The following is a 141,827-nucleotide window of genomic DNA, read 5'->3' as shown; positions in this document are numbered from 1 at the left end:
GCAGGCTCCTGGAGGTAGTTGTCAATGCCGTCCTCCACCCCTAGGTGCTGTTCATTGTCCAGAGGGCTGAGCCGCCACTGCCGGCCACAAGGCAACTACCAGGGATCTGCCTTTTGAAGTCAGATTGTATGCTTCATTTCAGCCTGTTCCTCTTGGGAATTAAAGACTTTAAATGCCATGTTCACCAAATCTCGAATAGTGGTTTGAGGGTCCCTTAGGGGAGGACGGCAGGGTGAAGGAAGGAGCAGGTTATGGTGAGAGGCCATCAGGGGGCCCCAATGGTGGGTTGAGATTGGAGAGGGAGGAGTAGATATGGGGAACCAGGGTGAAATCAGAAAACGGCTCCTGCAACCCAGCAAGGTCACTAGATGGTGACTGGGCCTGTAACCAGGCAACATCACAAGACGACAACTGCACACTGCCGCGATGGGGCGACCAAGATGGCAACTTGTGACGTCACAAGGTTGCGACTGTGACCTAGCAAAGTTAGAAGATGGCGGCTGACAGGAAGAGAGCCGAAGGGGGAGAGCAGTCGGAGGGATGGAAGCACAAGAAAAAGAAGCCCTGAACATAAAGGACTTTCGACCATTTACCAGACCCCTTACAAAAGTCGCTGAGATCGGTCAGGGTATTAAAATCCAGAGTTCCGCCCAGCGTGGTGGTGCACTCTTGTAATCCCCGGACTTGGGAGGTGGAGACAGGAGGGTCGCGCAGGTTCGAAGCCAGGCACGCTGGCTTAGGAGACCCTGTTTCCAAAAATAAAAAAGTATAAAATAGGTCTGGGAGTGTAGCCCGGAGGTAGAAGGGCTTTCAGGAACCCCAGTACCACCAAAATAAATAAATAAATAAATAAAATCCAGAGTTCCGTCTTCGGGCCACCATGACCCATTATTTTAGAATTTTTACTTCCTGTGTCTGGTCTGCAGGCAAGAACAAAGAACAGGACACAGGTGTCCCCATTGTCCTGGTCAATGTCCAAGAATGGGGGGCCAAGGATGAGAGGGACATCTCCACTTCCTTCTCAGGGCCGGAGGAACCAAGAAGATGGAAGGGATTTCTCCACTCTTTTCTCAAGGCTGGAGGACGACCTGATTGTCCGGAGACAACTCTGACGTGGCCGCTCATTTGTACAAATAAAGAAAATGAAGGCAAGAAGCCGGAAGACCCACTGGCCAGAGGAAGGGAAGGGAGCTTACTCTGGCCGAAAGAAAGAAGTGAGTCCAATTAAGAGTTGGAGAGTCCAGGTTCCTGGGAGTAAAAAGAAGGGCTCCCAAGGGGAGTCACAGGGGCTCAGGGAGGGGTAAAAAAAAGAGAGAAAAATAAACAGCCGGGCATGGTGGTGCACGCTTGTAATCCCAGCATTCGGGAGGCTGAGACCAGAGGATCGCGGTTCATAGACAGCCTCAGCTATTTAGTGAGGTCCTCTGCAACTCAGTGAGACCTGGTTTCAAAATAAGGAATAAAAAATAGGGCAGGGGGTATAGCTTGGAGGTCAAATGCCCCTGGGTTCCATCCCCAGACTCACACAAAAAAAAAAAGAGAGAGAGAAAAATAAATAAATAAAAACAATCAGATTCTGTGGGTTTTGGCACCAGATGTAATGTTGAAATTGAGTTGGGGGTCGCAAAGGAGGCAAAAACCAGCCAAGTTATTGGGCAAGACCAAGGCTCTTTAATGAAACTGGCACCTTTGGGCGATGTCTCCCGACCGTGAGGGCAGGGACTAATGACTGGGCAGCAGAGTCACGATCAGCAGAGTCATGCCACAGAGAGGAAGTAAGGGTATTTATGTAGCTGGGGTCTTGGAGTGGGGCTAGTGGTGTGGGAATGCTGGTTCTCTCATGACCTCTGGAGTCTCATGACCTCTGGAGTCTCGTGCCATCTCTGCTCTGGCTTCCAGGGTTCTGTCTCCTGTCCTGTGAAGGGAGAGGTAGGGACCTGACCTATCAGATAAGTATGTTGAATTTTTAAAATATATTTATTGGCAAGCCGGACGTGGTGGCACAAGCTTGTAATCACTGCACTTAGGAGGCTGAGACAGGAGGATTGCACAGGTTCAAAGCCAGCCTCGGCTACTTAGTGAGACCCTGTTTCCAAATAAAATATAAAATAGATCTGGGAGTATAGCCCGGAGGTAGAAAGCCTCTGGGTTCCACCCCTAGTACCACCAAAAACACAAAAAACAAAAAAACAAAATATATTTATTGGGCCGGGCATGGTGGCGCAGGCTTGTAATCCCCGCGGTTGGTAGGCGGAGACAGGAGGATCACGGAGGTTCGAAGCCAGTTGCGCTGGCTTAAGAGACCCTGTTTCAAAATATAAAATAGGTTTCAAAATATAATATATATATATATATATATATATATATATATGTATTTTATCTATTGTGAAGTGTATTCAATTGACGGGTCCATTTTGTATTGGATTTTTTCTCTCTTTTATTTGTGCATTACTGGGAATTGAACCCAGGGGCATTCTACCTCCAAGATATACCCCTAGCCCCATTTGAGGGCCTAACTAAGTAGGTGAGACTGGCCACAAATTTGTAATCCTCCTGTCTCTGCCTCCCAATTTTTTTTTTTTTTTTTTTTTTTTGGTGGTGGTACTGGGCGTGGAACCCAGAGGCTTTCTACCTCCGGGCTATATTCCCAGACCTATTTTATACTTTATTTGGAAACAGGATCTCACTAAGTTGCTGAGAGCCTCACTCAGTAACTGAGGCTGGCTTCGAACCTGTATGATCCTCCTGTCTCAACCTCCCAAACACAGGGATTACAAACATGCGCCACCACGCCCGGCTTCCCAATTATTTATTTATTTATTTATTTATTTATTTATTTATTTATTTATTTATTTTTGTGGGTCTGGGGATGGAACCCAGGGGCATTTGACCTCCAAGTTTCACCTCCTGCCTTATTTTTTTTTTCTTTATTTTGAAACAGGGTCTCACTAAGTTGCGGAGGGCCTTACTAAGTAGCTGAGGCTGTCCACAGGCACTGATCCTCTGGTCTCAGCCTCCCAAATGCTGAGATTACAAGCTTGAGCCACAACACCTGGCCAGCCTCCCAAATATTAGAATCATAGGTGTGCCAATAGGACTGGCGTGTGTGTGTGTGTGTGTGTGTGTGTGTGTGTGTGTGTGTGTGTGGTAATGGGGATAGAACCCAAGGGCATTCTTGCCGGGCGTGGTGCCGCATGCTTGTAATCCCTGTGTTTGGGAGGCTGAGACAGGAGGATCATACAGGTTCGAAGCCAGCCGCGTACACTGGCTTAGGAGACCCTGTTTCCAAATAAAAATGTAAAAATAGGTCTGGGAGTGTAGCCCGGAGGTAGAAGGGCTTCCAGGAACCCCAGTACCACCAAAAGAACCCAAGGGCATTCTATCTCTGAATAACAACTCCAGCCCTTTTTTTTTTTTTTTTTTTGCGGTACTAGGAATGAAACCCAGGAACACTACCTCCAAGCTACACTTCCACCCCTATTTTTTATTCTTTATTTTGAAATAGGGTCTCACTGAGTTGCAAAGAGCCTAAGTAGCTGAGGCTGTCTGTGAATGGCAATCCTGTCTCAGCCTCCCAAATGCTGGGACTACAGAAGCGTGTGCCACCATGCCCAGATTCAGTGTTAAAGCTTTTTTAGTTCTTTGTATATTCTCCCTCCTCCTCCCCTCCTCCTCCTCCCTTCTTCTTCTTCTTCTTCTTCTTCTTCTTCTTCTTCTTCTTCTTCTTCTTCTTCTTCTTCTTCTTCTTCTTCTTCTTCTCACTGGGTTGATGAGAGTCTCACTACTTGCTGAGACTGTCCTCAAACCTGCGACTCTCCTGTCTCAGCCTCTCAAGTACAGGGATTACAAGCGTGCACCACCAGGCCTGGCTTAGATATTAGTCTTCTGTACGAGGAGCAGCTGGCAAATATCTTCTCCCATTCTGTAGGCTCCTATTTTTGTTGTTGTTTTGATAGTACTGGGAATTGGTAGTACTGAAAATTGAACCCAGGGATTCTACCTCCAATTACACCTCCATGCAGATTTAATGTAATTTAATTTTTTATAAATTTATGTTAGAACTGAGGATTGAATCCCCAATGTCACAAAATGTAAATAATAATAATAATAATAATAATAATAATAATAATAATATGGAGAAGAAGGAGGAAGAGGAGAAAGAGGAGGAAGAGGAGGAAGAGGAGGAGGAGAAGAAGGTCTTAGCCAGGCGTGGTGGCAGACACTTGTAATCCCAGCATTTGGGAGGCTGAGACAGGAGGATCATGCATGATTCACGACCAGCCTCAGGAACTTAGTGAGGCCCTTTGCAACTCAGTGAGACCCTGTTTCAAGATAAAGAATAAAAAGATAGGGCTGGGAGTGTATCTCAGAGGTAGAATCTCCCTGGGTTCTATCCCCAGTACCGTCAAAAAAATAAAAATAAAAATAAAAAATGAAAAGTCTGACTGGAGCTAGGCATGGTGGCACACCCTAGTAATCCCGATACTTTGGAGGCTGTCAGGTTTTTGTCAAGAGATCTCAATGAATGAGAGGACTCCAAGGACTAACAAAGAGTATAGAAATATGAAAGTTTTATTTTAAGTTAGGGAAAGATAGAAGACAAAACAGCCCCCCCTCAAAAAAAGGAGGGTCCTGGAAAGAGAGTGACCTTGAAGCTCTGATGGGGGATGGGCTTTTAAACCGTTTTGATGTTTTCTATCTGTTCTTTTAGGATTGGTCAGAATTGGGTTTGGGGACCAATGACTCTTGCACCATTTCAGTCCTTAATCTGAATGGTATCTGTGGGCGGCTCCGGGCCCTGATTTCCTGGCTGCCCACCAGTGTCTCACCTTCCTGCTCACTTCCGCAACCGCACAGAAAGCGGGATGTAGAGGCTGCTTTGATTCTTGTTTCCAGGTCATCTGCCCTGTCTCAAAAGGATCTAGGGCAGCCTCCGCAAGTAATAAGACTCTTACCAATCTAGTGAGACCCTGTTTCAAAATACCAACAAAATAAGCCAGGCGTGGTGGCGCACACTTGTAGTCCCAGCATTCAGGAGGCTGAGCCTGGAGGGCTAGGGGTGCTGGGGGTGTAGCTCGGAGGTACAATACCCCTGGGTTCCATCCCCAGTCCTGCAAAAACAAAAAAACAAAAAACAAAACAAACTGACAGGCCTCAGTTTGAAATCTCATCTTGCTATTTTGTTACCTAGAAATATTGGTTGGGCAAGTTGCTTACCCTCCCTAAATGTCTGTAACTTCAGTTTTTTGTGTGTTTTGGAAAGGTGTTGCTGGTGATTGAACCCAGAGACATTCTAACTCTGAGCTGCACACTCAGTTTTATTCTATTTTAAATTTAAAACAGATCTTACTAGGTTGCTGAGAGTCTACTGTCAAGGGAAAACACAATAACCTATGTAGGTTCTTGGCTTCCATGGCAAAAAGAATTTCAACATGGACTAGTCAGAGATAAAGGCAAAAGTGGGGTTTTTGTTTTGTTTTGTTTTTTGTTTTTTTGCGGGTCTGGGGATGGAACCCAGGGGCATTTGACCTCCGAGCTATACTCCCTACCCTATTTTTTATTCTTTATTTTGAAACAGGGTCTCACTGAGTTGCAGAGGACCTCACTAAGTAGCTGAGGCTGTCTGCGGACTGTGATCCTCCAGTCTCAGCCTCCCAAATGCTGGGATTACAAGCGTGCGCCACCACGCCCAGTTTAAAGCATAAGTATTTTTAGGAAAAACAGGGATTAGAGGGGGAAGGCGGCCATTTTAAGAGGTGGGGAGCGTCTAAGCAAGAGCAAAAGGCAAAAAGGGTTCTTTGCAGCTTTTTTAGTTCTTTTATAGAACTTCCATGAGCTGGTGGGTGGGGTCCCACAGTGACAATCTGGACTTTTTTTTCCCCCCCTGGTACTGGGTGTAATGTTGAAATTGAGCTGGGGAGTTGCAAAGGAGGCAAACACCAACCAGGTTATTAAAAAACTGCTGCTTTAATCAAACCTGGCACCTTTGGGCAAGGTCTGCCACCCATGGAGAAAAGAGACCAATGACCGAGCAGCAGAGCCACGTGGTCAGGCAGGGTGATGGTCAGTTGGCAGAGGCATGTGGCGGAGAGGAAGTCGGGGTACTATATAGCCGGGTCTTGGAGTGAGGCTAGAATGCCAGACCATCTGTAGCCTCGCAACCTCTGGAGTCTGCCTCTCGATGCCTGGAGTCTTGAGGCACCTAGATTCTTGTGATATCTCCACTTCTGGCTTCCAGGGTTCTGCCTCCTGTTTCCACTGCGGAGTTCCATGGGGAGGGGAGGCACCCAACCTTTCAGTGAACATAGAACCCAGGGGCGTTCTACCTCTGAGCTACACCCCCTCCCCTATTTTTTTTTTTTTTTGTGTGTGGGTCTGGGGATGGAACCCAGAGGCATTCCACCTCTGAAAGACCTAACTCAGCTTAGCCGAAGTGACGCCATGTTTTACTGGCCCCCCCAAGTACCAGGAAGTTAAAATGTAACTGTGGGAAATTACAGGATTCAGTAAGCCTGCAAAACAGGATGGGGTCGGTAGTTAAGGTAGTTAACTGCATACCTGCGGCTTAACCGATAAGAGAAGGCAGTTACGAGATAACTCCGGGACTTTCCACCAGGCCCGTACCAGAAAAGCCGGAGGCAAGCAAAGGTAATTCAGCTCCTCATTAACCTGAACCAATAAACCTCCTGTAACTATGCTTTTCCGCTTCTGTACCCCCGCTTCTGCCCCCTACCCCCTATAAAAGTTACCTAAAACTCACCTAGGGTGCGCAAGTCTCTGTGCAGACTCTGTCGCCCACAGGTACCTGTGTCCCGCAATAAAATCCTCGTGCTTTTGCAGCCAGTGGTCTCGGACTGATCTCTGGGTCTCGGGGTCCCCACTTCTGAGGGAAAGACCACTCAGGGGTCTTTCACTCTAAGCTACACCCCCTGCCCAATTTTTTATTCTTTATCTTGAAACAGGGTCTCACTGAGTTGCAGAGGGCCTCACTTAGTAGCTGAGGCTGCCTACAAACCGCAATCCTCCTGTCTCAGCCTCCCAAATGCTGGGATTAAAAGTGTTGCCGGGCGTGGTGGCGCACGCTTGTAATCCCCGCGCTTGGGAGGCTGAGACAGGAGGATCACACAGGTTTGAAGCCAGCCTCAGCTACTTAGTGAGGCTCTCAGCAACTTAGACCCTGTTTCCAAATAAAATATAAAATGGGTCTGGGAGTATAGCTTGGAAGTAGAAAGCCTCTGGGTTCCACCCCCAGTACCACCAAAAAAAAAAAAAAAAGTGTGTGCCACCACCCTGGGCTTGGACTTCCTCTTAATCTTCCAGTTCCCCTGGCAACAGGGAGGGGTGGTGGGTGTCTGGTGTCTGGATCTTCTTTCTTCTCCTCCTGGACCCTTTGTTTATTAGGCATCCCAGGAATCCCAGGTGAGAAAAGGGGCCATTGTGATTAAGAGTGTGGGACCATTGAGTCTTCTACATAAGAACTGCCCTATAGGAGTTAGAGATTATGACATTTCCATCCCCAGTACCACCAAAGGAAAAATAAAATCTGGAAAGGTCATAATCTCTTTATTGTGGAACAGAGTCTCACTGAGTTGCAGAGGCCATAACTAAGTAGTAGCTGAGGCTGTTTGCGAACCACCATCCTCTTGTCTCAGCCTCCCAAATGCTGAGATTACAAGTGTGTGCCACCATGCCCGGCTCAATCAGGATAAATTTTTAAAGTGCCTATTGGACTTGTGGGCTAGTATCCACTTCAGTTCATCTAAATTACTTTAGTGGAAGGTCCCCTTTGCAAAAAATATTGGTTAACATCTTGGTGGGATAAAAATTTTATTTTTTTTGGCCAATATACTTTGCATCAGTATTCCCTTGTTTAATTTGCTGTTGTCTAAGTCTAATGTCTCTCATGTTTATGCCTTCTGTTCCAGAACATCAAAGGATGATGGTTCTGCAGCCAACAAAAGACCTACCATCCCTTGTCTCCTTTAGACTAGTCAGGACCAGGCTTTAGATCCCTTCAGGGGCAGGGACAATGCCCCCTTGCCAGCTGAGAAGAAATGACAAAAGTTGGACCTTTGTCCTTCAGCAACCCTATGATTAAGAGACCAAAAGTCTCATCAGGGGTCTAATAAAGGAGAGTAGAAGAAATAAAATTTTGGGTAAAAAGGCAATGAATTGGGAAGGAAAGGAGAATATACTTTTTTTTTTTTTGGTACTGGGAATTGAACCTAGGGGCATTCTACCTCTGAGCTACACTCCCAGCCCTATTTTTTAATTCTTTTGTTATCCTGATTGAGCCGGGCATGGTGGCACACACTTGTAATCCCAGTATTTGGGAGGCTGAGACAAGAGGATGGCGGTTCATGGACAGCCTCAGCTACTACTTAGTTATGCCCTCTGCAATTCAGTAAGACCCTGTTTCAAAATAAAGAGAATAAAAAAAAAAAATAGGGCTGAGGTGTAGCTTGGAGGTAGAATGCCCCTAGTTTCCATCCCCAGTAATGCAAAAAAACAAAAACAAAAAACCCAAAAAATTCGTCCTAATCAAGTGTTCTTGGTCTTTTTTTTTTTTTTTTTTTTTTTTACCTCTGAGCTACACCCTCTGTCCAGTTTTTTTATTCTTTATTTTGAAACAGGGTCTCACTGCATGGCAAAGGGCCTCATTAAGTAGCTGAGGTTGTCTGTGAACCGGGATCCTCTGGTCGCAGCCTCCCAAATGCTGGGATTACAAGCATGCGCCACCACGCCCAGCTCTTGATCCTTTTTTTTTTCTGTGGTACTGGGGATGGAACCCAGGGGCCTTCTACCTCCGGGCTATACTCTCAGACCTATTTTTTTAATATTTTATTTGGAAACAGGGTCTCTCAAGCCAGCTGAGGTTGGCTTCGAACCTACGGGATCCTTCTGTCTCAGTCTCCCAAGCACAGGGATTACAAGCATGTGCCACCACACCTGGCTTGGTCTTTTTTCCTTTTTTTTTTTTTTGGTGGTACTGGGGGTGGAACCCAGAGTCTTTCTACCTTTGGGCTATACTCCTAGACCTATTTTCTATTTTATTTGGAAACAGGGTCTCACTAAATTGCTGAGAGCCTCACCAAGTAGCTGAGACTGGCTTCGAACCCGTGCGATCCTCCTGTCTCCACCTCCCAAGGGCAGGGATTACAAGCACGTCACCATGCCCAGTTTATTCCTGCTTTAGGGCCTTAATTCAATAAAGTCTCAAAAGGAGCAAGTTTATTTATTTATTTTGTGGTACGGGGTGTGTGTGTGTGTGTGTGTGTGTGTGTGTGTGTGTGTGTGTGTGTGAAACCCAGGGGCTTTCTACCTCCAGGCTACACTCTAAGCCCTATTTTATAATTTATTTTGGAAAAAGGGTCTCACTAAGTAGCTGAGGCTGGCTTTGAACCTGTGCAATCCTCCTGTTTTAGCCTCCCAAGCGCTGGGATTACAAGTGTGCACCACCACACCCGGCTAAGGAACAAGTTTAATTTTAGATATATGAATCCAGAAATTGTGTCCCTTTAGTTAAAAAGCTGCAGGAGCCGGGCGTGGTGGCGCATGCTTGTAATCCCAGCATTTGGGAGGCTGACACAGTAGGATTGCAGTTCTAGGACAGCCTCAGCTACTTAGTGAGACCCTGTTTCAAAATAAAGAATAAAAAATAGGTCTGGGGGTGTAGCTCAGAGGTAGAATGCCCCTGGGCTTCATTCCCAGTATGGCAAAACACACACACACACACACACACACACACACACACACACACACACACACCTCACCTAGGCTCCTCTGTTGAGATAGCCAGTTGGCTAGAGGGCTGATCAGAAGAGGATATGCTAAACTTCAGGCATCCTCAGTCTGTGCGGGCAGCCATGATGGGCCTCACTTTCTTTCAGAGGTGAGGGCAACACGCTTCCCAATGCTTTCCTCTTTGCAGAAGGGCCACATCCCAGATGCAGATGGACTCTGCATAGGGCAGTCTTGGATCTAGTGCCCAGGCTCTTTGCAATAATGGCAGGTGCCAGGCCTTGAGCTCCTTTCCCTCTCTTTGGAAGAAGGCTTTGGGTATCTCTGAGTGGACAGAACTTATTTATTTTTATTTATTTTTATCTTTGGGTGGTACTGGGGGTGGAACCCAGAGGCTTTCTAACGCCGGCTATACTCCCAGATGTTTTTGTGTGTGTGTATGTGTGTGTATCTGGGGATGGAACCCAGGGGCATTCGACCTCCAAGCTACACCCTCTACCCTATTTTTTATTCTTTATTTTGAAACCAGGTCTCGCTGAGTTGCAGAGAGCCTCACTAAGTAGCTGAGGCTGTCCACGAACAGTGATCCTCTGGTCTCAGCCTCCCGAGTGCTGGGATTACAAGCGTGAGCCACCACGCCTGGCCGTATTTTATATTTTATTTGGAAACAGCGTCTCACTAAGTTTCTGAGAGCCTCACTAAGTAGCTGAGGCTGGCTTCGAACCTATGCAATCCTCCTGTCTCAGCCTCCCAAGCCCAGGTATTACAAGCATGCGCCACCATGCCTGGGGGACAGGAACTTATTACTCAAAGCCAGGGCAATTAAGTAGAGTTGTACCCATGTCTGCATTTGTCTCTTCAGGTCTTAATGTTGAAAATTCCAAAGGCCAGTCCGGGCGTGGTGGCACACGCTTGTAATCCCCATGCTTGGGAGGCTGAGACAGGAGGATCGCGCTGATCTGAAGCCAGCCCCGCTGGCTTAAGAGACCCTGTTTCCAAAAATAAAAAAGTATAAAATAGGTCTGGGAGTGTAGCCCGTAGGTAGAAGGGCTTCCAGGAACCCCAGTACCACCAAAAAAAAAAGGGGAAAAAAAAAAAAGAAAATTCCAAAGGCCAAATTTAAAAACTGATTAATGGGAGTCTGAAATCCCAGAAACACAGCAGGATTTACAGCTCTTTATTTTTGTTAGACCAAACATAATAGCCAGGTTTTGAAACCCACTTATAAATCTATCTTATAAATTGACCCACTTTTTGTTTGGTTGGTTGGTTTTTTTATTTTTTTATTTTTTGGCGGTGCTGGGGATAGAACCCAGCAGCATTCTACCTCCAAGCTACACCCCCAGCCCTATTTTTTTATTCTTTTTTTTAAAATAAGCTCTCACTGAGTTGCAAAGAACCTCACTAAGTAGCTGAGGCTTTCTATGAATTGTAATCCACTTGACTCAGCTTCCCAAATGCTGAGGTTACAAGCATGCGCCACCATACCCAATTTGATGTTTAGCATTTAACTTACTTAGACACAATTGATTTACTTATATTTACTTAATTTACCCATTTTAATACCCAGTCAGTACCTTAAACCATTATTTTAACAAAATAAATCCAAAAAGCAATGAACAGCCGCATGCTTGTAATCCCAGCATTTGGGAGCCTGAGACAGGAGGACCATGGTTCATGAGCAGCCTCAGCTACTTAGGTCTCACTGAGGTCCTTTGCAACTCAGTAAGACCCTGTTTCAAAATAAAGAATAAGATGGGTGTGGTGGCGCACAGTTGTAATCCCCAAGCTTGGGAGGCTGAGACAAGAGGATCACACAGGTTCAAAACCAGCCTCAGCTACTTAGTGAGGCTCTCAGGAACTTAGTGAGACCCTGTTTCCAAATAAAAATGTAGCCTGGAGGTAGAAAGACCCTGGGTTCCACCCTCAGTACCACCAAAAAATAAAATAAAACAAAGAATAAAAAATAGGGCTGGGGGTGTAGCTTGAAGGTTGAATGCCCCTGGGTTCCATCCCCAGAACTACAAAAAAAAAAAAAAAAAAAAAAAAGAACAGTATGTTTCTTATCTCATCCCCAGTAATTTGAATGCTCTTGAGAATCTATAACCTCATACATGCAACTAAAGCATGCAAGGAAACAATTTACAACAGAACGAACAATTTTTATATAACTTGCAAAGCTCTCTTTTTGAAACCTTGAGGACATTCCTGGATAAAGACAAAATTAAGATATTAAGACCACATTTTTTTTTTTTTTCAGTCCTGGGGAATGAACCCAGGGGCATTTTACCTTCGAGCTACATTCCCAGCCCTATTTATTTTTTATTCTTTATTTTGAAACAGAGTCCCACTAAATTGCAGAGGGCCTCACTAAATAGCTGAGACTGTCTGCGAACCACGATCCTCCTGTCTCAGCCTCCCAAATGCTGGGATTACGAGCGCACCACCACTCCGAGTTTAAAACCACATTTTAAGCAAACAGTTTGTATCTCCAGTAGGTGGCGCACTTTCCTTAACTGTCCCCTCCAGTAACCACGCGGTCACAGGCTTTGCTAGAGCAGAGACCAAAAAAAAAAAAAAAATAGAGCTTACCCTTATAATAAAATGCTTAAGGAGTCAACAAATTGGCTGCTAAAATGTGCTGGGGAGCCAGGCGTGATGATGCACGCTTGTACACACACACACACACACACACACACACACACACGTGCCACGGTTCATATATTTTTGCTGTTTTCTGTAAAAAGAGTAGACCCGTGCCGGGCGTGGTGGCGCACGCTTGTAATCCCCGCGCTTGGGAGGCAGAGACAGAGGATCGCGCAGGTTCGAAGCTAGCTCCCCGCGCTGGCTTAGGAGACCCTGTTTCCAAATAAAAATGCAAAAATAGGTCTGGGAGTGTAGCCCGGAGGTAGAAGGGCTTCCAGGAACCCCAGAACCACCAAAAAAAAAAAAGAGAGAGAGAGTAGACCCCTTGTCTACTTACGTGCTTTCAAGCACTCACTTTAAGGAAGAACGGGGTTTGGACGGGAAGGAAGTGGAAGAGAGATCGGGAGGGAAAGGAGAGCCGGCTGGCTGTCTCCAGTGGTGCATCTGGCCAGAAGGGGGCGCTGTGGTGGAGGTGGTTGCAACTGTACCCTGCAAGCTGTAAGAGAGGGCAGGGTCGGTTGCCCACTGAGACTGCAGACCAGGCCACGCTGAGATCAGCTGGAGCTCCTGCAGGCCCGCAACTCTGGGATGCAAGCCAAGTGGGCTTCAGCTTGAGGCGGAAAGGTAGACCCGATCCCCCCTGCCTTCTCCCTGGAAGAGAGCCAGGTCAAGGTCAGTCAGGTGCCTCTGCCAGCTGGACCCCTCACTTGGCCCCATCTCAGCCTCTATAATCCAAACATCTCCGAGTTCCCCCGGCACTACCTGCAATCTGCACACACAAACAGAACATTTGAAAACAGGGCATGGTGGCACACGCTTGTCATCCCAGCGCTTGGGAAGCTGAGACAGGAGGATCGCACAGGTTCAAAGCCAGCCTCAGCTACTTAGTGAGGCTCTCAGCAAGACCCTGTTTCCAAATAAAATATAAAATAGGTCTGAAAGTGTAACCTGGAGGTAGAAGGCCCCTGGGTTCCATCCCCAATACCACAAAATAAGAAGAAATAAACAAAGAAAGAGAGAAAGGAAGGAAGAAAGAAAGAAACAGGAATGAGAGCTAGGCGTGGTGGTGCACACTTGTAATCCCAGCACTTGGGAGGCTGACAGGAGAATCGCACAGTTTCGAAGCCAGCCTCAGATACTTAGTGAGGATCTCAGCAACTTAGTGGAACCCTGTTTCCAAACAGGGAGTGTGGCCTGGAGGTAGAATGTCCTTGGGTTCCATCTCCAATACCACAAAGTGAGTAAATAAGTAAGTAAGTAAATAAAGAAATAAATACAGGAATGAAGCCGGGTCTGGTGGCACACGCTTGCAATCCCAATACTTGAAGGCTGAGACAGGAGAATCACAGGTTCATCACCAGCTTCAACTTAGTGAGACCCTGTTTCAAAATTAAGAATAAAAAAATAGAGCTGGGGGTGTACCTCGGAGGTAAAATGCCCCTGGGTTCAAAACCCAGTTCCACAAAAACAAAAAACAATAAAAACAGGAATGAAAACAACCCAAACATTTTCATTAGACTTACATTGAATGCCGATTTCTCCAAAACTCCTTAGGTTAGCACCAAAAAGTGTGCCGTAAGTGGACTTGACAAATGCCAATCTGATGCCCTGTGCTGGGCAAGCCAAAGAATATGTCATGGGAAAACACAATAACTTCTGTGGGTTCTTGGCTTCCTTGGCGAAAAGGATTTCAACACCCACCAGTCAGAGATAAAGGGAGAGGTTTTACTTAGGAAAAACAAAGAATTCAAGGGGAAGGCAGGCCACCTTTTTTTTTTTTTTTTTTTTTTTGCGGGTCTAGGGATGGAACCCAGAGGCATTTGACCTCTGAGCTACACCCCCTGCCCTACTTTTTATTCTTTATTTTGAAACTGGGTCTCACTTGAGTTGCAAAGGGCCTAAGTAGCTGAGGCTGTCCGCGAACCGCGATCCTCCTGTCTCAGTCTCCCAAATGCTGGGATTGCAAGTGTACGCCACCACACCCGGGATAAAGAAATTTTTTTTTTTTTAAGATTTAAAGAAGTTTATTAAAAAGATAGAAAGACAGAAGACAGTTACCCAAGGGTAACATGAGGGGGTGCTTTGAACAAAATCACCCTAAAGGAATTTTTTAAATCTTTTACTTTGTTTTTTCTTATCAATGCTGGAGATCAAACCCAGGCTTAAAAGAATTTTTTAAATCTTCTACATTTTTTTTCTTGGCGATGCTGGCGATCAAACCCAGGGCACCACACATGCTAGGCAGGGGCTTCATTACTGAGCTGGGCCCTACCCCAAAACATTTAGGATTGTCTATCCTTTAGTACACTGCAATGTTAATTAAAATGCACATATAGGACAATGATTAGACAATCCTGACTAACATAACTGGCAACACAGGATTCCTCATTCTGCTTCCCCCAACCTGACGACCAGTCAGCACGCCAACAGTTCCACTCTCCAAACGCACTGCATCCACTCCTGTGAAATAACAAAAGAGTATCTGATAGTCCTCGTGTGTGTGTGTGTGTGTGTGTGTGTGTGTGTGTGTGTGTGTGAGAGAGAGAGAGAGACAGACAGACAGACAGACAGACAGACAGACAGACAGACTAGGGAGTGATCTCAGGGACATTCTACCTCCAAGCTATACTTACAGCATACTTTTTTGGGAGTGGTAATGGGAATTGAACCCAGGCGCATTCTACCTCCGAGCTGCACCCCTAGCCCTATTTTTTATTTATTTTATTTATCTTTTATTTTTTGGTGGTACTGGGGTTAAACCCTTCTACCTCTGGGGTACACTCCCAGACACCTATTTTGTATATTTTTATTTGGAAACAGGGTCTCTTAAGCCAGCAAGCATGGCTTGGAACCTGCGCGATCCTCCTGTCTCCGCCTCCCAAGCGCAGGTATTACAAGCGTGCACCACCATGCCCGGCCTTATTCTTTTTATTTTGACACAGGGTCTCGCTGAGTTGCAAAGGCCCTCACTAAATAGCTAAGGCTGTCTGTGAATGGAAATCAACCTGTCTCACCCTTCCAAATGCTAAAATTACAAATGTGCACCACCATGCCCAGTTCCTATTTTTTTTAATTTTTTTCAGTACTGGAGACAGAACTCAGGGGCATTCTACCTCTGAGCTACACCCTCAGCCCTAGTTTTTATTCTTTATTTTGAAACGGCGTCTCACTGAGTTGCAAAGGGCCTCAGTAAGTAGCTGAGGCTGTCTGTGAACCTTGATCCTCCTGTCTCAGCCTCCCAAATGCTGGGATTATAAACGTGCATTACCATGCCCAGCTTTTTTTTTTATTTAAAATTTTTTAGCTGGGTGTGGTGGTGCACACCTGTAATCCCTGCATTTTGGAGGCTGAGACAGGAGAAGCGTGGTTTGTGGACAGCCTCAGCTACTTAATGAGGCCCTTTGCAACTCAGTGACACCTTGTTTCAAAATAAAGAGTAAAAAATAGGGCTGGGAGTGGAGCTCAGAGGTAAAATGCCCCTGGGTTCCATCCCCAGTACCAAAAGAAAGAAAGAAAGGAAGGAAGGAAGGAAGGGAGGGAGGGAGGGAGGGAGGGAGAGAGAAAGAAAGAAAGAAAGAAAGAAAGAAAGAAAGAAAGAAAGAAAGAAAGAAAGAAAGAAGCTGGGTGTGGTGGCGCATGCTTGTAATCCCAGCTTTCGGGAGTCTGAGACTGGAGGATCACGGTTCACGGACAGCTTCAGCTACTTAGTGAGGCCCTCTGCAACTCAATGAGACCCAGTTTCAAAATAAAGAATAAAAAATAGGGCAGGGGGTGTAGCTTGGAGGTTGAATGCCCCTGGGTTCCATCCCCAGACCCGCAAAAAAGGAAAAAAAAATGAAAGAAAGGAAGAAAGAAAGAAAGAAAGAAAGCCAGCTAGTCTAAATTTTACCTGGGCCTGGTGGCTCAAGTTTGTAATCCCAGCATTTGGGAGGCTGAGACAGGAAGATCACAGTTCGAGGACAGCCTCAGCTACTTAGTGAGGCCATTTGCAACTCAGTGAGACCCTGTTTTAAAACAAAGAATTTAGAGCCAGGCGTGGTGGCGCACACTTGTAATCCCAGCATTCGGAGGATCGCGGTTCGCAGACAGCCTCAGCTACTTAGTGAGCCCCTCTGCAACTCAGTGAGACCTGGTTTCAAAATAAAGAATAAAAAAAAGAATAAAAAAATAGGGCGGTGGTGTAGCTCAAAGGTAGAATGCCCCTGGGTTCCACCCCCAGACCTGCAAGAAGAAAGGAAGGAAGGAAGGAAAGAAAGAAAGAAAGAAAAGAAAGAATTTAAATAAAAAATAGGTCTGGGGGTGTAGCTCTGAGGTATAATGCCCCTAAATTCTATCCTGAGTACTGCAAAAAGTAAGAAAACAAAAACTACATCAAGAAGCTGGGCATGGTATCCAGTGCAGTGACATGCGCTTGCAATCCCAGTACTGGGGAGGCTGAGACAGGAGGATCACAGGTTCTTGGCCAGCCTCTGTTTAGTGAGGTCCTCAGCAGCTTAGTGAGACCCTGATTCCTACTGAAGAATAAAAATCAGAAGCTGGGGGTGGGTGTGGTGGCGCAAATTTGTAATCCCCGCACTTGGGAGGCAGAGACAGGAAGATACCGCTGGTTCGAAGCCAGCCTTGCTGGCTTAAGAGACCCTGTTTCCAAATTTATATATTAGGTCTGGGAGTGAAGCCCGGAGGTAGAAGGGTTTCCAGGAACCCTAGTACCACAAAAAAAAAAAAAAAAAAAAAAAAAAAAAAATCAGAATCCAGGTGTGGTGGCTCACTTAGTGAGGTACTTCACAATTCAGTGAGACATTGTTTCCAAAAAAATTAGGCCAGGCTGGTGGCACAGCTATAATCCCAGCATTTGGGAGGCTGAGACAGGTGGATTGGGATTTGAGGACAGCCTCAGCTACTACTTGGTGAGGCCCTTTGCAACTCAGTGAGACCCTGTTTCAAAAATAAAAGAATAATAATACTTACCTGGCAGGGGAGATATCATGATCACAAAGGTGGTTTTCCCAGGTGAGGCTTATCCATTACACTCTGGATGTGCTGACCCTTGCGATTTCCCCAAATGTGGGAAACTCGACTGCATAATTTGTGTTTAGTGGGAGATTGCGTTCATGCTCTCCCCTGAGATAATACATTATTTTAAAAAGTTAAAAATAAAGCCGGGCGTGGTGGCGCACACTTGTAATCCCTGTGCTTGGGAGGCGGAGACAGGAGAATCGCACAGGTTCGAACCCAGCCTCGCTGGCTTAAGAGACCCTGTTTCCAAATAAAAATATACAAAATAGGTGTCTGGGAGTGTAGCCCAGAGGTATAAGGGTTTCCAGGAACCCTAGTACCACATACACACACAATAATAGCAATAATAATAAAATAATAAATAATAAAAAATAAGGCTGGGGGCATAGCTCAGAGGTAGAATGACCCTAGGTTCCATACCCAGTATGGCAAAATAAATAAAATAATATTAAATAAAATTTAAAAAATTAAAAAAGAGTAAAAAATAAGGATGGGGGATATAGCTAGGAGGTACAATGGCCCAAGGTTCTATCCCCAGTACTGAAAAAAAAAAAAAAATCCCTGCATCAGTCCAGGCTCTGTAGCACACACCTGTAATCCCAGTACTTGGGAGGCTGAGACAAGAGGATTGTAAATTCAAAAACAACTTCAGCAATGTAGCTAAACTAGGCTCTCAGCAGCCTACTGAGACCCTGTTTCAATACAAAAATTTAGCTGGGCATGGTGGTCCAAGCTTGTGATCCCAGTGTTTGGGAGGCTGAGACAGGAGGATCACAGGTTCTACCTCCGAGCTATACCCACAGCCCAAATTTTTATTTTAATTTGTAAACAGGCTCTCACTAAGTTGCAAAGGGCCTCTGTAAGTAGCTAAGATTGGCCACAAACCTGAATCCTCCTGTCTCAGCCTTCCAAATGCTGGGATTACAAGTCTGCACCACCATAACCAGCTTTAGCACTACTTTTTTTTTTTTTTTTTTGGTGGTACTGAGGTTCCTGGAAGCCCTTCTACCCCCAGGCTACACTCCGAGACCTATTTTTACATTTTTATTGGAAACAGGGTCTCCTAAGCCAGTGCGCGCGGCTGGCTTCGAACCTGCGCGATCCTCCTGTCTCTGTCTCCCAAGCGCGGGGATTACAAGCCTACGCCACCACGCCTGGCTTTAGCACTACTTTTAATTTTTATTTTGAAACAGGGTCTCGCTAGGTTGATGAGAGTCGCACTACTTGCTGAGGCTGTCCTTGAACCTCTGATCCTCTGTCTCAGCCTCCCAAGTACTGGGTGGGATTCCAGGCGTAAGCCACTATCTTCCACTGCAAGTTTTTTTTTTTTTTTTTTTTTCTTTTTTGAAAATGACAGGCCAGAGCTGAGCGTGGTGACGCACACTTGTAATCTCAGCACTTGGGAGGCTGAGATAGGAGGATCCCAGTTTGCAGACAGCCTCGGCTACATAGTGAGGCTCTCTGCAACTCAGTGAAACCCCGTTTCAAAAATAAAGAAAAATGCCATGCATGGTGGCACATGCTTGTAATCCCCATGCTTGGGAGGCACAGACAGGAGGATCGCACAGGTTTGAAGCCAGCTGCACTGGCTTAAGAGACCCTGTTTCCAAATAAAATATAAAATAGGTCTGGGAGTGTAGCCAGAGTTCCTTCCCCAGTACCACCAAAATAAATTAATAAATAAATAAGGCCGGGTGTGGTGGCGCACGCCTGTAATCTCAGCATTTGGGAGGTTGAGACAGGAGAATCACAGTTTGCAGCCAGCCTTAGCTACTTAGTGAGCCCCTCTGCAATTTAGACCATTTCAAAATAAAGGTAGGGGATGTAGCTCAGAGGTCAAAGGATCCTGGGTTCCACCCCAGACCTGCAAAATAATAAATAAATAAATAAAATAAAACAAAGAAGAGGTGTAGCTACAAGTTAGAATGCCCCTGGGTTCAACCCTCAGGATAGATAGATAGATAAATAGATAGGTAGATAAATAAGTCTAGGAAAGCTGGGCGTGTTGTCACATGCTTGTAATCCCAGCACTTGGGAGGCTGAGACAAGAGGATCTCAGGTTTGTGGACAGACTCAGCTACTTAGGCAGGCCCTTCACTACTCACTGAGATCTTGTTTCAAAAATAAAAAGACTAAACTAAGCCAGGTGTAGTGGAGCAAGCTTGTAATCCCTGCACTTGGGAGGCTGAGATAGGATTGCAGGTTCAGAGCCAGCCTCACCTACTTCGTAAGGCTTTCAACAACTTAGTGAGACCCTGTTTCCAAATAAAATATAAAATAGGTCTGGGAATGTAGACACACACACACACACACACACACACACACACACACACACACACTTAAATAAATAAATAAATAAATAAGTAAATAAATAAAAAGACTAAAACAGAGGGCTGTGGTGTAGCTCGGAGCTAAAATAAATAAGTAATAAATAAATAATAGGGCTGGGGGTTTAGCTCGGAGATAGAATGCTTCTGGGCTCCTTCCCCAGTACTAAAAGAAAAAAAAAAAAAAGATTCAAAGACAGCCTTAGCAACTTAATGAGACCTTGTTTCCAAAGAAAAAATAAAAATAGGGATGAGGTGCATCTCAGAGGTAGAATGGCTCTAGTTTAAACCCCTGTACCACAAGAAAAGAAGTGCCCGGGGGTGTAGCTCAGAGGTCGATTGCCCCTGAGTTCAATCTCCAGTATTGTGGGGAGAAAATAAAACGAACTGGAAAGTAGAGGCTACTGGGTTCAATCCCAGGAACAAAACAAAACAAACACTAATCAGGAGTATGGCCATGCCGGGAATACAAGAGGAGCAGTCTTCCAGCCTGTCTTCAGGGGTACCGACACGAGCTCCCAGATGATACAGACAAGGGGCTTCGCAAATATGCACAGTCAAGTAATGGAGGTCAAACGGGTCTGTTAGATCATTTTCTCAAGATTAGTCAGGCTGGAACTTTATCAGCTGCAATAAGAAAGTTGTTGTCCGGGGAGTAGTTTCAACTCATCCCAAGAATGTGAATTAATCAGATTCCTTGCTCCTGGAATCCCAGGTGACTGAGGGCAAAGGAGATAGATGCAGAATGGAGCAGAGGTGCCAAGATTTCCTATTTTTTATAGGCAGAGATGAAGAGTCAATGTTCTTAGCGAAAGCAGCCTCTAAATTCTTGTTGCATTAATATTGGGGATCTTGAGGGAAGAGAGAAGGAAGGGTACTAGGGACTGAACCCAGAGCATTCCTCTGAGCCCTATTTTTTCTTTCTTTCTTTCATTTCTCTCTCTCTCTCTCTCTCTCTCTCTCTCTCTCTCTCTCTCTCTCTTTCTTTCTTTCTTTCTGCCATACTGGGGATGGAACCGATGGGCATTCTACCTCCGAGCTACATCCCCAACCCGATTTTTTGTAGTTTTTTTTTTTTTTATTATTTCGAAACAGACTTACTGAGTTGCAGAGGGCCTCGTCAAGTAGCTGAGGCTGTCCACGAACCATGATCCTCCGGTCTCAGCCTCCCGAATACTGGGATTACAATCATGTGCCACCACACCTGGCTTATTTATTTTATTTTATTTTATTTGCGGGTCTGGGGATGGAACCCAGGGGCATTTGACCTCCAAGCTACACCCCTGCCCTATCTTTTATTCTTTATTTTGAAACCGAGTCTCACTGAGTTGCAGAGGGCCTCACTAAGTAGCTGAGGCTGTCCATGAACCACGATCCATGATCCTCCGGTCTCAGCCTCCTGAATGCTGGGATTACAAGGATGCGCCACCACGCCTGGGTTTTCTTTTTTTGAAACAGGATCTCACCAAGTTGTGGAAGGCCTTGCTAAAAGTTGCTGAAGTTGGCTTTGAACCTGAGATCCTCCTGTCTCAGCCTTCCAAGTACAGGATTACAGGAGTGCACCACCATGCCAGGTTAATATTAATATTTGTTAATGTGACAAAACTCAAAACTACCTAAAGTAATCTACGCACAGTATCATAGTCCTGTGATTGTGTGTGTGTGTGTGTGTGTGTGTGTGTGTGTGTGTGTGTGTGGTATTGGGGATTGAAACCAGTGTAATTCCACCTCTGAGAAACACCTCAACCCTATTTTATTATTTTTTTGGAAATAGGGTCTCACTAGGTTGCTAAGGCTAGCTTTGAATATGGGATTGTCCTGTCTGAGCCTTTGAGGTATAGACACGTGCCACCATGCCAAGCTGGAAATTTCTTTTTTTTTTTTTAATTTTTTTATTGGTGCACTGTGTTCATACATCATATTGGTGGAAATTTCTTTTTAAAAGATATTTGTCTGCAACGTAGTGAGACCCTGTTTCAAAATAATAATAAAATAGCGCTTGGTGTGGTGGCATACCCTTGTAATCCCAGTACTTGGGAGGCTGAGACAGGAGGATCCCAGGTTCCTGACCAAACTCAACTACTTAAGCCCTCTGCAATTTAGTAAGACTTTGTTTCAAAATAAAATATAAACTAGGGTTGGGGATATAGCCCAGAGGTAGAAGGCTTTGCAACTCAGTGAGACCAGGTTTCAAAATAAAGAATAAAGCCGGGCTTTGTGGTGCACGCTTGTAATCCCCACGCTTGGGAGGCAGAGACAGGAGGATCGCGCAGGTTCGAAGCCAGCCGCACGCGCTGGTTTAGGAGACCCTGTTTCCAAGTAAAAATGTAAAAATAGGTCTGGGAGTGTAGCCCGTGGGAGTGTATCCCGGAGGTAGAAGGGCTTCCAGGAACCCCAGTACCACCCCAAAAAATAAATAAAAAATAAAAAATAAAAAATAGGGCAGGGGGTATAGCTCGGAGATCGAATACCCCTGGTTCCATCCCCAACCCGCAAAAATAAAACATAAAAAATAAGCCGGGCGTGGTGGCACACACTTGTAATCCCGGCACTTGGGAGGTGGAGACAGGAGGACCATAAAGGTTCAAAGCCAGCCGCGCTGGTTTAAGAGACCCTGTTTCCAAAAATTAAAAAGTATAAAATAGGTCTAGGAGTGTAGCCTGGAAGTAGAAGGGCTTCCAGGAACCCCAGTACCATCAAAAAGATTAATAATAATATAAATAAATAAATAATAATAAATAAAAAATAGGCCAGGCGTGTTGGCGCACGCTTGTAACCCCAGCATTCCGGAGGCTGAGACCAGAGGATCGCGGTTCGCGGACAACCTCAGCTACTTAGTGAGGCTCTCTGCAACTTAGTGAGACCTGGTTCCAAAATAAAGAATAGCCGGGCGTGGTGGCGCACGCTTGTATTCCCCGGGCTTGGGAGGCGGAGACAGGAGGATCCCGCAGGTTCCAAGCCAGTCTTGCTGGATTAAGAAATCCTGTTTCCAAATAAAATATAAAATAGGTCTGGGAGTGTAGCCCAGAGGTAGAAGTGTTCCATCCCTAGTACCACCAATAAATAAATAAATAAACAAATAAATAAATAAAGAGTAAAAATTAAGTAAAAAAAAAAAATAGCCGGGCGTGGTGGCGCACGCTTGTAATCCCCGCGCTTGGGAAGCGGAGACAGGAGGATCCCGCAGGTTCCAAGACAGCCGCGCTGGTTTAAGATACCCTGTTTCCAAAAATAAAAAAGTATAAAATAGGTCTAGGAGTGTAGCCCGGAGGTAGAAGGGCTTTCAGGAACCCCAATACCACCAAAATAAATAAATAAATAAATAAATAAATAAATAAATAGGGCAGGGGATATAGTTCAGAGATCGAATGCCCCTGGGTTCCATCCCCAGACCCGCAAAAATAAAAAAATATATTATTTATTTATTTATTTATTTTTATTTTTGGTGGTACTGGGGTTCCCGGAAGCCCTTCTACCTCCAGGCTACACTCCCAGACCCATTTTTATTTTTTTTATTTGGAAACAGGGTCTCCTAAGCCAGCGCGCGCGGCTGGCTTCGAACCTGCACCATCCTCCTGTCTCTGCCTCCCAAGTGCGGGGATTACAAGCGTGCGCCACCACGCCCGGCTATTTTTTATTTTTTAAATAAAATATATTTTAATATAATATTTATATAATATTTATATTATATAATATAACATATATTTATATTTTTATATTTTATAATATAATATAATATGCCATATATTATATATTATATATTTTTATTTTTTATATATATAAACCATATATATATATGGCTGGTGGTGTAGCTCGGAGGTAGAATGCACCTGGGCTCCATTCCCAGTACAGAAAATAAATAAATAAATAAATAAATAAATAAATAAATAAATAAATGAAAATGAGCTGGAGGAGCCGGGCATGGTGGCGCATGCTTGTAATCCCAGCATCTGGGAGGCTGAGAATGGAGGATCGTGGTTCGTGGACAGCCTCAACTACTTAGTGAAGCCCTCTGCAGCTTAGTGAGACCCTGTTTCAAATTGAAAGAAGAAGAAGAAGAAGAAGAAGAAGAAGGAGGAGGAGGAGGAGGAGGAGGAGGAGGAGGAGGAGGAGGAGGAGAGGAAAAAATAGGGCAGGGTGGTAGCTCGGAGGTTGAATGCCTCTGGGTTCCATCCCCAGACCTGCAAAAGATAATAGTAATAATAATAATAATAATAAACTGGAGGTTTAGCTTGGAAGTAGAATACCCTTGGGAATAATAATAATAATAATAATAATAATAATAATAATAATAAACTGGAGGTTTAGCTTGGAAGTAGAATACCCTTGGGTTTAATCTCTAGTAGCGCACCGCACACACACACACACACACACACACACACACACACACACCTCAAACTCAGCTGGGTGTGGTGGTGACTCTTGTAATCCCAGCTTTCAGGAGGCGAGACAGGAGGATCACAGTTCTTGGACAGTCTCAGCTACTTAGTGAGGCTCTTTTCAATTCAATTAGACCCTGTTTCAAAATAAAGAATAAAAAATAGGGCTGGAAGTGTAGCTTGGAGTTAGAAAGCTCCTGGATACCATCCTTAGTATAAATAAATAAATAAATAAATAAATAAATAAGGCTGGGGGTGTAGCTTAGAGATTGAATACCCCTGGGTTTTCTCCCCAGTACCATTAAAAAAAAAAAAAAAAAAAAGAGCTACGGAGGTAGTGGCTCACACTTGTAATCCCAGCATTTTGGAGGCTGAGACAGGAGGATCGTGGTTCACGGACAGCCTCAGCTACTTAGTGTGCTCTTTGTAACTCAGTGAGACCCTGTTTTAAAAAAAAAAAAATAGGAAAATAGGAATAGGGATGGAGTTCAGAAGTAGAATTCCCCTGGTTCCATCTCCAGTACCGATTAAAAAAAAAAAAATGGATACTCAAATTGTCGTATAATATACCATGGAAAGTTATTCAGTCCCCAAAAGGAGTGAAGTTCTCATTTATGCTACAGCACAGATAAACCTTGAAAACATTATGCTACGTAGAGAAAAAACAGAGATAAAATATCACATTTTATATATCTTTCTATTTATATAAGTTACCCAGAACAGGATAAATCCATAGAAATAGAAAGACTTGTTGCCAGTGGCTTGGGATGAGGGAGATGGGGAGTAACTGCTCAGTGGGTATGGAGTTTTATTTTGGGGTGATGAAATGTTTTTAATTAGATAGAGAGCCAGGCTTGGTGGCGCAGGCTTGTAATCCCAGCGCTTGGGAGGCTGAGACAGGAGGATCACACAGGTTCGAAGCCAGTCTCAGCTACTTAGTGAGGCTCTCAGCAACTTAGTGAGACTTTGATTTCAAATAAAGTATAAAATAGGGCTGGGAGTGTAGCCCGGAGGTAGAAAAGCCCCTGGGTTCTACCCCCAGTACCACACACACACAATAGGGCTGGGATTGTAGCTCAGAGGTAGAATGCCCCTGGGTTTCACCCCCAGTACCACAAAAAAATAATAATAAATAATAAATTGAGCCAGGCGTGTTGGCATATGCTTGTAATCCCAGCACTTGGGAGGCAGAGTTAGAAGATCCCAGGTTCACAGCCAGCCTCACAAATTGTTGAGGTCATCTGCAACTTAATGAGACTCTGTTTCAAAATAAAGAATAAATATTGGATGGGTGTGTAGCCTAGAGGTAGGAGGTAGAATATTCCTGGGTTCAATCCCCAGTACAAAAAACAAAACAAAACAAAACAAAAAAACATAGGAGTCGGATCTGTGGCACTCACTTGTAATCCCAGCATTTGGGAGGCTGAGACAGGAGGATCGCAGTTCATAGACAGCCTCAGCTACTTATTGAGGCCCTTTGCAATTCAGTTAGGTCCGGTTTCAAAATAAAGAATAGATGGGAGGCTGAGACAGGAGGATCACACAGGTTCGAAGCCAGCCTTAGCTACTTAGTGAGACCCTGTTTCCAAATAAAGTATAAAATAGGTCTGGGAGTATAGCCCGGATGTAGAAAAGCCCCTGGGTTCCACCCCAGTACCCCCCCACACACACATAAATAAATAAATAAATAAAATAAAGAATAGAAATCCAGGCATGGTGGCACACACTTGCAATCTCGGCATTTGGGAGGCTAAGACTGGAGGATTGGGGTTCAAGGACACCCTCAGCTACTATATCTGGTTTCAATCCCAGTAGCGAAAAATAAATAAATAAATAAAATGAACATGAGCTGGTCTGGTGGCACGTGTCTGAAATCCTAGTACTTGGGAGGCTGAGATAGGAGGATTGTGGTTTGAGGACAGCCTCAGCAAATAGTGAGACTCCTCAACCTAGAGAGACTGTTTCAAAATAAAATAAAAATAGGGCTGGGGGTGTAGAATGCCCCGGGCTTCAATACTGATTGCCACAACGTGGTTCTCACCAAGTTGCTAAGATCCTCACCAAGTTGCTGAGACTGGCTTTGAACCTGTGAAACCCAAGTACTGGGATTACAGGAGTGGGCTACCATTCCTGGTTTGGGATACTTTTTTTTTTTTTTTTTTTTTTTGGGTGGTACTGGGGGTGGAACCCAGAGGCTTTCTACCTCCGGGATATACTCCCAGACCTTTTTTATATTTTATTTGGAAACAGGGTCTCACTAAGTTGCTGAGAGCCTCACTAAGAAGCTGAGGCTGGCTTTGAACCCGTGTGATCCTCCTGTCTCAGCCTCCCAAGCGCGGGGATTACAAGCGTGCGCCACCACGCCCAGCTATGGGATACTTTTATTAACTAAGAAATTTTATCTTCAGGCTATTTTGTAATTCCAGCATTCGGGAGGCTGAGACAGGAGGATTGCGGTTCTCAGACAGCCTCAGCTACTTAGTGAGGCCCTCTGCAACTCAGTGAGACCCTGTTTCAAAATAAAGAATAAAGCCGGGCGTGGTGGCGCACGCTTGTAATCCCCGCGCTTGGGAGGCGGAGACAGGAGGATCGCGCAGGTTCGAAGCCAGCCGTGCTGGCGTAAGAGATCCTGTTTCAAAAATATAAAATAGGTCTGGGAGTGTATCCCGGAGGTAGAAGGGCTTCCAGGAACCCCAGTACCACCAGAAAAAAAAAAAAAAAAGAAAAAAAAAGAATAAAAAATAGGGCTGGGGGTGTAGCTCAGAGGTAGAGTACTCTGCCCCTGGGTTCCATGCCTAGACCTGCAAAAAAAAAAAAAAAAAAAACCCAAATTATCTGCATAGCAAGACAAACTTCATTCCCTATACATTTGTTCCTTCACCTTCCCCAGTTTCTCCTGCCGCCCTCCCCAAGAACCACCAAGACATTATTCCTTTCTGTAGTTCATGATGCCATTAGCTACACTCAGCTGACCCTTCCTCCAGTCTGAAAATTTGTGGGACTTCCCTGCATATGTTTGCAATTAAATATGTGTTTTAGCCAAACACATGGCGTTATAACATGGTGATTATATACGTGGTGGCCCTTATGTGTAATCCCAGTACTGGGGAGGCTGAAACAGGAGAATTGCAGGTTCAAGACCAGCCCCAGCAACTTAGCAAGACTGTCAGCAACCTAGCAAGACCCTGTTTCAAAACAAAAAATTAAAAATAAAAATAAAAAGGCTGGAAGGGGGGGTGATAGCTTGGAAGTAGAATGCCCATGGGTTTGATCCCCAATACCAAAACAGTAGTACTAAATGAAAAAATATGGGTTTCCTCCTGTTAATTTTTCTTACATTGATTTAATTTGTAGACTAGCCAAAGAACCTAACCTAGATGGAGGAAACGTGTGTGTGTGTGTGTGTGTATGTGTGTGTGTGTGTGTGTGTGTGTGTGTGTTACTGGGGATGGAACCCAGGGACATTCGACCTCTGAGCTATATCCCTAGCCTTATTTTTTATTCTTTATTTTGAAACAGGCTAAGTTGCAGAGGGACTCACTAAGTAGCTGAGGCTGGCTGTGAATCTGCAATCCTCCTCTCTCAGCCTCTCAAGTACTGGGATTACAAGCGTGCGCCACCATGCCCGGGTAGGAAGCTGTTTTTCTGTAAGCTGCAGAGAGCAGAAGCATCCACATTCACTTGGAGAAAACAAGTCTTGCCCCAGGGCTATGCTAACTCTTCTGTCCTTTCTCAAGATCTGAAGAAATGCACTAACTGGTCTTCTCTCAGAACATCTCCGTATTGATCTTCTCTGTTGATATCATCATGCAGAAAACTTGTTGAGCAAGAAATCCCAAATATGTCAGATGCTTTGGTAAGACATGCTGTCCAGAGGGCGGACAACTCTCAGCCCTATTTTATTTTGAAACACAATCTCACTAAATTGCTAAGGGCCTTGCTAAATTGCTGAGGCTGACCTTGAACCTGCAACCCTCCAGTTTCAACTTCCAAAGTACTATACTAGCCAGGTGGGCGTGATGGTGCACGCTTGTAATCCCAGCATTCGGGAAGCTAAGACAAGAGGACAGAGGTTCGAGGACAGCCTCAGCTACTTAGTGAGGTCCTTTGCAACTCAGTGAGACCCTGTTTCAAAATAAAGAATAAAAAATAAGGTTGAGGCCGGGCGTGGTGGCGCACGCTTGTAATCCCCGCGCTTGGGAGGCGGAGACAGGAGGATCACACAGGTTCGAAGCCAGACTCAGCTACTTAGTGAGACACTGTTTCCAAACAGAATATAAAAAAAGGTCTGGGAGTATAGCCTGGAGGTAGAAAGCCTCTGGGTTCCACCCCCAGTACCACCAAAATAAATAAATAAATAAAGTTGAGGGCATACATAGTTTGAAGGTAAAATGCCTCTGGGTTTCATCCTTCCAAACTGCAAAAAAAAAAAAAAAAAAAAAAAAGAAAAGAAATAAATAAATAAAAGGAAAAGTACTAGACTAGGATTACAGGGATGGATCACTACACCTGGCCTTACTTATTTGCTTGCTTTTTTGTGGGGGGCAGGGTGATTGAACCCAAGGGAATTCTACTTTTGAACTACACCCTCACCCTGAACTTTGTTTTAGGCCGGACTAGGGATTGAAAATAACCTTGAAGGAAAAGAAAAGCCAGATGTGGTGGTATATATAAAACGAAAACAGGAACTCAAGCAAATACTTGTATAAAATGTTCAATATGACATTATTCACAGTAGCCAAAAGGTGAAACAACCCTAATGTCCATCAAGAGGTGAATGCATACACACACTGTGGTACAATATACCATGGAAGCTGGATGTGGTGGTGCAACCTAAGCCCCGTACTTAGGAGGAGGAGGCAGGAGGATCACGGTTTGCAGACAGCCTCAGCTACTTGTGAGGCTTCTGCAACTTAATGAGACCTTGTTTCAAAATAAAGAATAAAACATGGGAGGGCGTGGTGTTGCATGTTTATAATCCCAGCATTTGGGAGGCTGAGACCAGAGAATTACGATTTGATTTGCAGACAGCCTCAGCTACTACTAAGTGAGGCCCTTTGCAACTCAGTGAGACCCTGTTTCAAATTAAAGTATAAAGAGCCGGTTGTGGTGACGCATGCTTGTAAACCCTGCACTTGGGAGGCTGAGACAGGAGGATTGCACAGGTTCGAAGCCAGCCTCAGCTACTTAGTGAGGCTCTCAGCAAATTAGTGAAACCCTGTTTCCAAATAAAGTATAAAATAGGTCTGGGAGTATAGCCCGAAGGTAGAAAAGCCCCTGGGTTCCACCCCAGTACCACACACACACACACACACACACACACACACACGAATAAAAAATAGGGCTTGGGGTGTTGCTCTGAGATAGAAAGCCGCTGGTTTCACCCCCAGTATGGAAAAAAAAAAAAAAAAGGCTGGAGGTGTAGCTTGGCGGTAGAATGCCTCTGGGTTCCTTTCCCAGTACCATAATAATGTTTTTGGTTTTTTTTGTTTTGTTTTTTTTTTAAGAGAAAGGAAAAGAAAAGAAAAAGAAACAGTGTCTCACTAAATTGAGAAAGCCCTCAGTAAATTGCTGGAGCTGGTCTGGAACCTTTAATCCTCCTGTCTCAGCCTCCCAAGTATTGGGATTACAGGTTTGCACCACTATGCCTCGCTAAGACACTATGTTTAAGAAAATGCTTTGCAAGCCAAAAGAAAACGCTTCGCAAATTAAGTGGTGTATGTATGTGTGTATGCTAATGGTTTTGCTGTGGTGGTGGTTACTAGTATTCCTATTACGCAAGAAGTCCAGGTGAGGCCAACCTCCTGAGCCTGAGTCCATAAACTCCAGCAGAGAATGAACCCTCTGGATTGCATATCATATAGAGCACGTTTATAAAGAATTTTAGCCGGTAGTCTTGGCTTGGGTGGGGGTGGTAGTTTTTCATCCAAGCTCAACTGTTTTCCAAGTCTCTGGAGAAAACAATTCGGCTCTCTGGGTGAGATCTGGAATGCCAGTGTAAGGCAGTGAAATGCAAGGTCCGGCGGGGCTCCACTGCCGCGGGCTGCAACACAAGGGGGCGCCAGCCGGACTCGTCCCAGAACTAGCCCGGCTTGGGCCGAGACCCTCGGTGCGCGGGACCGCCTGGGCACGGGATGCGGGACTGACGCGCGGAGTCCGGGGGACTCCAGCCTTCGGTGGCCCCCTCCCCTCTTCCTTTCCAGCGCGCCCTGGTCCTGGACGGCGCCCGGGGGGGCGTGAGCGCCGGCCGAGGGCGGGAGCCCACCTGGGCGCCGGGGGCGCGGGCTGGGGCCGCGGGGTGGGGTGGGGGCCGAGGCAGCTGTTCTCCCAGGCGGCCGAGGGGGGCAGCAGAGGGGACGCGACAGGTGCGGGAGCCCCGCCCGGGGTAGGAGGGGCGGCCGGGCTCCGCGGTCGGTTCCCAGGCTGGAAGCCACCCCGCCCCCTCACCAAATCCCCCGAGAGGCCGGGCCGGCGCCGGGTCTGGGGGAGGCAGCGGCCGGAGACAGTGCGATTTCACGCGGCCTCCGGCTCGGGCTCGGGGCGGCGCGGGTGCGTCCCGGGGAAACTGAGGCCGCCGGCGCGCGCAGCGAAAAGACACCCGCCCACTCGCACACACCGGAGAGAAGTGCACTCGGAGGAAATCCCTCAAGTGACCCGACCGGCTAGGGGAGTCGGCGAGCCGGCTGATGGGCGAGGCCAGCCTCCGGGGGGCCGGGCTTCGCGGAGCCGTCCACACCCGCGCGCCTCCGCCGCCCGCGCGCGGCGCCCCGAGGATGTGCGGGGCCCCTCCTCGGCCCGCCTAGCCCGGCTCCCGCAGCCCGGCGCCGGCCTCGCGCGCGAGGGGGCGCGGCCGCGACTCGCCCCGGCCCCGAGCTCCCGCCTCCCGCCCGCAGACACCAGCCTCCCCGGCCGCCCCGCTCCGGACTCCGGCGCCCGCCCGGGTGGCAGGGTGCGACCTCCGCCACCGGCCCGCTGGCGGCTCAGGCGGCCGCGGCCTCGATGTCCTAAGCCCGGGGCTCCCGGGCCGGACTCGGCTGCACCCCCTCCGCCCCCCGCGGGAGTCATGAGGGCCGCCGGGGCTCTGCAGGTGCTGGGCGCCCTCCTCAGCCTGGCCCGGGGCTCCGAGGTGGGCAGCTCGCAGGCAGGTGAGTGGCGCGCGGGCGCCGGGAGCCGGACCCCGGGGCGTGCAGACCCTGGGCGCAGCCGCAGGGGCTCCGGCGCGCGGGGCTGCGGGTGCGACCCCCCCGGGCTGCTGCGAACACCTGGGAGGGGACCTTCAGGCTCGGGCTCGCGGCGGGGTGCGGTCAGGGTCGGCTTTCCTGGACCCCACTCCCTCCCCCTGGGACGCCGCAGACCCTCTTGAATGGGTCTCCCCGATCGGGCTGATGCTGAAACCGTATCTTCACACTTAGCGGCCTGGCGGGGAGCGGAGCAGGGACCTCCTTTCTGTAAACATTAGGGGCTGGTGCGAAGGGGGATCGCGGTGGGAAGGTCTCAGCTGGATCTCCTGCGCCCCCACCCTCACCCACCCCCGGTTTCGGCTCCCCCCCAGTTTCGTTGTTTTGCCGCCAGGGCGGAGCTCTGGGAGGGTTGGAGGGGGTTGTTGTTTTCTAGTGTTGGAAAAACAGGTATGGCGCCTCCTCTTCCGTGAGTGGGCCTGCCCCGGGGAGGGCTGAGATTAACCGCAGGGCCAAGTCCAGGTGACATCAGGGTGAGAGGCCCAAGAGAGGCTGGCTGCCCAACTTTCCTTCAAAATAAAGCTGGCTGCTGCCCAACTTGATCAACTTCCTTTTGTCAAGACCTGGGTCAACTCAACTAATATTTATTGAGCATCTACTATATATACAAGAGTCCTGGGCCAGGACCTGTAGGGGAAAGGACATTCAGACTTGATTTCTGTTCCTTTGTCCCTTCTGCCTGGTAGCTGAGGGCCAAGTGAGCACCTCTCCCACCTGCTGAGCCTCCTGTCCTGGGAAGTCCTTCCTAGGCCCAACAGCCACTGCTCCCTCCACTCTGCTTATTGTCTAACTCCAGACACAGTCTTAGCCTGCTCATCTCCAAGCCCTCCTCCCCCTCTTCTGCCATCTGAGTCAACCACTCTTGGGGGGGGGGTCTCAGGGGCCCTGGACACCTGAATGGTGCGGCCATTGGTGGAATGGGTCCTGTTGACCTCCTCCCCTCCCCCCAGCTCTAAGCTTGGGGTTTGGCACAACCAGGGCCCCTTTGCCAGGGTGGGAGTGGGAGAAACCACCTGTGCTGTCCCCACAGTTGCCGGGCCTAAATTTAGCCCCTGGGATCTTGAGATGTGAACACTCCCAGCTGGTGGAAGGGGGTGGTCTAGGGACTGGAGTGGGAGGGGCCAGTGGAAGTGTCCCATCCAGAACCCTGGAATCCTCAACCAGGAACTCAGGAGTCCTAGATTCTAGCCACCCTGCCTGAGAGAGGCTGGAGGCAGGCATGATTGGGTCTCTACCCTTTATCTGGATTCTGCAGCCTCTGGGCATCCGGCCCTGTCTCAGGCCTTCTATAGCCCCTTTGTCCCTGCCATGGTGGGGGTGGGGGGGATGTGAGAGGGGAGACCTCTGGTTGAGGAGGGGCTGGAGGTTCTTGCTCTCTCGCCCCCAGTGCTCTCTACCAAAGGAGGGTCCTCTGCACCACCCACCGGGTGCGCCTGGTTCCTGGATGCAAGGAGGATTTTTCTAAGGATCCCTTCCTCCTCCCCTCCTCCCCAGGTAGCCTGGGTCCTCCCCAGAGTTGTTGTTTCTGCTTCTGCTCCTTCCCTGCCCAGGCCCTTTGCCCCCTTTGTGAGATACGGACTTTACCCCCAGGTGGCAGGGAACCTGTAACTCTGTGGGCTTCCAAGCACGGACACAAAGTCTGCAGGAGTGCAGGGCAGGTGGGACAGTTGTCACCTGCAGCACTTCCCGATAAGGATACCAGGGGCAGACCCAGATAGGTTTCTGGGCCAGCCCAAAGCAAGGTTCATGTTTGTGTTTGTGTATGTGTCCCTTAGCATGAACGCATGCATAAGTACACATACACACATACACCACTTCCCTGTGCAGAAATCTTGGCTCTTCCCTTATCTGGGGAGAAGGGTTGGCACCTTAGGTTAGAAGAGGGGGTGCCCTGCCAGGAAGGGGGTTGGGGTGGGGCTGTTCCAGAAATGACTAACCTTCCTAGTCTATTTCCTTTCAGCCCTGGGACCCTGGAGCTCCCAGGCTTCTCTGGGAGCTCCTAGCCTGTTTACCCCTCTCTGCTGAGACTAGCAGACCCTGACCCTTCATAGGGGCTGATAGGAAGGGGAACCCTGAGAAATCTGCCCTAAGTGGTCAGACGGTGTTACTAGCTGGAGAGTTGGGGCCTCCTTCCCCCGCATTAGCTTCCCGCATTAGCTTCCCGCTGAGCGGTCACTGCCTCAGGGAAGGGTGTTAGCAACAGGTGGTATTACTCCCCAACCCCCATGGGTTTTTCACTGAGCCAGAGAAAGGAGCCAGGGCTTCAGGGTCCAAGACTTCCCATGGCCATCGTCATCCAGCTTTACAAAGGAGAGTGAAAGCCCACCCTGCCTCGGGCACCCTCTTGTCTAGGGGCTAGCACCAGGCAAGGATTGCAGGGCTGGAAGTCTTTTTAATGAATCTTTTGTAGCTAGGGTGTGGGGGAGGCCGTGCACGCCTAAAATCTCAGTACTTGGGAGAATGAGACAGGAGGATCTGTAGGTCTGAGGCAAGCCTCAGCAACTTAGTGAGATCCTGTTTGAAAATAAAAATAAAAAATAAAAAGCCAGGCATGGTGGCTCATGCTTGTAATCTCAGGACTGAGACAGGAGGCTCACAGGTTTGCAGCCAGTCTCAGCAACTTAATGAGACCTTCTGCAACTTAGTGAAGACTCATTTTAAAATAAAAGAATAAAACTGGTCCGAGGGTAAAGTTTAGAGGTAGAATGCTCCCGGGGTTCAGTAGAATGCTCCCCTCCAAAACAAAAACAAAACAAAAATCTCTTCTGACAATGAAATTGGGCAGGAGTGTAGGAGTGGGGGTCTGCTGTGAGTCCCTCTAGGCTTCTCTGTTTTGAGGCTAGAAAAGGATGCTGAGGGAGACGGAGCACTTTGGGATAGGGGAAGGGAGTGAGGAGGGAAGCCAGAGATTAGGAAGGGGGAGGCTGCCAGCTCCTTATCTTCCAGCTTTAAAGACAAAGCTACCATTGACCCCACCACCACCACCCGAGCTCCCCCTTCCAGTGAGGTCACTTGTCTGAGCCCAAAGCTCTCCCGTGAAGGGGGGTGCTGCTGAGGACGGGGTGTCTGGGCCAGGGTGGGGCAGCCCCCTCCTCCTGGATAGAATTGCCTCATTGTGGGTTGCACTGTGGCCCCAGGCACTGCCCCCATCCCACCCTCAGTAGACACAATAGGGGCTGTGTGCTAGCCCCAAAGAGAGATTTCTTCCAGGGCCTAGAAAGAGGCAGGATGGGGGTAGAGAAGTAAGTGCCTGGTCGAGGGGGAGAGGAGGGTAATCAAAGTTGTGGTCCTTGCCTAACTTCTTTCTCCTAGGGAGGGAAAAAGTCCCTGAGGTCTTCCTTCTGGGTTAACCCTTTAGTACCCAAAGTAGTGCCTGAAAGAGACATACAGGGGCCCCTGATGGAAAAAGGAAGCCTTTTGACCTGCCTATTAGGGGCTGGTGAGGGGAGCACTAACCTAGAGGGTTGGAGGAAGCCTCCTCCTGATCCTGTGGAACATTACTAGAAGAGGGAAACCAGGGGTTGCGCTTGGGGATGGCAGACAGGGCTGAAAACCTGTGTCCAGCCCTCTGCCACTCTCCCTCCACTTTGAACAGTGTGTCCTGGGACCCTGAATGGACTGAGTGTGACGGGGGATGCCGAGAACCAGTACCAGACGCTGTACAAGCTCTACGACAGGTGTGAGGTGGTGATGGGGAACCTGGAGATTGTGCTCACGGGACACAATGCCGACCTCACCTTCCTGCAGGTGAGAGCTCCCGGGCCCTCCCACAACCAGGTCTCCCTAGTTCTCCACAAAGGAGACTCCTTCCCTTCTGTAGGACCACCTCCTGCTGAGTTCAGCCTTCTCAAGACTCAGTAGTTCCTAAAATTCAAACCTGGGCGCTTCAGGCTGGGCATGGTGGCGCACGCTTGTAATCCCAGTATTTGGGAGGCTGAGAACGGAGGATTGTGGTTCGCGGACAGCCTCAGCTACTTAGTGAGGCCCTCTGCAACTCAGTGAGACCCTGTTTCAAAATAAAGAGTAAAACATTGGGCAGGGGGAGTAGCTCGGAAGTCAAATGCCTCTAGGTTCCATCCCCAAACCCGCAAAAAAAAAAAAAAAAAAAAACCTGGGTGTTTCTGCAGAATGACTTGAGTCTGTGACCTGTGATCTGATCATGGTCGCCAAGGGTATGATTGGCATACCCTGACTGGCCATGAGCAGGGGACGGGGTAGGTGTGGTCAGTTGGGGTGCAGGGTAAGCAGGGACTAGTGTGGGGACACGTGAGGACCCACAGGCACCTGGACAGATGGGGAAGAGAATCGGCCAGCACCGTTTGAGCTCCTTGATTATTTCTGCTGCTCATCTTCACTCACAGAAGTGACAGTCGTATGACACAGCCTACTCCCTACCCCTAAGTAGGAATTAGGAAGGATGCGAAGGAGCCAGGCCTGTAATCCCAGCTACTCAGGGGGCTGAGGCAGGATGAGTTCAAGGCCAACTTGGCAATGAGTTAGGATGCCAGGATGGGGGTGTGGCTCGCTGGTAGAGTATGCCTAACATGTATGAGGCCCTGGGTTTGATCCCAGCACAGGAGGGAAGGAAAGAAGGAAGAAGTAAAAGGGAAGAGTTAAGAATCCTTATTGCCTAAAGGAGGGAGAGGGGCCTGAGAACTTTTGCCCTTTGTCCCTCTTATTGACATGATTTGCTTCACAGTGGATCCGAGAAGTAACGGGCTACGTCCTCGTGGCCATGAACGAGTTCTCTACGTTACCGTTGCCCAACCTCCGAGTGGTGCGGGGCACCCAGGTCTACGACGGGAAGTTTGCCGTCTTTGTCATGTTGAACTATAACACCAACTCCAGCCACGCTCTGCGCCAGCTCCGCTTCACTCAGCTCACTGGTCAGTTCCCGGCCCTTCCTCCTGGCCTTCCTCGGCCATTCTGCTGACAGGCACCTCCTTGATGATGAATTAGACCGCTCACTCTAAGTGCCCCTTCCAAGGTGCTCACCACCTGGACCACTGCGATTGAAAGGTCCACCACTCCTTAGAGGGCCCCAGTGGGGAGCTGGGGGCATCTGCTGCAGGGGGAGTGGATTCACATGTCGTGGTGGGACTGGAGTCTATCACCCATTCCTCCTACAGTGTACAGTGTAGACTTGATGTCCCTCCTTCCCTGGAATCCTACCTTTACTTCCTCCCCAATCCCCCACAAGCTGGAGGAATATAGGGGTTAAGTACCACCTGGCAAGCTGGGAATGGTGGCACACACATGGAATCCCATTACTTGGGAGGCTGAGACAAGGAGAATCACGGGTTTAAGGTCAACTTCTACAATTTAGCAAGGTCCTCAGCAACTTAGACCCTTTTTTTCAAATAAAAAATAAACTGGGTTTCTTGGCACACAGTTGTAATCCCAGTACTTGAGAGGCTGAGACAGGAGGATTGCAGGTTTGCAGCAGCCTCAGCTACTTAGTGAGGACCTCTGCAACTTAGTGAGGACCTCTGCAACTTAGTGAGACCCTGTTTCAAAAGAAAGAATAGTAATCCCATCATTCGGGAGGCTGAGACCGGAGGATCGCGATTCGAGGACAGCCTCAGCTACTTAGTGAGACCCTGTTTCAAAATAAAGAATTAAAAAAAAAAAAATAGGGCAGGGGATGTGGGTTGGAGGTCAAAAAATGCCCCTGGGTTCCATCCCCAGACCCACCAAAAAAAAAAGAAAGAAAGAAAGAAAGAAAGAAAGAAAGAAAGAAAGAAAGAGCAGAAAACGCCCAGGCGCTTGGGAGGCAGAGACAAGAGGATTGCGCTGGTTTGGAGCCAGCCTCGCTGGCTTAAGAGACCCTGTTTCCAAATAAAGAAAATATAAAAAATAGGTCTGGGAGTAAAGCCCGGAGGTAGAAGGGTTTCCAGGAGCCCCAGTACCACCAAAAAAAAAAAAAAAAAAAAAAGAAAAGAAAAAAAAAAGAAAGAAAAAGAACAGAAAACGGCCAGGCATGGTGGGGCATGCTTGTAACCCCAGCATTTGGGAGGCTGAGACAGGATCGCAGTTTGCAGACAGCCTCAGTTACTTAGGCCCTTTGTAACTCAGGGAGACCCTGTTTCAAAAGAAAGAATAAAAAACAGGGCTGGGGCCGGGTGTAGTGGTACACATAGTGAGGGACAAGACGCTGAGATAGTGGTGAAGGACAACGGCTAGAGCTGTGAGTGGCCATGATCCAGACTTCTCCCCGTCCCCCATGCTAGATGACTCCTTTCCCAGCCGCGTTATATCCCTAACCCTAATCCCTGCCCTTGGGAGGCTGAGACAGGAGAATCGCGCGGGATCGAAGCCAGCCTCAGCTACTTAGGCTCTCAGCAACTTAGCGAGACCCTGTTTCCAAATAAAATATAAAATAGGTCTGGGAGTGTAGCCTGGAGGTAGAAGGCCTCTGGATTCCATCCCCAGTACCACCAAAACAAAAAACAAAAACCAAAAAACCAGGGCTGGGGTGTAGCTGGGAGTTAGAATGCCACTGTGTTCAAGCCCCAGTTCTACCAAAAATAAAAAATACAAAGACCTGGGTTTAATCCTCAGTATCACAAAAACAACAACACAAAGAACACCTGGCAACCTTCTACTCTCCCTGTCCCAGTCAGTCGGAAAGCACTGAGGTAGGCCCGAGGGGGAGGGGCATTGAGTCAGAGGTGTCCTCTCTCTTTCCCCTCCCTTCCCCCCACTGGCTAAACCGGATCAGGACAGGTGTCTGAGGGACCAGAGTTTCTCTGGCCTGGCTCCTCCTCTTAGAAGGCAAGCTTTTCCTGCAGTGGGGATCTAACTGCGCGGTGTCTCTGCCTTGTTCCCCAGCCCCTGAATCTCCCGTGCCCTTCTGGACTGGTGGGAGGGGAGATAGTAAACAGGACTTGTGTTTTAGCCCTTAACCTGTCATTTCTCTTCCCTATCTCAGAAATTCTGTCAGGGGGTGTTTACATTGAGAAGAATGATAAACTTTGTCACATGGACACAATTGACTGGAGGGACATCGTGAGGGACCGAGACGCTGAGATAGTGGTGAAAGACAACGGCAAGAGCTGTGAGTGGCCATGATCCGGACTTCTCCCCGTCCCCCATGCTAGGTGGCTCCTTTCCCATCCTCCTTATATCCCTAACCCTAACCCACCTTGCCACTGAACAGTCACCTCAGGCCCTAGACCAAGAACCTGTCCAGAGGAACCAGGTTGGTCCCCTGGATTCCAAGCCAGCGAAGCAGTATATCAGGAAAAGGGTTAAAAGATCTGCCAGTCAGCTGGGCAGTGTGGTGTACACATGTAATCTCAGCAACTCAGCGAAACCCAGTCTTAAAAAAAATAAAACAGGAAGCTGGACATGATGGCACATGTTTGTAATCCCAGCGCTTGGGAGGCTAACACAGGAGGATCGCACAACTTCGAAGCCAGCCTCAGCTACTTAGCGAGGCTCTCAGCAACCTACTGAGACTCTGTTTCCAAATAAAGTATAAAAGAGGTCTGGGAGTATAACCTGGAGATAGAAAAGCCCCTGGGTTCCACCCCTAGTACCATAAAATAAAATAAAATAGGGCTGGGGATGTAGTTTGGAGGTAAAAATGCCCCCGAGTTCAATCCCCAGTACCAAAAAATAAAATAAAATAAGGCTGGGCATGGTGGCGCACGCTTGTAATCCCAGTATTTGGGAGGCTGAGAAAGGAGGATTGTGCAGGTTCGAAGCCAGCCTCAGCTACTTAGTGAGGCTCTTTGCAACTCAGTGAAACTCTGTTTCAAAAAGTAAAGAATAAAGCACTGCAGGGTGTGGTGGCCCATGCTTACACTTGTAATCCCTGCACTTGGGAGGCAGAGACAGGAGGATTGTGCAGGTTCAAAGCCAGTCGTGCTGGCTTAAGAGACCCTGTTTCCAAATAAAAAGTATAAAATAGGTCTGGGAGTGTAGCCCAGAGGTAGAAGGGCTTCCAGGAACCCCAGTACCACACACACAAAAAAAATCCCAGTACTTGGGAGGCTGAGGATCTGGGTTTGCAGCCAGCCTCAGTTTAGTGAGGCCTCTGCAACTTAGTGAGACCCTTTTTCTTTCTTGCTACACCCTATATTTTATTCTTTTATTTTTAAAACTGAGTCTCACTGAGTTGCAAAGGCCCTCACTAAGTAGCTGAAGCTGTCTGCAAACCACAATACTCCAGTCTCAGCCTCCCAGATGCTGGGATTACAAGTGCGCGCCACCATGCCCAGCTAGTGAGACCCTTTTCCAAAAATAAAGAATAAAAAATTGGGGTGAGGGTGCAGCTTAGAGGTAGAATGCTCTAGGGTTCAATCCCCAGCACCACACACACACACACACACACACACACACACACACACACACACAATCTGCTAATGAGGGGAGCCAGATCTGTGCACATAATTACTACCCACCCTGACCCGGTGTCTTGCTCCCTGTTCATTCTTGGGCACATGTTCCTGCTGGGTTCAGTTTGCCCAGAAGGAACTGACTTCCTGGCTGGGGCGGGGTCTGAGCTTGGCATTTGCCCCAGTCCCTTCCCTTGAGCTGCCCAGTGGGTGGTGTGGAGGCGGGGCTCCGCCCCTTGTTGACAGGTTCACTAGAGCCCAGCCCTGCTCTCCAAGGGCAGGGAGGGACACTGCCCTGGCTCTTGCTTCCCAGGATTGAGGTGCCTGGGTGCTGACATCATTCCCTGTTGATCTGAGCCAGCCTTTCTTAGCTCTGACAGCCGCTGTTTCCTTCCTTCCAACCAGGTCCCCCCTGTCATGAGGTCTGCAAGGGACGATGTTGGGGTCCTGGACCAGAGGATTGCCAGACACGTGGGTTTGAATTTCCTTCTGAAAACTTCAAGCTCAGACACTCCCAAAGCCCTGCCTACCCCATCCTGGGCCAATCATGAGGTAGGGATGAGCAGTGGCCTCAGAACTCAGTCCCAAGAGTCCTGACAGCCATGCTTTCTCTCCTCCCATAGTGACCAAGACCATCTGTGCCCCTCAGTGTAATGGTCACTGCTTCGGGCCCAACCCCAACCAGTGCTGCCATGACGAGTGTGCAGGGGGCTGCGCCGGCCCTCAGGACACCGACTGCTTTGTGTGTACCCCTTCCGTGTGCCTGGGTTCTGGAATGGGGGTGTGGCCTTTGGGGAGAAAGGAGGGGGCACAATGGATTGTGGGTTTTAGGAGTCTCCTGTGTTCCCAGGCCTGCCGACACTTCAATGACAGTGGAGCCTGTGTGCCCCGGTGTCCACAGCCTCTCGTGTACAACAAGCTAACTTTCCAGCTGGAACCCAATCCCCACACCAAGTACCAGTATGGAGGAGTTTGTGTAGCCAGCTGTCCCCGTAAGTGGGGAGTCAAAAAGGATCAAGTTGAGCTAGGCGGGGTGGTGCATGCCCATAATCCCAGGACTTGGGAGGCTGAGACAGGAGAATCCAGGTTCCCGGTCAGCTTCAGGCACTTAGTGAGGCCCTCTGCAACTTAGTGAGACCCTGTTTCAAAATAAAGAATAAAAAATGGAAGCCCAGCCTGGTGGAACATGCTTGTAATAGGATAGAGGTTTGAGGACAGCCTTAGATACTTAGTAACACCCTCTGCAACTCAGTGAGACACTGTTTCAAAATAAAAAATAAAAAATAGGTCTGGGGGTGTAGTTCAGAGGTAGAATGCTCCTGGATTCCATCCCCAGCACCAAAACACAAATAAACAAAGGATCAAGCTGGGTGACAGATGAGTTACCTAGATGATAAATGGTTATAAATGACCTCAGCGTCCTCTCCCCCTAGCAGCTCTGGCCCTTGGAGCAAAGAGCGAAAGGGCTTTCTAATCTACAGCACAGCATTTAAGGATGCGAGGGTGGGGCCAAACCATTGCGGGGGGGGGGGGGGGGCAGCAAGCACCTGGAAGGGCTTCCGTGGGTGGCTGGTTGTGTTCCTCGCCTCTAATGGCGCCCTCCTCTTCCCAGATAACTTTGTGGTGGATCAGACGTCCTGTGTCAGGGCCTGTCCTCCTGACAAGATGGAAGTAGATAAAAATGGGCTCAAGATGTGTGAGCCTTGTGGAGGGCTGTGCCCGAAAGGTGAGTAGGAGAAAGTAAGGCCCTATGAAGATGCCACGGTTCCCGAGCTGCCCAGGCCCCCCTGAGCTGTGCCTGTGTTTGCAGCCTGTGAGGGGACCGGATCCGGGAGTCGCTTCCAGACAGTGGACTCCAGCAACATCGATGGGTTTGTCAACTGCACCAAGATCCTGGGCAACCTGGACTTCCTGATCACTGGTCTCAACGGGTAAGAGATGGCACCCCATCCAACCTCACAGTTCATTTCATTGGCCTAACCCTTCCCCACGCGGAGCCCATGAGGAATCTGGACTCGGCATTTGCAAAGGACCCAAGGGAATGCTGAGCTCAACCTCCTGTCCTGAGTCCCCTCAGTGACATCCTTAAGCAACAACACAAACCCTATTTTATTTTTATTTTGAAATAGGGTCTCAGTAGGTTGAGGAAAGTCTCATAAGTTGCTGAGGCTATCTTTGAACCTGCAATCCTCCTGTCTCAGCTCCCAGTCCTGGGATTACAAGCACCACCCCACTCATATTATTTATTTATTTATTTATTTATTTATTTATTGTTGGTACTGGGGGTGGAATCCAGGGGCCTTCTACCTCCGGGATATACTCCCAGACCTGTTTTATATTTTATTTGGAAACAGGGTCTCACTAAGTTGCTGAGAGCCTCACTAAGTAGCTGAGGCTGGCTTCAAACCTGTGCGATCCTCCTGTTTCAGCCTCCCAAGCGCGGGGATTACAAGCGTGTGCCTCCACGCCTGACTTATTTATTTATTTTTATTCATTTATATTTTTGTGGTACTGGGGATGGAACCCAGCAGAATTCTACCTTCAACCTACACCCCAAGCCCTATTTTTTATTCTTTATTTTGAACAGGGTTTCACTGAGTTGCAAAGGGCCTCACTAAGTAGCTGAGGCTAGCTTCGAACCTGCCCCGCTTTTTTTTATTATTATTATTTTTTGTTTGTTTTTTGTGATACTGGGACGGAACTCAGGAGATTTCTACCTCTGGGCTATAGTCCCAGACCTATGTTATATTTTATTTGGAAACAGTCTCACTAAGTTGCTGAGAGCCTCACTAAGTAGGTGAGGCTAGCTTTGAACCTGTGTGATCCTCCTGTCTTAGCCTCCCAAGCACTGGGATTACATTTCCAGCTTGCTTGCTTATTTATTTATTTATTTATTTATTTATTTATTTATTTTTTGGTGGTACTGGGGTGGAACCCAGAGGCTTTCTACCTCCAGGCTATACTCCCAGACCTATTTTTTATACTTTATTTGGAAATAGGGTCTCACTAAGTTGCTGAGAGCCTCACTAAGTAGCTGAGGCTGGCTTCGAACCTGTGCGATCCTCCTGTCTCAGCCTCCCAAGCGCGGGGATTACAAGCGTGCGCCACCACGCCCGGCTTCCAAGTTTATTTTTTTAAAGGTTTCTTTCTTTTCTTTTCTTCCTTCCTTCTTTTCTCTCTTTCTCTCTCTCTTTCTTTCTTTCTGTTAGGCAGTACTGGGGATGGAACCCATGGGCATTCTACCTCCGAGCTACACCCCCTGACCTATTTTTCATTCTTTACTTTGAAACAGGGTCTCAATGAGTTGCAGAGGGCCTCACTAAGTAGCTGGGGCTGTCCGCAAACTGTGATCCTCCAGTCTCAGTCCACGGAATGCTGGGATTACAAGCATGTGTGCCACCACACCCAGCTTATCTTTCTTTTGTTTTTTTATTGGTGCATTGTAATCATAGATTATAGTGAGGTTCAGAGTGACAAGTACATACATGCACACAGCAATTACTGTGTGTTTCACTCAGGTTGCCACCCCACGCCGCCCTCCCCAGAGAGTCTACGTGATACAAGTCACTTGATCAGTGAACAAAGGATTACTTGAATATTCTCCTCCCTGGGGAGATATACCCTGGGCTGAGGTATATCTCTGTGGTAGAATGCCCTTGGATTCCATCTCCAATAACACAAAAATAAATAAATAGATAAATTAATTAATTAATTAAAAATAACTGGGCATGGTGGCGCATGCTCATAATCCTAGTACTTGGAAGGTTGATATAGAAGGATCACAGGTTCGAGGATAACCTCAGCAAGTAGTGAAGCCTTTTGTAACTTAGTGAGACCCTGTTCAAAATAAAGAATAAAGAAATAGGCCTGGGCTAGTAACTCAGAAGTAAAATATCCCTGGGTTTGATCCCCAGTTCTACAAAAATAAATTACATACACACACACACACACACACACACACACACACATATGTGTATATATATAAATATTTACATTTATATAAAATATTAAATACAGTTGGGGTATAGCTCAGAAGTAGAATGCCCCTGTGTTGCATTCCTCAGTACCATACACAAAAAAAGGTATGGCTAAAGCCGGGCGTGGTGGTGCACGCTTGTAATCCCAGCATTCCGGAGGCTGAGACCGGAGTTTCGCGGTTCACAGACAGCCTCAGCTACTTAGTGAGGTCCTCTGCAACTCAGTGAGACCCTGTTTCAAAATAAAGAATAAAAAATAGGGCAGGGGGTGTAGCTCGGAGGTCAAATGCCCCTGGGTTCCATGCCCAGACCCGCCATAAAAAAAAAAAAAAAGGTATGGCTAAATTGTTTGATGTCCCTCAAACCTGTGATCCTCTGAGCTCAGTCTCCTAAATACTGGGATTATAGGTGGTGTACCACCATACCTAGCCCTCCTTAAAGTTTCTAAAAGTTCATCTTTAAATTAATTAATTAATTTGCTGTCCTGGGGATGGAACCTAGGGGCATTCTACCTCCGAGCTACACAACTACACCCCCTGCCCTATTTTTTTTTATTCTTTATTTTGAAACAGGTTCTCACTGAGTTGCAGAGGGCATAAGTAAAACCGCAGACTCCTGTCTCAGCTTCCCAAATGCTGGGATTACCTGCATGAACCACCGCCCAGCTACTTATTTATTTATTTATTTATTTATTTATTTATTTATTTATTTTGGTACTGGGGATGGAACGCAGGGATATTCTACCACGCCCGGCTTTCATCCTTAAATTTAGGTAAAAATATGACTTGCTGTGATTTTTAGCTGTTTTTCCTGTGTTGCTTTTTGGAAAAACAAAGAGCAAAGAGATTTAATAATCCATAGACCAAGGTGGGCGTGGTGGCGCACACTTGTAATCCCAGCACCCAGGATCGGGGTTAGAGGACATCCTCAGCTACTTAGTGAGGCCCTTCGCAACTCAGCGAGACCCTATTTCAAAATAAAGAAAAACAATAGGGCTGTGGGTGTGGCTCGGAGGTAGAATGTCCCTAGGTTCCACCCCCATTACCATTAATAAATAAATAAATAATCCGTAGACCACCAGCATTTAAAATGTGTGTATGTGTGTGTGCATTACAACCTAGTAAGCCCTGTTTTATTTTTGTTTATTTATTTAATTATTTATTTAATTTCTACCTCTGGGCTATACTCCCAGACCTATTTTATACTTTCTTTGGGAACAGGGTCTCACTAAGTTGCTGAGAGCCTCGCTAAGTAGCTGAGGCTGGCTTTGAACCTGTGCCATCCTCCCAAGTGCTGGGATTACAAGTGTGTCTCACCACACCCAGCTGTGAGCCCTATTTTAAAACAAAAACAAAATCAGCTGTTGGTTTAGCTTAGAGGTATAATACCCCTGGGTTCAATCCCTAGTACAAAAAAGAAAAAAAAAAAAGCAAACAAAAACACAACAAAGAGAAACACATTAGCCAATTAGCTACCTGGTGTGTGTGTGTGTGTGTGTGTGTGTGTGTGTGTGTGTGTGTGTGTGTGTGTGTGTGTGTGTGTGTCTGTGTTTGGTAATAGGGATTAATCCCCTGGGGAAATCTCTGAGTTACACCACCAGGTGGATTTCATTTTTATTTTGAAACAGTCTTACTAAGGTTGACAAGCATCTCACTACTTCCTGAGATTGTTTTCAAACCTAGATCCTCCTGTCTCAGCCTCCCAGGTACTAAGATTACAGGCGTGGGCCACCATGCCTGGCAACTGGTTTTTTTTTTTTTTTTTTTTTTTTTTGGTGGTACTGGGGATGGAACCCAGGGGCCTTCTCCCTCCGGGCTATAGTCCCAGAGCTATTTTATATTTTATTTGGAAACAGTCTTTTAAGCCAGCTGAGGCTGGCTTTGAACCTGCGTGATCCTCCTGTCTCAGTCTCACAAGCTGGGGATTACAAGAGTGCGCCACCACGCCCGGCTCCTTCCTTCCTTCCTTCCTTCTTTCTTTCTTCTTTTCTTTCTTTCTTTCTTTCTTTCTTTCTTTCTTTCTTTCTTTCTTTCTTTCTTTCTTTCTTTCTTTCTATGCTACTATGGATTGAACTCAGGGGCATTCTTCCTTTGAGCTACGTCTTCAGCTCCATTTCTTATTTTTTATTTTGAAGCAGAATCTCACTAAATTTCTGAGGCCGGCGCCTAATACCTGAGGCTAGCTACAAACCTGCGATCCTCCTGTCTCATCTCCCAAGTACTGGGATTACAAGAGTGGCCACCAAGCTAGCTAATCAGTGCTTTATTTATTTATTTATTTATTTACTTACTTACTTATTTATTTATTTTGCAGTACTGGGATGGAACCCAGGGACATTCTACCTCTAAGCATCACCCCCGGCCCTACATTTTATTCTTTATTTTGAAACAGGGTCTCACTAAGTTGCAAAGGACCTCACTAAGTACCTGAAGCTGTCCGTGAACTGCAATCCTCTTGTCTCGGCCTCCCATGCTGGGAACGTAGCTCACAGATAGAGTGCTTGACTAACATATACAAGGCCCTGGCTTCTATCCTCAAAACTGAAGCGGGGGGGGGAACCTGGGAGGCTGAGACAGGAGGCTCTAACGCTTGAGGCGAGCCTCAGCAGTTTAACAAGACCCTCAGCAACCTAAGAGACACTGTTTCTAAAACAAAAAATTAGAGTCAGGCGTAGTAGCACACGCTTGTAATCCTAGCATTTAGGAGACCGAGACAGGAAGATCGTCTTAGAGACCTTAGTGAGGCCCTTTACAACTCAGTGAGACCTTGTTTCAAAATAAAGAATAAAAAACAGGACTGGGGGTGTAGATTGGCGGTAGAATGCCCCTCAGTTCCATCCCCAGTACCGCAAAAAAAAAAAAAAAAAAAAAAAAAAAAAAGAGCCAGGTGTGGTGGCTCATGCTTGTAATTCTAGTACTTGGGAGGCTGAGATAAGGAGGATCACAGGTTCTAGGATAGCTTCAGCAAATAGACTCTCGGCAACCTGGCAAGATCCTGTTTCAAAATAAAAATAACTGGGCGTGGTGGCGCACGCTTGTAATCCCAGCATTCGGGAGGATGAGACAGGAGGATTGTGGTTCGCAGACAGCCTCAGCTACTTAGTGATGCCCTCTGCAACTCAATGAGACCCTGTTTCAAAATATAAAGAATAAAAAATAGGGCAGGAGGTGTAGCTTGAAGGTTGAATGCCCCTGGGTTCCATCCCCAAACCCGCAAAAAATAATAATAAAATAAAATAAAAATAAAATAAAATAGGAGCTGGGCAATGTGGTATATGCTTGTAATCTTAGTACTTGGAAGGCTGAGGCAGGAGGATCACAGGTTCAAGAACAGCCTCAGCAAGTAGTATGACTCTTATCAACCTAGTGAGACTCTGTTTTCATTCTTTTTTTTTTTTTTTTTTTTTTTCTTGTGGTGCTGGGGATGGAACCCAGAAGCTTTCTACCTTTGGGCTATACTCCCAGATCTATTTTCTATTTTATTTGGAAACAGGGTCTCACTATGTTGCTGAGAGCCTCACTAAGTAGCTGAGGCTGGCTCTGAACCTGTAGGAGGTAGGAGCCTCCTGTCTCAGCCTCTCAAGTACTGGGATTACAAGCATGCACCACCACGCCCAGCCGACCCTGTTTTCAAATAAAAACAAAATAGGGGTGGAGGTGTAGCTCGAAGGTAAAATGCCCCTGAGTTTAATCCCCAGTACCAAAAAATACATATATCTATACATGTATAAAATATAAATATATACATACATATGGGCTAAAGGTATAACTTGGAGATAAAATGCCCCTGGGCTCAATCCCCAGTACCATAAATGAATGAACAAATAAACAAACAAACAAGACAGGCCTAATGGGACACGCTTGGAATCCCAGTACTTGGGAGGCTGAGACAGAAGAATCGCAGGTTTGTGGCCAGCCTCAGGTACTTAGTGAGGCCGTCTGAAACTTAGTGAGATCCTGTTTCAAAAATAAAAAGAATATAGATGTCAACCACTAAGCCAAGCATGGGAAGGAGTGTTGGGGAGGGAATGGGGTGGAGATTGGGTAGGGGCTAACTGGGCAATGTGTGCATGTATGTCTACACAAGTTTTTTTTATCCCATTATGATGTATGAATACAGTGCACCAATAAAAAAAACTTTTAAAAAATAAAAAAATAAGCTGGGTGTGGTGGCACACGCTTGTAATCCCAGTTCTTGATGCTGAGACAGGAGGATCGTGCAGGTTCGAAGCAAGCTTCAGCTGGCTTAAGAGACCCTGTTTCCAAATAAAATATAAAATAGCTCTGGGAGTGTAGCCCAGAGGTAGAAGGCCCCTGGGTTCCATTCCCAGTACCACCAAAAAAAAAAAAAAAAAATAGCCTGACGTGGTGGCGTACGCTTGTAATCCCAGCATTCCAGAAGGTTGAGACTGGAGAATCACAGTTTGCGGCCAGCCTCAGCTATTTAGTGAGGCCCGCTGCAACTTAGTGAGACCCTGTTTCAAAAATAATAAAAAAATAGGGCAGGGGGTATAGCTCAGAGGTCAAATGCCCCTGAATTCCATCCCCAAACCCACACACACAAAAAAATAAATAAAATAAAAATAAAATAAAAATAAAAATCACTGCTTGAAATACTGCATGAGCAAGTAAAAAATCAAACCATCAATAATTAAATAAAAAGAATGAAGCCAGGCATAGTTACGCAGGCTTGTAATCCCAGCATTCGGTCGCGGTTCGCAGACAGCCTCAGCTACTTAGTGAGGCCCTCCGCAACTTCGTGAGACCCTGTTTCAAAATAAAGAATAAAAAATAGGGCAGGGGGTGTAAGCTCAGAGGTCGAATGCCCCTGGGTTCCATCCCCAGATCCGCAAAAAAACAAAACAAAAAATAAAAAGAATAAGCTGGGCGTGGTGGTGCACGCTTGTAATCCCAGCATTTGGGAGGCTGAGACCGGAGGATTGCGGTTTGCAGACAGCCTCACCTACTTAGTGAGGCCCTCTGCAACTTAGTGAGACCCTCTTTCAAAATAAAGAATAAAAGCCTGGCGTGGTGACGCACTCTTGTAATCCCTGCGCTTGGGAGGCAGAGACAGGAGGATCGCCCTGGTTTGAAGCCAGCCATGCTGGCTTAAGAGACCCTGTTTCCAAATAAAATAAAAAGTATAAAATAAGTCTGGGAGTGTAGCCCGGAGGTAGAAGGGCTTCCAGGAACCCCAGTACCACCCCAAAAATAAATAAATAAGCAAACAAACAAATAAATAATAATAAATTGGTCAGGGAGTGTAGCTCGGAGTTCAAATGCCTCTGGGTTTCATCCCCAGACCTGGGGAAAAAAAAAAGAATAAAAAATAGGGCCGGGGGTGTAACTCGAAGATAGAATGCCCCTGGGTTTCATTCCCAATACCACAAAAACAAACAAATAAATAAATAGGGCTGTGGTATAACTCAGAGTACACTGCCCCTGGGTGAGTCCCCATAAATGAAGGAAAACAAGAAAGACATCTATAAGCAAAGTATTGCGGATGGATGGGCTCCTTGCTACTGGGCTACACCTCTACCTTACTGACCAGTTTTTACTGTTCTTCCCAGAGACCCTTGGCACAGGATCCCTGCCTTAGACCCTGAGAAGCTCAATGTCTTCCGGACAGTGCAGGAGATCACAGGTGAGTGGGAGGAGACGCTGTCCTTTCTGGGAGGAATAGATGAACAACTAATACAAATTATAGTTTATCTACTTGAGAAAATAATGTCTACTTGGGAGGCTGAGACAGGAAGATCGCAGGTTCAAAGCTATCCTCTGTACCACAAAAATCAAAAACAAGGCCAGGTGTGGTGGCACACTTGTAATCCCCACACTTGGGAGGCAGAGACAGGAGGATGGCGCTGGTTCGAAGCCAGCCTCACTGGCTTAAGAGACCCTGTTTCCAAATAAAAAAATAAATATATAAAAAATAGGTCTGGGAGTGAAGCCCAGAGGTAGAGGGTTTCCAGAAACCCTAGTACCACCAAAAAGTAAAATAAAATAAAATAAAAAATGAAAATAAAATTTTCTGTGCATGGTGGCACACACCTGTGTTTCTAGTACTTGGGAAGCTGAGACAGGAGGATCACAGGTTTAAAGACAGCTTCAGCAAGTAGTAAGACTCATCAACCTGGCAATACTCTTGTTTCCAAATAAGAAATATGATCTGGCTGGGAAATTGGGCATGGTGGTGCATGCTTGTAATCCCAGTACTCAGGAAGCTGAGACAGGAGAATAGCAGGTTTGGGGTTAGCCTCAGGTACTTAGGCCCTCTGCAACTTAGTGAGACCTTGTATCAAAATAAAATAAAAAACAAAAAGGGCTGGGAGTGAAGATTGTAGGTAGAATGCCCTGGGTTAAACCCTAATCACACACACACACACACACACACACACACACACACACACACCTGGCTGAGGGTGTAGCTCAAAGGTAAAATGGCCCTGGGTTCAGTTCTTAGTACCAAAAGAAAAAAAAAAGGAAAGAAGGAAGGAAGGAAGGAAAGAAAAAAAGAGAAAGAAAGGGGGAAAAATTATGTCCCAAGGAATAGGGGAGGACCACAAGAACCTAAGAAAGAGGAAGAGGAAGCCAGGTGTGTTGGTGCATGCCTGTAATCCCAGTATTGGGAGGCTGAGACAGGAGAATCTCAGGTTCACAGCTAGCCTCAGCAACTTAGTGAGTCCCTATGTCAAAATAAAATATGGGCGTGGTGGCCCATGCCCATGTTGTAATCCCAGTACATGGGAGACTGAGACAGAAGGATTGCAGATTCAAGGACAGCCTCAGCAAATAGTGAGAATCTCATCAACCTAGTGAGAAGCTGTTTCAAAATACAAATAAGCCGGGCGTGGTGGCGCACGCTTGTAATCCCCATGCTTGGGAGGCTGAGACAGGAGGATAGCATGGGTTCGAAGCCAGCCTCAGCTACTTAGTGAGGCTTTCAGCAACTTAGTGAGACCCTATTTCCAAATAAAATATAAAAAAGGTGTGAGAGTATAGCCCAGAGGTAGAAAGCCTCTGGGTTCCACCCCCAGTACCACCCCCCCAAAAAAAAAATACAAATAAAATAGGGCTGGAGGTGTAGTCCAAAGGTAAAAAACCCCTGGGTTCAATCCCTGGTACTACACATACAAAATAAATAAGTAAGTAAATCAGTAAAAACAGCAACATAAAAAAGGGGTGAGAGTGTAGCTCAGAGGAGGTGCCCCAGGGTTCAGTCCCCAGTGCTGCAAGGAGAAAAAGAAAAGAGGAAGGAGTAAAATTTCCCTGCTCATCCGCCTCCCTCCAACTCCTCAGGTTACCTGAACATTCAGTCCTGGCCTCCTCACATGCACAACTTCAGCGTTTTTTCCAACCTGACAACCATTGGGGGCAGAAGCCTCTACAAGTGAGTACAGGGTGCGGAGGCGGCGGCTCTCATCCTTTTGTGAGATGCCAGGCAGGCCCAAAGCATCTGTGAATGTGATGGGGACAGCGCAGAAGAGGGGGATCCTTCCTGCAGACGTGCTGCAGGATGGTGAATACACTGCAGGTTGAATCTTCCCTTTGCAGTCTGTGCCCTCATCCTGTCCCCTTATTCACAGCCGGGGCTTCTCACTGCTGATCATGAAGAACTTGAACGTGACCTCTCTGGGCCTCAGATCCCTGAAGGAAATCAGTGCGGGGCGTGTCTACATAAGTACCAACCGGCAGCTCTGCTACCACCACTCTCTGAACTGGACCAAGCTGCTTCGGGGACCCTTGGAAGACAGACTGGACATCAAGCACAACCGGCCCCGCCGGGACTGTGGTGAGGGAGGCTGGCCGGGCGGGGAGGAGGACTCCTCTGCCCTGGGAGTGAAGCGGGGTTGAGGTTGCGGGCTGGAGCCCAGGAGGAAAAGGTTGGTGTTGGGCTGGAAGCAGTCAGGAGGTGGCCTGTGGGACCCCTTGGCTCCTCGCCTCATCCACGCCTTCTTCTGCAGTGGCAGAGGGCAAAGTGTGTGACCCGCTGTGCTCCTCCGGAGGATGCTGGGGCCCTGGCCCTGGCCAGTGCTTATCCTGCCGAAACTACAGCCGTGGGGGTGTGTGTGTGACCCACTGCAACTTTCTGAATGGGTACGGTGAGGGGCGCGTGCAGAGGGGCGAGGGTGGGATCCCTGCATGAACCCTGGTGACCACGAGGTAGGCGATCCTCACTGCGGGGTCGGGGCATGAAGATCGGGACTTGGAAGTGAGCCCTTCCCTTTACTCCCACTCAGGGAGCCTCGGGAGTTTGCCCTCGAGGCGGAATGCTTCTCCTGCCACCCGGAATGCCGGCTCATGGAGGGCGCTGCCACGTGCAATGGCTCGGTATAGTAGCAGCCCCAGGACCTCCGAGGGAGGCGGGAGGGACGACACTTGGATTATCCTGGGCAGCCCAGCGGGGTGGACAGCACTAGTTTACGTGTTGCTGCGTTGGCCCTGGCCTGGTGGTAGAGAACTAACTCTGAGACTCATGATGGGATCCTGACCTTCTGTCTTCTACCCAGGGCTCTGATGCTTGCGCCCAATGTGCCCATTTTCGAGATGGGCCCCACTGTGTGAGCAGCTGCCCCCATGGAGTCCTAGGTGACAAGGGCCCCATCTACAAGTACCCGGATGCTCAGAATGAATGTTGGCCCTGCCATGAGAACTGCACCCAGGGGTCAGTGCTGCGGTCATAAGAAGAGGGGAATGGGGGCAAGTGCTGTGTGCACATATGTCACTGTCAACATGACTTACATTATGATGTAAGACTATAAGAAATCAGTACAAGCATTTTTTTTTTTTTTTTGTGGTACTGGGGTGAAACCCAGGGACATTGTACCTCCAAACTATATCCCTAGACCTATTTTTTATTTTTTATTTTGAAACAGGATCTCACTGAGTTGCAGAGGGCTTCACTATGCAGCTGAGGCTGTCTGTGAACTGGGATCCTCCTGTCTCAGCCTCCCAAATGGTGGGATTACAAGTGTGCACCACCATGCACCATGCCTGGTTTAAAAGCTTTTTTTTTTTTGCAGGTCTGGGGATGGAACCCAGGGGCATTTGACCTCCAAACTACACTCCCTGCCCTATTTTTTATTCTTTATTTTGAAACAGGGTCTCACTGAGTTGCAGAAGGCCTCACTAAGTAGCTGAGGCTGTCTGCAAACCGCGATCCTCCAGTCTCAGCCTCCCGAATGCTGGGATTACAAGCGTGCGCCACCACGCCAGGCTTAAAAGCATATTTTTAAAAAGTCTAGCTGAGGGCCAGGCGTGGTGGCTCACGCTTGTAATCCTGCACTTGGGAGGCAGAGACAGGAGGATCGCACAGGTTCAAAGCCATCTGCGCTGGTTTAAGAGACCCTGTTTCCAAATAAAAGGTATAAAATAGGTCTGGGAGTGTAGCCTGGAGGTAGAAGAGTTTCCAGGAACCCCAGTACCACCAAAAAAAAAAAAAAAAAAAAGTCTAGCCAGGTATGGTGGCATGATGGTGCACGCTTGTAATCTCATTGCTTGGGAGGCTAAGACAGGAGAATTGCACAGGTTTGAAGCCAGCCTCAGCTACTTAGTGAGGCTCTCAGCAACTCAGTGAGACCCTGTTTCAAAAATATATGAAGATTAAGAAATAGGACTGGGGATGTAGCTGGGAGGTAGAATGCCCCTGGATTCCATCCCCAGTATCACAAAAGAGAGGAAGGAAGGAAGGAAGTCTGTGGGTATAGCTCAGAGGTAGGATGCCCCTGGGTTCCATCCCCAGTACCATAAAAAAAAAAAGAAAGAAATGAAGGAAGGAAGGGAAAGGAAAAAAGGAAGGAAGGGAGGAAAGAAGGAAGGAAGAAAGAAAGAAAGAAAGAAAGAAAGAAAGAAAGAAAGAAAGAAGAAAGAATAGGGCTGGGGGTGTAGCTTGATGTAAGAATGCCCTCAGTTCAATCCCCAGTTCCACAAAAAAATATAAATAAATAAGCTGGTCGTGGTGGCGCACACTTGTAATCCCAGTACTTAGGAGACTGAAACAGGAGGATCACACAGGTTCAAAGCCAGCCTCAGCTACTTAGTGAGGCTCTCAGCAAATTAGTGAGACCCTGTTTCCAAATAAAATATAAAATAGGTCAGGGAATATACAAATATGGGCTGGGGATGGAGCTCAAAAGTAGAACACCCCTGGGTTACTCACCATTAAAACAAACACATACATACACAAAAGGATCACTACCAGCTCTCTAGTGAGGGATTGGAAGAAGATAAACTCAGCAATAGCGACAAAGTCCACCACAGTTTTGGAAGCCTGAAATAGCCTTAGGTCAGGCGAGTTCTGTTTAAGAGGGGTTTGGGAGAGCCGGTGAGCTGTGTTAGGACAGGCTTTGGGCCCTGTGATGGTTGCCATGTTAGGGTCTGAAACAAGCTTCTGTATGTCAAGGCTATTGGACTTGAGCCTCTGTTGTCTAGGTGCCCATCTAAGAGGGTGACTCTCTTCTCTAGGTGTACGGGACCAGAGTTGCGTGACTGTTTAGGCCAAAAAATAGTGCTGATCAGGTATGATGGGCTTGGAGATTTGGGCTACTGGGTAGGGAGAAAGGGTGGTTAGCAATGGGAAAGAGTGATTCTAATCATTCTGGCCTTTTATTACACAGTCCACTTTCTTTTTTCTTTTCTTTTCTTTCTTTTTTTATTTTATTTTTTTGTGGTACTGGGGATACAACCAAGGGGCATTCTACCTCTGAGCTATACCACCAGCCCGATTTTTTATTCTTTATTTTGAAACAGGGTCTCACTGAGTTGCAAAGGGCCTCACTAAGTAGCTGAGGCTGTCCTTGAACCATGATCCTCCAGTCTCAGCCTTGGGAATGCTAGGATTAGAAGAATATGCCACCACGCCCGGCCACAGTCCACTTTCACCTGACTCAAAAACCTAGGCTCAGCCAGTTGTGGTGGCACAGGCCTAGTACTTGAGAGGCTGAGACAGGAGAGGATTGCAGGTTCCAGACCAGCCTCAGCAACTTAGCAAAACTTTCAGGAATCTAGTGAGACCTTGTTTCAAAATAAAATAGGGCTAGTGGTTCAACCTCCAGTACAATAAATAAATAAATTAAAAAAAAAATAGGCTGGGGTCCTCAGAGGTAGAACACCTGTGGGTTCAGTCTCTAATACCACACATACACAGACACATAAACACACACAGGCAAGCTGGGCATGGTGGTTGCACGCTTGTAATCCAGTACTTGAGAGGTTAAGACAGGCGTTTCACAGGTTCAAAGCCAGCCTTGGCAACTTAGAGACATTCTCAGCAACCTAGTGAAACCCTGTCTCAGTAGGAGGAGGCATATTTAGGAGATAGAATGCCTCTGGGTTCAATCCCTAGTACCCCTCCAAAACAGATTCTGGCCCTCCCATTTTTCACTAGCTTAAAGGGAGACCCTAGCCTAAAAGGGAAGAAGGCCCAAGATTTAGGTTAACCCCTTCACTGCTCCAGGGTATATGGATGTGTGAATGTTAACTTCTTGCCCCAGATCTGCACCATACCTTCCTCAGCACAGGTATAGATGATGTTTGTGAGGGAGGTGTCAATCCAGGCTAATGCTGGGCTTCTGTCTATCCCACAGCAAAACCCACCTGGCAATGGCTTTGACTGCAGGGTTCGCGGTGATTTTCCTGATCCTGAGTGGCACTTTTCTCTATTTGCGTGGGCGCCGGATTCAGAATAAAAGGGCTATGAGGCGCTACCTGGAACGGGGCGAGGTGAGCGAGTGCAGTTGTGGGAGGTGCTCCCTGCCATCTGCACACAGGAATTAGCGATGGGGTAAACATCAATCCCGTTCCTTCCTCTTCAAGGAGACAGTGTGGTCCATGGGAAAGGACTCCGGCCAGAGAAGTTAGAGGCATGTGTTATGGTCCTGGTTTTGCCATTAATTTGCCACATGACTTTGAAGAAGTTACCTGCCTTCTCTGTGCCTTAGTTATGCATCTGTATAAAGGAGTAGTACTCATCCTTCCAGGATGGCTGGAAGGGGGAAAGGAGATGGCATATGTGAAAGTGCTTTGCAAAACATAGAGCACTGTGTATGTGTAAGGCTCTCAGGGTAATACTATGACCAAGTCAAACCCACCCCCCCCCGCCCACTATTCTCAAAGGGAAAAATTCCTCATTCTTTGTGGTGTGTTGTTCCTTTGTAAGCCTACGATGTGTTGTTTTCTGGGAGTAAAGACAATTCCTCTCCCCAACCCCAGCTCTTGGGCTCTGTTGTCCCCAGCATCCACCTGTGGGGAGCGGGTAGGAGCGAAGTGGGCTTTCCTGAGTCGCTCTCTCCCCTCCACTCCTCAGAGCATTGAGCCCCTGGATCCCAGTGAGAAGGCTAACAAAGTCTTTGCCAGAATCTTCAAGGAGACAGAGCTAAAGAAGCTTAAAGTGCTGGGTTCTGGTGTCTTTGGAACTGTGCACAAAGTGAGTGACCCCAGGGAGCTAGGGAGGTGGAGAGAGATCTGAGCAAAGGACGAACCTGGGGACAGCGACCCTCCTTTGACTCCTGTCTCCAACTCCCAACTTTGCAGGGAGTATGGATCCCTGAGGGCGAATCAATCAAGATCCCAGTCTGCATTAAAGTCATCGAGGACAAGAGTGGACGGCAAGGTTTCCAAGCAGTGACCGATGTGAGTGAAGAAAGGGGCTCTGTGTGCCCCCAGGAGAGGGGGCAGTCAGGCAAGAAGCACGGTCCTTTGTTCCCAGAGACTGTGCTGGCCGGGCTGCTGTGCTTGGATGTTGGCGGAAGCCGTGCGCAGAGGGTGAGGGCCGTCGAGTGCATATGACCCCGTTTGTCCCCTAGATAATGCTGCTCTGTTTTGTAGCATATGCTGGCCATCGGCAGCTTGGACCACGCCCACATTGTCCGGCTGCTGGGACTGTGCCCAGGGTCATCTCTGCAGCTTGTCACACAGTACTTGCCCCTGGGTTCCCTGCTGGATCATGTGAGACAACACCGGGGGGCACTGGGGCCACAGCTGCTGCTCAACTGGGGAGTACAAATCGCCAAGGTAGATGTCCACGCTTTGACTGCCTGGGTGGGAGGTGTCGGGAGGAGGGAAAGACTGCATCTCTGAGAGAGGTGCCTGGATCTCAGCAGCTGACTCCCCACCCTGAGACTGCTCCCTCCATCCGTAGGGTATGTACTACCTTGAGGAGCATGGCATGGTGCACCGGAATCTGGCTGCCCGAAATGTGCTACTCAAGTCACCCAGTCAGGTGCAAGTGGCAGACTTTGGTGTGGCTGACCTGCTGCCACCTGACGATAAGCAGCTGCTACACAGTGAAGCCAAGGTGAGGGGACGTGACGGCTGTGCAAGGAAGCTGGTCAGGGTGAAGCATGGATGGGCGTAGTCAGTGGTCTCTTTGCAGGGTCAGCAGATACTTCATGGTGAGTTCAAGGGGAGGAAGCTGGAGAGGCCAGAAATTTAAGTTCAAGAGCAATAAAAAATAATAATAGAGAACTTGGGGTTTGGAAATAATAAGAAATTTTTGGAAATCGACGGGTGGCATCTGTATCTTTAATCCTCAGACTCCAATTAAGTGGATGGCCCTTGAGAGTATCCACTTTGGGAAATACACACACCAGAGTGACGTCTGGAGCTATGGTCAGTGCTTCTGGGTGCCCTCCCTCTCACTGGCCCCCAACCACCACTGCCTTCTGAGTCACCTCCTCGTAGAAACTCCTAGCCCCTCAAGTCCCTGGATCTGATCAAGGTCTGAATTCCCTTTACTCCATGCCCACATATGCTGGTTTTGTGCCAACTAGTCTGTGTCTTCCCAATACCAGGTGTGACAGTCTGGGAGTTGATGACCTTTGGGGCAGAGCCCTATGCAGGACTGCGATTGGCTGAAGTACCAGACCTGCTAGAGAAGGGGGAGCGGTTAGCACAGCCTCAGATCTGCACCATTGATGTCTACATGGTCATGGTCAAGTGTAAGTTACCTGCTGACCCCAGGCACTTTCTGACTTCCCTGCCTACTCCACTATGGCTCTATTCCCTGTTCTGGCTCTACCTTCCACATCTCACCCCAGGCTGGATGATCGATGAGAATATTCGCCCGACCTTTAAAGAACTAGCCAATGAATTTACCAGGATGGCCCGGGACCCACCGCGGTATCTAGTTATAAAGGTGAGCGGGGACTAGGAGATGTCAAAGACATTTAGAGAAAAGAGGAACCAGAATCCACTCTAACAATGGCCTGCCCCTCTAGAGAGAGAGTGGGTCTGGAATATCTCCCGGTGCAGAGCCCCCTGCCCTGACAAACAAGGAACTGGAGGAAGTGGAGCTGGAGCCAGAGCTGGACCTAGACCTGGACTTGGAGGCAGAGGAGGACAGCCTGGCCACCACACTGGGCTCTGCCCTCAGCCTGCCAACTGGAACGCTCAGTCGGCCACGTGGGGTAGGATATCTTCTAATTGCCCAAGACTCTCCATATCCTGAGCCCTCGAGAACCATGCCAATTACTCACATTAACTACTCAAAAGCCTCCATAGTAAAAGTAGATTTCTCCTTTCATTTTAACCTTTTAATTATCTTTTCCATCCTAGAGTCAGAACCTTTTAAGTCCATCATCTGGATATATGCCCATGAACCAGAGTAACCTTGGGGAGGCGTGTCAGGTGAGGGCTGCTGCTGAGGGGAGTGTGACAAAGAGTCTTAGTGGTCTGACAGGGTTGATGGGTATTGTGGAAGACATTAAAAATCTTTAAGCTTAGAGCCAGGCGTGGTAGCAAACACTTGTAATTCCGGGTACTTGGGAGGCTAAGAAAGGAGGATTGTGGTTCGCAGCCAGCCTCAGCTACTTAGTGAGGCCCTCCGCAATTTAATGAGACCCTGTTTCAAAATAAAGAATAAAAAATTGGACTGGGGCCAGGCGTGGTGGCGCACGCTTGTAATCCCCGCACTTGGGAGTCTGAGATAGGAGGATCACACAGACTCGAAGCCAGCCTCTACTAAGTGAGGCTCTCGGCAACCTAGTGAGACCCTATTTCCAAATAAAATATAAAATAGGGCTGGGAATATAGTCCAGAGGTAGGTAGAAAGCCTCTGGGTTCCACCCCCAATACCACACACAGACAAAATTGGGCTGGGGTATAGCTTGGAGGTAGAATGCCCCTGGGTTCACTCCCCAGCACCTCAGAAAACAAAACAAACAAACAACCCCCCCCCCAAAAAAAAAAATGCTTGTAGGCTTGTAATCCCAGTATTTGGGAAAGTGAGACAGGAGGATTGAAGGTTTGTTCCCAGCCTCAGCAATTTAGTGAGACCCTGTTTCAAAACAAAGCAACAATAAAAAAAGGGCTGGGGTGTAGCTCAGCATAACATACACACACAAAACTTTTAGGTTTAATAAGCATTTTGAAAAAAAAGAAGGAATTGAGAACCTAACCTTTAAAACAAATGTTCCTCATCTCAGTATAAATCTCCCTGAATTATTGTCTGCTTATTTTCCCCCTTAGGAGTCTGCAGTTTGTGGGGGTAGTGAACGGTGCCCCCGTCCAGTCTCTCTGCACCCCTTATCACCACGGGGACGCCTGGCATCAGAGTCATCGGAGGGCCATGTGACAGGCTCTGAGGCCGAGCTCCCAGAGAAAGTGTCAATGTGTCGGAGCCGGAGCCGGAGCCGGAGCCCGCGACCACGTGGAGACAGTGCCTACCATTCCCAGCGCCACAGCCTGCTGGCTCCTGTCACCTCGCTCTCCCCACCAGGATCAGAGGAAGAGGATGTCAATGGTTATGTCATGCCAGATACACACCTCAAAGGTGCCTGGTTCCTCCTAAGGCTTTCCTTAATCTTCCTCTAATCTTTTCTCCAAGACACTCTCGTGTGTGTGTGTGTGTGTGTGTGTGTGTGTGTGTGTGTGTGTGTGTGTGTGTTGCTGTGGATTGAACTCAAGGTCCTTCTACCTCTGACCTATAGCCCCAGCCCCCCCTTTTTTGCGGTGCTAGGGATGGAACCCAGGGGCATTCTACCTGCCAGCTACCCCCTACCCCTATGTTTTATCCTTTATTTCAAAACAAGGTCTCACTAAGTTGCAGAGGGCCTCAATAAGTAGCTGAGGCTGTCCAAGAACCATGATCCTTTTGTCTCAGCCTCCCAAGCGCTGGGACACCACGTGCTCCACCACATCCAGCCTGTTAATTTTTTCCCTAATTTCCCCCCATCCCTTTCCACCGGTTACCATGAAGTTCTCCACAAAAACCATCCTCTTCTCAACCCTAGGTACTTCCTCCTCCCGGGAAGGCACCCTTTCTTCAGTGGGTCTCAGTTCTGTCCTGGGTACTGAGGAAGAAGATGAAGATGAGGAGTATGAATACATGAACCGGAGGAGAAGGCACAGTCCACCTCGTCCGCCTCGGCCAGGCTCCCTTGAGGAGCTGGGCTATGAATACATGGATGTGGGCTCAGACCTCAGTGCCTCTCTGGGCAGCACACAGAGTTGCCCGCTGCACCCTGTGCCCATCGTGTCCACTGCTGGCACAACTCCAGATGAGGACTATGAATATATGAATCGGCGGCGTGGTGGAAGTGGTCCTGGGGGGGATTATGCAACTATGGGGGCCTGCCCAGCAGCAGAACAAGGGTATGAAGAGATGAGAGCTTTCCAGGGACCTGGACACCATGCCCCCCACGTCCGTTATGCTCGCCTCAAAACTCTACGTAGCCTAGAAGCCACTGACTCCGCCTTTGATAACCCTGATTACTGGCATAGCAGGCTTTTCCCTAAGGCTAATGCCCAGAGAACATAACCCCTGCTCCCTGAGAGTCTCAGGGAGCATGTGATGGCAGCTAGTGCCTCTGGAGGCACCTTCTCCCTACTGCCTCTCGCTCAAAGGTCTCGGCCCCATTTCTCCAGTCCTAGACAATTCCACTCAACCTTTGGAGGCGTTGAAAGACTTTGACACAAATTCTTGTATGTAGCCAGCTGTGCACTTTCTTCTCTTTCCCAACCCCAGGAAAGGAGAAGGTTTTCCTATTTTGTGTGCTTTCCCAATCCCATTCCTCAGCTTTCGCAGGGGGACTCCCTGGAAATATGAAGGATTACCCCCCTCCCAGGTCTCTTTCTCTCAGGATCTTACTTGCTGGGAGTTTCTTTCCTTTTTTTTTTTTTTTTTTTTTTTTAACTAGACTCTTTCAGTGTGCTGTTTCCCATCAAACTATCCTAAGGAAGAGGACAGGGGGAAATCTGGCAGAGGAAAGTGAAATTTTGACTTATGACTCTTTATACTTAGGAAGACTGGGAAACTTAAAATTTTGTGGAATGAAGAAAGCAGTTAGGAGTAGATATTACTGTTAATTGAGCATTTACTATGAGCCAAGCATTGTGCTAAAATTTGCCTACGTTATCTTGGTTAATCCTTTATCAACCTTACAGTTTTGTGAGGTTGTGATTATCCTATTTAACAAATACAGTAGTTCCCACCACAGGTGTTCCAAGACACCCAGTGAATATCTGAAACTGACACCATATTGAACCCTGTAATTTAATGCCTTTTCCATCTTTTTTTTGTTGTTGTTTGCGGGTCTGGGGATGGAACCCAGGGGCATTCAACCTCCTAGCTACACCCCCTGCCCTATTTTTTATTCTTTATTTAGAAATAAGGTCTCACTAAGTTGCGGAGGGCCTAAGTAGCTGAGGCTGTCTGTGAACCGTGATCCTGTCTCCGCCTCCCAAGTGCTGGGATTACAAGCGTGCGCCACCACACCGGATGCCTTTTCCATCTTAACTGAAGCTCTTAACCATGTACTGTGGCTGGAACTTTTGCAGTCTGAAGTACAACAGCAAAACCAGCACCAATTTCTTTTTCCATTTTCAGTTTCGCAGATGGATATGTTCTTACCAGAAATCTTAAGACATCTCAGCAAATAATCTTTTTCCTTTCCTCACTGAGAACTTTCACCTTTTTGCTTAAGGGAAGTCATTTATGATTTCTGTTTGGCATGGACATTCATTGAAATTGCCTGCATTGAAATTCTTGCACTTTGGGGCCATTATTAAGTAAAATAAGGGTACTTAAACACAAGTACTGTGATTCCAAAGTCTGATAACTTAGAGGGCTATTAAGTGACTAAGAGGACTAGTAGTCTATATTGTGTGTGAATACACTAGACACAGGGATTCATCTCCCAGGTGGGACAGAGCAGGGTGGTGTACAATTACATCAAGCTGCTTATACCATGCACAGTTTGAAATTATTTCTGCCGGGCGTGGTGGTGCACGCGTGTAATCCCAGCGCTTGGGAGGCTGAGACAGGAGGACTGCACAGGTTCAAAACCAGCCTCAGCTACTTAGTGAGGCTCTCAGGAGCTTAGTGAGACCCTGTTTCCAAAGAAATTATAAAAATAGGGCTGGGGTGTACCCTGGAGGTAGAAAGCCCCTGGGTTCTACCACCCAGTACCACACACAAAAAAAGAAAGAATAAAATAAAATAATTTCTGGAATTTTCCACTTAATATATTCAGGTTGTAGTTGACCACAGGTAACTAATATTATAGAAAACAAAATTAGAAAAAAGCGGAGACTGGGCATTGAAGAAATTAAGTGAAGCCAGGTGTGGTGGTGCATGTCTGTAATCCCAGTACTTGGGAGGATCACAGGTTTGAAGACAGCCTCAGCAAAAAGTGAAGACCCTGTTTCAAAATAAAAATATAATAGGGCTGGGGGTGTAGCTCAGAGGTAGAATGCTCTGAGTTCAATCCCCAATATCAAAAAAAAACCCCCCAAAAAAACCCCAAACAACAAAAAATAGTTAGCTAAATTAAGCCGCAGGTCCAGCATTAAAAATCTTCCAGCACACATGCTCTTACTATAAGGTGTTGAGAAAAATTGATATGTCAGAGCCCTTGTAAAGTTTTCTTTTTGCACTGAACCAAGCCAAACCCCAATAGCCACATCCTCCTTCTATACCAACTTCTGATCTCAGGAAGTATGTGTGGTGGTGGTGGGGGGGTTTGAAGGAAAAATAACTGGACATCTTTGTGTAAACCAAAGCCTTTATGTGCTATCAATTATCACTCCTTATGAACTGATTCACAAAGGTCCCCAAGACCCACTCTTAGGAGCTATTCTTCTCCAGTAATGAAAAGCTTCCTGGTGGAGTTGAAAGAGGACCCATCATCAGATCTCTGTCCTCTTGGATGGGGATGGGGGGGGTGTCTATTGTATCATTGAAGTTTTTTGTTTTTATACATGTCTGAATAAAAATACTAAAGTTTTTGAAGCTTCCTGTCAAAGTGTAAGAGACTCTTCTCCTGTTCTTCAGCAGTGGATACTGTTCCCTGTCTCCTGAGATTCCTATTTTACTCCATCCAACTTTCTCCAACTCTAGCTTTATTACTACTATTCCTTTAAAATAAAAACAGGGAAGATGGGCTTGGTGATGCATGCTTGTAATCCCAGCATTTGGGAGGCTGAGACAGGATAGTGGTTCACAGCCAGCCTCAGCTATTTAGTGAGGCCCTTTGCAACTCAGTAAGACTATTTCAAAAAATAAAGAATAAAAAATAGGGCTATGGGTGTAGCTCAGAGGTAGAATGGCCCTGGGTTTCATTCCCATACTGCAAAAAAACAAAAAAAATAGGGAGAAAAAAAACAAACATAGGAAGCTTAGCATAGTGGCATGTTTGTAATCCCAGTATTTGGTAGTCTGAGACAGGAGGACAGGAGGTTGGAGACCAGCCTCAGCTACTTCATGTGGCCCTCTGCAACTCAGCGAAACCCTGTTTCAAAATAAAGAATAAAAAATAGGCTGGGAGCCAGGCGTGGTGGCGCACGCTTGTAATCCCAGCGCTTGGGAGGCAGAGACAGGAGGATCACATAGGTTCAAAGCCAGCCTCAGCTACTTAGTGAGGCTCTCAGCAACTTAGTGAGACCCTGTTTCCAAATAAAATATAAAATAGGTCTGGGAGTATAGTCCGGAGGTAGAAAAGCCCCTGAATTCCACCCCCAGTATCCCCCCTCAAAAAAAATAGGCTGGGAATGTGATAGCTCAGAGGTAGAATGCCCCTAGGTTCCATCCCCAGTACCGTAAAAACAAAACAAAAAAAAAAAACAACATAGAGTCAGGCGTGGTGGTGAATGCTTGTAATCCCCACGCTTGGGAGGTTCGAAGCCACCCGCGCTGGCTTACGGGACCGTTTCCAAGTAAAAAGTATAAAATAGGTTTGGGAGTGTAGCCTGGAGGTAGAAGGGCTTCCAGGAACCCCAGTACCCCCCCCCCCCCCCCCCCCCCCGCCAAAACACACACCGTAGGTGTGGTGGGTGGTTTAGGCCTGTAATCACAGTACTCAGAAGGCTGAGACAGGATGATCGAAGGTTCAAAATCAGCCTCAGCAATTTGGAGAGGCTCTCAGCAATTTAGACCCTGTTTCCAAATAAAAAATAAGATCAGGCTGAGGCTTTACCTTGGAGGTAGAATTCCTCTGGATTCTATCCCCAGTATCAATATAAATAAAATGAAAAGTTCGAGTCAGGCATGGTGGCTCAAGTTTATAATCCCAGCATTCTGGAGGCTGAGACAGGAGGATCACAGTTCACAGACACCCTGAGCTACTTAGCGAGGCCCTATGCAACTCAGAGAGACACTGTTTCAAATTAAAGAATTAAAAAATAGGGCTGGGGGTGTAGCTCGGAGGTAAAATGCCCTTGGGTTCCATCCCCAGTACCGCCAAATAAATAAATAAATAAATAGAAGTTCTGGGGTTGTAACTCAGACATAGAATGCCCCTGAATTCAATCCCCAGTACCACAAAAATAAAGTAAAAACTTTTAATGCCAGGCATGGTGGTGCATGCTTGTAATCCCAGCATTTGGGAGGCTGAGACAGGAGGATGGTGGTTCTCGGATAGCCCCAACTACTTAGGCCCTTTGCAGATCAGTGAGACCCCGTTTCAAAATAAAGAATAAAAAATAGTGCTGGGGGTGTTGCCCGGAGGTAGAATGTCCCTGGGTCCCATCCCCAGTACAACAATAAGATAAATTTAAAAATCGTGCCGGGCGTGGTGGCGCACGCTTGTAATCCCCGCGCTTGGGAGGCAGAGACAGGAGGATCGCGCAGGTTCGATGCCAGCTGCGCTGGCTTAAGAGACCCTGTTTCAAAAAAATAATAAATAGGTCTGGGAGTGTACCCCGGAGGTAGAAGGGCTTCCAAGAAACCCAGTACCACCACCAAGAAAAAAAAAAAAAAATCGTTACCCCCACTAGGTAACCAAATCTCTGAGTAGTGTCTCCCCCCCCCCTTTTTTTTGTTGGAACTATAGTGTTTTGTTGTTTGGTGGTACTAGGGGTTAAAACCAGCGGCATTCTACCTCCAAGCTACACCCCCCGCCGCCCTTTTTGTTTGGAAACAGGGTCTGACTACGCGGCTGAGGCTCCCCTCCAACCTGCGATCCTCGGGTCTCAGCCTCTTAGGCACTGGGATTACAGGCGTGCGTCGCCACACCGGGCTAATAGTGCCATTTGAATTCAAGGAAGTGTGGAAGCAAATTGGGAAGCCACAGTCAATAGATACCCCTTGGAGTCTGGCTGCCTAGTTATTCCCGACGCCTAGCGCCCTTCCTTGGTCTTCCCCGCCCGTTCTCCTAGCTTCGGAGGCCTTTAGGACCAGCAGGGCCGGTCCCTCCGGTCGATCCAGGGATCTGAAGCTTCACGCCCAGCCTCTCCCACTAGGTGTACACGGAGCCCACCCGTTCGGCTCCACCCTCCCCCGCGCCTCTGAAGCCGAAACGCGAAGCTCCGCCTCTCCCCCCTCAGCCGGCCGGATCGGTTCCGGACTCCGGCTCAGCGCTCCCGCCGAGGTGGTTTTTCCCGGAGAGACCACGCTTTCCCTCTAGCTCCCTAGTGGCTCCGCCTTCCCGCCGGCGCCTGACCCTTCCCAGCATGCCCAGCGAGGCCGGCGTGCGAGGCCTCGGGGTGGGGGCCAGGTCCGAGAGCCTGGCAGCGGGGCGCGAGGGGCACGATGGGAGTTGTAGTTTCCGCGCGCGAGGGCCGCTGGAAGCCGCCATGGGCTGGACTCGCTGTCCCGGCGTGCCCTGCGCGCAGCCCGCGCGCTCGCAGCTCCTTGCTCTCGCCGCCTGCCCGCCCGCAGCCTGGTTTGCTCGCGCTTTTGCTCGCGCTCTCCTCGCGTACCGCGGAGATTCTGGCCACAGCCTGCGGCTGTGAAGGGGAACGGAGGCGGCAGCTCAGGGCAAACCAGGCTGCAGTAGTGGTAGTAGGAAGATGTCGGGCGAGGACGAGCAGCAGGAGCAAACTATCGCCGAGGACCTGGTCGTGACCAAGTATAAGATGGGGGGCGACATCGCCAACCGTGAGTGCGGCCTCAGGGGTCCGGGAGTCCAGGCTGAGAGGGAGAGGTGCCGGGCTGTCCCCGGAGGGGCTGAGCGGCGGGGTTTTGCGGAGTGAGCCGCCGAGGGGCGCGCCTCTGTCCGCCCGGGGCGGCGTGGTAGACCGGCGTCGCGCCGGGACGCGGCGGCCTGGCCGGGCTGGAGTCTGGAGGCGCGGGCCTGCGCCGGGGAGCGCAGGGGGCCCGGCCGGCGCCCACCGTGGGCCGTTGGTAAGGAGGCCGAGCGCGTCCTCGCCTGCTCCTCACCCTTCTCTCCGGATCTCTGCCTCCCCTGGCGCTGGCGGCGGCGAGGCCACCACGGAAAGGAAGCGCCCAGCTGTTGGCGACAGAAGCGCCCCTCTGTTTTGCCGTGGCTCCGGGCGGTCGGGAGCCGAGTCGGCACGTGTTGCCCAGTCTCTGTGCGGATCGCTGGCTCCTCTCTTCCTCTGCTGCGGTCCCTGACACAGGCTTCCCCAACACGTGCTTTGCTGGAGCCTTTCCTTCCTTCCTTCATCTCTTACCCCGGTGGGGGCCTCTTCTACCCCTGGGCTACCTCGGAGGGCACCCCTGGAGCGTCTAACACAACTCTTGGAGAGAGATCTGCTTTTCTGGAAGTTACTCATTACCACCACCTCTCCAAATCTGTGCACATGGCCTTAGTCGGCCTTCAAATTTGTTCTCGCGAATTTGACATTATTTTAAAGAATGTTGTGAGGTTCTGCTCTCACTCAAAAACAAGCTGTGAACTATTGGAAAAGGGAGGACTGTTTTAGTATTGTCACAATATCCTTATCCCAGCAGTGCTCTCCTCAGCAGTGACATGATTTTTTTTTCCAATTCACCTTTCCATTTATAGCCCACTTAGAGAGAAACTGTCTTTGGGCTTCTAAATGGTTTTAGTATAGAAGCCCAAAGATAGCAAGTATAGTTGGGAGGAAGTATTTGGAATGTCTTTGCTCCTGTGGCTAAAAAACTTTTTGTTGTTGTTGTTGTTACTGGTACTGAGAATGGAACTCGGGCGTTCTACCTCCGAGCTACACTCCCAGCCCTATTTTTTTCTTTATTCTTTATTTTGAAACAGGGTCTCACTGAGTTGCAAAAGGCCTCACTAAGTAGCTGAGACTGTCTGCAAACCGCGATCCTCCTGTCTCAGCCTCTCAAATGCTGAGATTACAAGCATGCGCTACCACGCCTGGCTTACAGCCTGAGTTTTTAATGGCTTCTGAAGAATCATCAAGCCAGGTATGGTGGCACACACCTGTAATCCCAGTATTTGAGAGGCTGAGATAGGAGGGTCACAGATTCAAAGCCAGCTTCAGCAGTTTAGCAAGACCTTGTTTCACAATTGGGCTTGGGGTGTAACTCAGAGGTAGAATGCCCCTGGGTTCAATCCCCAGTAACAACAACAAAAAAGAGAATCACCAAGTGGGTCATGGTGGCCCATGCTAATGATTAGCCCCACATTTGGGGGGCTGAGGCAGGAGTTCAAGGCCAGACTCAGCAATTTAATGAGATCCTATTTCTCTTTCTTTCTTCCTTTCTCTCTTTCTCTCTTTTTTTCCTTTTGTGGTATTGGCAATTGAACCCAGGAGCATTTTACTTCTGAGCTACATTCCCCAGCCCTATTTTATTCTTTATTTGGAAATAGGATCTCACTAAGTATCCGAGGCTGGCCATGAACCTGCCATCCTTCTGTCTCAGCCTTCCAAATATTGGGATTACAAGTGTGCTCCACCACTCCTGCTGAGATCCTGTTTCAAAATTTAAAAACACCAGCCAGGCATGGTGGCACACACTTGTAATCCCAGGGCTTGGGAGGCTGGGAGCCAGCCTCAGCTACTTAGTGAGGCCTTCAACAACTCAGCAGGCACCATTTCAAAAAGAATAGCTGGGTGTGGTGGTGCACGCTTGTAATCCCAGCACTTGGGAGGCTGAGACGGGATGGCACAGGTTCGAAGCCAGCCTTAGCTACTTAGGCTCTCAGCAATTTAGTGAGACCCTGTTTCCAAATAAAATATAAAATAGGTCTGGGAAGGTAGCCTGGAGGTAGAAGGCCCCTGGGTTCCACCCCAAGTACCACCAAAAAAAAAAAAGAAAGGAAAGAAAATAGGCTGGGGCGTGTGGCTCAGAGGTAGAATACCTCTGGGTTCAATCCCTTGCATCACACACAAGAAAATTAAAAACACCAAAACATTTCAAAAACAAAACCTGAAATTCAGAATTTATCATGAGAGGGCATGAACAGAACACTTTCATAATAGATTGGAAATTAATGTAGTCCTTTCCAGCCGGGCGTGGTGGCGCACGCTTGTAATCCCAGCATTCGGGAGGCTGAGACCTGGAGGATCGCGGTTCGCGGACAGCCTCAGCTACTTAGTGAGGCCCTCTGCAACTCAGTGAGACCCGGTTTCAAAATAATGAATAAAAAATAAGGCAGGGGGTGTAGCTCAGAGGTCAAATGCCCCTGAGTTCCATCCCCAGATCTGCAAAAAATATATATATAGTACTTTCCATCCGGGCTTGGTAGTGCATGCTTGTAATCCCAGCATTTGGGAGGCTGAGACTGGAGGATTGCGGTTTGTGGATAGCCTCAGCTATTTAGTGAGGCCTTCTGCAACTTACACCCTGCCTCAAAATAAAGAATAGTAGGGCACGGGTATAGCTCTGAGGTTGAATGCCCCTGGGTTCCATCCCCAGACCTGCAAAAAAAAAAAAAGTCCTTTCCTTTTTGGTTCTCCTTGTATTTCACACTATTCAATCTGATACTTTGAATCAGAAAAGGTTTTCCTCTTCCAAACTTGAGGTGCTTGTGATCTTAGGGACCAATTTTTTTTTTTTTTTTTTCAGTACTGGGGGTGGAACCCAGAGGCTTTCTACCTCCGGGATATACTCCCAGACCCATTTTTTAATATTTTATTTGGAAACAGGGTCTCACTAAGTTGCTGAGAGCCTCACTAAGTAGCTGAGGCTGGCTTTGAACCTGTGCGATCCTCCTGTCTCAGCCTCCCAAGCGCGGGGATTACAAGCATGTGCCACCACGCCGGGCTGGGGACCAATTTTGAAACTGGGATCACATAACCACTTTGACATCTACTGAAAGTTAAAGACCTGAGCCCCCTGAAGTTCAGGGACCTTAGATTAAGTCCTTTGGTTTTTATACTTGTTTATGAGGAAATAGTCTATATAAATTGAAATTACTAACATCTAATTACGATGTTGAGAAGAAGGTAACATTTAACAATGCATCAGCTTTGAGTCAGCAATTTTGTCTACCTTCCCATTGTCCCTGACGCCTATAAATTTCTTCTAGTCTGAAAGTATGTAGGATACCTTGGCAAGAACTCCATAAAGGTCATAATTGTATTTTACCGCACCAGTGCATTGTTATGGAAAGTCTTAAGGCCTTACCTAAGGAGGAGATTCTGTATACCTAGTTGTCATATAAGGAGGGGAGTGTTGACCTTCTAATTAGAGATTATAGGTAGATATATTCCAAGAGGCAACAACTGTTTCCTCTTTCAGCCTCAGGACAGTGGCACTGGGAAGTATTAGAAACTAAGTTAAAGTTGTAGGTACTACTTGGGTGGTAACTAGACAATAAACACATGCTAGGCTGACAAGGTGGGCTTCTGTTCCCCAGGGGTACTTCGATCTTTGGTGGAAGCATCCAGCTCAGGTGTATCAGTGCTGAGCCTGTGTGAGAAGGGTGATGCCATGATTATGGAAGAGACAGGAAAAATCTTCAAGAAAGAAAAGGAAATGAAGAAAGGTAAAAAAAGAAACAACCCTCCCTAATTCTACAAGCGTAGCCCATATTTGGTCCTCTGTGCTTTTGGTTTTTTTCCCTTCTAATAATGTAACCCCCCACCCTAGCTCTGATTGAGATATTGGGGCATTTGGAATGGCACTGTTTTAAGTTTTAATCAAATCCCAGAGAAAATCCTTCCATTTTTCTAAAGGGCAGCAGGGATCTGGAGAGAGAGCAAGGCAGTAAGGCTGATGATTCTTTTTACAGGTATTGCCTTTCCTACCAGCATTTCGGTAAATAACTGTGTATGTCACTTCTCCCCTTTGAAGAGTGACCAGGACTATATTCTCAAGGAAGGTGACTTGGTAAAAATGTAAGATTAAACCATTCTAGAGCATTTGTCTTTTTCCTAAGCATTTACGTAGTGCCAGTTCCTAATGCTAGACTCTGCTCTTGCCTTTCAGTGACCTTGGGGTTCATGTGGATGGCTTCATCGCAAATGTGGCTCATACTTTTGTGGTCGGTGTAGCTCAGGTAAGTGGCCTGCTTCTGAACTCTGGGAAGGATGAACTGCCATTTGCCTCCTATCCTCTTCTAGCACCATGTGAATTTTGTCCAGTCTTTAGAAAAGCAATAGGAGAAAAGTTTTTTTCATATGTTCATTGGCTGGCCTTGCATGCAGGTACATCGATACTAGCCAGATGACCAGCTGAGTTAGCAAGCTGTTCGAGAAGACACTAATTACATTTCCTTATCTATAGGGGACTCAAGTTACAGGACGGAAAGCAGATGTCATAAAGGCAGCTCACCTTTGTGCTGAAGCTGCCCTACGCCTGGTCAAACCTGGAAACCAGGTAAGGTGTTTTATCTAACTCCAAAGATTGACAGACCAAAAATGAAATAGGCACCTCTGTATGGAATTGCCAACTTCTTGACAGTCTTCTTGTGAGGAAAAAAACCCAACTTCTTAAGTTTTTTCGGGGAAGGGGAGAAGGAGTACTGGAAATGAAATCCAGGGGCATTCTGTCTCTGAACTACACTGCCCTGCCCCTTTTTATTTTTTTGGTAATGGGAGTTTTTTGAGGAGGGGAAATAGGGATTGAGCCCAGGGACATTCTACCTCTATACCCCTAGTCCTATTTTATTTGTAATTTGAAACAGAGTCTCACTACTTACTGAGGCAGTCCACAGTCTCCTATGTAACAGGATTACAAGAGTGTGGCACACACCTGGCTCTCATTTATTTATTTATTTGTTGGTTGGTTGGTTGGTTGGTTGGTTGGTACTGGGGATGAAAGCCAGCGGCCTTCTACCTCTGGGCTACACTCCCAGACCTATTTTATTATATTTTATTTTGAAACAAGGTCTCACTAAGTAGCTGAGGCTGGTTTTGAACCTGCACTGTCCTCCTGTCTCAGCCTCCCAAGTACTGAGATTGCAAGAGTGCCCCACCACACCTGGCTTTTTTTTGGGGGGGGACTGGGGTTGGAACTCAGGGGCTTTTCTACCTCACTAAGTAGCTGAGGCTGGCAGCGAACTGTGATCCTCCAGTCTGACCCTCCCGGATGCTGGGATTGCAAGCGCCACCACACCCGGCTTATTTTTCTTTATTTTGAAACATGGTGGTCTTGCTATGTAGCGGGGGGGGGGGCGACTCACTCAGTAGCTGAGACCAGCTGCCAACCTGCAATTCTCTTGTCTCAGCCTCCCAATTACTGGGATTACAGGCATGTACCACTATAACTGGCTAAAATGGAGTTTCTTAAAGAGTTAGGAGCCATGGTGGGCTTGCCTGTAATCCCAGTACTTGGGAGGCTAAAACAGAAGTACTGGTTTGAGACTAGCCTTAGGATTTTAGTGAGACCCTGTTTCAAAATGACACATGGATGTAATCCCAGCATTTGGGAGGCTGAGATCGGAAGGTTCGCAGTTCACCAAGAGCCTCAACTATTTGGTGAGGCCCTTTGCAACTCAGTGAGACCCTGTTTCAAAATAAAGAATAAAAGCCGGGCGTGGTGGCACACACTTGTAATCGCAGCATTTGAGGGGCTGAGACAGGACTGTGGTTCCAGGACAGCGTCATCTCATCTACTACTTAGGCCCTTTGCAACTCAGACCATGGTTCAAAATAAAGAATAGCTGGGCGTGGTGGCGCATGCTTGTAATCCCTGCGATTGGGCGGCGGAGACAGGAGGATCGCACAGGTTCAAAGCCAGCCTTGCTGGCTTAAGAGACCCTGTTTCCAAATAAAATATAAAAAATAGGTCTGGGAGTGTAGCCCGGAGGTAGAAGGGTTCCATTCCCAGTACTACCCCCCCCAAAAAAAAAAAAGAATAAAAAATAGAGCTGGGCATGGTTGTGCACACTTTTAATCCCCACGCTTGGGAGGCTAGACAGGAGGATCACACAGGTTCAAAGCCAGCCTCAGCTACTTAGTGAGGTTCTCAGCAACTTAGTGAGACCCTGTTTCCAAATAAAATATAAAAATAGGTCTGGAAGAGCCGGCTTGGTGGCGCACGCTTGTAATCCCAGCATTTGGGAGGCTGACACAGGAGGATCACGGTTCATGTACAGCCTCAGCTACTTAGGCCTCTGCAATTTAGTGAGACCCTGTTTCAAAATAAAGAATACAAAGTAGGGCTGGGGTGTAGTTCGGAGGTAGGATGCCCCTGGGTTCCATCCCCAGTACTGCCAAAAAAAAAAAAAAGGATTGGGAATGTAGTTCAGAGGTAGAATTCCCTTTGTTCAGTTGCTGGTACCAAAACAAAAAATGAGGCAAGGCCAACCGGGCCTTGTGGTATGCTTTTGTAATCCCAAAATTTGGAAGGCTGAGATAGTGAGATAGGAAGATCACAGCTTTAAGGATGGCCTCAGCAGAGTAGTCAGGCTCTCAGCAACCTAGCAAGACCCTGTTACAAAACAATATAGCTGGGCATGGTGGCACATGTTTGTAATCTCAGTACCTGGGAGGCTGAGACAGGAGGATCGCAGATTCAAAGGCAGCCTGTGCAACTTAGTGAGTCTCTTAAGCAACCTAGTGAGATCCTGTTTCCAAATAAATAAGTCTGGTAGGGGTATAGATTGGAGACAGAATGATACTGGACTCAATCCCCAGTATCCAAAAAAAAAGAATTAATTCAACAGATGTTAACTGTGAGCACCTATCATAGATAGGTACATGTAAGGTGTAGGAGATATATGGTCCCTTTCTCTAGGAACCTATAGAGATCTACCCCCCTCTCCAGTACTGGGGATTGAACCTAGGGGCATTCTATCTCTGAGCTACACCCCCAGCTCTCTTTTTATTTTTTATTTTGAAACAGGGTCTCACCAAGTAATTGAGGTTGGCCCAAACCCTCCTGCTCAGCCTTCCAAGTACTTGGATTACAAGGATGCACCATCAGGACTGGCTTATAAAGATTTTTTTTTATGGGTGCTTTTTGTTTGTTTTTGTTTTAATGCTGGGGATTGAATTTAGAGGCATTCTACTTCCCAACTGTATCCCCAGTTCTATTTTTTTTAACAGGTCCTTGCTAAATTGCAGCGGCTGGCCTTGAAACTCTTATTCTCCTATTTCAGCCTCCCAAGTACTGACATTATAGGCAAGCACCACCACATCTGGCCATTTTATTTTGTTGTTACTTTATTTTATTATTGCAGTAATGGGGATTGAACCCGGGTGCATTCTACCTCTGAGCTATATCCCAAGGCTGATTTTTTTATTTTGACACTCACTGAATTGCAGAGGGCTTCACTACGTAGCTGAGGCTGGCTGTTAACCTGCATTCCTCCTGTCTCAACCTCCAAAGTACTGGGATTACAGGCCTGCACTGCCACACCTGGCTCCTTTTTTCCTCTCCTCTCTTGGTACCAGGGATGGAACCTAGGGACATTCTACTTCCAAGCTACACCCCCAGCCCTATTTTTTAGTTTTTTTATTTTTGAAACAGGGTCTCACTGAGTTGTGAAGGGCCTCAGTAAGTAACTGAGGCTGTCTGTGAACCTTGGTCCTCCAGTCTCAGCCTCCCGAATGCTGGCATTATAAGCATGCACCACTACGCCCGGCTCTTTATTTCTTTTTATTTTATTTATTTAGGGCAGTACTGGGTTTGGAACCCAGGGCCATTCTACCTCAGAACTATGCCCCAGCCCTATTTTTAGTCTTTATTTTGAAACAGGGTATCACTGAGTTGGAAAGGGCCTCACTAAGTTGCTGAGGTTGTTGCTAACTCAGATCTTCCTGTATCAGCTTCCTAAGTATTGGGATTACAAGCATGTGACACCTCACCAACTTATTTATTTATTTATTTATTTATTTATTTATTTATTTACTTATTGCAGGTCTGAGGATGGAACCCAGGGGCATTTGACCTCTGAGCTACACCCCCTCACCCCCTGCCCTTTTTTTTTTTTTTTTAATTCTTTATTTTGAAACAGGGTCTCACTGAGTTGCAGAGGGCCTCACCAAGTAGCTGAGGCTGTCCGTGAACCGTGATCCTCCGGTCTCAGCCTCCCGAATGCTGGGATGACAAGTGTACATCACCACACCCAGCATCTTTTTATATTTTTAAGTGTATATTTTCCCAAAATAATTTGAAGTTAGGTGACTTAACACTAAGACACAGTTATTTGTTTGTTTGTTTGTGGTACTGGGGGTGGAACCCAGAGGCTTTCTATCTCTGGGGTATAGTCCCAGACCTCTTTTTATATTTTATTTGGAAACATAGTCTCACTAAGTTTCTGAGAGCTTCACTAAGTGGCTGAGGCTGGCTTCAAACCTGCGCAGTCCTCCTGTCTCAGCCTCCCAAGTACTAGGATTACAAGCATGCACCACCATACCTGGTTATGACACAGGTTTATTTTATTTATTTATTTTTTTAATTTTTTGTGGGCATGGGGATGGAACCCAGAGGCATTCGACCTCTGAGCTACAGCCCCTGCCCTATTTTGAAACCGGGTCTCACTGAGTTGCAAAGAGCCTCACTAAGTAGCTGAGGCTGTCCACGAACCGCGATCCTCCAGTCTCAGCCTCCCGAATGCTGGGATTACAAGTGTGCGCCACCACGCCCGGCTTTTTTTGGTGGTACTGGGGTTCCTGGAAACTGTTCTACCTCCAGGCTACACTCCCAGACACCTATTATTTTATATATATTTTTTTTCTAGGGGGGTGACACGGTCTTTTCCTGCGCAATCCTCCTGTCTTCGCCTCCCAAGTGCGGGGATTACAAGCTTGTGCCACCATGCCTGGCTAAGACACAGGTTTTAAAAACAAAAATCTAGCCAGGCGTGGTGTGCTTGCTTGTAATCCCAGCGCTTGGGAGGCTGAGACAGGAGGATCACACAGGTTCGAAGCTAGCTTCAGCTACTTAGTGAGGCTCTCGGCAACTTAGTGAGGCTCTGTTTCCAAATAAAGTATAAAATAGGTCTGGGAGTATAGCCCGGAGATAGAAAAGCCCTTGGGTTCCACCCTCAGTACCACAGAAAAGAAAAACCTAAATAAAATTTGAAAGCAGCTGGGTGTGGTGGCGGATGTTTGTAATCCCAGTTTTGAGAGGCTGAAACAGGAGGATCTAGGTTCGGGGCCAGCCTCAGCTACTTAGGCCCTTTGCAGCCGGTGAAACCCTGTTTCAAAATAAATAATAAAAAATAGGGCTGGGGTATAGTTTGAAGGTAGAATGCCCCTGGGTTCCATCCTCAGCACTGCAAAAATCTAATTAATTAGCTGGGTGTGGTGGCTCATGCTTGTAATTCCAGCATTTGGGAGGCTGAGACTGGAAGATCGCGGTTCGCAGACAGCCTCAGCTATTTAGTGAGGCCTTCTGTTAACTACGTGAGACCCGGTTTCAAAATAAAGAATAAAAATCTAATTAATTAATCAAAAGTTTATGACATGTCAGGTATGGTGACACATTCCTGTAATTCCATTACTTGGGAGGCTAAATTAGGAGAATAAAAGGTTCAAGGAAAGCCTCAGCAACTTATGGAGACCCTGTTTAAAAAAAAAAAAAAGCCTGGCATGGTTGTACGTTGTACATGCTTGTCAATCCCAGTACTTGGGAGGCTGAGACAGGAGGATTGGAAGTTCTCAGCCTTAGGTACACTTAGTGAGGACCTCCATAATTTAGTGAGACCCTGTTTCAAATAAAGAATAAAATAAAGTAGGACTGGAGGTGTAGCTCTGAGGTAGAATGCCCCTGGCTTCAGTCCACAATACCAAAAAGTAAATAGGGCTGGAGATTGTAGTTCAGAGGTAGAATGTCTACCTTTGAACACACCTTATGGCAAAAATCAAGAAAAGGTTAGGAGAAAGAAAATAGTACCAGTACACTGATCTTAAAAAAGAGAGCCCAAAATATATTCTGTACTTTGCAAGGCAGTGTTAGGAATCCCTGGAATTGTAGATTTCTTATGAATAGTTTGGGTTTTGTTTTGTTGTGTTGTTGTTTTTTGGGTTTTTTTGTTTGTTTGGGTTTTTTGGGTTTTTTTGGCAGTACTGGGGGTGGAACCCAAGGGGCATTATACCTCTGAGGTACATCCCTAACCCTAATTATTATTATTTATTTTGAAACAAGTTCACACTAAGTTGAGGGCCTCAGTAAGTAGCTGAGGCTGTCTACCAAATGCGATCCGATTACACTCTTGCAGTACCAAGCCCGGCAAACTAATAGAATTAAGCATGTTAGATTGTCAGTGGAGAGCTTTCTCTAACCCTTAAATTTCCAGAGACCCATTCAGTACTTAAAAGCATTGCTGTTTTTTGTACTTTCTTGTTCTTCACACTTTACTTTGGGGGTGGGTGGCAGTGCTGAGGCTTAACCTCACAAGCATTTTACCTCCAAGATATACCCTCAGCCCTATTGTATTTTTATTTTGAAACAGCTCCCTTTAAGTTACAGAGGCCCTTGCTAAGTTGCCAAGGCTGGCTTTTTACCTGTGATCCTCCTGTCTCAGCCTCCCAAATGCTGAGATTACATGCGGGTGCCACCACATCTGGGTTGGTTTGTTTAAACCAGTAGATTAAGCTAGGTGTAGGTGGTGCTCACTTGTAATCCCAGTATTTGGGAGGCTAAGACAGGAGGATCTGGATTCGTAGCTAGCCTTAGCTACTTAGTGAGACTCTTCAGCTTAGTGAGACCCTGTTTCAAAAATAATTAGTGCTGGGCGTGGTGGCACATGCTTATAATCTCCGCGCTTGGGAGGCTGAGACAGGAGGATCGCACAGGTTCAAAGCCAGCCTTAGCTACTTAGTGAGGCTCTCAGCAAGACCCTGTTTTTTTTTTTTTTTGCGGGTCTGGGGATGGAACCCAGAGGCATTTGACCTCCAAGCTACACACCCTGCCCAATTTTTTATTCTTTATTTTGAAACAGGGTCTCACTGAGTTGCGAAGAGCCTCGCTAAGTAGCTGAGGCTGTCCGTGAACCATGATCCTCCGGTCTCAGCCTCCCAAATGCTGGGATTACAAGCATGCGCCTGGCTCAAAGTATTTTTAATTAGTTGGGATTCTAAGACTATAAAATGAAAAACCAATGAATAGCCAGGTGTGGTGGAAAACACCTATAATCCCAGTACTTGGGAGGTTGAAACAGAAGGATCACAAGTATATAAACAGTCTCCATAAATAGAGAGACTGTCATCAACCTATTGAAACCCTGTTTTGAAGTAAAATAGAGCCAGAGAAGTAGCTTGGAGGGAGAATGCCCCTGAGTTCAATCCCCAGCATCAAAAAAAAAAAAATTACTCAATGAGAATCGTTGGCACTCTGAAGGATATTATTAGAACTCTTTTTTTTTCCTTTTTTTTTTTCTTTTTTTTTTTTAACTGGGGATGGAACTCGGGCATTCTACCTTCGAGCTGCACCCCCAACCCATTTTTTATTCTTTATTTTTGAAACAGGGTCTCACTGACTTGCAGAAGACCTCACTAAGTAGCTGAGGCTGTCCTCAAACCAGGATACTTCTGTCTCAGCCTCCTGAATCCAGGGCCACCACACCAAGCCCAGCAACTTTAAGTTCTTTTGTTTCTTATTCTGATAGAGAACTTAACCCCTTATTTCTCACTTTTTATTTGATATTTTACTTCTAGAACACACAAGTGACAGAAGCCTGGAACAAAGTTGCCCACTCATTTAATTGCACACCAATAGAAGGTGAGAACTCAGATAACAGGGTTAAAGTCTAAGAATGAGTCTTTCAGCAGAAAGAACGCTTTTGCTCCCTTATGGATTCAATCTGGATCTAGCTCAGTCTCACCCAGAAGCCTCCAACAAACTACTTGGGTGGATTTGGAGTCCTTTTGGGAGTCTGGATAGCTGGTGCCATAGGCTTTGTCCTATCTACAGGTATGCTTTCACACCAGTTGAAGCAACATGTCATTGATGGAGAGAAAACTATTATCCAGAATCCCACAGACCAGCAGAAGTAGGTACCAACCCAATTCTTCACCTTCCACCACCAAACTAGTCATCAACTTTTTTCCATATTCCCAACTTAATCACATCCAACCCACTCTGGACTCTTGGGAGTTACCTGTTACTCTTTCCGGTCTCCTTTTCCTTCGTCTTAGGAAGGACCATGAGAAGGCTGAGTTTGAAGTTCATGAAGTATATGCTGTTGATGTTCTCGTCAGCTCAGGAGAAGGCAAGGTAAGGAGAGCAACTCTCAGCAAGAACAGTGGCTGAGGGTGTTCATCAGACCAAGTGTCACTAATCTATCTTTCTTAGGCCAAGGATGCGGGACAGAGAACCACGATTTATAAACGAGACCCCTCTAAACAATATGGCCTGAAAATGAAAACTTCACGTGCCTTTTTCAGTGAGGTGGAAAGGCGTTTTGATGCCATGCCATTTACTTTAAGGTAATTGCACTTAGTAAGAACAGGACTCTTAACCAGTGTGATTCAAGCCTTGTACCCTAGAACACTTCGCTCTCACATCCCTCCCATCCTCTCCCCTCCTGCTCAGACTTGCAACTCATATACACATGTCTATTCTCTCCCTCCCTCTCGCCCCATCTCCACCGAAGTTAGTAATGTAAAAATGAGCAGTCCTAAGCATGATTTTTGCCTGAAGAGGGTAGGAGTGATTTTAAAACATGAGCACAGTGTGGCTGGGAATGTACCATTTGCCTAGCATGCATGAGAACCTGTGTTCAAGTCTCAGCACCCCTGGGGGGAAAAAAGCAAAATGGAAAGGCATGACGTGGAGTTACAGATACCTCTGAATTTCATCTTTCTCTACCCAGAGCATTTGAAGATGAGAAGAAAGCTCGGATGGGTGTGGTGGAGTGTGCCAAACATGAGTTGCTGCAACCATTTAATGTTCTCTATGAGAAGGAGGGTGAGTTCTGACAATTTTCACTTTGGAGCCATGATTCTATGGTACCCTTCTTTCCTCTGTAACTTCAGAACTCTCATAAGAATGACAAAGGAGCATTTTATCAAAATATATATTCATTTTTCCCATAGGTGAATTTGTTGCCCAGTTTAAATTTACAGTTCTACTCATGCCTAATGGCCCCATGCGGATAACAAGTGGTCCCTTTGAGCCTGATCTTTATAAGTCAGAGCTTGAGGTCCAGGATGCAGAGCTAAAGGTTAGTATGGAATGGACAGTGGTAAACATGTGGTGCCTGTCCTGAGAGTGAAAGTCTTGAGAGGAGCTGAAGTGTTGAGGGTAACATTTGGTGTTGGTATTTCTTCCACATTCCTCAAAAATTGTTTCCTTCCTCCTGTTTTCTAGGCCCTCCTCCAGAGTTCTGCAAGTCGGAAAACCCAGAAAAAGAAGAAAAAGAAGGTATGCTATGATCATCCTCTCTGGCAAGAAAACCCGATCACTTTTATTCCACCTTTCTATTGTTGTAGCAGGGCATGTATGTAATGGGATTAGAGCCCAGGGACATTCTACCTCTGAGCCACACACCCAACCTCTGTTTTTTGTGGTGCTGGGGTGGAACCCAGGGGCATTCTACCTCCAACCAATACCTCCAGCTCTGTTTTTTATTCTTTACTTTGAAACAATGTCACTGAGTTGCAAAGGGCCTAAGTAGCTGAAGCTGTCTTCTAATAAACTGATCTTCCTGTCCCAGCTCTTATTTTGAAACAGGAATTTGCTAGGTTGGTGAGGATCTCATTACTATCTGAGGCTGTCCTCGAACCTGCAATCCCCCTGGCTCAGGGTATAGATATGTGCCTATCCTGATCTAAGTCCTGACCCAAAAGATCAAGATGTTTTTGTTTTGGTCCCCTAAACAGGTAGTCAGAAACTGACAAATCTCCTTTTCTTGAAATATAGGCCTCCAAGACTGCAGAGAATGCCACCAGTGGAGAGACACTAGAAGAGAATGAGGCTGGGGACTGAGGTGGGTCCTGTAGCCAGGTGGCTGCTCCTGCCTCATCCCCTTCCCACCACACCCCAGGCTCTGTGAAGTGCAGTTCTTCTCCATCCAGGACCACCAGCAGAGCGGGCTCTCCCTGCCCCATCCCAGTCCCCACCCACCCCTTCCAACAACCAGCTCCAACTGACTCTGGTCTTGGGAGGCCAGGCCTTCCAGCCACTGAAGACTACTTTAAATAGAAAAAAGAAATTGAGTAATAAAATCAGGAATCAAAATTCATCGTCTTCAAGCCCCTCTTTCTAGCCTTTTCTACTACTCTGCTTGGTCAAAGTTTGTGGCCCAACAAACAGGGAGGAGGCTAAATTAGCCACTGCCACTAAAAACTCCACTGAAATTTTTTTATATCACTCTGATGTCAATGTTTTCTCATGTCTGGGGCTTTTTTTCTTTCTTGTTTCCAGCTCTTCTAGTATTTTATGTGCCCTTGAAATTAAGAGGAGCTATTCTTGAGATTGTTTTTATTCACAAGTGGCAGATTCCTCATCCGATCCAGGCTGTCTAGTCAGGCCTTCCCATTTTTAGGAGCTGAAGTCTCCATTTATGAAGAGAATTCTCATCTATCAAATGAATTTTCATTCGTAAGTCTTTTTTTTTTTTTGGTCATTTTTTATGCAACTTTCCCATTTTCCCACCCCACTTCCCATTTTCACAAAGCTGTAAGGAAGTACTCTATCTCAACCATGTCCTTTTCTCTGGAGTCGGTGGGGCCTTCCCACTCCATCTTCCACAAACCTAAGCTGGAAGTTCAACTGCTTTTGTTCCTTGTTTGAAATATCTTCCTCCCTTGAAAGAAATGCCAGGAACCAGAGGAGTAGACTGACCTGAAGAGACAACCCCTGGCTTTCTGAGGCTGCGAACTTGGATTGGATGAATTGCTGGGGGCTTGAAGAGAGAGGGGACAAGTTATCCCACCTGGCATGCTGTCCCAGGGAACTAGGGCTCCCACTAACTTATGAGGTTTTTTAACACATTGAAAATGACATGGTATCAAAATAAATTTGGATTTGCTCATAATGTGTCTTCATATGTTGCTTTTATTTAGTAAAGGGGACAGTGTGATTTGAGAAAATAACTCCTTCAGAACTAGGTTATTGTATGCTACATATGGCAAAAACTGCAAGTATTTATCTTGATTCAGGAAGCCAAGAAGAGCTAATATTAAGAGCTTTCAGGAGCTAGGTGTGGTGGCACATTTTTGTAGTCCCAGCATTTGGGAGGCTGAGACGAGAGAATCGTGGTTTGAAGACAACCTCAGCTACTATTTAATTAGTGAGGACCCTGTTTCAAAATAAAGAATAAAAAATAGGGCTGGGGAGTGTAGCTTGGAGGTAGATCACCCCCTGAGTACCACCCCAGTACCCGAAAAAAAAAAAAAAAAGGAGCTTTCAGGGCAGGGCATGAGATGGTATGGGTAATTTGTTAGGTTTTAACATCTCACTACATGGGAAGCATTGCTAGTTTAGGATTACTAGTAAAGCTGAAGACTGGATTTTATGTATAGTGCTACATGTCAAGTTACACCACCAGCCCTTTTTATTTATTTTTTGGTGGTACTGGGGTTCCTGGAAGCCCTTCTATTACCTCCAGGCTACGCTCCCAGATCTATTTTATATTTTTTAAAATTTGGAAACAGGGTCTCTTAATCCAGAGAGGCTGGCTTCAAACCTGCGTGATCCTCCTGTCTCTGCCTCCCAAGTGCGGGGATTACAAGCATGCACCACCACGCCCAGCTATTTTTTTAAAAAATTGAAACAGGGTCTCACTAAGTTGTGGAGGAGGGTGACCTTGAATCTGCAATCCTCTGTCTCAACCTCCCTAGTACTGGGATTGTGTGTGTGCCACCAAACCCACGCCTCACTGAACTAAAGGACTTTTTTGTGTATGGTACTGGAGGTTGAAACCCAGGGGCTTTTCTACCTCGGATATACTCCCAGCCCTATTTTATATTTTATTTGGAAACAGGGTCTCACTAAGTTGCTAAGTTGTAGAGAGCCTCACTAAGTAGCTGAGGTTGGCTTTGAACCTGCGGGATCCTCCTGCCTCAGCCTCCCAAGGACAGAGATTACCAGTGTGCACCACCACGCCCAGCTAAAAGTTGATCTCTTAAACACTGTTAGGAGTATCTTTTGGTAGTATGACAGTTTTTCCAACTTCCCACTTTATATTATATCCATCTATGTTCTGGAACTTTAGGACCTTTGAAAGTTCACAGATCCAATCTCTGCTACAATTTAGCTTAGAAAATAAGGCAAGCTGGGCATGGTGGTGCACGCCTGTAAACCTAGTGTGCTGGTATTGCAAAATTGTTTTCCAAAGTGTAAAAAGGCCTGGGTGCTGTGCAGGCACTCATGCAGGCAGGGGCGGCAGCTGTTACAACGCAGGGTTCCTCCCTCTCTTTGCCCTTGTTCTAATGATTGACCTATATTAAAAGCCTTAGAGTCAATTGAAGCCTTTAGTCCTAAAAATATATAGAGGCAACCAGCCTAGGTATAGGAAAGGTTTAAAAAAAAAAAAAAGCCGGATGTGGTGGCCCATGCTTGTAATCCCTGCGCTTGGGAGGCAGAGACAGGAGGATCGCTCAAGTTCAAAGCCAGCCATGCTGGTTTAAGAGACCCTGTTTCCAAATAAAAATGTATAAAAAAAATAGGTCTGGGAGTGTAGCCTGGAGATAGAAGGGTTTCCAGGAACCCCAGTACCACCAAAAAAAAAAAAAAAGGAAAGGTAAGGTAAATTCTGTAGCTGCTTGGAAGCACCCAGAGCTGATGAGCATCCAATACTGCCCATTACAATAGAGGTAAAGGCCAGGTAAATTATTGACCCCTGCACTTGGTGCACTGTCCCAAGACAAAGGAGGCACCACCTGCATATGAACTAAGTTACTAGCCTTGGTAACGCTGACAAGAAGATACCAATACAAAATCGACTTAAAGGCTGGGTTCCTAAAAAGGGGCAGCGGTCCATTTTAGGGCTCTCCAGCATGGGTGCTAGCACGCTGCTTTTTCTTTTCTCTTTTTTCTACAGGTTTTGTTGTTGTTTTGGTGTGTGTGTGTGTGTGTGTGTGTGTGTGTGTGTGTGTGTGTGTGTGTGTGTGTTAGTTACTGGGGATAAAACTCAGGGGCATTTTTACCTCCGAGCTACACCCCCAGCCCTATTTTTTAGTCCTTTTATTTTTGAAACAGGGTCTCAGAGTTGAGAAGGGCCTCCCTAAGTAGCTGAGGCTGTCTGTGATTCTCAGGTCTCTGCCTCCCCAATGCGCCAGCACACTGGCTTTCCTACAGATTTTGTAATATAGATTTGTTGAAGCTGCACCAGGCTGCCTATTAGTTTTAATTTTTCTATTCCACAAACCTTAGTTGAATAAGAAAAAGAGCCCTCGGCACCATTTAAACGGTAACACAAGTACTTGAGGGGCGGAGACAGAAGTGCAGGTTCAAAGCCAGCCTCCACAATGCCCCGAGACCGGTTCCAAATTAGAAATAAAGTAGGCCTGGGGATATAGCTCAGTGATAGAATGCCTAGTACCACCCCCCACACACATATTCACACACTAAGCAAGGAAACAAGGCATACCAGGAAAACAAATCAGCAATTTTCTTACAGTCTGCACCTAAACAAGATAAAATGGAGGGCTTCCAAGAAACTGCAACTCCCAAGAAGCAATGAGAAGGGAGGGCGGAAGCCACCTTTCTCTTCCCGTCTGCACTTCTTCCTGTGCACCACAGTGGAAATAGGTGCTCACGCTAAAATAATAAAATATCCTTATAAGAAAACCTGGACAGGGAGACTGGTAACTCGCTCTTGAAAGCTTCCCGAGAGGACGCGACTCCGCGCAGGCGTAGGCGGGCTCTGCCCACCCTAGGCTCCGCCCCCAGGAGAGGCGGGGCGGCGGAAGTGACGACAGCGAGCGCGCCGCTAAATAGCCGGCAGCGGAACTCCTGCGCTCTCTCGGCCTTAGCGCCATCTTCCTAGGTAAGTCGTAGTGATGGCTGTGTTCGGGTTCCGCGAACAATCCATTAACATCTGACCTCTACCTTTGCCATCATCATCGCATACTAACTTTAGCCTTTTCCTCTTTTCCGATAGAAACCTCTGCGCCATGAGAGCCAAGGTGAGCGGTCTCTAGCTGTGAACTTGGAAGGTAGAAGTTGTCAAGAAGAGGGAGGTGCAGACAAGCAAAGTCCGCCATGGTTTTCAGTCGCAGGGCTCGAGAGTCAGTGCCGGGGTTGGGAGGCATAGTTTGATAAGAGAATTAAAGAAAGTAGGAATTACTGGAGGGCGATGGGAGGGGAGAAAAACACGCCGAATTAAGGCGTTAGGTGTGGTGCGTGCCCGAATTATTGAGGCCTGCGACCAGCCCTCATAATTTGGTTTAGAACCTGCTAAATTCCAAACACTGCACTTAAAGCCCGGCGTGATGTTGCACGCCTGTAATCCCAGTTCCTGGAGGCTGAGAAAGGATCGCAGGTTCGAAGGTAACCTCAGCAACTTGGTGAGGTTGTCAGTAGTAGCGAGACCCTGTTAACAAATAATCGGTTGGGGTGGGCTAACTTGGAGGTAGAACCCACCTGGATTCGATCCCCAGCATCACAGAGTAAGATAAATACTGCCCTTTATAGCGTTACCTCTAAATCAGCTAATAAAACTAATATTTTTTCTGCCTTTTATGACCATGTTTACTAGTGGAGGAAGAAGCGAATGCGCAGGTATGTTGAGACTACCAGCCCGGGTGTGTGTGGGGAGGGTGTAATGGGAGATTCTCCTTGGACATTAAAGGATTTGGTTTAGCCACATTTGTAATCACAATACTTGGGAGGCTGAGACACAAGGATCACCGATTTTAAGGCAGTCACAATAATTTAGGAGGACCCTGTATCAAGTGCACTTGAATTTAATGGGGTGGGGGCAAAAAAGGGTTTGTGGGCAGGGGGTACATTATTTTCCTATCTGTTTTTCAGACTGAAGCGCAAAAGAAGAAAGATGAGACAGAGGTCCAAGTAAACTATTGCGTGCACCATGAAGGCCAAAAAGGCAGAAACAAGGAACGCCAGAGGCCAGCGACCCCGCTACATGTTGGACTGCTGCTCCTGACCAGTGTTTCTGGAACATCGACACGATCACCTGAGAGACGCCTTGCTCATAACAAGCTGCCCCCTTTGGTCCTTTGCGCTGGGCCTTTGGCATTCTGGACTAGTTCTCTGTTGTGGCCGAGTGTAACGCGTGTACAATAAATCATCTCTTCTGCTTAGCTGAAGAATCAGAATTGTCCTGTGTTTTTTGCGGTTCTGTGGGTGGGGATTCTGTATCCAGTTTGTGCCTATCACTCCCTGTGCTATGAAAATTGGCACAAAACAGCCTAGGTGTGTGATGTAATCTACAACTGGATGGCGCTGAGAAGGGTGGAGTGTACGCCCCAAGGCCTGTCTTCAGGTATGCGGGAAGGTTGGGCAAATGCTGATGCCACTCCTTTTTTTCTGAGATCTGCGTTAAGGGTCCTCCTCGGAGCTACTCAGTTGCCATGACGACACGCAAAGCTTGCCGGGAGCTTCCTGTAGCCCGTCGCGCAACCGCTGTGCCCACCATAGAGTGTGGTTCCGGGTCTGGTGGCTAGAGCGTCACTTCTTCCGCAGGAAGCGGAAGAGCGGCAGGGTGGGCGGCTCTTTGTCGAAGCCACAGGACCGGCAGGCGGCAGCAGCAACTACGGCGGCGGCGGCAGGTGAGGGAGGCGGGAGACTTAGGTGGAGGCCGCGCCCGGAGGGGAGGAGTCGGGCCGGCCCAGCCGCTGGGCTTTGCGGGCCACACGAGGCCCCCAGCGCCGAGCTGGTTCTACCGCACTCCGCAGAACCGAGCCCCCTTTCTGACTGACCCCGCTTCGCGAGCCAACGCCAGCTCCGTGACGTCACCGCCCTGCCCATCCTCGGCGTGATGTCACGCGAGCCCCCTCCCGCCTCACTGGGGCTTCTCTAGTGTCCTCTTGAGCTGCTGGAGGCTCAGAGCCGCGGCACCGCACGGAACCTGCCACGCTAGAAGACTTGCAGCGGGGAGACTCCTAGACTTTTCGGAAACTCACGATCACCGCCCCCAAGTTCAGTCGGCTGTCCTGTTGCACTGTCAGTTGCTGCCCTTGTGTAGTTTCCCATTGAACGTTCTTAACTCCAACTTCAGGCAGAGCTGCGGGCCCCACATCCTCCTTCATCTTGGCGCAGGGCTCCCCTCACCCTTTGGTTCACTGAAGGACTGGTTTTCCAACCGTCCTCCCACCCTTTCTGAATCATTTATTTTCCTTCGTTTTCTTACTGTTGACCTCTCTCTGTCAGATGAAGTTCAGTGTGAACCCTAACAATTCTTAAGTTCCCAATGCAGCCGTCATTCTTGTTAAGACATCCACCCCACAGTCCTCCACTTCTCCCATCCAAGACTATTCTTTTCTTGTTCAGAACCCAGCAGTGATGTGGATGTGGAGACCCACGGGAGCCCCGGACTTCACCTGAGCTACCTCAGGTATCAATACTGGGAGATTTGGGTGGGGAGATGTTATCCTATCAAATTTTCTGATTCTGGTGGGATTTGCAACCTGGGTCAGGCTTGGATAGATGGCATTTATTCTTCATCTGATCGTTGTTCTTTTAGTAAAAGTTTGTCTTTTAACCACTTCCTGGTTATTCCTATTATTCTGGGAGGACGAGGACCCCGTTTCTTAAATAGATGCTTATGTAACTTTGACCTTGACCTGGTAGGTCATTTTAGGGAGATTAAAAACAGTCAATTCAATGAGGGGGGTTATAATAAGGCCAAAGTTATCAGGAAAGATTCCCTTACTGGCTGAAGAAAATAGTATGAAGTTCTCCTATTTGAACAGAAGGGGGAGCCTGAACACTGATTAGGAAAGGTTTAGAAGGTTAGACACGTGGTGGTAGGGACTTCCAGTCTTACTGGGGGTGGAGAGAGGGGAGGGCTATAACTAGGGCAGTGGACTGACATTCCAGAGCTCTCTTGGGAAATAGGAGACTTAAAAAGCTTTTATAGGGTCTATAAATAAAGATTTTTATGGAGTAAGGAATGGGGCGGTTTGATGTCAGTGGGATTTTCTCATGGAGGCGGGGAGTGGGGAAGAAAGCTCATTTCTTCCTGTGAAATTAACTCTTCCCATTTGTCCTTGCCCAAATAGGCGTCTAGAAGTGGAGATCCCAACTTAGAACTCCTCCCCTGAAGCAGAGGGGGCTCAAGCTGGGTGTGGTGGTATACCTTGCAATCCCAGTACTTGGGAGGCTATGACAGGAGGATCACAGGTTTGAGGCCAGCTTCAGAAACTTAGGTCCTTCACAACTTAGACCCTGTTCAAAATAAAATAAGCCCGATATGGTGGCACACACTTGTAATCCCAGTACTTGGGAGGTTGAGATAGGATAGCAGGTTTGTAGTCAGCTACTTAGGCCCTTTTTCAAAATAAAGAAGAGCGGGCGTGGTGGTGCACGCTTGTAATCCCAGCACTTGGGAGGCTGAGACAGGAGGATCACGCAGGTTCGAAGCCAGCCTCAGCTACTTAGTGATGCTCTCAGCAACTTAGTGAGACCCTGATTCCAAATAAAATATAAAATAGGTCTGGAAGTGTAGCCCGGGGGTAGAAAAACCCCTGGACTTCACCCCCAGTACCACCTCAAAAACGAAAAATAAATAAAGAATAAATATCTGGGTATGCCGGGCGTGGTGGCGCACGCTTGTAATCCCAGCATTCGGGAGGCTGAGACTGGAGGATCAGGGTTCACAGATAGCTCAGCTACTTAGGCCCTCTGCAACTCAGTGAGACTCAGTTTCAAAATAAAGAATAAAAAGTAGGGCAGGGGGTGTAGCTTGGAGGTCGAATGTCCCTGGGTTCATCCTCAAACCCACACACACAAAAAAAGAATTAAAAAAAAAAAAATAGGGTATAGCTCGGAGGTAAAATGCCCCTGGGTTTCATCCCCAGTACCAGAAAACAAAAAACAAACAAAAAAAAAACCTGGGTGTGGTACACACTTGTAATTTCAGTATTTGGGAGATTGAGACAGGGAGACCTCAGGTTCAAAGCCAGCCTCAGCAGCTTAGTGTGGCTCTCAGCAACTTAGACCCTGTTTCCAAATAAAATATAAAATAGGTCTGGAGGTGTAGGTCAGAGGTAGAAGGCCCCTAGATGTACCACCAAACAAATTTTTAAATCAAGAATAAAAAGCCGGGTGTGGTGGCGCACGCTTGTAATCCCCGTGCTTAGGAGGCTGAGACAGGAGAATTGCACAGGTTCGAAGCCAGCCTCAGCTACTTAGTGAGGCTCAGCAACTTAGTGAGACCCTGTTTCCAAAATAAAATATAAATGGGTCTGGGAGTATAGCCCGGAGGTAGAAAGCCTCTGGGTTCCACCCCCAGTACCACCAAAATAAATAAATAAGTAAATAAATAAATCAAGAATAAAAAATAGGGCTACAGGTATAGCTTGGAGGTAGACTGCCCCTGGATTCTACCTCCAGTAACACACAAAAAATAAAATAGGGCTAGGGTTTATCTTTTTTTTTTTTTTTTTTCAGTACTGAGGATGGAACCCAGGGGCATTCTACCTTCGAGCTATACCCCCTACCCTAATTTTTTTTTTTTTTTAATTTTGGTGGTACTGGGGTTCCTGGAAGCCCTTCTACTTCCAGGCTACGCTCCCAGACCTATTTTTATACATTTTTATTTGGAAACAGGGTCTCTTAAGCCAGCACGGCTGGCTCCGAACCTGCGCGATCCTCCTGTCTCCGCATCCCAAGCGCGGGGATTACAAGTGTGTGTCACCACGCCTGGCTTCCAGCCCTACTTTTTATTCTTTTTTTTTTTTTTTTTTTTTTGTAGTACTGGGGTTCCTGGAAGCCCTTCTACCTCCGGGCTACACTCCCAGACCTATTTTTACATTTTTATTTGGAAACAGGGTCTCCTAAGCCAGTGCGTGCGGCTGGCTTCAAACCTGCGCGATCCTCCTGTCTCCGCCTACCAAGCGCGGGGATTACAAGCGTGCGCCACCACGCTCGGCATATTCTTTATTTTTTGAAACAAGGTCTCACTGAGTTGCAAAGGGCCTAACTAAGTAGCTGAGGCTGTCTTCGAACCGTGATTGTCCTGTCTCAGCCTCCCAAATGCTGGGATTACAAGCATGCACCACCACGCCCGGTTAGGGCTAGGGTATATTTTGGAGGTAGAATGCCCCTGACTTCCATTCCCAGGACCAAAAAACTTTAAAAAGAAAAAGAAAGTAGAAGGGGCTGACTTCTCTGGGGTTGACATTGGTGGTGGGCTAAGAGAGAATACTGAAAATTGACAGGCTTAGAGACTGCTCTCAAGCTGGTGACACCGGTCTTCACCAGGGTTTCGTGGGTTCTAGAGATCTGATACACACAGCCCTCATCTGAGATTCTATGGAAGAGGAGTTAAGGGAAGTGGTTGTTTACTGGTAACATCCAGTACTTGTATACATCCCATCATCCACAAAGTCATAGCAGCTAAGCAGGTAATATTGGGCACTGTTTCCAGTTGTCTCCCAGCCTATTCAGAAACTGACAGCAGTTTTAATTTCACTTCCACAACTTTTATAAGGTCAGCTCAGAAGGGAAGATAAGATGCAACACTATTCTTTCCCTTCCCCCTCCTTGGCCTAGACATTAGTGAGATGAAGTGGCTTTATCCCAACTCCCTCCCTCCTCCGTTAGTCAAGTGTGAATCATTCTGACCAAGACCAGGTGCACAAGGGCCTGGGCGGGACTTCTGGCAAGTCAGCCAGTCTCGTCTCTTCGATTCTCCATCTCCAAATCCATTGCCCTACTGGACTGCCTGCTCTATAGTCAGGACAAGGGAGATCTCTCAGAGGGCTCTTGCTTGACACAGTTCTTTTTTTTAACAGTAATCAAGAGTGGCAAGAAAAGGAAGAAGGCCCTGAGTTGGGGGGGACCAGGATGCCTGACCGGGACAGCTATGCCAACGGCACAGGGAGCGGCAGTGGAGGCCCTGGAGGCGGGGGCAGCGAGGAGGCCGGTGGAGCAGCAGCAGGCAGCGGCGGGGCCAGTTCAGATGCCATCTGTAGAGACTTTCTGAGGAACGTGTGCAAACGAGGCAAGCGCTGTCGATATCGCCACCCAGACATGAGCGAGGTGTCCAACTTGGGGGTAAGCAAAAACGAGTTCATCTTCTGCCACGACTTCCAGAACAAAGAGTGTAGTCGCCCAAACTGCCGCTTCATCCATGGCTCCAAGGAGGACGAGGATGGCTATAAGAAGACAGGAGAGCTTCCCCCTCGGCTGAGGCAGAAGGTGGCAGCCGGCCTGGGCCTCTCACCGGCTGACCTACCGAATGGCAAGGAGGAGGTCCCTATCTGCCGAGACTTCCTGAAGGGTGACTGTCAGAGAGGAGCCAAGTGCAAGTTCCGTCACCTGCAACGGGATTTTGAGTTTGATGCTCGGGGTGGAGGAGGCGGGGTTGGTGGAGGCTCGACAGGCTCAGTCCCCCCAGGACGACGCCATGATCTCTATGACATCTACGACCTTCCTGACCGGGGCTTTGAGGACCACGAGCCAGGCCCCAAACGCCGGCGAGGTGGCTGCTGCCCTCCTGATGGCCCCCATTTTGAATCATATGAATATAGCTTGGCTCCGCCCCGAGGGGTAGAATGCAGACTGCTAGAGGAAGAGAATGCCATGCTCAGGAAGCGAGTGGAGGAGCTAAAGAAGCAGGTCAGCAACCTGTTGGCCACTAACGAGGTACTTCTGGAACAAAATGCCCAGTTCCGCAATCAGGCTAAGGTCATGACCCTGAGCTCCACCGCACCAGCAACTGAGCAGACTCTGGCCCCCACCGTGGGTACTGTCGCCACTTTTAACCATGGCATTGCCCAGACTCACACTACTCTGAGCAGCCAGGCTTTACAGCCTCGGCCTGTTTCTCAGCAAGAACTGGTGGCCCCAGCTGGAGCTCCGGCTGCTCCCCCAACTAATGCTGCACCTCCTGCTGCTCCACCCCCCCCACCCCCACACTTGAACCCAGAGATCACGCCACTGTCAGCTGCTCTGGCTCAAACAATCGCCCAGGGAATGGCACCCCCACCCGTCTCCATGGCTCCCGTGGCCGTGTCTGTGGCTCCCGTGGCTCCCGTGGCCGTATCGATGGCCCAGCCATTGGCAGGAATCACGATGAGCCACACCACTACTCCCATGGTGACTTACCCTATTGCTTCCCAGAGTATGCGCATCACAGCCATGCCACACTGAAGGGGCTAGCGGACACTTCCCTGGTGTAGCCTCTCGGGGCTGGATCAAGGGGTCCTTTACCCACTCACCTAGCCTTCCCAGGCCCTGTCTGCAGGGCTCACTCAAGGACTAGGACAAGAGACTGTGAGGAATATGCTTCTGAGGAGCATTTCTCGAGGTGGGGTCAGGCGAGTGTGTTCTCTCACCTCTCTTTTAAGAGGGTCCTCTTGTCCTTCCTTCAGGCCTCAGTCAAGTGGGGGCTTATGTAGGAGGCAGACTGAACTAGCAGAGGGGAAGGACTGACTGAGTGAGGGGCTATGTCGTCTTATGGGAAGTTGGGGACATGCCGGGTCCTCTCTTGTGAACAGCACAGGTCCTAGCACTGGTTTTGGAATAAAAAAGCACCCCGCCCAGAGTTTGGAAAGCCAGGAAAGACTGGGAAGTGGGTGGCCAGGAGAGAATGCCTCATAGGAGCCTTCAGACAATCTGGGACCCAGTTGGGCTGGGTAATACCAGAACTGCTCCTAGCCCCCGGGAGGGCCCGGGCCACAGCACTCCAGCCCAAGGCTAGGGGTGCAGTCATTTACCTAGCTTGGCTTGGAAATCTGTAGGGCAGGGCCCACTACTTTCCAAAGAAATAAAAGAACAATTATTTTTAACAAATGGAGGCAGTGGAAACTTGCGTAGAGATTCTGTGTGGAAGAAGGGAGCATTAAGTAGATTTCGTGCCAAAACTGGGTAAAGCCCCCGCCATCACATCGCTTGGGTACGTGAATAGGAGCCAGCAGAGAAGGGTGGGACCCAGAACAAGACCCAGTGGGGTTCTGGGGAAGGCCCTTTGTGGGGTAAAAGTATTGGAGCCACCTAGTCTAGTTTAAAAATAGTCCCATCTGTTTCTGGTCTCTGCGTGTGCTATCCCCATGTCGCCTTAGTAGCTAGGGCTTCTAGGGTCATTCAGGGGGGCAAGTTCTAAGGAGGGTGTATGGGCTGAGAAGTAGAGATGGGACATTATGTCGCTGACAGATCCTTCCCATACAGCAGGCAGGTGGCAGTTGCCTCTCTTGAGTTGTTGATGGCAGTTACTATCCCTGCTACCCTGGCCCTTCCTTAAGTGGCCAATGCGTTAAGCCTTTAAGGCTTGGGAGGAGCTGGGAAAAGAGAGTTCTGGAGACGAAGGCCTCAGGGTGTATCCCTTCCTCCCCTCCGTCTCCACATGGGGCCAGAGGTTTAAATCCATGTAAGGGTCATTAAGGCCAGGAGCCCTGGAAGCCAACTTCAGTCTTTCTTTAGCTTATGGCTGCTGTGGAGGGAACAGTTCAGAGGGCTCATCTGATGGGGCTGTGGATTTGGGGGTAGAGAAAGCAGGCTGTCCCTCCCTCACTGTACCGACTGCCACTTGCTGTTGTATGGCTCATCACTCCGGCTGCACACCTGGGGTTAGAGGTGGTGGGCTGGGTCAAGGCTGGTTATTTAAAAAAAGGAAAAATGAGTACAGTGGCACACACTTGTCCCAACGACTTGGGAGGCTAATCTGGGAGAATTGCTTGAGGCCAGGAGTCTAAGAACAGCCTTGACAACATAATGTGACTCTGTCTCAGAATAAAGGCAGGGTGGCCTAAAAAAAAAAAAAAAAAAAAAAAAAACTGGGCAAGTACTGTTTTTGGAGTTAAGAAACAACACATTGATAAGCTTAATGTTCATTTTCGGGCACAATTCCAAGTTATTAAAAGAGATGGTTTATGAGCGTTTAGAGAGGAACGGGACTACAGATACCAACATGAGTTCTTTTCATTCAAATCCTAACTTACTTTCTTGCCAAGTATCTCCAAGAGGTGAATTTGGACAACATTGGGGATCATGGTATCTCAACAAAGGGTGTTAGAAATGACGTGGGCAGGAGTTAAATGATTTGGGGAAAGGCTGGAGGAAGTAGACTTCTCTGGGTGTTGTCAAGAGAAGCAGGCGTCATGCTGTGGTGGGACATCTTACGTAGGAGGAGAAGCTAGAGTGAAGCTAAAGCTGCGTTTATAGTGAACGGCAGCCACTCGGCTGGGAGAGGGGCACCTGCTCTTGTGGTTTGCACACTCGCCTTGTTTTGGACTCTGAAGAAATGGTGACGTGATCTTGTGTTTATTTCTCGCTTCATCACAGTCACGGAGTGACCTCGTCTAATGTAGTGCTGTAAGATTATGTGGTCTGACAGAGGAACTCATTGGCCAGCTGTGAGCACCAGGTCAGCCCTAACAATCCCAAAGCCTGCTGCTCCCAAATGCCAAGAACTGCTTTCCTCTCACTGCTGAGTCAGCAGATGACAACTAGAGTCTGGGGGTGCACGCTTGTAATCCCAGTACTTGGGAGGCTGAGACAGGAGGGTTGCAGATTCACAGCCAGCCTCAGCTACTTGGTGAGCCCTCCACAACTTAGTGAGACCTTGTTTCAAAAAAAAGAGTTAAAGCCGGACATGGTGGCGCACGCTTATAATCCCAGCATTCAGGAGGCTGAGACCGGAGGATCACAGTTCACAGACAACCTCAGCTACTTAGTGAGGCCCTTTACAACTCAGTGAGACCCTGTTTCAAAATAAAGAATAGCCAGGCGTGGTGGCACACGTTTGTAATCCCAGCATTTGGGAGGCTGAGACCTGAGGATCCTGGTTCGTGGACAGCCTCAGCTACTTAGTGAGGCTCTCCGCAACCTAGTGAGACCCTGTTTCAAAAATAAAGAATTAAAAACAGGGCAGGGGATGTAGCTCAGAGGTCAAATGTTCCTGGGTTCCATCCCCAGACCCACAAAAAAAAAAAAAAGAAGAAGAAACTGGGCATGGTGGCACAAGCTTGTAATCCCAGCATTCGGGAGCCTGAGACTGGAGGATCGCAGTTCGCGGACAGCCTCAGCTACCCAGTGAGACTCTGTTTCAATATAAAGAATTAAACATAGGACAGGGGTGTAGCTCGGAGGTCAATGTCCCTGGGTTCCAATCCCAGACCCGCAAAAAGAAAGAAAGAAAGGAAGGAAGGGAGGGAGGGAAATAGGGATGAGGGTAGAGCTTGGAGATAGAATCTCCTGGGTTCCATCCCTAGTACTGCAGAACAAAAAAATTAAGAGTTAAAAATAGGACTGGGGGGTGTAGCTCAGAGGTAGATGCCCCTGAGTTCCATCCCTGGTACTACAAAAAAACAAAAAATAATATGCTGGGCATGGTGGCGCATGCTTGTAATCCCCGCACTTGGTAGACAGAGACAGGAGGATAGCACAGGTTCGAAGCCAGCCTCCCTAGCTTAAGAGACCCTGTTTCCAAATAAAATATAAAATAGGTCTGGGAGTGCAGCCCAGAGGTAGAAGGGTTCCATCCCCAGTACCATCAAAGAAAGAAATAGAGAGAAAAGAAAGAAAGAGAGACAGGCTTATTGGCTCATGCTTTGTAATCCCAGTACTTGGGAGGCTGAGACAGGAGGATCCAGGTTCACAGACAGCCTCAGCTACTTAGGCCCTCTGCAACTCAGTGAGACCCTTTTTCAAAATAAGGAATAAAAATAGGGCTGGGGGCGTAGCCCGGAGGTAGAATGCCCCTGGGTTACACTCCCAGTGCCAAAGGGGAAAAAAAGGAGTTGGTGAAATAAAACTAAACATTCCTACCTAGTGAATGTTGAGTAATACATTTATAATGGAGAAATCTCTATAATGATAGGCCCAAAGTCTATATTTTGCTGTGTGTGTCTGTGTGGTCCTGGGAATTGAACTCAGAGACAAGTTTACCTCCAAGCTACAGCCCAAGCCCTATATAATAATAATAATAATAATTGCTATTATTATTATTATTATTATTATTATTATTATTATTTGTGGTACTGGGGGTGGAACCCAGAGGCTTTCTAACTTCAGGCTATACTCCCAGACCTATTTTATACTTTATTTGGAAACAGGGTCTCCCTAAGTTGTTGAGAGCCTCACTAAGCAGCTGAGGCTGGCTTCGAACCTGTGTGATCCTCCTGTCTCTGCCTCCCAAGCGCTGGGATTACAAATGTGTGCCACCATGCCCGGCTCCTACTTTATTTAAAACAGGGTCTCACTAGGTTGATGGGAGCCTCACTGCTGAGGTTGTCCTCAAACTTGGCACTCCTCCCATCTCAGCCCCCAGATACTGGGATTACAGGTGTGCACATGGTGGCATATACAGTTTGTTTTACTTTTTGTGTATGTTTGTGGGCGAAGGGCACTGGGAAATTGAACCCAAAGGCATTCTACCTTCAATCTACTTGCCAGCCCTATTTTACTTTTTATTTTATATTTGCAGTACTGAGGGTAGAACCCAGGGACATTCGACCTCCAAGATACACCTCAGCCCTATTTTTTATTCTTTTATTTTGAAACAGGCTTTCACTAAGTTGAGGAGGGCCTCACTAAGTAGCTAAGGTTGGCAGCAAACCTGTGATCCTATCTCAGCCTCCCAAATACTGAGATTACAAGTGTGCTCCATCATGCTGGGTTTTATTTTTTATTTTGAAACAGAGTCTCACTGTGTTGTAAAGGGCATTACTAAATTGCTGAGGCTGGCCTTCAACCTGTGATCCTTCTGTCTCAGCTTCCCAAATATTGGGATTACAAGCTACAAGCATATGCCACCATGCTCAACTCAACCCTGTAATTCTGATTCTTATATTTTACTTTTAAAAGGGTAGGGGGAAGCCAGTGTGGTGACCACACCAGTGATCCAGTACTTGGGAGGCCGAGAAAGTAATATCACAGGTTCAAGGACAGACTAAACTAGTAATGAGATTCTTATTAATCTAGCAAGACCCTATTTCAAAGTAAAAATAAAAGCCAGGTGTGGTGACGCGCACGCTTGTAACCCTAGTACTCGGGAGGCTGAGACAGGATCGCACAGGTTTGAAGCCAGCCTCAGCAGCTTAAGCTCTTAGCAACTTATTGAGACCCTGTTTCCCAATAAAAAATTAAAGAAATAGTTCTGGGGGTGTTAGCCTGGAGGTAGAAGGCTCCTGGGTTCCATCCCCAGTACCAAAATATAAAATAAAATAGGGCTGGAAGCTGGGCGTGGTGGCGCACCCTTGTAATCGCAGCATTCAGGAGGCTGAGACCAGAGGATTGCGGTTCGCAGACAGCCTCAGCTACTTGGGCCCTTCGCAACTTAGTGAGACCCTGTTTCAAAATAAAGAATAAAAAAATAGGCCAAGGGATATTGCTTGGAGGTCAAATGCCCCTAGGTTCCATCCCCAGACCCGCAAAAATCAATCAATCAATCAATAAAAATAGGACTGGGGATATAACTCAGAGGTAGAATACACCTGGCACCACACAGGAAAAAAAAATTATATATATAGCATTGCTTAAAGATAGAGCCTTGTGGCCGGGCGTGGTGGCGCACGCTTGTAATCCTAGCATTCGGGAGGCTGAGACCTGGAGGATCGCGGTTTGCGGACAGCCTCAGCTACTTAGTGAGGCCCTCTGCAACTCAGTGAGACCCGGTTTCAAAATAAAGAATAAAAAATAGGGCAGGGGCTGTAGCTCGGAGGTCAAATGCCCCTGGGTTCCATCCCCAGACCCGCAAAAAAAAAAAAAAAAAGCCTTGTATTTATCAGAGTAACAATGCAGAGATTAATTCATATGAGAACTGTGGACTTCCAGTTGGCTACAAAAAAATCTTAAACCAGTCATGATGACTTACTGTAAACCTGGTACTTGGGAATCTGAGACATGAAGATTCAGGTTCACAGCCAGCCTCAACAGTTTAGTGAGGCCTTCTGCAATTTAGTGAGACCTTGTTTCAAAATAAAAAATAATATAGGACTAAGAGTGTAGCTCAGAGGTAGAATGCTTCTAGGTTCAATCCCAGTGCTACAAAAAAAATTAAAATTTTAGTCTGAGATGTAACTTGGTGATATAGGGCTTACCTAGTATGTGTGAGGCCCTGAGTTCGATTCCCAGCACTGCAAAAAAATTTTTTCCTTCTTAGTCCTCACGTCGGCTCACACATACTAGTTGCACATGGTGGCTCATGCCTTTAATTCTAGTACTTGGGAGTCTGATAAAAGAGGATTGCAGGTTTAAGGAAAGCCTCAGCAAGTATTGAGACTCTCATTAACCTAGTAAGACCCTGTTTCAAAACATAAACTAAAAATTAAAAAAAAAAAAAAGGTCTGGGTGTATGTCAAAGGTAGAAGGTAGAATGCCCCTGAGTTCAATCCCCAGCACCATACACACACACACACACACACGGTATGCAGCCAGGCATGGTGGCACATGCTTGTAATCCCAGTACTTGGGAGGCTGAGACAGGAGGATCATGCAAGTTTGAAGCCAGCCTCAGCTATTTAGTGAGGCTCTCAGCAACTTAGTGAGACCCTGTTTCAAAATAAAGTATAAAATAGGTCTGGGAGTTGTATCACCGAGGTAGAAAGCCCTTGGGTTCCATTCCCAGTACCACAAATATAAATAAATAAACAAGTAAATAAATATAAAGAATAAAAATAGGGCTAGAGTGGAGGTGTAGCTTGGAGGTAAGATATCCCTGTGTTCAACCCCCAGTATCGAAAAAAAAAAAAGGCTGGGTGTTGTGGTGCATGTTTGTAATCCCAGCATTTGGGAGGCTCAGACAGGAAGATCGTGGTTCGTGGGCAGCCTCAGCTACTTAGTGTGGCCCTTTGCAACTCAGTGAAACCCTGTTTCAAATTAAGAATAAACCAGGCGTGGCTGGGCGTGGTGGTGCACGCTTGTAATCCCTGCGCTTGGGAGGCTAAGACAGGAGGATCACACAGGTTCAAAGTCAGCCTCAGCTACTTAGTGAGACCCTGTTTCCAAATAAAATAGAAAAAGGTCTGGGAGTATAGCCTGGAGGTAGAAAGCCTCTAAGTTCCACCCCTAGTACCACCAAAAATAAATAAATAAATAGATAAATATAAATTCCACCCCTAGTACCACCAAAAATAAATAAATAAACCAGGCGTGGTGGCGCACGCTTGTAATCCCAGCCTTTGGGTGGCTGAGACCGGAGGATTGTGGTTCACAGACAGCCTCAGCTACTTAGTGAGACCCTGTTTTAATATAAAGAATAAAAAATAGGGCAGGGGTTGTAGCTCAGAGATTGAATGCCCCTGGGTTCCATCCCCAGACCTGCAAAATAAATAAATACATAGAAAGAAAGAAAAGAAGGGAAAAAGAAAGGAAGAAAGAAAGAAAGAGAGAAAGAAATAGGGCTGGGAGCCAGGCGAGGTGGTTGTATGCTTGTAATCCCAGCATTTGGGAGGCTGAGACAGGAGGATCTGGGTTTGCAGAGCCTCAGCTACTTAGTGAGAACCTTAGCAACTCAGACCCTGTTTCAAAATAAAGAATAAAAAATAGGCTGACAGCCGGGCATGGTGGCGCACGCTTGTAATCCCAGCATTCGGGAGGTTGAGACCGGAGGATCGCGGTTCACAGACAGCCTCAGCTACTTAGTGAGGCCCTCTGCAACTCAGTGAGATCCTGTTTCAAAAATAAAGAATAAAAAATAGGGCTGGGGGTGTAGCTCAGAGGTAGAATGCCCCTGGGTTCTATCTCCAGTACCACAAAAAAAAAAAAAAAAAAAAAAGAAAAGAAAAATAGGGCAGGGCAGGGGTGTAGCTCGGAGGTAGAATGCCCCTGGGTTCCATCCCCAGTACCAAAAGAAAAAAAGTATGCAGTTTTCAGCCAGGCATAGTGTTACATGGCTGTAATCTCATCACTTGAGGAGCTGAGACAGGAGGATCACAGGTTCAGGGCAGCCTCAGCAATTTATTAAGGCCCTCTGCAACCTAGTAAGAACGTTTCAAAATAAAAAAATAAATAAAATAGAGCTCGGGGTATAGCTCAGATGTAGAATGCCCTTGGATTCAACCCCCAATGCCAAGAAGAAAAAGAAGAGAAAGTATGCTATGTTCTAGGTACCTTTCTAGAAGGTCTATACAGGTAATTGAGCCATAGTAGTTATGGGTTATAAGCAAAGTAGCTCTTCATTCTGCCTAAATGGAACTACTCCTAAGTATCGTGTGCTCTTATGAATGAAGTTTTCATGCTGGGTGTGTTGTAATCCCAGTACTTGGGAGGTTGAGACAGGAGTATTGCAGGTTCCACTATAGCTAGTATCAGCAACATAGTGAGACCCTGTTTCAAAACAAAACATAAACAAGGGGGGTAAAGCTGGGTGTGGTAGGGCACACTCGTAATCCCAGCATTCGTGAGGCTGAGACCAGAGGATCGCGGTTTGCAGACAGCTTCAGCTACTTAGGCCCTTCGCAACTCAGTGAGACCCTGTTTCAGAATAAAGGCCGGGCGTGGTGGCGCACGCTTGTAATCCCCACGCTTGGGAGGCAGAGACAAGAGGATCACACAGGTTCAAAGCCAGCTGCGCACACTGGCTTAGGAGACCCTGTTTCCAAATAAAAATGTAAAAATAGGTCTGGGAGTGTAGCTCGGAGGTAGAAAGGCTTCCAGGAACTCCAGTACCACCAAAAAAAAAAAAAGAAGAAAGAATAAAAAATTGGGCAGGGGATGTAGCTTGGAGGTCAAATGCCTCTGGGTTCCATCCCCAGACCCAGAAAAAAAAAGGGGGTAAAATGTTCCTGAGTTCGATCCCAGTACCACATATGAAAAATAAACTGGCTGGGTGTGGTTGCACACATGCCTGTAATCACAGCATTCAAGAAGCTGAGACCGGAGGATCACAGTTCGCAGACAGCCTCAGCTACTTAGTAAGGCCCTCCACAACTTAGTGAAACCCTGTTTCAAAATAAAAAATAGGAAGCCGGGCGTGGTGGCGCACGCTTGTAATCCCAGCATTCGGGAGGCTGAGACCTGGAGGATCGCAGTTCGTGGACAGCCTCAGCTACTTAGGCCCTCTGCAACTCAGTGAAACCCGGTTTCAAAATAAAGAATAAAAAATAGAGCAGGGGGTATAGCTCAGAGGTCAAATGCCCCTGGGTTCCATCCCCAGACCCGTAAAAAAAATAATAATAATAAAAAAAATAAAAAATAGGGCAGGGGATGTAGCTCAGAGTTCGATGCCCCTGGGTTCCATCCCCAGTACCACACACACAAAAAAAAGATTTTTTTTTTCGGTACTGGGGATGGAACCCAGGGGCATTCGACCTCCATGCTATACCCCAGCCCTATTTTTTATTCTTTTTTTTTTTTTTTTTTTTTTGCGGGTCTGGTGATGGAACCCAGTATTCTTTATTTTGAAACAGGGTCTCACTGAGTTGCAAAGGACCTCACTAAGTAGCTGAGGCTGTCTGTGAACTGCAATCCTCCTGCCTCAGCCTCCCAAATACTGCGATTATAAGCATGTACCACCACGCCCGGCTTCAAATAATTTTTTTTCTTTTTTTTTTTTCGGGTTTGGGGATGGAACCCAGGGGCATTCAACCTCCAAGCTACACCCGCTGCCCTATTTTTTATTCTTTATTTTGAAACCGGGTCTCACTGAGTTGCAGAGGGCCCCACTAAGTAGCTGAGGCTGTCTGCAAACCACGATCCTCCAGTCTCAGCCTCCTGAATGCTGGGATTAGAAGTGTGCACCACCACGCCCGGCTCCAGCTCTATTTTTTATTTCCAAATTTGAAACAGGGTCTCACTGAGTTGCAAAGGGGCTCTCCAAGTAACTGAGTAACTGAGTAACTGAGGCTCTCCACGAACCGCTATCCTCCTGTCTCAGCCTCCCAAATGCTGGGATTACAAGCATGCACCACCATGCCTGGCTCCCCTAGCCCAATTTTATTTTTTATTTATTTTTATTTTAGAGTGTGTGTGTGTGTGTGTGTGTGTGTGTGTGTGTGTGCGCGCACGCGCGTGCTACTGGGGATGGAACCCCAGGACATTATACTTCTGAGCTATACCTCCAACCTATCTTATTCTTTTTTTTTTTTTTTTCCTTGTGGTACTGGGGATGGAACCCAGAGGCATTCTACCTCTGAGCTACGTCCCCAGCTTTATTTTTTATTCTTTGTTTTCAAACAGGGTCTCACTGAGTTGCAAAGGGCCTCATTAAGTAGCTGAGGCTGTCTGTGAACTGTGATCCTCCAGTATCAGCCTCCCAAATGCTGGAATTACAGGCGTGCACCACCGCACCTGGAATTATTCTTTTATTTTGAAACAGGGTCTCACTAATTTGCAGATGACCTCACTAAGTTGCTGAGGCTGGCTGTAAACCTGGGACCCTCTTGTCTCAGCTTTCCAAGTACCTGGATTATAAGCCTACATCATCAAACTGGGCTCTCTTCCCAGGGTTCTACAACTAGTGGAATGGGGCCAGGAAGCTATTCAGGCAATCTCACTCCAAACTTGGCATAAGAAAGGTCTGATCCAGCTGCTCCAACAATGGAACCTCTACTTGGCAGTAACTAACTTTTTTTCTTTTTTTGCAGTACTGGGATGGAGCCCAGGGGCATTCCACTTTCAAGCTATACCCTCAGCCCTATTTTTATTCTTTATTTTGAAACAGGGTCTCGCTGAGTTGCAAAGGGCCTCACGTCACTAAGAAGCTGAGGCTGGCCGCAAACCACGATCCTCTTGTGTCAGCCTCCCAAATGCTGGGATTACAAGCCTGTGCCACCACGCCTGGCTAGTAACTTTCTGTGTGTGTGTGTGTGTGTGTGTGTGTGTGTGTGTGTGTGTGTGTGTGTGGTACTGGGGTTTAAACCCAGAAGCATGCTGGGTGTGGATGCACACACTTGTAATCCTGGCGCTTGGGAGGCTGACACAGGAGGATCGCGCAGGTTTGAAGCCAGCCTCAGCTACTTAGTGAGGCTCTCAGCAATTTAGTGAGGCCCTGTTTCCAAATAAAATATAAAATAGGTCTGGGAGTATAGCCAGGAGGTAGAAAGCCTCTGGGTTCCACCCCCAGTACCACCAAAAAAATAAATAAACCGAGAAGCATTCTACCTTTGAGCTACACTCCTAGCTCAATACATACATACATACATACATACATATATGTAGTGTGTGTGTGTGTGTGTGTGTGTGTGTGTGTGTTGCTGGTGATGGAACCCAGAGGCATTCTACCTCTGAACTACACTCCCCAGCCCTATTTTTCTTCTTTATTTTGAAACAAGATCTCACTAAGTTGTGGAGGGCCCCATTAAGTAGCTGAGGTTGTCTGAGAACTGGGATCCTTCTGTCTCAGCCTCACAAATACCAGGATTATGCCTGACTCCTAGCCCAATTTTATTTCTTACTTAGAAAAAGGGTCTTGTCACCGGGTGTGGTGGCACACGTTTGTAATACCCACGCTTGGAAGGCTGAGACAGGAGGATCGCGCAGGTTTGAAGCCAGCCTCAGCTGCTTAGTGAAGCTCTCAGCAACTTAGTGAGACCCTGTTTCCAAAAAAATATAAAATGGGTCTGGGAGTATAGCCCGGAGGTAGAAAGCCTCTGGGTTCTACCCCCAGTACCACCAAAAAAAAAAAAAAAAAAAAAAACTAAAAAAGAAAAAAAGAAAACAAATTTAAAAAAAAGAAAAAAAGAAAAAGGGTCTCGGTAGGTTGGTCAGAGTCTCACTACTTGTTGAGGCTGTCCTTAAACCTGTGATCCTCCTGTCTCAACCTACCAAGTGCTGGGATTACAGGCATATACCACCACAATCGGCCATTAGTTTACTTCTAAAATTTCAAATAAACGGTTGTCTTGGCAACACTTGTGAGACAGGAGGGTCACAGATTCATGGCCGGCCTCAGCTACTTAGTGAGCCTTCTGCAACTTTAGTGAGATCCTGTTTCAAAATAAAGAATAAAAAATAGGACTGGGGGTATACGTTGGAGGTAGAATGTCCCTGAATTCCATCCCTAGTGCCACAAAAATAATAAATAAATAAATAAATAAATAAATAAATAAATAAATAAAAAAAATCGCAAATCCAGGAAGTGTAGGTGTTCACTCCGTGCCTTAAATCCCACCCTGTGAAATCCTCTAACAAAAGGCCATTCCTTCCTGTTGCCCACTTACTGCTTGTTACCACCAGGTGGCGCCTGGGGAGCAGGATTGTGAATGGGTGGGGACCTGGTTTTTTTGTGTGTGTGCTGCTGTCTGCATTGCAGCTGCTGATACTGTGGCTCCTGGGACCCAGCTGAGACAAAACCTTTCTGAGAATGAGAGAGAGAGAGAGAGAGAGAGAGAGAGAGAGAGAGAGAGAGAGAGAGAGAGAGAGAGTGTGTGTGTGTGTGTGTGTGTGTGTGTGTGTGTGTGTGTTTTACTGGGGATTGAGCCCAGGGGCGTTCTACCTCTGAGCTACACCCCAGCCCTATTTTATTTCATCTTTTATTTTGAAAGAGGGTCTAGCTAAGTTGCTGAGGCTGACCAGGATCCTGTGATCCTCCTGTCTCAGCCTCCCAGGGGCTAGGATTACAATCAAGCGAAACCACACCTGGTTTGAGAATAGGTTTTATCCCCATTTTATGTCATGGGAAGACCTGATGATCTGCATGGGGAGAAGAAGGGGAGAAGTTTGGAAAAGGGCCTGCATAGGTCACCGTCTTCCCCCAGCCTCAGGAACACTGCCCTTACACCAGTGCTTCAGAATTCCAGTTCATAGAGAGCGTTCTGTCTGAGGAGGGTTATCCATTTCCCAATTGTAGCTCTGCTTCAACTGGACACATTTATATTTCTGCAAGCTCCTTGTTTCCCTTTCTGCCTGCTCACCTCTGAGAACATGGAGAGCATGGGTGGCAAACAGGAAATTGTTCCTTATACAGTTCTGAAACTGAATCCAGAAGTCTCCAGGGACAGCCCCAGGGACAGAAAGGGAAGTGAGCAGTAAGATCAAGAGAGGCAGGCTGGGCAGGAACTGGCTTTAACAGCTTTGATGAAACAGCCTGATGAAATGTTTGCCCTGCAGAACCAGATAAAGTTTATCAGCTGCAGATCTAGTCTATCTCAATAACCAACCCTAGTTCCCCGGCTGCATCCCACACAGTAACAAGAGCCATATATGCTGGCTGCAGTAAAAGGGGACCCTTTTGTGACCAGCCCTTCCCTCCAGTTAGTTTAGTTTCTAGGTCCCTGGACAACATTCCACATCTAAGGACAGTAAACTAGTAACAAGAGTCATCATCAATGTATCTTGCACTTTTTCCTTCTAAGCCCTACACACAGATACACACACCTGTAATCCTAGGACTCGGGAGGCTGAGACAGGAGAATCTCAACTTTAAGGCCTACCTCAGCAATTTAGTGAGATCTTGTTTCACAATTCCGCCCCCACCCCAGGAGTAGGAATTGAACCAAGTGGCATTCAACCTCTGAGCTGTGCCCTCAGCCCTATTTTTTATTCTATATTTTGAAAGAGAGTCTTATTAAATTGCAGAGGGCCTCACTAATTGGCTGAGGCTGGTCACAGTTCTGCAATCCTCACGTCTCAGCCTCACAAGTACTGGGATTACAGGTGTGTGCCACCATGCCTGGCTCTGTTTCAGAATTTCTATTTTATTTATTTATTTATTTATTTATTTACTTATTTATTTTATGGGTCTGAGGTGGAACCCAGGGGATTTCGACCTCTGAGCTACACCCCCTGCCCTGCTTTTTTATTTATTTTGAAACAGGCTCTCACTAACTTGCACAGGGCCTCACTAAGTAGTAGCTGAGGTTATCCGCCAACCATGATCTTCTGGTTTCAGCCTCCTGAACGCTGGGATTACAATCATGTGCCACCATGCCCAGCTCTTTATTTATTTATTTATTTATTTATTTATTTTTGTGAGGGGGGGTCTGAGGATGGAACCTAGGGGCATTCAACTTCTGAGCTACACCCCTGCCCTATTTTTTTATTCTTTACTTTGAAACAGGGTCTCACTAAGTTGTGGAGGGCCTCATCAAGTAGCTGAGGCTGTCCGCGAACCGTGAGCCTCCTGTCTCAGTCTCCTGAATGCTAGAATTACAGGCATGTGCCACCACGCCTGGCTTGTTTCAGAATATTTTTTATTTTTTAAGGGATAGGGAGCTGGGAGCAGTGGCATATGACTCTAACTAATCCCAGTACTTGGGAGGCAGAGACACGAGGAGTGCAGGTTTGCTGCCAGCATTAGCAAACTCACATGGTCCTCTGCAATTTAGTGAGATACGCTTTCAAAATTAAAACTAAGCTGGGCATGGTGGCAAATGCTTGTAATCCCAGCATTCCGGAGGCTGAGACCAGAGAATCAAGGTTCTCCAACAGCCTCAGCTACTTAGTGAGGCCACTTGCAACTCAGTGAGACCCTGTTTCAAAAATATATAGACTAAAAAACAGGATTGGGAGTGTAGCTTGGAGGTAGAATGCCCCTGGGTTTCATCCCCAGTACCACAAATAAATAAATAAATAAATAAATAAATAAATAAATAAATAAATAATAGAGCGAAGCATGATAGCCCATGCCTGTAATCCCAATACTTCTTCGGAGGCTGAGATAGGAGGATCACGGTTTTCGGTAAGCCTCAGCTTTTTTTTGGGGGGGGGTGTCTGGGAATGGAATCCAGGGACATTCGACCTTCGAGCTACATCCCCTGCCCTATTTTTTATTCTTTATTTTGAGACAGGGTCTCACTAAGTTACGGAGGGCCTCACTAAGTAGCTGAGGCTGTCCGAGAACTGAGATCCTCCTGTCTCAGCCTCCCAACTGCTAGGATTACAAGAGTGTGCCACCATGCCTGGCTAGTGAGACCCTATTTTAAAATAAAGAATCAAAATAGGACTGAGGGTTTAGCATGGAGGCAGAATGCTCCTGGGTTCCATCCCCAATACCACACCAATAAATAAATAAATAAATAAAAATAAATAAAATAAAGCCAGGCGTGGTGGCACATGCTTGTAATCTCAGTACTTGGGAGGGTGAGACAGACAGGAGAGTCGCTGGTTCCAGGCCAGCCTCAGCTACTTAATGAGTTCTCCAAATTTAGTGAGACTCTGTTTCAAAATAAAGAATAATCTGGGCATGGTGTTGCACGCTTGTAATCCCAATGCTTGGGAGGCTAAGACAGGAGGATAGCACAGGTTCAAAGCCAGCCTCATCTACTTAGTGAGGCTCTCAGCAACTTAGTAAGACCCTTTTTCCAAATAAAGTATAAAAAATAGGTCTGGGATTATAGCCTGGAGATATAAAAGCCCCTGGGTTCCACCCCCAGTACCACACACACAAGAAAAAAAAAAGAATAAAAAAATAGGGCTGGAGGTATGTAGCTCAGAGGTAGAATGTTCCTGGGTTCAAGCCTCAGTATCACAAAAATAATTAATTAATTAATTAAAAAGAATAAACCAAGCCGGGCGTGGTGGCACACACTTGTAATCCCAGCACTTGGGAGGCTGAGACAGGAAGATCGCACAGGTCTGAACCCAGCCCCAGCTACTTAGTGAGGCTCTCAGCAACTTAGTGAGACCCTGTTTCCAAATAAAATATAAAATAGGTCTGGGAGTGTAGCACAGAGGTAGAAGGCCCCTGGGTTCCACCCTAAGTACCACTAAATAAATAAATAAACAAACTAACTAACTAACTAACTAAACCAGGCTGGGCATGTTGGCTCACGCTTGTAATCCCTGCGCTTGGGAGGCGGAGACAGGAGGATCACGCAGGTTCGAAGCCAGCCTCTTTGGCTTAAGAGACCCTGTTTCCAAAGAATATATAAAATAGGCCTGGGAGTGTAGCCCAGAGGTAGAAGGGCTCCATCCCCAGTACCACCATAAATAAATAAATAAATAAATAAATAAATAAATAAATAAATAAAACAAACCAGGCATGGTGGTCAAGTCTTGTAATCCCAGTACTTGGGAGGCTGAGACAGGATCAGTGGTCCGCAGCTAGCCTCAGCTACTTAGTGAGGCCCTCTCCAACTTAGTAAGGCCTTGTTTCAAAATAAAGAATGAAAAAAAAAAAAAAAGGTTGGGGTATATATCAGAGGTGGAATACACCTGGGTTCAATCCCCAGTACCGCAAGGAAAAAAAAAAAAACTGTTTTCATTCTACCCCTGACAATATTACAAACCTTCTAATTCACAGAAGTGAGAAACAGAAAGCTGGACATGGTGGTATACACCTGTAATCCCAGTGTTTGGGAGGGTGAAACTAAAGGATCGCAGGTTTGAGAACAGCCTCAGCAATTTAGTGAGACCCTGCTTCAAAAAACAATGCCGGGTATGGTGGCACATGCTTGTAATCCCAGCATTTAGGAGGCTGAGACAAGAGGGAGGATCTGGGTTGGCGGACAGCCTCAGGTACTTAGTGAGGCCCTTTGCAACTCAGTGAGATCCTGTTTCAAAAAATAAAGAATAGCCCCGTGTGGCGGCGCATGCTTGTAATCCCAGCATTCAGGAAGCTGAGACCGGAGGATCGTGGTTTGCAGACAGCCTCAGCTACTTCGTGAGGCCTTCCACAATTCAATGAGACTCTATTTCAAAATAAAGAATAAAAAATAGCTCAGAGGTCAAATGCCCTTGGGTTCCATCCCCAGATCCACCAAAAAAAAAAAAAAGAATAAAAATAGGGCAGGGGGTGTAGCTCTGAGGTCGAATGCTCCTGGGTTCCATCTTGAGACCCCCCCACACACATACATATGGCGAAGTAGAACATATTTATGAAATAAATATATATATATATATATATATATATATATATATATATGGTATATATATATGGTATTCAGAAGTAGAATGCCCCTGGATTCAACTCCCAGTAACACAAAAATAAATAAATAATAAATAAGCTGGAAGTGGTGTCACATGCTTGTATTCCCAGTACTTGGGAGGCTGAAACAGGAGGGTTGCAAATTCGAGGACAGCCTCAGCAAATAGACTTTCATCAACCTAGCGAGGCCCTGTTTTAAAATAAAAATAAAATATGGCTGGGGACGTAGCTGGGAGGTAGAATGCCCCTGGGTTCAATTCCCAGTGCCACATAAATCCATCCATCCATCCATTTATACATACATACATACATACATACATACATACATACATTCTCATTTACTCCCCCCTCCTGTTCCCCCTTCCCTGAAGCTTGGATTATCTTTATTTATTTATTTATTTATTTATTTATTTATTTTTGCGGTACTGGGGGTTGAACACAGGGGAATTCTACCTCCGGGCCACACCCCCCCAGCTCTCTTTATTTTGAAACAGGATCTCACTAAGTTGCTAAGAGCCTCACTAAGTATCTGAGACTGCTCGTGAACCTGTGATCCTCCTGTCTCAGCGTGCGCCGCCACGCCCGGCTCAACCCTGTAGTTCTGATTCTCCAGTTTTCTCTAGGTCATTGCACTGCAGACAAAATAGAAGACGACTGACGGGACGGAGTGGGTGGGTCATCACTTTCATTCCAAATAGGGTCATTTCCTTTCCTTTTGTGAGCGCAGCCGGGAAAGAAGAGAATGGTGAGCAATACGCTTAGAGTATCAAAGCCCGGGAAAGTGGACAAATGAACCTGTCAAAGAATCCCAAACCAATTCCAGCCAAACCGTCTGAATGGGTGGAAAGACATCCTGACCATCCACAACCCTCAACTTTGCGAACCCCGCGGCTCCCAGCCCAGGGAACCGGCGCTGCGGCTCCGCATCGCGTCGGACGGCGGCGCTCCCACCCCACGTGGGCGCAGCCCTGGGCCGTCCCCTTTAAGGCACGCCCGCCTTCTCCTTACGACCAATCAAGTGTCGCCCTCTAGTCCTTCCCTCCTTTCCCGCCATCCCAGCCCGCCCACCTTGGCGCTCTGGCCCAATCGGCGAGGCCCGGCCTGCAAGGCCCCCGCCCTTTCCCGCCGGAGGGGGGCGGAGTTTCTACCTTTTGACTCCACCTCGGTCTCTGCGGCGCGAACCAACCCGAGCCGCCGGGGGGCGTGGCCTCGGCCCCTCCCCCACCTGGGGATCTGTTTGCGGAGGGGAGCCGCCGCCAGACCCCGCCGCCTCCAGCTGGCCTCCGGGTCGGGCGGGTCCCCCCCGAGGCCGCGGCATGGAGCGCGCTCCGGGCGAGGACCCCGGCCCCCCGGCCCCGCCCTCCGCCCCGCACGACCCCCCCGGCCGGCCCCCTGCTGCCCACCCCGCGCCGGACCCCGGAGCTCGGGTCTCACCTGCCGGCCCCGGCGCGGCGGGCGAGGCCCTGGCGCTGCTGGCTTCCTTCGGGCGGCGGTTGCTGGTGCTGGTGCCGGTGTACCTGGCGGGAGCGGCGGGGCTCAGCGTGGGCTTCGTGCTCTTCGGCCTCGCCCTCTACCTGGGGTGGCGCCGGGTCCGCGACGAGAAAGAACGGAGCCTCCGGGCAGCCCGGCAGCTGCTGGAGGACGAGGAGCGGCTCACGGCCAGGACGCTGTACATGAGCCATCGCGAGCTGCCTGCCTGGGTGAGCTGCCCCGCCGTGCGCCGCACGGCCCCTCGTTCTGGGCTCCCCTCGCCCTAGAGTCCGCTCCCCGTTTCGGCACAGTGGGTCCAGGACTTCGCCTCTCGCCCCGTTAGCCGCTCGCCCGCTGGGACGCGCCACTCTGGAGCCGGCCGCCGGTCCCACCCACCCCTTCCTCCGCCCAGATCGGGCCTCCACCGCACTGGGACTTTTCTCTCTCGGGCAACTGCAAGATAACATTTCGGGGCGGGGGCCCAGCTGAGCTCGCCCTCCGAGCCCAGCTGTCTTGAACACTCCTCTTCCCTGGGTCCCAGTCCTTGGTACCGCTCACATTCCTTCGCATTTCCCATTCTCCTTAAGACTTTTTACTTACTTAAGGCCGTGGAGGTTTCCCTTTTCCCGCTCATACCCCGCGTACCCGCAGCCCCCTCCCCCGCCCCAGGAGCATTGCCTAGTTGAGCCCCAGCACCTGGGCTGACCCTCCGTGGTTGCCCAGCACCTGGATTGACTCCATGGTTGCCTCGCAGCAGCCGGCTGCAGTGCAGCTGAGAGGCTGCTGGGCCAAGGGAGTGGGTGCTGCTTGGAAGAGGGCAGAGTGGGTGCTGCGGTTCCGCTGCCCCCGCCGCACACGCTCCTGGCCGGCCCCACCCTTTTCCGGACTGTGCGCCGCGCTCGCTTGCTGGGTTGACCAGACCCTTGTTTCTGAGCCTGGTCGCCTGGGCTGTGGCAGGTGCCTTCTCTGGCCTTGCAGAGGCAAGACCCGTTAACAGCCCCTCCCTGCCTCTCTTCCTGCCCCTCCCAGCAGAGGTACCAGTCTAAGGGGAGAATAGCAGAAGAGAGGAGTCAGGTCGACACCAGCAGACATGGGCATGCTTTTCTTCCGGGGCTAACCTGGAAAGGAGGAAGGAGGAAAAAGGGTCCTAGGGGACTTGTAGCCCAGGCAGCAACTGTCTGTTCCACCTACTCCTTATCATGGAAATCAGCCCTCCACTCCAGAGTACAGGTGTCCTCTCTCATAAAGGGGGCTGGAGAAGATGTATCTATGTGTACCGTGAGGGGGAAGCTAGGCGACAGCATCCCTTTCCCAAGACAGTGAAGGGCTGGGGGCAGGGTGCACGGGCGGGGGAGGCAGATGAGTTGCCCTCCTGCCCAGCAGACAAAGACGGACTGCACAACAAATGCTTGAGAGGCAAGTGTGTGTGTGTGTGTGTGTGTGTGTGTGTGTGTGAGAGAGAGAGAGAGAGAGAGAGAGAGAGAGAGAGAGAGAGGGAGGGAGGGAGAGAGAGAAGCAAGCCACGGTCTAATCAGCTCTCCTGGCCCCTCTGCATTAAGAATTTGCTTTCTTCTTCATGTTCTTGGGATGGACGCCCCAGTCCAGTCCAGGGGGAGGAGGGGAGGCTGGACAAAGGAAGGAGGACTCCTTCAATCCCAGGATTCCCTCAGCTCTGACTTGACAGGACCTCCCCCACCAGAAGGAATGCGCCCTTCTCCTCCTCCCTCCTCCTGCTCTCTGCCCCAGCAGCTGTCATTTTACATCCCTGAGCCGTCCACAAAGCATCTTTGTGTGGCCTACACCCTGCTAGCCCCCCTTATTTAAGAGGCCTCAATAACCCCAGGTTCTGAAGAATGAACTCTCAGGGCTACCTTTCGCCCGGCCTTGGGTGTGAGAAGTCCCTGTCCTCTGACATATGTTCCCTCTCCTCTGGGGGTCCCACTGGCCTCTTGGGAAGTGGGTGGAAGGTGTGCTCATGATTCTCTGCCTTCCTCCCTCCAGGTCAGCTTCCCAGACGTGGAGAAGGCAGAATGGCTAAATAAGGTGAGGACCATCCTGATTTTCCTTTTTCTTGAGGGGAAAAGGGGCTCCCTCCTTTGACTGGGCCCTGCCACAGTTCAGTTCTAGCCTAAGCCAGTGCTGCCCATGGAAGCAGTCTGAAGGAAGCTGCGTTTAGAGGGATGATTGGGCTCTCATCTGACCATCTCCCTTTCTGCCCAGATCGTGGCCCAGGTCTGGCCCTTCCTGGGCCAGTACATGGAGAAGCTTCTGGCCGAAACCGTGGCCCCAGCTGTTCGGGGATCTAACCCCCATCTGCAAACGTTTACATTCACACGAGTAGAACTGGGTGAAAAGGTACCTGTGGGAGGAGATGGGACAGGAAGGGGGAGGATGGGGGCCTGGAGGGGGCTGAGGAGTCCTCCCTTTCTCTCCTGTCTCTCTCAAGATCTCCTTTCTCTCCAGCCATTGCGTATCATGGGAGTCAAGGTTCACCCTGGTCAGAGAAAAGATCAGATCCTGCTGGACATGAACATCAGGTAACAGCACCCCCGTCCTCCTGCTTCCCCTCAGCATGTCCTAGTCAGACCTGGCTGCTCCCCTCCCTCACCTTAGCCGAGTACTAACTGTCTTCATCTTCCTCCCCACCTGATCCCCAGCTACGTAGGTGATGTGCAGATTGATGTGGAAGTAAAGAAATATTTCTGCAAAGCAGGAGTCAAGGGCATGCAGGTGGGAGAGACATTAGGGTCCCTCATAACAGGGAGTCTTTGCCCTGGGAAGTGGGAGGTTGGAAAAGCCAAGGCCAGGGAAGACTGGGAGGACAGCAGGCTTTTTCTGGGGAAAACCCTTGGTCTTTTCTTCTTGCCCTAGCTACATGGTATCTTGCGGGTGATTCTCGAGCCACTCGTGGGGGACCTTCCTATCGTGGGAGCTGTGTCCATGTTCTTTATCCGCCGCCCGGTAAGAGGAAACATTGGTGTGGGTGGAGAAGCAGGGAAACAGAATTGGGAGGTAGCTATAGTCAGGAGAAGGGAATCGGTGGAGGGCTGAGGCCTGAAAACACTGGGTGGGTGTGACTGTGCCCTACAGAATCTATCCTGACCATGTGCCCTTTCCTTCCAGACCCTAGACATCAACTGGACAGGGATGACCAACCTGCTGGATATCCCAGGACTTAGGTATCAAGGACTTACTGAGTACCTGCTAAGTATCCCAGCCCTGGGTTGAGGGTGTAAGGGATTCAAGGCAGTGAAAGATGCAGCCTGTGACCTCCAAGTTGGAGAGATGAGGCCAGTACTCCTGAAAGGTTTCATACTGTGATTAGAGCTGAAGACTGCTCAAGCCAGGGGCAAAAAGAAAGAAAAGCTGACAATGGCAATGACGAAGAAATAGAGTAATAGGGAGACAAGGAGCAAAAGAGAATCCTTTTCTCTGTTTGCAGTACCAGGGATTGACCCCAAGGGCATTCTACCTCTGAGCTACACCCCCAGCCCTATTTTTTTTAATCTTTATTTTGAAACAGGGGCTCAGCCAGGCATGGTGGCACCCGCTTGTAATACCAGCATTTGGGAGGCTGAGACAGGAGGATCCTAGTTCGCAGCCAGCCTCAGCTACTTAGTGAGGCCCTCCACAACTTAGTTGAGACCCTGTTTCAAAATAAAGAATAAAAATTAGGGCTGGGGTGTAGCTTGGGTATAGCTTAAATACCCAAGAATGCCCCTGGGTTCAATCCCCAGTACCACACACACACACAAAAAGAGTCTCACTAAGTTGCGGAAGGCCTCACTAAGTAGCTAAGCCTGGAAAGGAACTTGTAGTCCTCCTGTCTCAGCCTCCCAAGTACTAGGATTACAGTTGTGCACCACCATGCTGGGCCCATAGGAAGTCCATTTTTTGAGGGGGAGTACTTGGGAGGCTGAGCCAGGAAGAGGATCACAGGTTCCATGACAGCCTCAGCAAATAGTGAGACTCTCATCAAACCAGCGAGACCCTGTTTCAAAAACAGAAATAACCCGGGCATGGTGGCACACGCTTGTAATCCCAGGATTTAGGAGGCTGAGACAGGAGGATAGAGGTTCAAGAATAGCCTCAGCTACTACTTAGTAAGGCCCTTTGCAACTCAGTGAGACCCTGTTTCAAAATAAAGAATAAAAAAATAGGGCTGGGGGTGTACCTTGGAGGTAGAATGCCCCTGGCCTCCATCCCCAGTACTGCAAAAAAATTTAAAAATAAAAAAATAAAGCCGGGCGTGGTGGCACACGCTTGTAATCCCTGCGCTTGGGAGGCTGAGACAGGAGGATCGCACAGGTTCGAAGCCAGCCTCAGCTACTTAGTGAGGCTTCCAGCAACTTAGTGAGACCCTGTTTCCAAATAAAATATAAAAAAAGGTCTGGGAGTATAGCCCGGAGGTCGAAAGCCTCTGCGTTCCACCCCCAGTACCACCAATAAATAAATAAATAAATAAATAGGGCTGGGGGGTGTAGCTTGGAGGTAGAATGCCCCTGGGTTCCAGCCCTTGTGCTACCAAAATATAAAAAATTAAATTAAGAATAAAAAATAAGCTGGGCATGGTGGCTTACACTTGTAATCCCATCATTTGGGAGGCTGAGGCTGGAGGATTGCAGTTGTGGACAGCCTCAGCTACTTAATAAGGCCCTTCACAACTTAGTGGGACCCTGTTTTCAAAAAATAAAGAATAAAAAATAGGGCAGGGGGTGTAGCTCTGAGGTAGAATGCTCCAGGGTTCCATCCCCAGACCCGCAAAAGAATAAAAAATAGGGCTGGGGGGGGTATAGTTTGGAGATAGAAAGATAGAATGCCCCTGGGTCCGATCCCCAGTACTACCAAAAAAAAAAAAAAAAAAGAAAGAAAGAAAGAAAGCTGGACATGGTGACGCACTCTTGTAATCCCAGGGAGGCTGAGACAGGAAGATTGCAGGTTCAAAGCCAACCTTGACAGTTTAGCAAGGCCCTCTGCAACTTAGTGAGACCCTGTTTTCAAAATAAGAAATAAAATTGGGCTGGGTTTAGGTCAGAGGTAGAAGGCCTTTGGGTTCAATCCCTAGTGCCACAAAAAAAAAAAAAAAAAAAAAGAGGGAGGAAGAGAAAGGAAGAACTTCCTCATAGCTGCTGGGTTTGGAGGAAATGTGGGCGTTGGCCACATTTCTTTTTCACTCCCCCTTTCAGCTCGCTCTCTGACACCATGATCATGGATTCCATTGCTGCCTTCCTTGTGCTGCCCAACCGACTGTTGGTGCCCCTTGTGCCTGACCTTCACGATGTGGCCCAGTTGCGTTCCCCTCTGCCTAGGGTATGGCTTCTCCCCACTAGCCAGATCCTTCTCTCAAGACCTCTGCACTGGCTCTGTAGTTTCTCACCAACTCACTCCTACTCCCAGGGCATTATCCGGATTCACCTGCTGGCCGCTCGAGAGCTGAGCTCCAAGGACAAATACGTGAAGGGCCTGATCGAGGGCAAGTCAGACCCCTATGCGCTTGTGCGTGTGGGCACCCAGACATTCTGCAGCCGTGTCATCGACGAGGATCTCAACCCTCAGTGGAGAGAGACCTACGAGGTGGGAAGCCGGGGAGAGCCCACGTCGAGGGCGAGGCCCACAGCGTGTGGGAGAAGACGGGCCCCTGAGTCCCTCTCCCTCGTGCTCCCCAGGTGATGGTGCATGAGGTCCCCGGCCAGGAGATTGAGGTGGAAGTGTTTGACAAGGACCCAGATAAAGATGACTTTCTGGGCAGGTGAGACTCTGCCCATGATCCTGAAACCCCCAGAGGTCACGGTAGTCATCGCTGGGACTGGGACTCCTGTATCACTTTTCTTCCCTCATCCGTGCACACACAGACACATAAATATCTCCCCAGTGTAAGAAGAAGGAGGCTGAGCTCCCTTCAACTGTCTGGCAGTTGTTTCTGGGTGGGTGAGTGGAAGGCCTTTAAAATGATACTAATTACAGCACTCTTCTGGTACTGGGGATGGAACCCAGGGGCCTTCTCCCTCTAGGCTACACCACAGCCCGATTTTATTTTTTATTTGGGCTGGGTTTGGTGGCGCACACTTGTAATTCCAGTACTTGGGAGGCTGAGACAGGAGGATCGGGTTCATGACCAGCCTCCGTTACTTAGGCCCTCCACAGCTTAGTGAGACTGTGTTTTAAAATAAGGAATAAGCCGGGCGTGGTGGCGCACGCTTGTAATCCCAGCATTCGGGAGGCTGAGACCTGGAGGATCGCGGTTCACGGACAGCCTCAGCTACTTAGTGAGGCCCTCTGCAACTCAGTGAGACCCGGTTTCAAAATAAAGAATAAAAAGTAGGGCAGGGGGTGTAGCTCGGAGGTCAAATGCCCTGGGTTCCATCCCCAGACCTGCAAAAAAATAAATAAATAAATAAATAAAATAAATAAATAAAATAAAATAAGGAATAAAGCCGGGCGTGATGGCACATGCTTGTAATCCCCGCACTTGGGAGGCGGAGACAGGAGGATTGTGCAGGTTCAAAGCCAGCCTCTCTGGCTTAAGAGACCCTGTTTCCAAATAAAATATAAAAACAAATAGGTCTAAGAGTGTAGCCCAGAAGTAGAAGGGTTATATCCCCAGTACCACAAAAAAAAAATAATAATAATAATAAAGAAAATTGGGCACGCTTGTAATCCCCGCGCTTGGGAGGTGTAGACAGGAGGATCGCGAAGGTTCGAAGCCAGCCATGCTGGCTTAAGAGACCCTATTTCCAAAAATAAAAAAGTACAAAATAGGTCTGGGAGTGTAGCCCAGAGGTAGAAGGGCTTCCAGGAACCCCAGTGCCACAAAAAAAAAAAAAAAAAAAAAAAAAAAAATTGGGTTGGGGATGTAGCTCAGAGGTAATAGGAAAAGCAGGTCTCACTAAGTTGAGCTGGCTTTGAGCCTGCGATCCTCCTGTCCCAGCCTCCCAGTACCAGGATTGTAGGCGAGCGCTGCCATGCCTGTCATACAATGCTCGCCTTTTCTCCCTCTCCCTGCCCCCTCCTCTCCCTGCCCCCCAGAATGAAGCTGGATGTCGGGAAGGTCTTACAGGCTGGAGTGCTGGACGATGTAAGTTGGGAGAAGAGGAAGGTGGGGTGATGTTTTTTGGCAGACAGTGGCTATTGCGCTGGGGGAAATGGCTGGGTAGGTATCTGATCCCCATCACACCACACTCTTCTACTTCAGTGGTTCCCTCTACAAGGTGGACAAGGCCAAGTCCACTTGAGACTAGAATGGCTGTCACTTTTGGCAGATGCAGAGAAACTGGAGCAGGTAAGCCACATGGGAAACAGGAAGCTGGCAGGGGAGAAATCTAAGCACAGGGATCAGGAGGACCAGAGCCTGGCATCTCCCCCCACCCAGGTTCTGCAGTGGAATCGGGGAGTCTCCTCTCGACCAGAGCCTCCATCAGCTGCCATCCTCGTTGTCTACCTGGATAGGGCCCAGGATCTTCCCGTGAGTTTGGCTTCTGGGTGGGTGACCGGGGAGCACCCACTCAGCCTTGCTGACGATCCAAATGCCCGTGCCTGCCTTGCTCCGGAAACTAACTGGAATGTAGGGATTCCCAGGAGGCCATCAGGCCCACCTCAGGGAAGAGATTCTGGTGTGATCCTACCTCCCCTCACCAAACCCAAACTCCCAAGATGGTGACCTCTGAATTCTACCCCTGACAGCTGAAGAAGGGGAACAAGGAGCCCAACCCCATGGTACAATTGTCAATTCAGGATGTGACCCAGGAGAGCAAGGTAAGGGCCAGGACGCCACCGCGGGGCACAGTGTGGGGAGCAGGGCTACTGCTGGAATGAAGGCGCCCTGCAGAATGTCTGCCAGTGAGCCGGGCGTGGTGGCGCGCGCTTGTAATCCCAGTACTCAGGAGGCTGAAATGGGAGGGAGGGTTGCAGGTTTGAGGCAGGCACACAGTAACTTAGCAAGACGCTGTTTTAAAATAAAAGATAAAGCCGGGCGTGGTGGCGCACGCTTGTAATCCCCGCGCTTGGGAGGCGGAGACAGGAGGATCACACAGGTTCGAAGCCAGCCGCGCGCGCTGGCTTAGGAGACCCTGTTTCCAAATGAAAAAGGTTAAAAAATAGGTCTGGGAGTGTAGCCCGTGGGAGTGTATCCCGGAGGTAGAAGGGCTTCCAGGAACCCCAGTACCACCAAAAAATAAAATAAAAATAAAATAAAATAAAAGATAAAGCCGGGTGTGGTGGCGCACGCTTGTAATCCCAGCATTTGAGAGGGCTGCACCCCCAGTACTGCAAAAAAAAGGGCCTGGGGGGTGTAGTTCACTGGTAGAACACCTCCGAGGTCATTCCCTGGTAATACACACACACACACACACACACACACACACACACACACACACATAATAATAGAATGCTTCCAAGTGCAAGGGTTTTGGAGAAACAGAAATGGTACTGTACTAATGCCCTTACTCCGTCCTCCCTGTCACCAGGCTGTCTATAGCACCAACAGCCCAGTGTGGGAGGAAGCTTTCCGTTTCTTTCTACAAGACCCTCGAAGCCAGGAGCTCGATGTGCAGGTCAGATTATCCCCACACCTCTTATTCTCTCTTCCCTGATCTGTGCTATTGCTCTTGCCTTCTTCTCCTTTGACCCCCCCCCCCTTTTTTTCTTTTTGTGCTCTGGGGGCAGAACCCAGAGCCTTGTTCATGCCAGGAAGTATACCTCTGGGCTACACCCCCAGCTCCCTCATCTGCATTTTCAATCTGTCAGCTAGACTCCTCACCTCCCCCAATATCTCTCCCCTGTTCCCCAAATACCTCTCTAGAATGAGGTTGTTTGTTTGTTTTGGTTTTGGTTCTAGTGATTGAACCCAGGGTCTTATATAAGCCAGGCAAGTACTTTACCACGGAACTACAATTCCAGGCCCTAGAATCAGTTTTTGTTGTTTTGTTTTGTTTTGTTTGTGGTGCTGGGGTGGAACCCAGGGGCTTTTCTACCTCTAGCTACACTCCCAGGTCTATTTGTATACCTTATTTGGAAGCAGGTTCTCACTAAGTTGCCGAGAGCCTCACTAAGTAGCTGAGGCTGGCTTTGAACCTGTGTGATCCTCCTGTCTCAGCCTCCCAAGCGCTGGGATTACAAGCGTGCGCCACCACACCTGGCTTGTTGTGGTTTTTGCAGTACTGTGTATAAAACTCAGGGGCATTCTACCTCAAAGCTACATCCCCAGCTCTATTTTTATTCTTTATTTTGAAACAGGGTCTCACTAAATTACAGAGGGCCTTGCTAAGTAGCTGAGGCTGACCATGAACCTGCGATTCTCCTGTCTCAGCCTCCAGGTACTGGGATTACAAACATGTGTCAACATAGCCGGGCATGGTGGCGCACGCTTGTAATCCCCGCGCTTGGGAGGCTGAAACAGGAGGATCGCACAGGTTCAAAGCCAGCCTCAGGTACTTAGTGAGGCTTTCAGCAACTTAGTGAGACCCTGTTTCTAATAAAATAGAAAATAGTTCTGGGAGTATAGCCCGGAGGTAGAAAGCCTCTGGGTTCCACCCCCTGTGCCACCATAAATAAATAAATAAATAAATAAATAAGTAAAATATTTGTCAACATGCCCAGCAAAGGCCCAGCATTTAAAAAGTCATAAAGCCCGGTATAGTGGCACATGCTTGTAATCCCAGTGCTTGGGAGGCTGAGACAGGAAAATTGCAGGTTCAAGGCCAGCCTCAGCAATTTGTAAGGCTCTCTACATCTTAGTGAGACCTTGTTTCTTTATTCTTTTTTTTTGGGGGGGGTGGAACTGGGGCTGGAACCCAGGGGCCTTCTACCTCCAGGCTACACTCCCAGACCTATTTATATTTTATTTGGAAACAAGGTCTCTTAAGCCAGCTGAGGCTGGCTTCGAACCTGCGCGATCCTCCTGTCTCAGCCTCCCAAGCATGGGGATTACAAGCGTGCACCACCACGCCCGGCTGAGACCTTGTTTCAAAATAAAGAATAAGCCAGGTGTGGTGGTGCATGCTTGTAATCCCTGCGCTTGGGAGGCGTAGACAGGAGGATCACGCAGGTTCGAAGCCAGCGCGCTGGCTTTAGGAGACCCTGTTTCCAAATAAAAAGTATAAAATAGGTCTGGGAGTGTAGCCTGGAGGTAGAAGGGCTTCCAGGAACCCCAGAATCACAATAAATAAATAAATAAATAAATAAATAAATAAATAAATAAATAAATAAGTAAATAAATAGAAAGAAAGAAAGAATAAGCCAGGCGTGGTGGCACACACTTGTAATCCCAGCATTTGGGAGGCTGAGACCAGAGAATCGCGGTTCATGGACGGTCTCAGCTACTTAGTGAGGCCCTCTGCAACTCAGTGAGACCCGGCTTCAAAATAAAGAATAAAAAATAGGGCAGGGGCTGTAGCTCGGAGGTCAAATGTCCTTGGGTTCCATCCCCAGACCCTCAAAAAATAAAAATAAAAATAAAAATAAAAAATAAGCCGGGCATGGTGGCGCATGCTTGTAATCCCGTGCTTGGGAGGCTGAGACAGGAGGATTGCACAGGTTCGAAGCCAGCCTCAGCTACTTAGTGAGGCTCTCAGCAACTTAGTAAGACCCTGTTTTCAAGTAAAATATAAAATAGGTCTGGGAGTATAGCACGGAGGTAGAAAGCCTCTGGGTTCCACCCCCAGTACCACACAAAATAAATAAATAAATAAAAATTAAAAAATAAAGAATAAAATAGGGCTGGGAATGTACTCAGAGGTAAAATGCCTCTAGATTCAATCTCCAGTACAGAAAAAAAAAAAAGTCATTCAGAGCTTGGTATGATGGTACACTCTTGTAATACCATTATTTGGGAGGCTGGCACAGGAAACTCGCAGGTTCACAGCCAGCCTCAGCTACTTAGTGAGGTCCTCTGCAACTTAGTGAGACTCTGTTTCAAAATAAAAATAGGAGCCAGGCGTGGTGGCTCACGTTTATAATCCCAGCATTCAGGAGGCTGAGACTGGAGGATCGCGGTTTGCGGACAGCCTCAGCTACTTAGTGAGGCCCTCTGCAACTCAGTGGGACCCTGTTTCAAAATAAAGAATTAAAAAAAAATTAGGGCAGCTGGGCGTGGTGGCACATGCTTGCAATCCCCATGCTTGGGAGGTGGAAACAGGAGGCACACGTTCGAAGCCAGCCACACTAGTTTAAGAGATCCTGTTTCCCAAATTAAAAAAAGTATAAAAGTAGGTCTGGGAGTGTAGCCCAGAGGTAGAAGGGTTTCCAGGAACCCCAGTACCACCAAAAAAAAAAAAAAAAATTAGAGCAGGGATTGTAGCTTGTACGTCAAATGCCCCTGGGTTTCATCTCCAGACCCCCCCCAAAAAAAATAGAAATAAATAAAAATAGGAACCGGGTGCGGTGGTGCACGCTTGTAATTCCAGGATTTGGGAGGCTGAGACCGGAAGATCGTGGTTCGCGGACAGCCTCAGCTACTGAGTGAGGCTCTCAGCAACTTAGTGAGACCCTGTTTCCAAATAAAATATAAAATAGGTCTGGGAGTATAGCCCAGAGGTAGAAAGCCTCTGGGTTCCACCCCCAGTACCACACACACACAAAAAAAAGAGTAATAAATAGGGCTGGGGATGAGGATATAGCTCAGAGGTAGAATGCCCTGATTTCATCCCCAGTACTGCAAAAAAAAAAAAAGGAAGCCAAAAGTAGTGGCCCACATTTGTAATCTCAATACTTGGGAGGCTGAGACAGGAGGATTGCAAGTTCATGGGCAGCCTCAGCTACTTAGTAAGACCTTGTTTCAAAATAAATAATAAAGAATAGAGTTGGAGCCGGGCATGGTGGTGCAGGCTTGTAATCCCCACACTTGGGAGACAGAGACAGGAGGATTGCACAGGTTCGAAGCCAAGACCCTGTTTCAAAAAAAAAAAAAAAAAAAAGTAAAAATTGGTCTGGGAGTGTAGCCCGGAGGTAGAAGGGCTTCCAGGAACCCCAGGACCACCAAAAAAAAAAAAGAATAGAGCTGGAGCCAGGTGCGGTGGCGCACGCTTGTAATCCCAGCATCTGGGAGGCTGAGACTGGAGGATCCTGCTTCACAGACAGCCTCAGCTACTTAGTGAGGCCCTCCGCAACTCAGACTGTTTTAAAATAAAGAATAAAAAGCCAGACGTGGTGGCGCACGTTTGTAATCCCAGCATTCAGGAGGCTGAGACCTGGAGGATCACGGTTCGCAGACAGCCTCAGCTACTTAGTGAGGCCCTCTGCAACTCAGTGAGACCCGGTTTCAAAATAAAGAATAAAAAATGGGGCTATGAGTGCAGCTCAGAGGTAGAATGCCCCTAGGTTTCATCCCCAGTACCTTAAAAAAAAAACAAAACAAAAGCCGGGCGTGGTGGCGCACGCTTGTAATCCCAGTGTTAGGGAGGCTGAGACCGGAGGATCGGGGTTCGCGGACAGCCTCAGCTACTTAGTGAGGCCCTCTGCAACTCAGTGAGACCTGGTTTCAAAATAAAGAATATAAAATAGGGCAGGGGGTGTAGCTCGGAGGTCAAATGCCCCTGGGTTCCATCCCCAGACCCGCAAAAAAAAAAAAAAAAAAGAATAAAAAATTGGGCAGGGGGTGTAGCTCAGAGGTCAAATGCCTCTGGGTTCATCCCCAGACCTGCAAAAAAAAAAAAAAAGAAAGAAAAGAAAGAATACAGCTGGAAGCTGGCCGTAGTGGAACATGCTTGTGATCCTAGCATTTGGGAGGCTGAGACAGGAGGATCACAGGTTCTTGGCCAGCCTCAGCTATTTAGGCCCTCCACAACTTAGTGAGACCCTGTTTCAAAACAAAAGAGTAAAATATAGGGCTGGAGGTATAGTTCAGAGGTAGAATGCCTCTGGGTTCAATCCCCAGTACCAAACAATCAGATAAATAAATATCCCAAGAGAAACAAAAGGTTTGCGGTGGTGGGATGAGGAGTAAAATGGGGCCATGTCAGTTTTCCAGGTTCCCAGGTGTGCCTCTCGCTGCTTACCGCATTCCCTCCTCCTTCACCTGTAGGTGAAGGATGACTCCAGGGCCCTGACTCTAGGGGCGCTGACCCTGCCTCTGGCCCGCCTGCTGACTGCCCAGGAACTCACCCTGGACCAGTGGTTCCAGCTCAGCAGCTCTGGCCTAAACTCCAGGCTCTACATGAAACTGGTCATGCGGGTAGGAAGTGGAGGAAGTGCTGGGGGGCGGTGGGAAGGTCTGTGGATCTTTTGGTGTTCAGAGTAAGCAAAAGGTCCCTGCTAAGATGAAGTGAGCTGGTATGTGTAGAAGCAACTAGCAGGAACATGAAGAACATTTGATCCGACTAGGGGAGGGAATGGTGTGTGAACTGGGTGGTTGTGGAAGGAACCCAGCGGTGAGCCAGCCACGGCAGGAACCTGGTTCCCTGCGCGGACTCCCAGCCCCCACTTGCCTTGCCTGCCACTGGCTAGCTGCACCTCCTTGATCAGCAACCACACCACCCTTCCCAGATCTTGTACTTGGATTCATCAGAAATCCGCTTCCCCACTGTGCCTGGTACTCCTGGTTCTTGGGACCTAGACAGTGAGAGCCACCAGACAGGCAGCAGTGTGGATGCCCCACCTCGGCCCTGTCATACAACACCCGACAGCCACTTTGGGACAGAGGTGAGTCAACATCTGCAAAGCGTTGGGGTCCCTTTTCTCCCTTTCACTGCCAGCTGGTGCCCCATCTGTCCCTCTTGCAGAATGTACTTCGGATCCATGTATTAGAGGCCCAGGACCTGATAGCCAAAGATCGTTTTTTGGGGGGACTGGTAAAAGGCAAGTCAGACCCCTATGTCAAACTGAAGCTGGCAGGACGAAGTTTCCGGAGCCGTGTTGTTCGTGAAGATCTCAACCCGCGCTGGAATGAAGTTTTTGAGGTCAGAATTGAGTAGCTGGGGCTGGGCATGGTGGCGGACACTTGTAACTTCAGTATTTGACAGGCTGAGACAGGAGGATCGCAGGTTCACATCCAGCTTCAGCTAGTGAGGTCTTCTGCAATTTAGTGAGACCCTCTTTCAAAATAAAAAATAAAGAGCCGGTGTGGTAGCACATGCTTGTAATCCCAGTACTTGAGAGGCTGAGACAGGAGGATCACAGGTTTGCGGTCGGCCTCAACTACTTAGCAAGGCCCTCTGTAACTTAGTGAGACCTTGTTTCAAAATAAAAAATAGAAATTGGGTGTGGTGGCACATACTTGTAATCCCAGGAAGGATGAAACAGGAGGATGGCAGGTTTGCGGCCAGCCTCAGCTACTTAGTGAGGCCCTCCACAACTTAGTGAGACCCTGTTTCAAAATAAAGAATAAAAAATAGGGCTGGGGTGTAGCTTGGAGGTAGGATGCCCCTGAATTCCATCCCTAGTGCTGAAAAGAAAAAGAATTGAGTGGCAGGGACCTGCCTCAGCTTGCCCCTTCCTCTTGCCCATCTCTGAGTGGGATTGCAAAGGGTGTAACCATTTGGAGAGGAAATGAGAGTTCCTTTTCGTCCACACTATTCTCTCCCACCAGGTCATTGTCACATCAATTCCAGGCCAAGAGCTAGAGGTTGAGGTCTTTGACAAGGACCTGGACAAGGATGACTTTCTGGGCAGGTAAGAGGGTGGGGAGCCCTGCTGGGCCCTCGTCGACTGTGGAGCCTGGCCTCAGAGCGAGAGAACCCATCTGACCATCTGCGGTTCATCTTGATCTTTCTTGTGCACAGGTGTAAAGTATGTCTCACCACAGTCCTGAACAGTGGCTTCCTTGACGAGGTGAGCATGGGGTATACATCCTCCTGATCCAGCCCAGGCCTGGCTCTCTTCCGTCCCCTTCTCCCACACTCAAGCCTTTCCGGCCTGCCTCCACACCTCCACAGTGGCTGACCCTGGAAGATGTCCCGTCTGGCCGTCTGCACTTGCGCCTGGAGCGGCTGACCCCCCGGCCTACTGCTGCTGAGCTAGAGGAGGTGAGGCAGGAGACTGGAGGAAGGAAGGGGCCCTGGGTGGGCAGGACCAGCCAGTCTCTCAGCTTGCCAAACCCCAGAATGGCAGTTTGTACCCCAACCTGTCTTGTGCCCTCCCCAGGTGCTGCAGGTGAACAGCCTGATTCAGACCCACAAGAGTGCAGAGCTGGCCGCGGCACTGCTGTCCGTCTACCTGGAGCGGGCGGAAGACCTGCCGGTGAGCGCTCTCCCCACCCTGGCTCCCTGGCCCTTCTTCCACCTCCCTCGCTTGGGGAAGCACCTCACAGATTCAGAACAGTGAATGGCCCCTCTCTTTCTGAGGCGGTGCTGGAGGGGGAAGAGTGTTCATAGCCAGGAGTGCAGTGAGTATTGAGTGAGAATGGAGGCATGGCTGCTCACTGTGGCTGTAATTTGTTGGGGGGGAGATCTGCCCAACCAAGTCCAAATTTGAGACTAGCCGGGCGTGGTGGCGCACGCTTGTAATCCCCGCGCTTGGGAGGCTGAGACAGGAGGATTGCGCAGGTTCGAAGCCAGCCTCAGCTACTTAGGCTCTCAGCAATTTAGTGAGACCCTGTTTCCAAATAAAATATAAAATAGGTCTGGAGTATAGCCCGGAGGTAGAAAGCCTCTGGGTTCCACCTCCAGTACCACCAAAAAAAAAAAAAAATTTTGAGACTAACGCTATTCTCCTTCTAGCTCCGCAAAGGCACTAAGCCTCCCAGCCCTTATGCAGTTCTTACTGTGGGAGAGACTTCTCACAAAACCAAGGTACTGGGATATGCTGCACGGTTAAAAATGGCAAGGGAGAACCCGGGGGTGTGGTGGCACATGCTTGTAATCCCAGCATTTGGGAGGTGGAGACAGGAGGATCGCGGTTCGTGGACAGCCTCAGCTACTTAGTGAGGCCCTCTGCAACTCAGTGAGATCCGGTTTCAAAATAATGAATAAAAAATAGGGCAGGGGGTGTAGCTCGGAGGTCAAATGTCCCTGGGTTCCATCCCCAGACCCGCAAAAAAAATAAAAATAAATAAAAAAAATTAAAAATTAAAAAAATAGGGCAGGGGGTGTATCTCGGAGGTCAAATTCCCCTGGGTTCCATCCCCAAACCCGCAAAAAAAAAAAAAAAAAAAAAAAAGGCAGGGGAGAACCCGGGGGGCATGGTGGCGCATGCTTGTAATCCCAGCATTTGGGAGGTGGAGACAGGAGGATCACTGTTTGTGGACAGCTTCAGCTACTAAGCAAGGCCCTTCGCAACTCAGTGAGAACCTATTTCAAAAATAAAGAGACCAAAAAATAGGGCTGGGGGTGTAGCTCAAAGAGGTACAGTGCCCCCGGGTTCCATCCCCAGTACTGAAAAACAAAAATGGGAGGGGAGAGAGGAGAGAAGAGAGTATCAACTGCTGATCATAACTCCCCCTCTCTACCAGACTGTCCCCCAGACTTCAGCCCCTGTCTGGGATGAGAATGTCTCCTTTCTCATCCGGAAGCCACACACCGAGAGCCTGGAACTGCAGGTACCTTAAGTCCACTCTACAGATCTTTAGCGGCTTCCCCCATGGGTGGGCAGCGATCCAGGCACAGGGCAGTCAGAGCTGGAGACCGAGTTCTTGTCCTTATGGAGTGAATTCATACTTTGCCTTGGGCTGGGGGGAGGGGAGATGGTCAAAGAATACTTCCAGAATAATCACTGAGTTAAAAGGCACTATGGAGAAAAAAAGCAAGAGGTCTAACAGAGTGGGGATGAGGTGGAAGCTGTAACATGGCTCCTTAGGTGACTTCTGAATGTGAGGGCAGACAGGATCTGACCAAGAAAGGACGCGCAGGCAGAGTGGAGGAGAGAAGGCAGAGAGAGAAGCAGGCAGGAGCGAGGCCATGGGGCATTAACTGTTATGCTGAGAATTTGGACTTTTCTTAAGGCTTAGGGAAGCCATGAAGGAGACCATGTCCAGATTTGTACTTCAAGGAGATCATGTTGAGAACAGGGTAAAGAATGAACTCAAAAAGCCGGGCATGGTGGCGCACGCTTGTAATCCCAGCATTCGGGAGGCTGAGACCGGAGGATCGCAGTTCAAGGACAGTCTCAGCTACTTAGTGAGGCCCTCCGCAACTCAGTGAGACCCTATTTCAAAAATAAATAATAAAAAATAGGGCTCCGGGTGTCCCTTGGAGGTAGAATGCCCTTGGGTTCCATCCCCAGTACCGCAAAAAATAAAAATAAAGAATAAAGCAGGTGTGGTGGCACACGCTTGTAATCCCAGTACTTGGGAGGCTGAGACAGGAGAATCATGCAGATTCGAAGCCAGCCTCAGCTACTTAGTGAGGCTCCCAGCAACTTAGTGAGACCCTGTGTCCAAATAAAATATAAAATAGGGGTAGCCCAGAGGTACCACACACAAAAATAAATAAAATTTTAAAAATACCGCCGGGCGTGGTGGCGCACGCTTGTAATCCCCGCGCTTGGGAGGCGGAGACAGGAGGATCGCGCAGGTTCGAAGCCAGCCGTGCTGGCGTAAGAGACCCTGTTTCAAAAATATAAAATAGGTCTGGGAGTGTAGCCCGGAGGAAGAAGGGCTTCCAGGAACCCCAGTACCACCAAAAAATAAAAAAATAAAAATAAAAATAGGACTGGGAGCTAGGCATGTGCCACCACACCCGGCCCGGCATGTAATCTCAATTCTTGGGAGGCTGAAACAAGAGGATCGCCAAGTTCAAAGCCAGCCTTAGCAACTTAGCGAGGTTCTCAGCAACCTAGTGAGACCCTGTTTCCAAATAAATCAGGGTAACGGTGTAGCTTGGAGGTAGAATGCTTCTGGGTTCAAACCCTAGTATAAAAAAAAAAAAAAAAAGCAAAATAGGATTGGGGATGTAGCTCAGAGGTAAAATGATGCCCCTGAATTCAATCTTTAGTACCACACACGAAAGGAAAGAAGAAAGGATGGATGGAAGGAAGAAAGAAAGAAAGGACGAACTATACTGAGTGTGGTGGCACCACCTGTAATCCCAGAACTTGGCTGAGAAAGGAGGACCACAGGTTCAAGGACAACCTCAGCAACTTAATTAGGCCATCAGAAACTTAGGGAGACCCTGGTTCAAAACAAAAAATAAAGAGCTGGGGATATAGCTTGGAGGTAGAATACTTCTAGGTTTAATCTCCAGGAGTAAAAAAAGAAAAAGAAAAAAAAAGGAGCAAGGAACCAGCAAGTACTATCATGGCTCTCTGTCCTTCACTAAGGGCTCTCTCACTGCACTTGGACATCATAGTCAGTCATTTGTGGATGGTCATTTTCCCCTGATCACAGTCGTGTTGCCCACAGGTTCGGGGTGAGGGGACGGGGGCCTTGGGCTCATTGTCCCTGCCGCTCTCGGAGCTCCTGGAGGCTGACCGGCTGTGCTTGGACCGCTGGTGCGCGCTCGCCAATGGCCAGGGGCAGGTGCTGCTGAGAGCACAGCTAGGGGTGAGTGCCAGGGATGGCGGTGGGCAGAGGGGGCAGGAGAGGGCCTTCCTGGCTGAAGGACACTCGGGGGAGGGAACAGAGGCCCATGTCCTGACAGCAAGGGAGCCAGAGAACCGTGATGGCTCACAGCGTTCTCACCCCCAGATCCTGGTGTCCCAGCACTCAGGAGTGGAAGCGCACAGCCACAGCTACAGCCACAGCTCCTCCTCGCTGAGCGAGGAACCAGAGCTCTGGGGGGGCGGCCTCCCTCACGTCACCTCCTCAGCCCCAGAGCTCCGGCAGCGCCTAACACATGGCGACAGGTAAAGGGCTGGGACAGGACAGGCTGCAGCAGTGTTAACAATTATGAGTTAGAGCCGGGTGTGGTGGCGCACGCTTGTAATCCCAGTACTTAGGAGGCTGAGGCGGAAGGATCGCAGGTTCACGACCAGCCTCAGCTACTTAGTGAGGCCCTCTGCAACTTAGTGAGACCCTCTTTCAAAATAAAGAATAAAAAATAGCACTAGGGGTATAGCTTGGAAGTGAAATGCCCCTGGATTTCATCCCCAGTACCACAAAAAAATAAATAAGGCTGGGCAGGCATGGTGGTACATGTTTGTAATCCCAGCACTTGGGAGGGTGAGACAGAAGGATCGCAGGTTCATAGTGAGCCTCAGCTAGTGAGGCCCCCTGCAACTTAGTAAGACCCTGTTTCAAAACAAGAGTAAAAAATAGGACTGGGGATGTAGCTTAGAGGTAGAATGCCCCTGGGTTTCATCCTCACCACCACACACAGAGTATGAGTTAGCCAGGTGTGGTGGTACACACTTGTAATCTCAGCATTCGGGAGGCTGAGACCAGAGGATCACAGTTCATAGACAGCCTCAGCTACTTAGGCCCTCTGTAACTTAGTGAGACCCTGTTTCAAAATAAAGAATAAATAATAAGGCAGGGAGTATAGCTCAGAGGTCCAGTGCCCCTGGGTTCCATCCTCAGACCCGCAAAAAAAAAAAAAAAAAGGCTAGGAAGCCAGGAATTGTGGCCCAGGCCTGTAATACCAGTACTTGGGAGGCTGAGACAGGAGTATCTCAGGTACAAGGGCATTATTAGCAAGTAGTGAGACTGTCATCAACCTAGTGAGACTCTGTTTCAAAATAAAAATAAAAGAAGGCTGCGGGAGCCAGGCATGGTGGCGCACACTTGGAATTCCAGTTCTTGGGAGGCTGAGATAGGAGGATTATGGGTTCACAGCCAGTCTCAACTATTTTGTGAAGCCCTCTACAAAATAAAGTTTCAAAATAAAGTTTAAGGACTGGTAGTGTAGCTCAGAGGTAGAATGTCCCTGGGTTCAATTCCAGTACCGCCAAAAAAAAAGAAAAAAGAAAAAGAAAAAAAAAGAAAAATACCAAGTGTGGTGCATTTCAGAGGCTAAGACCGGAGGATGGCAGTTCGTGGCCAGCCTCAGCTACTCAGTGAGGCCCTCTGCAACTCAGTGAGACTCTGTTTCAAAGTAAAGAATAAAAAATAGGGCTGGGGGTGCCGCTCAGAGGTAGAATGCCCAGTACTGAAAAAAAATATATATATATACACACACATACATATACACATATACATATACACACACACCTATGGCTCAGAGGTGGAATGCCCCTAGACACACTTCCTACTCTCACAAATAAGTACTAGTGGATTATACGTCCCCTAGGCTAGGCACTACCTTCTCCCAGACCTGTCTCCATCTCTTCTCAGTTCCCAGGAGGCTCCTGTTGGGCCTCTGGGCCAGGTGAGGTTGACAGTGTGGTACTACAGTGAAGAACGCAAGCTGGTCAGCATCGTTCACAGCTGCCGGTGAGTCCCCTGCCCTCGAGTCCAGCTCCCGCCATCCCTCCCCTTGGATCACTCCATCATCTGCCCCTCCCCATTGCAGGGCCCTTCGACAGAGTGGGCGGGAAGCCCCTGACCCCTATGTGTCACTGTTGCTACTGCCAGACAAGAACCGAGGCAGCAAGAGGAAGACCTCACAAAAGAAGAGGACCCTCGGTCCTGAATTCAACGAGCGGTCAGTCAGTGGGCACGAGGGCGCAGGGAGGGCAGGCTTGGGCCAGGCCTGGCCCTCATACCCAGCCCCTCCCCAGGTTTGAGTGGGAGCTGCCCCTGGATGAGGCCCTCAGGCGAAAGCTGGATGTCTCCGTGAAGTCTAGCTCGTCCTTCATGTCTAGAGAGCGTGAGCTTCTGGGGAAGGTGAGCGCGCAGGGATGGGTGGGGCAGAGACCCGGCTGCTGGGCCCAGGCCGGAGTGCCTGCAGAGGAGGAAGCACCTTGAGGGGCACCTTGGCAGGGACCCTGCCGCCCCTGCAGTGGCCTGGGACCAAGGAATGTGTGATGATGGCACAGTCTCTGGAGATACCAATGTAACGACTTGCCCCCCACCGTCCCCGACCCAGGTGCAGCTGGATCTAGCCGAGATGGACCTTTCCCAGGGCGCAGCCCAGTGGTGAGTGTCTGGATGGCCGGGGGCTGGGGCTGGATAGTCAAGTAGGAGAAACCGTAGTCACAGGAGGGGATGCAGTCCAAGCTGAGCACCACTGACTGTGAAGGACAGGAGCCCTCAGCCTGGGCCAGAGTCCTCGCTCTTCCTGAGCCCTGTCCTTGCGTCCCCAGGTATGACTTGATGGATGACAAGGACAAGGGCAGCTCCTAGGACTGGTAGTTACGACAGCGCCTCTGCGGTCTTCTTGCCTTGCTCCCTGCATTGCCTCCTCAGTGTGATGAGCCTGAAGCTGGGGTCCCAGGGCTGGGCCCGCACCTTCCGGCCCTATTGCCTTCCAGGCCCATACCCGGGCCGCTGCCTGACCAAAGAGAAGGACCGAATGTTGCCCTCACTGCATGGCCTTGATCCCAGCTCCCGGGCAGGACCTGAGCTGGCTGTTCCCTCCCCGCTGCATATTGTCCCTTCCTCCCGACTCCTCAGGGCCTTCCATACCTGTGCCTGGCCACGGCGGCGCTAGCAGTGGCATGAGCTTACGCCAAATACAGCTTCCAGAAAGATCCTTCTTCTCTAACTGGATGGTCACCTTCTTCCCTGCCATGAGCAGCGAGGGAGAGTAGAGATGTGGGTGGGAAGGGGGATAGGCTAACCTCTCAAGCTGTGAGCCTCTTGGACTACTGCATGTAGGAAATGCTCCATATCCAGTTCTGTCCCACCTTCAACAAGCCTGTCCTGAAAACACCCCAGCTCTGACGACTGCACTGGTCTCCCAGTTCACGGTCAATCAGGAACACGGGGATTCTTCCAGGCCTCCAGGCAGCAGGATATCAGTCTTGGAGCCGCAAGTTGGGGATGTGGAGCAGGCCTTGAAGGACTTAGGACAGCAGGGCCAATTTTTTGTCCAAGTGCCTAGGTTATAAACTCACTGACTAGAACTGAATCTGATACTTTAATTCTGCACCAACTTTGTCAGTCCACTGTATCTTATATTAAACATTATACTCAAAACAGCTGTGGCTCTTTTTCTTAAGAATTGGAAACGTGAGCCAGGCATTGTGGTACACGCTTGTAATCCCTGCGCTTGGGAGTCTGAGACAGGAGGATCACACAGGTTTGAAGCCAGCCTCAGCTACTTAGTGAGGCTCTCAGCAACTTAGTGACACCCTGCTTCCAAATAAAATATAAAATAGGTCTGTGAGTATAGCCCAGGGGTAAAAAGCCCCTGGGTTCCACCCCCAGTACCACCAAAAAAAAAAAAAAAAAAGGGAAACATGAGAAGGAGGGAGGGGGTGGGAACTGGGGAAGGGCTAAATGAGTGATGTGTGCATGTATGGCTCTACCATCTTGTACTCCATTAAGATGTATGACTACAATGCACCAATAAAAATATGTAAAAAAAATAGCCGGGCGTGGTGGCGCACACTTGTAATCCCCACACTTGGGAGGCGGAGACAGGAGGATGGCGCAGGTTCGAAGCCAGCCATGCTGGCTTAAGAGACCCTGTTTCCAAATAGCCGGGTGTGGTGGCGCACGCTTGTGATCCCAGCATTTGGGAGGCTGAGACCAGAGGATCGCAGTTCGTGGACAGCCTCAGCTACTTAGGCACAGTTTCAAAATAAATAATACAAAATAGGGCAGGGGGTGTAGCTCAGAGGTCGAATGTCCCTGGGTTCCACCCCAAGACCCACCAAAACAAAAATAAAAACAACGTAAAAATAGGTCTGGGAGTGTAGCCTGGAGTAGAAGGGTTTCCAGGATCCCCAGTACCACCAAAAAATAAAATAAAGGCCGGGTATGGTGGCACACGCTTGTAATCCCAGCATTCGAGAGGCTGAGACAGGATGATCGGGGTTCCAAGACAGCCTTAGCAACTTAATGAGGCCCCTTGCAACTCAGTGAGAGCCTGTTTCAAAAATAAAGAATAAGGCCGGGCGTGGTGGCGCACGCTTGTAATCCCAGCATTTGGGAAGCTGAGACCAGAGGATCGCGATTTACGAACAGCCTCAGCTACTTAGGCTCTCCGCAATTTAGTGAGACCCTGTTTCAAAATAAAGAATAAGCCGGGCGTGGTGGCGCACGCTTGTAATCCCCGTGCTTGAGAGGCTGAGACAGGAGGATCACACAGGTTCAAAGCCAGCTTCAGCTACTTAGTGAGGCTCTCAGCAACTTAGTGAGACTCTGTTTCCAAATAAAAAAATAAGCCCAGCATTCTGGCGCACGCTTGTAATTCCAGCATTTGGGAGCCTAAGACCAGAGGATCGCAGTTCGTGGACAGCCTCAGCTACTTAGGCCCTTTGCAACTCAGTGAGACCCGGTTTCAAAATAAAGAATAAAAAAAAGTAGGGCAAGGGGGTCTAACTCGGAGGTTGAATGCTCCTGGTTTCCATCCCCAGACCAGCAAATAATAAAATAAAAATAAAAAATAGGGGAGGGGGTGTAGTTCGGAGGTCAAATGCCCCTGGGTTCCATCCCCAGACCCGCAAAAAATATAAATAAATAAAAATTAATTAAAAATTAATTTAAGCCGGGCATGGTGGCGCACACTTGTTGGCGGAGACAGGAGGATCGCGCAGGTTCGTAGCCAGCCGAGCTGGTTTAAGAGACCCTGTTTCAAAAAATATAAAATAGGTCTGGGAGTGTGGCCCAGAGGAAGAAGGGCTTCCAGGAATCCCAGTACCACCAAAAAAAAAAAAAAAAAAAAAGAAAGAAGAAAGAAAGAAAGAAAGAAAGAAAGGAAGGAAGGAAGGAAGGTAGGTTGGGGATATAACTTGGAGGTAGAATCTCCCCAGGACTTCCCCCCCTTTTTTGTGGGGGGGTTCTGGGAATGGAACCCAGGGACATACGACCACCAAGCTACACCCCCTGCCCTATTTTTTTATTATTTATTCTGAAACAGGGTCTCACTAAGTTGCAGAGGGCCTCACTAAGTAGCTGAGGCTGTCCATGAACTGCAATCCTCCAGTCTCAGCCTCCCAAATGCTGGGATTATAAGCAAGCACCACCATGCCTGGCTTACCCCAAATTTTTTTTTTTTTTTTTTTTTTTTTTCATATTTATTTTTATTGGTGCACTGTATTCATACATCATAGTGGGATACATACTTTTGTAGACATACATGCACACAATGCCCAGTCAGCCCCCACCCGATCCCCACCCCGTTCTCTCCCTATCCCCCCCTCCTATGCTTGGCTTAGTAGTTGACATCTAGTATTATAGCAATTGATCCAAAATTAAAAATGATAATCTTACATAACAGTTTCATTTGTCTGATACCAAGCTTTTGATGACTTAAAGATAACATTTCAATATTTCTTTTTGCTTTCTTTCTTACCAGAGAATATTTTTTTCTTTTTTTTAGGTGAAACTATCATATATTTATTTTTCAGAAAAAAATCTATCCTGATATGGAATATGGACTCTAGATACCCAAAACAATCTCGAAGCAAAAACAAAGCTAGAAGATGTATATTTTCTGATTTCAAACCATATAAAGCTACAATAATTGAAACAGTGTAGTACTGTTCTAAAGGCAGATATATAGACCATTGGAGTTAAATACAAGCCTAGAGCTAACTTCTTCCCTATATTGTCAAGTTATTTTTGACAAGGTTTCCACGAAGATTTGGTGGTGGGAATAATAATCTTTTAACTAAGTATTGTTGAAAAATAATAATTACATGGAAAAGAATAAAATTGGACCCTTACCTAATCCCACATACAAGTATTAACTCAAACTAGATAAAAGACCTAAATATAAATCTTAAGACTATAAACTTTTAGGAGAAAATCCGGGTCATAAAACCTCACAACATTGAAATTGGCAGTGATTTCTTGGATATGATTTCAATGGCACAGGCAACAGAAGAATATACAAACTCCCTAAAAAATAAAATAAAATATTGTATATCCAAAGACAATGTAAACAGAGTTAAAAGTTACTAATAGAATTGGATAAAATATTTCCAAATGCTATATCTGAAGGTATATTAATATTCCAACTAGAAATCCTAAAAATTAACAACAATAAAGGCAAACAATACAATTTAGAGATAGGTAAAAGACTAACATAAATAATGAATCTCCACAGATAACCAATCTTAGTTGTCTGTTGGATGGAAACTCTTGTTTCTCTGGTTCTGGTGAGTGTTACCTATTTCTTCTTTGTAGTTAATCTCTTTGAGTATTTTCTCTAGCGCTGGTTTTGAAGACATAAATTCCTTCAGTTTCTGTTTGTCATGGAAGCTTCTTATTTCTCCATCTAATTTGATAGAAAGTTTTGCTGGATAGGAAATTTTTGGCTGGAAGTTGTTTTCTTTCAGAGTTTGGAATATGTTACTCCAAGCCCTTCTGGCTCTCATGACTTGGTTTGGGAAGTCTGGAGTGATTCTAATTGGTTTGCCTCTGAATGTCACTTGGCCCTTTGTTTTTGTTGCCTTTAAGATTCTCTGCTTGGCTTCCACATTGGTCATTTTGACAATTATATGGCGTGGGGATCCTCTTCTCGGATCCTGTCTAAAGGGAGTTCTATAAGTTTCCTGGATCTGTGTATCAAACTCTTGCTCTATATTTGGAAAATTTTCTGCTATTACTTCCTTGAAGAGATTGTTGATCCCTTTGGTATCACTTTCTTTTCCCTCCTCTATTCCAATTATTCTTAGGTTAGCTCTCTTAAGATGGGCCCATATTTCTTCAATGTCAGATTCCTGCTGTTGGATATCTTTTTCTAGATTAGAAACTATGCCTTCATTTTTGGATTGCTCATCTTCTAAGAGCGAGATTCTGTTCTCCATGTGGTCTAATCGGTTGTTTGTGCTTTGAATTGAGGCCTTTACTTCATTAATTGCATCCTTTATCTCTTTTTGGCTCTCTCTGAGTTCTTTTCGAAGCACCTCTATTATTTCTACAGTTATTTTCCTGATTTGATCTTCTAGAAATCTCTGATTTTCTGTTTTATCAGGTTCTGATGTTGTGGGGTTGTGCACATTCATTACTTCAGTGTTATTCCTCTTTCCCATGATTTCGGAGGTTTGTGCCTTCTCTGGGTTCTTCCCTTGGGTCACTATGGCTTCACTTAAGGTGCTCTGGATCTCGAGTCTGTATTATCTCAGATCCTACTACTCCTTTACTGGGTTGTATCACAGAGTCTCCGACCCAGGGAGTTGATAGAGGCTGCTTTAAACTATGGGGGGTGCCAGGTTGCACGCTCTCCTATGGTGTGATATCTCTGCCACCACCACTCCCTCACTGGGTCAAGTCCCAGGAGGCACAATACTGGGATTTCTCCTCTGTGGCCCGCAATTTGACTCACTGTTCTTGAGTACGTAGATGTAGCTGTACTGGACTCGGTGAATTCACTGCTGCTGCCGCCGCCGGTGACAATATGGCGCCTCTGCCACGCCCTCGGCCATGAGGCTGGCGTATTTTTTCTTCTCTGGTTTTGGTTTCCACTCTGAATCCCTGCAGCGTGTGCTGAGCTCAGCCACTGGGAGCTTTAAATGCTGTCTGCGCCGAAAGATCCCGCCTGGCTGTTCCGCATCGGCTCAGGCTTGCTGTAGCCGTCCGCTGAGTTCGCTGCTGCCGCCGGCAGTATGGCGCTGCTGCCGCGTCCTCGGGCGCGTGTGTCTCCTCTGTGGCCCTGAGCTCTGTTCTCAGTCCGCTTTCTCTCTGGAGCCTGGTGGTTTTTTTGTTTTTCTGGTTATGGTGTTTTCTGGCTACGAAAGGCGCTCTTTTTGTGGTAATGGAGATTGGTTGTTAGGGGGACTCTTAAGCCCCGCTCTTCTCGGTCGCCATCTTCCCGGAAGTCTCTCTACCCCAAATTTTTGAGGTGACAATCAACAAGAATATTGGATCTGGAGCTGGGTTTTGGTGGCACATGCTTATAATCCCAGCATTTGGGAGGCTGAGACTGGAGAATAGTGTTTCAAGGACAGCCTCAGCTACGTAGGCCCTTTGCAACTCAGAGAGACCCGGTATTTTATTATTATTATTATTATTATTATTATTATTATTATTATTATTAATTATTGTGGTACTGGGGTTCCTGGAAGCCCTTCTACCTCCGGGCTACACTCCCAGACCTATTTCATACTTTTTTATTTTTGGAAACAGGGTCTCTTAAGCCAGCACGGCTGCACGGCTGGCTTCGAACCAGCACGATCCTCCTGTCTACACCTCCCAAGCGCGGGATTACAAGTGTGCGCCACCATGCCCGGCAGAGACCCTGTTTTAAAATAAAGAATAAAAATGGGGCTGCAGGTGTAGCTCAAAGGTAGAATGCCCCTGAGTTCCAACCCCAATACTGCAAAAGAAGAAAAAAAAAAAAAGAATATTGGTTCCTTTGAGAATAGTGAAGGGCCCTGTGCAAAGCCCCTGCTGAGTTTGAGGTGAGACGCTTTGCATCCACAGCGATGAAATCTTATTCAGCCTGTCTGCTGACCACCGTCCCTTCCTGGCTTCTCTGGGGAAGAGTACCCCGGAGTCTCAGTACATCAAGCATGTAAGCCACATCCAAAAGGGCTCTAGGCCCAAATGATGGGCAGGGAAGCAAGACACCTTCACCTGGATCCACTCGGCCTGAACGCTGAGCTATGCTAGGCAAAGGGGGATAAGATAAAGTTACTGCTCAGCCGGGCGTGGTGGCGCACGCTTGTAATCCCAGCATTCCGGAGGCTGAGACCTGGAGGATCGCGGTTCGCGGACAGCCTCAGCTACTTAGTGAGGCCCTCTGCAACTCAGTGAGACCTGGTTTCAAAATAAAGAATAAAAAAACAGGACAGGGTGTGTAGCTCGGAGGTCAAATGCCCCTGGGTTCCATCCCCAGACCCGCAAAAAAAAAAAAAAAAAAAAAAAAGGGTCACTCAAGGGGAACTTGAGGATTTCTGTGTGTGTGTGTGTGTGTGTGTGTGTGTGTGTGTGTGTGTGTGTGCATGTGTGTTATCTGGAATTGAATTCCAGTATTCTCTTTCTTAACTATACCCCAACCCCTTTTCTTTCTTTCTTTCTTTTTCTTTCTTTCTTTCTTTTTCTTTTCTTTTTTTCTTGTGGTACTGGGATTGAACCCAGAGACATTTTGCCTCTGAGCTAAACCCCCAGCTAAACCCCCTTTTAAAAAATTTCTTTATTTTGAAATAGCATCTCACTAAGTTGCTGAGACTGCCTGCAAACCTGCAAACCTGAGACAGGAGGTCTCAGCCTCCCAAGTAATGGGATTATAGGCATGCACCACCACACCAGGCTAAACTTTAGGGGGTTTGTGTGTGTGTGTGTGTGTGTGTGTGTGTGTGTGTGTGTGTGTGTGGTGCTGGGTATTGAATTCAGGGACATTCTACCTCCAAGCTACACCTGCCCCAGTCCTATTTTTTTTTTTCTTTATTTTGAAACAGGGTCTCACTAAGTTGCAGAGAACCTCACTCACTAGCTGAGGCTGGCCTCGAACCTGGATCCTCCTGTCTCAGCCTGCAAGTACTAGGATTACAAGTGTGTGCCACCACACCCAGCTTGAGCCTCAGTTTTGTTTTTTTTTCCAGTACTGGGGATGGAACCCAGGGGCATTCTATCTCTGAGCTATACCCCCAGCCCTATTTATTTATTTATTTATTTATTATTTATTTATTATTTATTTTTGCAGTACTAGGAATAGAACCCAGGGGCATTCGACCTCCAAGCTCAGTCCCAGAGCTATTTGTTTTTATTCTTTATTTTGAAACAGGGTCTCACTGAGTTGCAAAATGCCTCACTCAGTAGCTGAGGCTGTCTGTGAACACTGATCTTCCTGTCTCAGTTTCACAAATGCTGGGATTACAAGCCTGCACCACCACGCCCGGCTGAACTTCAGGGCTTTTTTTTGTGTGTGTGTGTGTGGTACTGGGGTGGAACCCAGGGGCTTTTCTACTTCGGGCTACACTCCCAGACCTATTTTATACTTTATTTGGAAACAGGGTCTCACTAAGTTGCTGCGAGCCTCACTCAGTAGCTGAGGCTGGCTTTGAACCTGCGCCATCCTCCTGTCTCAGCCTCTGGATGCTGGGATTACAAGCGTGCGCCACCGCGCCCGGCTCGGAAGGGCCCCTGCTGGCATCCAGCCTCGGCCAGTCCAGAGGTCTTGAAGGAGGCGTAGGGTCGGCAAAATTGAAGAATGAGAGACGCTGTGCTTAGTAGCAGGGGAAGGCATCTCTGCCTGTGCCCTAGAATATACTTTATTTATACATGAATCTGACAAATTACAGCAAGCCACATCATATGTATTTTGCTTTTCATTTAGTTTTTTAAAACATTGCACATAGCCGGGCGTGGCGGCACACGCTTGTAATCCCCGCGCTTGGGAGGCAGAGACAGGAGGATCGCGCAGGTTCGAAGCCAGCTGCGCCCGCTGTCTTAGGAGACCCTGTTTCCAAATAAAAAAGTATAAAAATAGATCTGGGAGTGTACCCCGGAGGTAGAAGGGCTTCCAGGAACCCCAGTACCACCAAAAAAAAAAAATTACACATATATTGTTTTTCATTAACCTGCATTCCATGTAGCAGGCACACCTCGAAGCCACCTGTTTCTCCTGTTTTTTGTATGCTTTTATATGGAAATATTTGTTTTATTTTATTATTATTATTATTTTTGGTGGTACTGGGGGTGGAACCCAGAGGCTTTCTACCTCCAGGCTATACTCCCAGACCCATTTAAAAAATATTTTTTTGGAAACAGGGTCTCAGTAAGTTACTGAGAGCCTCACTAAGCAGCTGAGGCTGGCTTCAAACCTGCGCGATCCTCCTGTCTCAGCCTCCCAAGCATGGGGATTACAAGCTTGCGCCACCACGCCCAGCTATACGGAAATATTTGGTATTAACAACTTTTTGCAAAACATATCCTTAATACACCTGGATACAAACAACTTTTAGCAATACATGTTTTCAATATATCTAGGTACATTTTGCACTTTATTTGGAACAATTCAACCTGCCTCGATGAGCTCATATCCCAGTACCCAAAATTATCCAAATTAACGTCATACAAATCATTCTGGTTACCTAGCCACAAACATCAATTTTATTCTAATTATTAACCTAACAATGGAGCTCTGCAAAGCACGTTCAAACCTAAAGCTAAACCGAAAGTACAGAAAACAAGGGGCTTTTCCATGAAAAGGAACACAAAGATTTTAAAAGATCTTTAAGGGGCACAAAACATTTTACTTTTATATTTTATATTTTATATTTCAAATACTAAACATACAAAGCCGGGCGTGGTGGCGCACGCTTGTAATCTCCGCCGCGCTTGGGAGGCTGAGACAGGAGGATCGCACGGGTTCGAAGCCAGCCTCAGCTACTTAGTGAGGCTCTCAGCAATTTAGTGAGACCCTGTTTCCAAATAAAATATTTTTTAAAAAGGTCTGGGAGTATAGCCCAGAGGTAGAAAGCCTCTGGGTTCCACCCCTAGTACCACCAAAATAAATAAATAAGTAAACAAATAAATAAATAAAGTAGGGTGTGATAGGCCCAGCATATGCCTATAATCCAAGTACTTGGGAGGCTGAGACAGGAGGATCGCACAGGTTTGAAGCCAGCCTCAGCTACTTAGTGAGGCTTTTAGCAACTTAGTGAGACCCTGTTTCCAAATAAACTATAAAAAGGGTCTGGGAGTATAGCCCAGAGGTAGAAAACCTCTGGGTTCCACCCCTAGTACCACAAATAAATAAATTAATTAATAAATAATACTAAACATACAATTTATTTTCTTAAATTCTTATGCTCTTTAATCAAAAACACCAGAAGGGGGGGGGGGCTCTGCCTAGCCGATTTCTCCATTGCACATAATTAACTAAACTTATCCTTAACTACTAAATGCTAAACTTACTATTTCTACTTCTAAAATTAGCTGCTAATTTTATCTCTTATTTTTGACTACTAGGTATTCTATAACTTATTTCGACCCAACCACCAAATTTATACTAAACTTATTCTATTTCTTTAACATACAATGCCTACATCTAATTTCCTATGATACCTATTAAGTTGTTTACCAAGAGAACTCTTTTGTCTTTAGTGGGCAGGCACCAAGAAGGTCCCTGCCTGCCCAACCCTTTATAGGAATGGCAGAGTCCTGACATCAAGCCATTTTCCAGTAATATTAACTCTGTGTTTTCCAATGATCATCGCTCCTTACAGGAAAGTGGAGGATGGTTGGAGGTGGAAAAGTATTTTGATAAGTGCTAGCCCCTTGAGGGGGATACTACTGTCGACCCCCTAACTTATAAGCAGTCATATGGAGGGCCCTGCACAGTAGGTATAATTTGCCTAAAGTTAACTTTTTCCTTTCATTACTAAAGCCTTAAATGAGTTAGGTGTTGTAAGCAGAGGAGCAAAGAGCTCTCTTTTCTATGTAGCTTTTTAAAAGTTCTCTCATAGTCTTCTTCTCCTTCTTCTCCTCCTCCTCCTCCTCCTCCTCCTCCTCCTCCTCCTCCTCCTCCTCCTCCTCCTCCTCCTCCTCCTTCTTCTTCTTCGGTGGTACTGGGGTTCCTGGAAGCCCTTCTACCTCCAGGCTACACTCCCAGACCTATTTTTACATTTTTACTTGGAAACAGGGTTTCCTAAGCCAGTGCGCGCGGCTGGCTTCAAACCTGCGCGATCCTCCGTCTCTGCCTCCCAAACGCGGGGATTACCAAGCGTGCGCCACCACGCCCGGCCATAGTCTTCTTAATGCTAGTCCCAGCACAAATCTTAGGGCATTTTCCAATCATATTCACATCAATATTCAGATTATTATAAAACATCAATCCTCAATCAAAGCAATAGTCAAATTTCATTAATATTATCATTATTATAACTAAGATCAAGAGGGATAATGGCTTCAGTTTTGCCAGAGTCTTCCAGCCCTGCGGAAATCTCTTCTCAGCTGCGACCCTGTCATCCAGCAGGAATGGCGCCGCCTCTGCCAGGCCCCTATTTCTTAACCTTTTCAAATTTAGAATTTGAAAGGGAGAAGCCGGGCATGGTGGCCCAAGTTTGTAATCCCAGTACTTGAGAGGCTGAGACAGGAGGATGGCAGGTTTGCAGAAGGCCTTAGCTACTTAGGCCCTTTGCAACTCAATGAAAACTTGTTTCAAAATAAATAAAAAATAGGGCTGGGGGTATAGCTCAGAGGTAGAATGCCCCTGGGTTTCATCCCTAGTACCACAAAAATAATAAATAATAAATAAATAAAAACAGAGCCTCCGCCTGGTGTGGTAGTACATGCCTGTAATCCTTGTACTTGGGAGGCTAAGACCAGAGAGTTGCAGGTTCAAAGACAGTCTCAACAAGTAGTGAGACTCTCATCAACCTAGAGAGAACCTGTTTCCAAATAAGAAATAAAATTGGCTTGGGGTGTTGATCGAAGGTAGAATGCCTGTAGGTTTAATTCCTAGTATAATCAGAGAAAAAAGAAAAGAAAAAAGAAAGAGGTTCTCAATAAATTATGGAGGGCCTTGCTAAGTAGCTGAGGCTGGCTTTGAACCTTCTATCCTCTGTCTC

At 47.7% G+C, this 141,827-nt stretch overlaps 4 protein-coding genes across 4 annotated transcripts; all 4 read left to right on the top strand.

The window, feature by feature from the left end:
- Positions 1-31,172: 31,172 nt before the first annotated feature.
- ERBB3 (erb-b2 receptor tyrosine kinase 3) lies at positions 31,173-60,421 on the top strand (the record flags this gene model as incomplete). The annotated part of the gene is made up of 28 exons (XM_080706174.1): positions 31,173-31,254; positions 34,943-35,094; positions 36,047-36,233; positions 38,279-38,404; positions 40,095-40,160; positions 40,313-40,431; positions 40,540-40,681; positions 41,302-41,415; positions 41,500-41,620; positions 49,236-49,309; positions 50,965-51,055; positions 51,252-51,457; positions 51,630-51,762; positions 51,906-51,996; positions 52,176-52,330; positions 54,130-54,183; positions 55,251-55,386; positions 55,970-56,089; positions 56,197-56,295; positions 56,491-56,676; positions 56,804-56,959; positions 57,198-57,273; positions 57,456-57,602; positions 57,702-57,799; positions 57,882-58,070; positions 58,219-58,290; positions 59,131-59,434; positions 59,895-60,421. The coding sequence occupies 28 exons, from the start codon at positions 31,173-31,175 to the stop codon at positions 60,419-60,421; spliced, it is 4,023 nt and encodes a 1,340-aa protein (XP_080562300.1).
- A 5,468-nt stretch (positions 60,422-65,889) lies between these two features.
- On the top strand, positions 65,890-80,095 carry PA2G4 (proliferation-associated 2G4; the record flags this gene model as incomplete). Its single annotated transcript, XM_080706471.1, has 13 exons — positions 65,890-65,977; positions 69,633-69,761; positions 70,008-70,113; positions 70,205-70,274; positions 70,502-70,594; positions 77,824-77,887; positions 78,080-78,158; positions 78,304-78,382; positions 78,461-78,594; positions 78,981-79,075; positions 79,204-79,331; positions 79,478-79,531; positions 80,030-80,095. 13 exons carry the CDS (start codon positions 65,890-65,892, stop codon positions 80,093-80,095), a joined length of 1,185 nt encoding a protein of 394 aa, XP_080562597.1.
- A 6,476-nt stretch (positions 80,096-86,571) lies between these two features.
- Positions 86,572-91,393, top strand: ZC3H10 (zinc finger CCCH-type containing 10; the record flags this gene model as incomplete). Its single annotated transcript, XM_080706279.1, has 2 exons — positions 86,572-86,630; positions 90,034-91,393. The coding sequence occupies exon 2, from the start codon at positions 90,086-90,088 to the stop codon at positions 91,391-91,393; it is 1,308 nt and encodes a 435-aa protein (XP_080562405.1). The 5' UTR covers positions 86,572-86,630; positions 90,034-90,085.
- Positions 91,394-109,303: 17,910 nt separating this feature from the next.
- ESYT1 (extended synaptotagmin 1) lies at positions 109,304-130,542 on the top strand (the record flags this gene model as incomplete). Its single annotated transcript, XM_080705100.1, has 31 exons — positions 109,304-109,687; positions 111,459-111,500; positions 111,678-111,812; positions 111,921-111,994; positions 112,115-112,187; positions 112,329-112,418; positions 112,581-112,636; positions 114,644-114,767; positions 114,855-115,031; positions 115,124-115,206; positions 116,484-116,532; positions 116,650-116,736; positions 116,827-116,919; positions 117,138-117,209; positions 117,920-118,006; positions 122,473-122,622; positions 122,934-123,089; positions 123,170-123,346; positions 123,976-124,058; positions 124,169-124,217; positions 124,322-124,411; positions 124,530-124,625; positions 125,105-125,176; positions 125,836-125,922; positions 127,723-127,863; positions 128,008-128,165; positions 129,592-129,690; positions 129,770-129,901; positions 129,978-130,083; positions 130,286-130,335; positions 130,503-130,542. 31 exons carry the CDS (start codon positions 109,304-109,306, stop codon positions 130,540-130,542), a joined length of 3,312 nt encoding a protein of 1,103 aa, XP_080561226.1.
- Positions 130,543-141,827: the final 11,285 nt, after the last annotated feature.

This window comes from Muscardinus avellanarius (genome assembly GCF_963383645.1).
Source record: "Muscardinus avellanarius genome assembly, chromosome: 11".
NCBI lineage: Eukaryota > Metazoa > Chordata > Mammalia > Rodentia > Gliridae > Muscardinus > Muscardinus avellanarius.
This window is presented reverse-complemented; position numbering and strand designations above follow the sequence as displayed.